The 144179-nt window shown below is 39.2% G+C and overlaps 8 protein-coding genes across 15 annotated transcripts in view; 5 read left to right on the top strand and 3 right to left on the bottom strand.

Annotated features, from left to right (window-relative positions):
• cpeb4b (cytoplasmic polyadenylation element binding protein 4b) overlaps positions 1-1804 on the bottom strand; it is a 35444-nt gene extending 33640 nt beyond the window's left edge. The window contains exons 1-2 of one of the 2 annotated variants that reach the window (XM_028595063.1): positions 1423-1804; positions 1-614 (exon numbers count right to left, since the gene is read on the bottom strand). The exon at positions 1-614 is cut by the window's left edge and continues 624 nt beyond it. In XM_028595063.1, the coding sequence (XP_028450864.1) occupies positions 1-567 (567 nt within the window). In that variant the 5' untranslated portion in view covers positions 568-614; positions 1423-1804. Of the gene's footprint in view, positions 615-1163; positions 1242-1422 lie in introns of those variants that run through there. The other variant, XM_028595064.1, reaches the window with a different exon arrangement.
• A 49212-nt stretch (positions 1805-51016) lies between these two features.
• adad2 (adenosine deaminase domain containing 2) lies at positions 51017-66636 on the top strand. 3 transcript variants are annotated; one of them, XM_028596506.1, is made up of 11 exons: positions 51017-51334; positions 52746-52911; positions 54412-54496; positions 55135-55258; positions 56465-56593; positions 57209-57359; positions 57625-57795; positions 57873-58087; positions 58715-58949; positions 66013-66145; positions 66326-66636. In XM_028596506.1, exons 2-11 carry the CDS (start codon positions 52760-52762, stop codon positions 66434-66436), a joined length of 1506 nt encoding a protein of 501 aa, XP_028452307.1. In that variant the 5' UTR covers positions 51017-51334; positions 52746-52759; the 3' UTR covers positions 66437-66636. The 3 variants fall into 3 exon arrangements, with proteins under 3 accessions (XP_028452307.1, XP_028452306.1, XP_028452305.1); XM_028596505.1 differs by having other exon boundaries at positions 51018-51334; positions 54391-54496; positions 57212-57359; XM_028596504.1 differs by having other exon boundaries at positions 51019-51334; positions 54391-54496.
• A 19590-nt stretch (positions 66637-86226) lies between these two features.
• Positions 86227-97753, bottom strand: fhl1b (four and a half LIM domains 1b). The gene is made up of 6 exons (XM_028595198.1): positions 97650-97753; positions 89863-90042; positions 89575-89749; positions 88866-89035; positions 88560-88746; positions 86227-87077 (listed from the first exon to the last, which is right to left on the bottom strand). Exons 2-6 carry the CDS (start codon positions 90016-90018, stop codon positions 86926-86928), a joined length of 840 nt encoding a protein of 279 aa, XP_028450999.1. The 5' UTR covers positions 90019-90042; positions 97650-97753; the 3' UTR covers positions 86227-86925.
• A 2942-nt stretch (positions 97754-100695) lies between these two features.
• Positions 100696-110599, bottom strand: LOC114567120 (sodium/hydrogen exchanger 6). The gene is made up of 16 exons (XM_028596045.1): positions 110175-110599; positions 109177-109376; positions 108825-108902; positions 108031-108107; positions 107765-107877; positions 107450-107555; positions 106100-106241; positions 105632-105737; positions 105005-105093; positions 104500-104613; positions 104027-104138; positions 103111-103264; positions 102993-103023; positions 102759-102847; positions 102442-102547; positions 100696-101185 (listed from the first exon to the last, which is right to left on the bottom strand). Exons 1-16 carry the CDS (start codon positions 110449-110451, stop codon positions 100880-100882), a joined length of 2100 nt encoding a protein of 699 aa, XP_028451846.1. The 5' UTR covers positions 110452-110599; the 3' UTR covers positions 100696-100879.
• Positions 110600-111851: 1252 nt separating this feature from the next.
• On the top strand, positions 111852-116921 carry LOC114566987 (uncharacterized). Of its 3 annotated transcripts, XM_028595864.1 has the most exons (7): positions 111852-111924; positions 112007-112058; positions 112477-112570; positions 112720-113052; positions 113146-113326; positions 113798-113925; positions 114014-116921. In XM_028595864.1, the coding sequence occupies exon 7, from the start codon at positions 115828-115830 to the stop codon at positions 116749-116751; it is 924 nt and encodes a 307-aa protein (XP_028451665.1). In that variant the 5' UTR covers positions 111852-111924; positions 112007-112058; positions 112477-112570; positions 112720-113052; positions 113146-113326; positions 113798-113925; positions 114014-115827; the 3' UTR covers positions 116752-116921. The 3 variants fall into 3 exon arrangements, with proteins under 3 accessions (XP_028451665.1, XP_028451664.1, XP_028451663.1); XM_028595863.1 differs by having other exon boundaries at positions 112477-113052; XM_028595862.1 differs by lacking the exons at positions 111852-111924; positions 112007-112058 and having other exon boundaries at positions 112342-112570.
• Positions 116922-117910: 989 nt separating this feature from the next.
• LOC114566231 (cytokine receptor common subunit gamma-like) lies at positions 117911-122272 on the top strand. Its single transcript, XM_028594555.1, has 7 exons — positions 117911-117930; positions 118545-118630; positions 119176-119266; positions 120564-120736; positions 120983-121146; positions 121514-121696; positions 122054-122272. The coding sequence occupies exons 1-7, from the start codon at positions 117911-117913 to the stop codon at positions 122270-122272; spliced, it is 936 nt and encodes a 311-aa protein (XP_028450356.1).
• Positions 122273-128624: 6352 nt separating this feature from the next.
• On the top strand, positions 128625-135258 carry LOC114566334 (cytokine receptor common subunit gamma-like). Of its 2 annotated transcripts, none has more exons than XM_028594673.1 (8): positions 128625-128727; positions 129381-129448; positions 130199-130371; positions 130658-130791; positions 130884-131049; positions 132064-132169; positions 132551-132611; positions 132806-135258. In XM_028594673.1, exons 1-8 carry the CDS (start codon positions 128704-128706, stop codon positions 133022-133024), a joined length of 951 nt encoding a protein of 316 aa, XP_028450474.1. In that variant the 5' UTR covers positions 128625-128703; the 3' UTR covers positions 133025-135258. The 2 variants fall into 2 exon arrangements, with proteins under 2 accessions (XP_028450474.1, XP_028450473.1); XM_028594672.1 differs by having other exon boundaries at positions 129381-129471.
• An 84-nt stretch (positions 135259-135342) lies between these two features.
• On the top strand, positions 135343-143748 carry snx12 (sorting nexin 12). 2 transcript variants are annotated; one of them, XM_028594675.1, is made up of 6 exons: positions 135347-135744; positions 138294-138389; positions 139655-139779; positions 140137-140227; positions 140723-140733; positions 142366-143748. In XM_028594675.1, exons 1-5 carry the CDS (start codon positions 135580-135582, stop codon positions 140726-140728), a joined length of 483 nt encoding a protein of 160 aa, XP_028450476.1. In that variant the 5' UTR covers positions 135347-135579; the 3' UTR covers positions 140729-140733; positions 142366-143748. The 2 variants fall into 2 exon arrangements, with proteins under 2 accessions (XP_028450475.1, XP_028450476.1); XM_028594674.1 differs by lacking the exons at positions 140723-140733; positions 142366-143748 and having other exon boundaries at positions 135343-135744; positions 140137-140239.
• Positions 143749-144179: the final 431 nt, after the last annotated feature.

Below are 144179 nucleotides of genomic sequence, written 5' to 3'. Positions count from 1 at the left end.
TGGCGGAATGGCAGCTGACCAGTTGTTGAAGCCAGTAAGCGATGACGAGGTTGTACTGGATTGGACCTGGCCAGTTCCCCCAAGACCAGACGTCTCCTGGTAATCAAAGCCTGTCAAGACAGGAGACTCAAGACGTAACTGCTTCTCTTTTCCGTTACTTCCTTCAGACGTGCCGTTGTCTGTCTTGGCTTCATCTGACCGGACTTTTTCCAGTTCTGAAATGATCCCACCACCATTCCCACTCTCCTGGTGACTCCCAGGGGACAACTGCTGCTGCTTTTCTTGCGTTTCTTGCATTTCCTGTTGCTGCTGTGCTTTGGGCTTCTCTGGCCCCCCCAGGATTTCGTCTTGCACACTGTTGTGGGTGGCAGAGGCAGGGAAGAGCCAGGGAGAGCCTCCCGTGGTGCCATTCCCTGCGGCTGTGGTGCTGTTTATGAAAGCGGCAGGGCTCTGCGACACATTTTGGTGGTGGTGTGGGGGCTGCAGATGCGGGTGGATTCGGACCGGGAATGCAGACTTGTTGCCAGTGTTGTTTTGAACTAGGACTCCAAACCCGTAATCCCCCATTTGTTTTCTGCCCCCACACACAAATGCTATCCCGTGATCGTTTGGTCCTATTGAGAGAAGAGCACACAGGATGGCATGCACTGAGTTAGCAGTCAGCCCCTCTCATTCCACTATAGATCAAGAGATTTAGAAACAACTAGGTGATGGCCATAGACATTTTCTAGTGACATAAAAGATCTTTCTTTCCGTTGGGTCTGTTTTACACCCTCAGAGGACTCCTAGACATATGATAATCACACAAGACTGTCATGAATGAGCTCATTCTTTTACAGAACAATCTACCCTTATTACTCTGAGCAGTTGAACAAACCAACCAGTTAACATTACATCTTTAGCTAATTATAACCCCGTGACGTTGCCAGCTTGTAGCTAAGTCTTCAGCTGAGCTGCTGGCAGCCACCAATATAGCTTGAAACAGTGCCGTGTCGAGCCGACACAATCTCCATTTGGAGACGTTTTCCTAACACAAACCAGCTGACAGACAATACATTACCCGCAGTATAACATTAAAGAGATGCCCACTCTACAAAATATCAATGAATTTTGAGAATATTAACAATAAACCGTCTTAACGTTCTGAGGAAAAAACACTCGACCTTGTTTGACAGCTGTCAGGAGTCTGTGGAGTCCAACCTCAAAATGTATCAGATACAAGTCATACAATGAATAGTGTCGGACATTATTGCTCGTTATTACATTGTTACACGTCAAGTAACCGTCGACAGTGAAGCGGTTTATATAAACTGATTAGACATTTCCATCCGTTGCTAACGTTAGCTATCTAGCTATCAACCGTTAGCATAAATGCTAGCTAGCTGGACAGCCTGAATACAGGCGAATAAAATGTCTTTTCACCTTCTGATCCCCACCTTCGACCTCGGCGATGTCTTTGTCGAGATCCTTTCCACGGTATGAAAGCAAGGTGTCCTTGAAAAGAGGAGTGCGTCAGACAAAGCTTTTACAGAGGCGATTTGAGAGCTGGCTACAGTGCAGTTGGTCAGCTTTTTTCTCCCTTCGCCTGACGTGTCCTGCCTGCTCAATGATAATGGTAATCAAAGAGCTTTGTTAACGTGGCAATGAGTGAAATATATCCGGCCGCTGTTCTTTCACAAGCCTTATTCGATCGGTTTCATTGTTCGTTTGATTTTCAGTATATTTTCTCGCTAAATGTCTTTCCTACAGAGCCAGCCGATTCCTGTGTGCTTCTTCGAGCTGCCCCTCTATCCTGAAACCGACCGTGGCCGAATGACAGCGAGAGATCAGCCGAGACACACTTCCGCTTGTAGCACCACCCTTTCCACCGTGACCACGCCCTCCGAGGGCCACACCTCGGTATGTGATTGGCCGGAACACCGGCAGCCTCGCCTAATTTCTACAACATTTCAAGGCCATGCACCAATAATACATCCATGCCCTCCTTAAGTACTGCCCACTGGAAAAAAAGGAATAAAAAATCCTCCCAGCACGGTCCTGTCCTTTCACGATGCAGCCGGTATCAGGTCGTGAGAAAACTGAGATACCCCCCTCGAAAGGATGGCAATGCCTCCGAAAAAGAGCATCTTTGGCCCAAGCATTTTGATCTCATGCTCCATTGTAAATACTGAGATTAAGAGGAATCTGTGGTATCATTGCAGGAGCTGTTTTTGTTATCCATCTTTCTAGGGTAACCCAATTTAGATTTATACATATATAAATTCCATATCCCATAAATTCTACTTTTATGATGTTCAGCTTGTGTGGACACTGTCACATAGTTTTTAATTTAATTTTTATATATGATACATTTACATTTTTTTGTATATCTTCAGGCTGCTATTTGTGTTAGCTTGAGTATATTTTTAATTGTTCTTTCATGTTTTATGTAAAGCACTTTGAATTGCCTTGTTGCTGAAATGTGCTATATAAATAATGCTGCCCTGCCTTGCCTTGCCCTGCTATAAAGACTGGAAGCAGGGGGAAACAGCTAGCCTAGCTCCATCCAAAGGTAGTGGTTTCATGGGGAGTTGTTTGCTGGACTATTTCTTGGCTGACGTCCTGGAGTCTTCTCATCATTGTGAGGTTGGCAAGCATCTATAATAAGATATAATGTGATATAGAGCCAGGCTAGCTGTTTCCCCGTGCTTCTAGTTTCCATGCTAAGCTAAGCTAACTCCCTGCAGGCTGTAGCTTCATATTTAACAGATTGATAGTGGTACTGATCATCCCATCTAACTCTTACCAAGAAAGCAACAAAACATATTCCCCAAAAAGTCGTACTGTTCCTTTAAATAATCTACCCCTGAAGGGCCTCCCCTTGTATTTAAAAACTATACACATTGCATCCATTCCCTGCACGCATGCACAGTATTATATCTGATATTATAGTTTTAATCTTAATCTCTTCCAGTTTCAGTACATTATACACACTATGTTCAGCTGTGGCCCACTACCCATGTGCATGTGTCTGCTTCTCTCTACACCGCCAGATGTCTGACCATCCAACCCTTTTTCCCTCATCACCCGCCCACGCCATTTCCCATTTCTCTTTATCTGCCTCTCTGTCCTCCTCTGTGTCCTTCTCTCCTGTACGGTCATTATCACCTTGAGGTCATCAAACAGCTTTGACTCTGTCAGTCTTGCCGACCCTCAACTGGCAGTATTACATGCAGCCGCAAATGGCTATCTAATAAATCTGTCACTTCAAGTCCAGCTGGGAGAGAGTGATAAATTAGGGAATCCGAAGTGTTCTGCATTATTATGTGTGTACAGAAAGGATGAGCAGGCAATGGGAGGTCGGTAATGGCAGGTATTGGCAGGGTTAGGAAGTGACCGGCTTAAAGTAATCCGATTAAAAAATGATTACAGATGTCTGATAGTAATACTATTCACATTTAGCTTGCAAACCAGTGCGAGCTGTGCAAACGCCCTCACATGCAACAGACTGGAGGCCTCAAATGTGAATTTGAGTCATATATTTTGACAGTTATAAGTTGATAAACATTTTTAAATGCAAGCTCTTCACATACCTAAAAGAGAAGACAAATGTCAAACTTTCCATATTTTTACTCTTCCCCGAGACCATCCCCTTAACCAAAGCAGAAATGATTGAATTTAGAGTGAAACATATTTCGTCCTCTCTCAAATAATATAATTAGTCTTTTGATTGTCTAATAACAATGATAAAATAATGCAGCATCTATCTTCCAAAATAGATAATTTTCCCTGCATGGCTTTTTTAATCAATGTAATAGGTCGAACACTACATGTGCAGTACAGTACATGTGCGGTCTAGCCAACACTGCATTTCCATTTCTATTATATATTGTTATTTCTATCTGTGACCTCCATTTCCTTTCTTAATTTTGTGGTCAAGTGAAATCTTAATCATGTGCTAGAGGACGAGAATCAGCAGGAGAAAGGCGTAATGTTTGATAGTCTTAAGTGTTCCAGCTTTACAGTATCTCTTGCAAAGTAGGGCAGAGTATCATTCTCACAGTGGGGTGGATGTTTAGCCAGAGTGCTCGGTACAGTTAAAGGGTTTCTAAGACAGAATAACCAGTCTTACAGGCCCCACTTTGGAGACAACACCCTCTGCATATTCTTTCACTTTCTCTGCCTGTCTTTCACTCTCTGTCACACATTGTGATCAAATTCCCCATAAACAAAGCATAATTGTGAAAATATTTATGGAATCTATATGTCTGTTACTCTGTTCAAAGCTACTGAGATGTGTTATTTGTCTACTGAATGAAATAGCTATTAGCCAGTTTTTTCTGGCAATGGTTCTGTATGTTCCAAGACTGGATAGGTGCTATGAATAAAACATTGAATCCATTAAAAAATTAATCGCCTTTTACCTTGGGCATAATTATGGTGCAATTCCTCCCAGAGTGCGTGTGTGTGTGTGTGTGTGTGTGTGTGTGTGTGTGTGTGTGTGTGTGTGTGTGTTTGTGAGCATGAGTGTTCATTTGTATGTGTGCACAGAGGTGCCAGAGTGCAAATGTGCACATGCTAATCATTTCACAACTCCAATGTTGATGATTTATATTGTAACATTTAAATTTGTGAAACTATTTCCTGCTACTCTGATGGTAGAGAAAATCCTGCAGCCCTTTCACTTTGGCTTGGGAAACCTGCTTACTTGCTTGGACAAACTCAAAAAATGCATTGTGATCTAAAAGCATGGCTGTTTTCCAAGTTGACATTTGGGAAATACAAGGTTTTGACCTGTCAGCAATTGTATTTGTGTAAATTATGCAGATGTTTGATAGATAGACGGTTTCGAACGATGTAACAAAGCCCCATGGTGTGCTGTTGTAGGGTGTGTTTGTGTCCTATGAAATATTCAGGGAGTGTACATGTTGCTAACAAAACGGTGTGGACGTGCTCCTGGGTGGCTCTGGGACACAACAAGGACCTCTGGGTACAGGTTGGAGTGGGGGGGGGTGAATTAGATAATGTAAAAAGCAAATACGAGAGAGGTGGGTAGAAGGATAAAAGAGCGGTGGCAAATAAGGATCAGGGATGGATGCAGAAATAAATATACAGTACATGAGTGTAAAGGCTCCTATCTGAAAGGTCTCCAATAAAACTTACTAAAAAAACACTAAACCATTTGATGACCTAGTTTCAAATGTCTCTAACAAGGATTTTAGTTCCATTGACTTCATTTTGAACACTATTATTTATAATCTTCACACAAAGAAAACTTTATAGATGTGGCAGAGCCTCAGTCAGTTTTCCCATAATGTACCATATATATATATATATATTTGAAATATAAATAAAAAGCATCACTGCCCTTTTTCTTTATTATAGAGCAACTCCTCTCCTCAGTGTTTTTTTTCTTTTTCTTTTTTCTGACAGCCTGAGACCTTTCACATCCTTCATCCGTCCGGTGTATTTTGCCCTGTTGTGTTCTCCCTGGGGACTCTATACTAATTAAGCCAAGAGGTCTCTGCCGAAGAGGCCAGGACGACTGTTTGAAAAGATGTGTGTATGTGTGTGTGTGTGTGTGTGTGTGTGTGTGTGTGTGTGTGTGTGTGTGTGTGTGTGTGTGTGTGTGTGTGTGTGTGTGTGTGTGTGTGTGTGTGTGTGTGTGTGTGTGTGTGTGTCGCAAAGGCCAGGCTGAATTCATGACTCTGCTGCGTACAGAAGGGATAATAAATTACAACGGAGCAGCAGATGGGGGTCTGTAATGTGAGTGTCAGTGTGTGTGTGTGTGTGTGTGTGTGTGTGTGTTTGTTTTCGGGCACACTATATTGAGCAAATATGTAGTTAAGTGAGTTAACACATGTTTCAAAATTCAACATCTTGCACTGGAAAATCTGCAGTTTGACTCATTTTTCAGTCGTCTGATCATTGTGTGACTTCCCATATTGCTGTAATGAAGGAAAATATTACAGGTAAATAAAGAAATCTGTAATACAAAAGAAAATGTGCTTAACAATTTACAAAAAAAAAAAAAAAAAAAAGAAAAAATCTTTTTTCGAGAGGCACCAACTTCAGGGAGTAAATTGGCAGAATTACCATGATTAGCTGGCATAGAAAAATAATACTCGTGGTAGTCGCAATAATGAGATGTGAACTGCGCACATTAATGTTTCCAAAAGAACTCCAAAGAACTGGGACTAAACGTCAAACCAAAATGTTATTGATCCATCCATCTGGGGAAATCGATGTACATAAAAAAAGTTAAATTGTGTTTGTCTATCACTACGCCTCTGTATCTTGAGTGATTCTTTTTCTTATATGTGGCAGTCTGCAATGTATGAATTTGTTGTTGCCATGGCAATGTCAAATTTGGGCTACTTGTTCATTCATTCACTGTTGGTGACACGATTCTGCTTATTTTCATCTATTTGCATCTTTATTTTTCTTACGGATCAACATAAGAAAAACATTTGGAAACAAGTATCAATCTGTCAAAGGGTTGTGTGTGTGTGTGTGTGTGTGTGTGTGTGTGTGTGTGTGTGTGTGCGTACGTGCGTGCGTGCGTGCGTGTGTGTATAATTAAAGAATGTGCACAGATGTGTGTGAAATCAATTGAGGAACTGTGCCCCTAAAGCGGTGGTGGTTTCATTTACCTTCTGGGCACTTCTCCATGGCTGATGAGTCTGGCTGGGTGACAGGCTGAAAGCAGCCAGGACAGCAGACGCTGGACGGATGTGGTGGCCAGCTTCAAGTAAGAATCCACCATTACTATTATCTTCAACTGGGTTTTTGTAGTCATATGATGTTCAAGTCACAGATCAAGTCAAGTCTCAATGAGTCATTTTCTCAGGATTTTTGTCATTCTAATATCATCCAGAATATGATAATGTGTGTAATCATATTGCCTCAATGTGCCTAATCCAGTTCAGTTTCAGTTAGTGATTTTCTTTGTTTCCCAGAATGAGTTTTAGCCATCTCCTGGCATGGCTCTAATAATAATAATAATAATAATAATTTATACTTTATTGTTAGACAGGCCTGAAATACACCCACATGCTCAGTACCTAGCCTATGCATGCACAAATGGCGAGATGTCAGAGTCAGGGGGCTGCAGCTGTCCAGGCACCCCGAGCAGTTGGGGGTTTGATGCCTTGCTCAAGAGCACCTTGGCAGTGCCCAGTAGGTAAACTGGCACCTCTCCAGCTGCTTATCATCAGCATGTTAGGATTGTCATTGTGAGCATGTCAGCATGCTGACGTTATCATGGATTGGTGGTGACGTGTAATTCCATATAAATGGAAATTAAACCTAAATTAGATTTTTTATTTATTTTTTATTTTTTAAGTGTTACATAATGGTATCATTTCACAGATAAGTATGTAGCACATTTTTAATTGGCTAACTCTAATCTATTAGTTTGATTTTATTTCAGTCTAACTGCCAGTGGTGGTTGCTTTGCAGACATTTTGCCAAAAAAACAGTTTTGTTTCACCAAGCAGGAGAAATTTCCCAACTCTCTGACTGGAAAAAATGTCTAGAGAGCTGACATTCCCACTCAGCTGCTAGCTAACTTGTTTGTCATATCAATGATTGCAGCTACTTCTCTCACTCAAACCACAGCATGTCTTGTATGGATGTTGGTGGACACATTTGTATCTCTGTTATGAGTTCTGTCCTTCAGCTATGAGCAGCTATACCAACACCTAAGGTTTGCCACCAACGAAATTAAATTTCCATTTAATCCCCTGGAAAGTGTTGTTGACCAACAAAATAGGATCCAAAAGTCTGTTTGATGTTTGTTGCTAGTTGTACACCGATTTGGGCTGTGCCTCTTGTAAGGTCTGTCTGGGTGGGGTTCATTGTGTGTGTTTGTCTTTCTCTTGTTTTCTCTCTCCTGTGTGTCTGTACACACACACACACACACACACACACACACACACGTGCAGTGCTGACAGAGGCTAAAAGAAAGAGCAATGGACAGAGGAATGCTGAGTCAAGCAGACCTGAGCCACCCCCTACCCCAATAAAGGTACAGAACATGTGGCCTCATTAATAATGAAAGTCCTCCTTAAAGCCCTGAAAGTCAGTGATATATGTATGTGTGTGTGTGTGTGTGTGTGTGTGTGTGTGTGTGGTTATTAAGACATCAGGCTAGTCTGTGTGTGTCTGTGATCGGGAGGGGGACACAAAAAAAAATGGTTATGGTATGGCTTATGGGATTTCCAGATCACTTTAACTGCAAGGTGGAGCTCCAAGTGTCTCTTATCAGTCGACACAGCTGTACCAGGATACTGTGATGTACTATGATATGTGTCTCAGCCAGCAGATGTAGTGAAAGCCAGTTGGAATGATGTGCAAACTGTGACTACCAGCCGGAGGTTTCCAGACATGACTACACGTTTCTCCCTCCAGCAATTCTGTAATCCCCCAAATCTCAGTTCCTTCGACTGTGAAGTGAGAATTAAGGAATTTTTAGTCCTAAAGGCTGAACCCTGATACCTCATGCATGCCAAGTGTAACCATTTCACTTTGCATTGCTTTGATCTATCAAAGTCATCACTTAGGACATTAATTGGATATGTTTTTTGGGCATCAAGGTTCTGTGCTGCTTCTGAGTTTATTTAGCATTGCATGATTAATGTAAACATAATCTTATTGTAATATTCTCTGCACTTTATTTTGTCCATACATAATTCCAAAGAATACAAATAATATGTAAATTCAAATCTTGACATTCTTTAGCGATTGAGCCAGCTGATGTCAACATTTTTTGTTTTGCAGATAATAAAAGCCTTAATGCTGATGGTCTTTCTATTGGTATTGTGGTGAAAAGACTTGACATTTTTGGTATTCTGGTAGTTTAGAAACTTTAGAAAATTTTGGCATGCAATAACAACTCGGTACCTTATGTTTTTTCTTCTTTTTAAAAGATCTTCTCATCTAACTCTCCGCAAAAAAAGTGCATTTCCCAATATGTTAAACTATTGCTTTAAGACACCTCACACCACAACAAAATATTTTTTTACAATGTATTAATAAGCATTTTTGAAAAATGTTTGATTGATTTCACCTTATCGTCCTTGGATGAGAATTTTACATGCTTAACATTTTGTTTTTACTACTACTTTTATTTTGGGTTGCCTACAGTAGTTGTTCAATAAAGCAAACTGCCCTCTTGCCTTCTGTGGCATAAGGAAATCCTTGAGTACATATATCAAGATTTCCATGCATTTATACAATGCATTATCTATAAAATCAATGCTTAAATTTCACAAATGCATATTGTGGTTAACACAAGCCTTCTGAGAAACATTAATATGATGGGTTTTATTAGGTTCACTTGGCATGGTCTTCTATATTAGGAATCAGTGGGAGTTAGGAGCCTTGGAAAGAGTAAGTGATTCTTCCCTGCCATAGATTTATGTTCTAAGAGCCAGATTGTTCTATTTCAATTACTCTTCCAGATGTTTCTATCCTCACTGTGGCTCTGCCAGCCGAAAGCTAACCGAGGTTAACTCTGTTAGTCATAATGTATTGAAGCCTTGCTCTCTTTTACCTCAACTTTCTCTCAAACTTGGTTTGGAAAATCAAACTGTTTAAACCATAATTTAATCATTGATATACAGTATTATTTTAGCCTGAGCCTGCACCAAAAGGGATGTACTTGCTCATGCTTTGCTGGTTGCTGCATGTAAGGGCCAAGTTACATAACATGATACGCTCCATGATTTCTTAATTTGAAATCAAACTGCTGATCTTAGACAATATCTCAAGACTTTCAAACAGATCTGGAATAAGGACACAGGGAAGGTCACAGGAGTTTACAGGATTCCATTAATCCTATTGGATGTCTGGGCGGGTGATGATGGCTGTACGAGCTGTGTTGGCATTATTATCAAGCATAAAGACTTTATGACCTTTCCAGTGAGCGACAGTGCGAGAAGGGGCACTTTAGTGAAGAGATTGATTCCCCCACACACCCCAAACCCTCAGGGCCCCCTAGGATCTGTTGTGTGTTTATTGACCTCCGTTTGCAGAGTTCACATTCTGGCCCATTGGTAGTTAGAGCCATTGATTGGAGTATAACACATAGATGATCAATCTGTTAAAATTGCACTGGCTAGGAGCTCAGCCAGTCACCAGCCTCTGGGGTCACGCAAGGCACACAACGTGACTGATTTTGGAACCTGGGTCATGTACGCTCTGCATGCATGCAAACAAAAAAGCATTTTGTGTGCATTCATGCATATCTGTTCATGATACATTTATCGTAGCATGTGCACTGTGTAAACATACATTAATCATGAACATGCCATATAAACTCTCAACACACACACACAATGTCATGGCACCCACCAATCAATAGCTCACAAAATCCATAACAAACTGTTTAGCATATTTGATCATCTGCAATGCTGCCCTCAGAACAACCTTTTAAAGCAGATAAATGGATGTCACAGTATTCCTTCTTCTCTTTCACTATTTTAATTTTTAGTTATCCTAGTGGCATGGCTCTGGGGATGGCAATGTCTGTCTGTCTGTCTGCATTAGGGCCACTGTATCTCCACATTATTTGTATTGTGATTCAGGTTTTTAATTATAATGAATTGTAATTGTATAGTTGTATTGGATGAATGTGCTGGTATGTATATGTTGATGTGTGCTTGTAGATTTGTCTGTATAACTGTTAGTGTGATAGAGACTATGTAATGGTGTCACATGTAAATTAATGTTTTTAGTGTCTGGGGATTGTTCTGTGTGTGCAGGGGCTGCAGAAAGAAATTAGCTAATAGCTTAATCTGGCATAAATCATGTCCTCTCATTTGTTTATTGTGTATGGTTCTTGTTTAATAAATCTAATAATATTTTGTATATTTGTCTAATAATAACAACAGGAATAATTGTAATAACTTCGGTGATTCTCTGACTTTACATAGAGCGCCAACAAAAGTAATGACATTCCCACGGCCTCAGCTGTACTTTGTATTTAGTGCTAATTAGCTAATGTTAGCATGCTAACACGCTAATGTTTGGCTCTGTAGCTTTGTAGATTTATAGTTTGCAGAGGTGAGTTAATGCCTAAATTATGAGTATATGAAGGGAGGGTCTAATAGTTGCATTTGGGTATTTATTTAGCTACTGCTTTTATATAGCACTACCAACGGGGTTTACACAGAAGATACATACAATGCTACATTATATGCAAACATAAATAAGCCTAACATACTATGTCTTAATGTAGTTATACATTCAATAATGAGTGGTTAGTCCTCTGTAATGAGGCTTACACAATGACATGCTAACATTTTGATCTTTTTCTTTGTATCATTGTCTGTGCTGGCTACTATAACCCAGTCTCTCTGTCTCTCTTCCTCTTAGCCAGGAGTAGTGGACAGATGGTAGGATCAAACCCCATCAAACATTTACAACCTCACAGACACAAGCATCATTGCACTCACTCCCTGACATCAGAGAGGTCCACCCATACCACCCCCACATGTACCCCCACATGTACCCACACACACACATGCACGCACGCACACACACACACACACACACGTTCCCCAGCAGCAAGCGTGGACTATTTTCAAATTAAGAGTTTGATGGAGCTTTGGCAAAAGTCTGATAGATGATGATGGTGCAGTAGCTCTTCCTCTCACTGACCAACTACATTTTTCAGCAAAATGGATCCTATATGCTCTGCTATACTTCAGCTTAAAGGTGTGTTGCTGTTATATTGTTGACATTTTGGTCAAGGACTTTCATCAGGACATACTGAATCCATCAGACTTGTTTTACTGCAGCCTTGAGTCCCCAGGGTCCTGTATCTCAAACAAAAGGAGGACGATAGATAGAGAGGAAGGGAGGACAAGGATGATGAGTCAAGGGAGAGAGAGAGAGAGAGAAAGAGAGTAAGACGAGGAGGAGGAGGAGGATGACAGTGTTGAGGAGGATGGTAAGAGAGAAACAGATGATTAGCAGGCGGGGGAGAAAGAGGAGGAGTGGTGGAGGTGGAGGAGGAGGCACAGGAACTAAAATGGATAGCTACATTGCTGTCATGCTATGTCCTTCAGGCTTTCACTGAAACAACAAGCACCCACTGAATGATGACGATAAGATCCAGCCAACTCTTCACATAGAAAACTCAATCCGACATGACTTGCAGAACCATGGATGTATGTATAAGTCCAGCATCATAAACATAATTTCCTAAATGTGGAGATTTACATTGATGTAAAACACTCCCTCTGCATTCTTGCATGGAGATAAATAGATACAAAAGTAAAAAAAAAAAAAAGAAATCTTAATAATGACAGTCTCTTTCTGTCCCAACAACCCCACAGAGATTTGGTTGCCAAGTCTACCATGGCCACCTTGATGACAGAGCAGTAGTCAGCTTGTCTTCACTTCTATTCATCTGAATCATTCCAGCTGCTTTTCTCATGAATTATTATTTTGATTATGACGCTTTGGGGATCATTACAGGCTTGCACAGTGACGTCACTGGTTTTAATTAGAAGATTACACTGTATGTTAAGTATATTGTACCTATTGTGACAGCGAGTCCAATTCCTCACTCTCAGTTTGGCTTGATCTACCCAGGAGCTTTTAATAATCTGGTAAGCAATGACTACAGGGTCGAAGAGAGCTCTCCAAATTTCTGTAAAATACTGGTCTAACCATGCACCCAGTATAGCACTGGAAGGTGCAGTGAATTGGCATAGTGGCCATTCTTAAAATTGCAGGTCACTTTTGCTATACACATCCATCACAAAAGAGAAAGCTTCAGATCGCAAAAGGCAAAGTTTGCGACTGACTGGTGAACATAGTGGAGCATTAAAGGTGCAGTAGGTAAGACTTATAAAACTAACTTTCCGTCATATTTGCTGAAACTGACCCTATGTTCGAGTAGAACTACATGAAGCAGGTAATTCAAAAACAATCCGGCTCCTCTGGCACCACCTACAGCCTGTAGTGCGATTTGCAAAAATCCACCGCTCCCTGTTCAGATGCACCAATGAGGGCCGGGGGGGTGGGGTGTCTAACTGCGTGTAAATCACCGCTTATGCACACACATTCATTCTCTCTTGTGGGAGGAGGGGCTTAGGAGACCATTTTGGGCTTCAGCGGAAAGGGGGGAGGGACTGAGAAGTTGTCGATGTTCAAATTTTTTGGCTAAGTCCTGGATCTTCACAATCCTACCTACAGCACCTTAAAGCAGCAAAAGAGACAGAAGATATTGCCTTCATACGTTGGTGGGGCTAAAAGAAGACGTTCAGAACATCTGGCAGCAAACAAATACTTGCTATGTAAAGATATAGTGGAGTTATGGCATCCTGCAGAGAATGAAGTCACAGTCCCTCTGTGTGTGTTGTAATCCGAGACTCTCTGTTCTTTGTTTTGATAGCCAGTCCGGCTCTGCGTGCATGTTAGTGAATGTGGCTGTGAAAAAAACGTAGGTCGTTTACATATTTTTTTTAACCTTTATTTAAAGGTCCAATATGTAATATTTGTACTGTAATAAATCCAAAAATGACACCAATGCCTCATCAGATATTAAGGAAACATGTTAAACTGAAATACTATCTTTTCTGACAACAATGCTAATTTCAGTATTTTTTCTTTTTGAAATTTACATTCCGTGACGGAATTTATGTTTATGTTTTGATCTGTGTGTTGTTATCAACGGCCCAGTTTGACAGGCAGGCCGGGTTACAGATATACCTGTAAAAACGTAAACCCAGCGCGCTACAGCTGTAACGTTAGTACAGCCATGAAAGCAGCAAACAAACGAACAGGATCAACGGAGATAGATTCTACATGACATAAAAAAAATGAAAACAGCATGTTTCTAATAGTTGCGTGACCAGAGACGAATAACCCCTGGTAAATATTGGAGATGTATTTGAAAGATGGAGACAGCTTAGAGCCCAAAAGGACGCAGAGTTGGCTTATTTTCTCCTGAACCGGTAAGCATTAGCTCCACGCTAATTTATCACAGCTACTAGGGACGGGCATTTTTTGTCATTTCAACATTTGTGTACTCACATTGAATTATATAGCTAGAGTACCCGAGTTGGTTACCGCAAAAAACAATTGAGACATAGCCAGTAAAGTGATCCCGACTGGTACTGGCTAACGCCGCCATGCTAACCCTGCTAACTGTTAACGTTACCGGGAGGACCAGGCAAGCAGCCCATGGCTGTTTACAATGTGTAGTTCAGCGGCTGGAGCCGACAACGGTGAGTTATTTTAAGCCACGAGAGGGAGGCTGTAAATCGGAAAGAGGAGACTATGAGTTTGCAGTGTGTTTAGCGATTGTTGCCGTAATTCTAAGCCAATGAAGTGTGTTCCGTCGGCAAGGTAGTGGTATTTTTAGCGTTTCGTATTGTAATTCTAAGCCGAGGAAGTGTGCCTGACTGGCGTGTGGAGAGGACAGTGAGGTTGTTGTGTTTTTAGCGGTTCATACTGTAATTTTAAGCCGAAAAAGTGTGTCTGTTAGTTGGTTACAGAGCTCCACGTGAGCACGGGCTTTTATGACTGTCAATATAGCCAGCATCTAACGTTAGCTACTCGGCTGTGCTGTGGAATAATGTCTGGCTATGTGAGAAAAGCGTCCAGCTACATTGTTGTGAATGCTGCGGTCTCAGCCTGGCAACCCCCGTGAACTTCGAGTCTGGGCAGGAGGGGGCGGGGGAGACGACTCTCCAGTATTTTGAATTGGTAGTGCAGTAACTATTTTAACCGCTAGCTGCCAGTATTACACACAATATTACATATTGCACCTTTAACCAGGAAAAAAACTAATTGAGATTAAAAATTTAATTTTCAAGAGTGGGGAATGGTCTGTGAGAATGCAATCCTAGCGCAACGATGAATTGTGTCACATACACTCTTTATTATTACAGTTTGCACCATTAGTTCTAATATAAATGTAAAAGTCATCAAGAGCTGTACATTATTTCTATGTCTGACTTTCTATTTCTGACGGACACACCATCTTGGCTTAAAATTATGGCAACAGCTGCTAAAAGCACCACTGTGTGGCCGCTGAACAGGCCACACGTTGTAAACCATGGCCCGCTTGCCTGGTCCTCCGGTAACATTAGCAGTTATGGCGTGACCAGTCGGGATCACTTCACTGGCTGTGTCTCAATTGGTTTGCAAGTAACTAACTTGAGTAATGTTACTTCATAAAATTCAATGTGAGTACACAAATGTTGAAATGACTGAAAATGCCCATCCCTAGTAGCCATGATAAATTAGCCTAAAGCTAATGCTTACCTGTTCACTAGGAAATTAACCAACTTGGCATCCTTTTGGGCTCTAAGCTGTCTCCATCTTTCATTACATCTCCCATATTTATCCAGGGTTTGTTACGTCTCTGGTCATGCAACTGTTAGAAACGTGCCAAGGTTTTTTAGGTTGGGTACAATCTATCTCCATTGATTCTATTGTTTGTTTGCTGCATCCATGGCTGTACTACAGCTGTAGCAACTCTGGCAACTCTGGCAACTCAGCCCGGCTGTCAGAATGGCCAGTTGATAACAATACACAGGCCAAAACACAAACAGACATTCCGTCACAGAACGGAAATTTCAAAGGAGAAAATACTGGCTTAAGCATTGGTGTCAGAAAACATAGTATTTCAGCTTAGCGTGTTACCTTAATATCTGATGACAGGGTGTGATCATTTTTGGATTTAATACAGTAAATATATTACATATTGCAGCTTTAATAGAAAATTGATTGCCTTGGTGTTTTCAAAAGTTTACTATTAATGTAAAAAAACAGTGGTACAGGCTGGCTGCTGCATGATTAACAACCAAAACAGAGATACAAAAAATGATGATGTATGAGTTTGAAGAGATTTAATAGAGCACAGTGAAACAGTCATGGCATGTACAGTACATACCCAAGTCATGCATGAACTACAAAGAAAATGTTTGCCTGCTCACACATGAATGGATTCACTCCCACACTCACTGACGCACAGACACCTTCGCTGTCCATGCTTCCTATTGTCACACCTTGGTCTATAATCGTGCCATTTTTTCAGACAAGTAATTCCCAATAATGACACTGGGCATGCAGGTCACCAGAACAACGCAGGTGCAGAGGTCACGGTTACACAGTACCTTTGCCTTTATGCCAGTCAGTGCGTCTGCTGTTTGCAAAACAAAGAAGGTTCTAGTGTCCTCTGACCTGATTAGACACACTGTGCATTTAAAGTCCATCTTTCTTTTGAGGTGTGTTAGAGATATAGGCCAAACACTATTTCTCTCTGTCTTTCTCTTAAACACACACACACACACACACACACACACACACACACACACACACACACACACACACACACACACACACACACCTCGGCATTAAGAAACTTAAACCTAGAGCCAGTGATGAGTCTGAATGCTCTCCCAGTGTTGACAGTGCTTGACTTATTCTGCAGTGTGCCTGCAGTCATTGAGATGCATAGCAATGTCTAAATAGAGTTCTGCCAAGTTGTAGGCAGTCATTTAACCACCACACACACACACACACACACACATGAATGCAGACGCAGAATGCACAGGGAGGGCGAGACACAGACACAAGGATTGTGTGAAAGTCAATTCACTTGAACCTTTTTTTTCTAAGGTGTAAATTCAAAAAATAGAATGTGTTTGCGTTGATATTTTTCAAGAGGAAATCAATTAATTGTACAGTGTTAGCATGGATGCTGCAGGGGTGGTGTATTGTACCTACTCACTACCAACACTGGTAGAAAAGCTAAGCTAGTAGCACTGTGAGGTTGTAGGCCTACTTAGGAGCAGTAGTGCTTTGAGCTAAATGCTTATGTCAGAATGCTTAAAATTAATAATTAATAAAAAAAGTGTCTCACACTATGTATCCATATGCATTTCTCTATTTATTCTGACAGAGAGACAGAGAAATGCATATGGAGCCAGAGTGTGCGACACACATTTCTTACTTTTAAGTCTACTTCCAGTGATCAGCACCTCACAACAGCCCTTGGTGTCCATTACTTTTCTATATTATATGTCTGAATACTAATATGTTGGTGTTTAGCAAGGTATAATGTTCACCATGTTAACCATCTTAGTCTAGCATGTTAGCATGCTAATATTTGCTAATTAGCACTAAACAAACACAGTGCAGCCGTGGCTGATGGGAATTTGTTTTGTAATAATTTGCTTTTAAACCAAAATAGGCTATTAATTTAATTGAAACTTTGATGTTATTATAGTGCTGTATGTACATTTAGGGAATCACCAAAGTTATTACAGTTCTAAATGCACACTTCCTGCATTACTGCATTACTTCAAATACTAAGTTACTCCTCTAGTAAACTAGTATTCACATAAAATAAAATAATAAAACATTTAGACCATTCAGCAAAGCACTCTGGGTAACATTCAACACACAAATTGGTTGCTATGGACTCGTCACTAGGCTTCCTCCACTTCGCCGTTTAAACAAAGTGGAATAAACGTAAGTCCAAATCTACACAAAACCCGCAATCAATTAGTAAGATTATATAAAATGTGTCATTTAGGAAACCTTTATTGCAACCTTGGCACGGTAAGCTGTCCAGACTAGCAACAGTCATTTTCGTTTTTTTATGTCCTGCTGCTCGCATCGTCAGCCAGGAAATATTTTTTTTACTAAAGCAGTATATGAAATCAGATGTATTACCTACCATTATTTAGTTGTTTTGTGTTATTTAGCTAAGATATTTATAAAATATCTGGTCATGCCAGACGTAATTAAATTTTTAAACAATGCAATTACCCGTTTCAGCCACCAGGGGGGCAGCTCCCCGTGCCCCACAGCCAAATCATGGGTCAGACCTAATGAGAGCTACATGGAAAAATATGCACCAAACAAGCCACTTTGAAATTTTGCTGTTTCTATGAATACAAAAGTTGGGTAACCCCCCCCCCCGGGACTAAAAAATGTTGGATGACCCTCCCCTCAACAAAGAATATAAAGACATGACCCTCCCCTATTTTCCTCCGGTGGTCCATTCCATAAATACCAAACGGTCCCTTAAGAATGCCAAAGTCATCCTTTGGAGCAAAAAATACAATCAAACATTACCTGTTGGATGGTGTTTGTTTCTCCTGCCACCTCTCTCTACCACAGTAAATAAATACATATTAGCACTATAAAGCAATATGCTGAACAGTTTTCCTCTGCTGCTCTTTTGAAAAGATGAATGCCGCTGCTCCTGCAAGGAGAGGATCACTCAACGTTCCTGGTTGATGTGAGTTTTATCAATGTGAGTCTGGCATCCAGGTTGATGTTGCATGTTCTTTTGCTCCCCTTTTTAGCTCAAAATGGTACCAAACTAACCCTTACTTTAGTAGTCACACTGTTGGTGTGGCTCTAGGGATGGCAATGTCCGACGGTTCATCAGTTGGTCCACCGCTTTGGTCCAGACTCAAATGTCTCAACAATTATTAGATGCATTACGATGAAATTTGGTACAGACATGCATGCTGATGTTCATATTTACCTCAAAGCTGCTAGCATGACTCTAAGTCTTATTTTATTGTGACTCTAATAGATGTTTTACATGCCAGTCTGGAAAGTGAAAGTAATTACAGTCATTGAGTTATTAGGAAATTACACCCGTATGGCCATACAGATTAATACCATCATAAAAAGTATCAGTCATCTATTTATTTATTTTTTCATTATTAATATCCATGCCCTGTAATAACCAGATACACGGTTAGCTAATTAATTTGTTCTCACACCTCAGATGTTGCTGTTAAAGCTGCTGTTAAACTCAGTGAACTTTCCGTGAAACATCACCAAAGTGTGGACTCAAACACATATTTAGCTTTAAAGCTTGGTGCATTCCAAACCAAAAGCACAAAGCAACACCCTGATCTATAATCTGTAAAAAGTGTTTAGTGGAACAAAGGTCATAAGGCAGCAGTTTATCTGCATGCATGTTTGGGGGGAAGGTTTGGAACGATGAAGGGATGACCATATAGTCTTTCCTCTAGCATCATCCTTAGGACACACCACTACTTGTCAGTATGTTGTTTGTTTAATCCTAATATTTAGCCCACATATCATAGAGTGTAATGGTCATTGCAGCTTTTAGCAGGGCCCGACATTCACAGCTATATTTTAAGCTATTATATGGATTCAAGGCATTTAGGACTGTGGTTTAAAATGACAATGCTTTCTAAAAAGGGGCCATTTGTGTCTTTTGGAAAAATTGAGATGTGGATATCAGGTGGCTTTTTGTGGTTGTTATTTGAATATAAAGACAATATTTTCTTTCTAACTGTTGAGTTTTGCCTGCAATAAAAGACAGCATTTACTGTCAAGTGCCATGCACTCAACGCCTGAGAAAGATCAACTGCCGTTGCATAAGTGTGAATGAATTGGCGTTTTTTTCTTATTGTGTCCATTATTATTCATTCAGTTAATATTCCTCTCTGCCTGCAACCCTCACATCAGAGTAGATGTCTAACTCTCTTTTTCTTTTTTTAAAGAAAAATAATAATCACCTGATCCTGCTGTTATAATTGGGGTCAAGGAGAACCCATCATTTATAAAGAAATATCCCCCTTCTCATCCCTTTCTCTGCCTCTCCCTCTCCATTTTATCATCTTCTGAGGAGAAGGTGTCATGGCACCCGGAGAAAACTGTGACCTTGCTGTTCCACTCCAATTCATATCCATTTGTGTGTGTGTGTGTGTGTGTGTGTGTGTGTGTGTGTGTGGTCATCTAAAAAGGTCTCATAGGATGTTTCTGTCCCACATAGGCACCTGATATAAATGTCTCAAAAGCCCCTAATAACTAGACCACAGAGTCCACACACACACACACACACACACACACACACACACACACACACACACACACACACACACACACACACACACACACACACACACACACACACACACACACACACACACACACACACACACACACACACACACACAGGAAGGCAGAAACAAAGGGAGGAAAAGAACAGTATCAATGAGAGAACTGCACTGTCAGTATACATCCAGCCTCAATTTCTAGGAAGCTCTTCAGTAATCCCATAGTGAAAGGGAAACTGCATTGTCACTCCTAACAGGGATGCCATTTTGTTATACAGGCAGTGCAGCACTAGAGTATCAGGACTGTTACATAGGGTTCAAGTTTGTGTCTCAGCCTGTCTATCCCCCTCTCTCATTCTTAATTCCACTAAATTTCACTCAGACAATTTGACACATGAATTTACAGATTTCTTGCAGTGCAGCAGTGTACATGTACTGTTCCATACCAGATATCTTTGACTCAAACATGCTTTTTTTCTGTCACACCCGCTCTTATCTTTCCCTCACTCTCTCTTTTTCTCAGAATTTTATCTTTTTTTTGGGGTTACCGATACCTTCGATTGCCATGGGTAGCAAAAATGGGATGATGAGATTACCATGACAACATGAGGGAGTGACATGGGGGTTATTTCTGAGGTTGCGCAGTCCGTGTAGAAGAACTCGATGCCACTGATGAATCATCAAGAGAAGCAGGACCAGTATGTGTGACACCTCCTGCTTATCCAGTATGCATTTATGCATGTAAACTGTATGCTGTTTAAACTGTAGGAGTTTAGCTCTATTTATCAGAGTTGTTTTAATGTAAATCATCCAAGAATGGTTGTTGAGTATTCATGGTCTTTTTCTGTCGCCCTTATTCACATTGATAGTCAGTGTTGGGGAGTAACGGAATACATGTAACAGCGTTACGTATTCAGAATACAAATTATGAGTAACTGTATTCCGTTACAGTTACAATTTAAATAGTTGATATTTAGAATACAGTTACATTGTTAAAATCAATGGATTACATGACGATACTTCTGTTTCACGAGTTTATTCACTCTGAATAAATTAAGGCAACTTAATGCATTTTCCAGAAGCCCAATATGAAATAGAAAAAATAGCTATATGCATGATCAGTCACAATGGAGTCGGAACCGGCACGACAGGGCCAGGGCAGCAATAAGTTTCTATCTTGGAAATTCAAACAGCATTTCACATCAAAGAACGAACGGGGAGAATGAAATACAGCTAACTGTGCCGTGCAGCCTCTGCTTGCCAGCAACCAGCTTTCTTTCAGCGTCCAAATTACTCCACCTCCAACCTGAAGAAGCATCTTAAAGTAAGTTATTTTTTTAATTAGCCAAGGGTAGTCGTCTGCTGTAGTTTTACTGGTCACCTTGCTATTTTAACGCTGACGTGCGACTTTATATTCTCCTAGGTGCTGATGTACCAGCTCCAGAGCCGTTTAAAGACTATAGCCCCGTTTGACATGCTAACTAACGTTAGCTAAAATTAGCTTGTGGTAGCTTAGACCGCGGTTAGATTTTTGTAGTATGGAGTTTGGGACTACCAATACAATAATCTATCTGCTTGTTCAGGTACACATTCAGCTGGTTGGAATAAAAAGAACACACCAGTATAGGCCTGTTTAGTAAGCTGGATGTGATGGTCGCATTCCTACACTTATAAAACGCCATTCAATGTGGAAGTAATCTTGAAGTAATCCAAGTATTCAGAATACGTTACTCAGATGGAGTAACGTAACGGAATACGTTACAAATTACATTTGTGGGCATGTATTCTGTATTCTGTAACGAAATACGTTTTGAAAGTATCCATCCCAACACTGTTGATAGTGACACACCATCACAATCAGTGGGGTTGAATGCTTTGCTCAATGGCACCTTGTCAGCAGTTGTCAAGGGAGGGTAGATCACTACTCATTCAGTTTCCTGCAACCGCTTTTTCAGGAGAGGTAGACTGAATTTCCCTCTTTAACCTTTACAATCGCAGACTTGTTTTACACACTTTCCTCATTTTTGCAACCCCATACCCGACTTGTTTTCTTTAACCTTTCTTCCTCTTCCTGTTGTTTTCTCCACCTCCTGCTGTCTCAGACTGTCCCATTTTGCTTTTGTATTCCTCCTCCTGTTCATCACCACCATTATTCCAGCCCTTCGCCTTTCTGACTACCGTGGTGGTCTTGCACCTCCACTTTCGCACCCACAGCCTCGCCATAGCAACAGAAGTGACTGCGTGACAGCCTGCATATCAAGGAAGGGAAAAGAGAAAGATGGAGGAGAGGAGTTGCAGAAACATTCATTTGCTTGAAAAAAGATTGTGAGGGGAAACGCCAAGCTTTTGCTATCCGAAAAGATAAGTAGGTCAGTCCTAATCTGGGGTTGAGTTTAGCGTATAAATAAATAAATAATGAAGTCAGCTTCACAGTAAAAACACCAACTAGGTGGAAAACCCTCTAAATATGAAAACCCTCTGTTCTGCATTATGACATACAGTATACACATGGTTACATGGTTCACTATCACTGTAAAGCATCATACTGATGGATGGAAATGTAGTGATAGAGGCAGATGTAGCCTGCGAGAGAGAGAGAGAGAGAGAGAGAGAGAGAGAGAGAGAGAAAAAGCCTGGACTTGATGGCACTGTTGGAGATATGAGGTGCATTAGACAGATGGGACATGTGATAGGTCACATCTGGTGAGGAGAGGAGAGGAGAGGAGAGGAGAGGAGAGGAGAGGAGAGGAGAGGAGAGGAGAGGAGATTTTTAGGAATATTTCTGTACTTTTCAGTGGGGAAACTATATATAACAATTAAATAATACATTCAAATCAAATATTTGTTTATTTTAAAAGAGTAGTAGAAAAAATTTACTTTTCAAGAGTGAGAACAGATCTGAAGTCAGGCTTTGTCTAATTTTTTTTAAATAGACCTACCAACACCTGTAAAGCTGAATTATCAACACAATGCACGTGCTTCCCATATATAAACAGAAAGGAAAAAAAAAACTTTAATTCTGAAAGTTAGTTACATCTCACTCGCAGGCAGAAAGTACATAAATTTGAAATATTCCTTTAAATGAAATGATAATATACAATCTTCTACTACACTACCAGGCCTTAGAGAAGAGCATGGTGCAATTTTTACTCACTCTCTGCCCTTAAGCAGTGCACATCTCTGCATGGTGCTAACAATGTCTTCTGCTCTTGAGTCTGTCAGTTTCTACTCAAAAACCTTCTTATTTATCTTGTTTTGACAGCCCAACCAACACTTAGGGTTTCACAGACTCCACAATAGGGGTGCAAGATATATCGACTCAATATCGTTATCGCAATATCACGTTGCGCAATGTTATATCGAAAGTGTCGCAATAAGTCTGCAATATTTTGTTTATTTTGAGGAGCGCTGCATCCCGTCCGTTGGCTGTGTGGCTTAGTTGAGTTTGATTTAAAGCCCGCTTGAAACGCTGTAATGATCATGTTTCATTGGCCAGTTACCGTGCCACTTGCACATGTAAGTACACGTCAGCACACGGGTCCACTATGTGACAAACCCCATAGCGTACCACATGTGTGCATATTTCAACAGAGTGACAGTGTAAGTGAAGAAATTGATAGAGACAACAAAACGGAACGAATCAGAAAAGCGAAAGAAAAGTTGTCTCCTGTTCTCTTTATTTATTTATTTTATATACTGTACAACCAGTAAAACATGTCCTGCATGGCACTGACGTAGCAGGCTGACTGCAGGGCATAGCATGGCACGGAGCAGGACCACGGCGATAGCTGCAACCATGATTTATGTGCCACCCTAATCCAAGGAAAACTGCTGGGCGAAAAAACATAAGGACTCCGGGGAATAATCTCCCCAGAGCTAAATTAGTAACAAGCATTTCTGGGACATGAAACAGATGGAAAGAAAGAGGAGAGAGGAGCTCAGTGTGTCAAAAGAAGTCCCACGGCAGTCTAAAACTATAACAGCATAATTAAGAGCAGATGCAAGGCAAACCTAAGCCAGTTCTATAAGGGTTGGTAGATGATTCTGATGACTATGAAGAGAAGCAGAGAAGAGAAGGGGTGCCGTGTCTGAAGCTATACACCCTCCCCCGCCGGTCTAGGTGAACGCTGCAACTCCTCACTCCCTAACTATAAGCTTTATCAAAGAGGAGAGTTTTAAGTTTACTCTTAAATGTGGTGACGGTGTCTGCCTCCCAAACCCAGACTGGGAGCTGGTTCCACAGGAGAGGAGCCTGGTAGCTGACACACATCTTGTTCTAAGGAACAACACCTGTACTTATGCCGCGTTCTATTTACCTCGGAAGCCGGACCTGGGATTGACGTCAAACACTATTTAAAAGTCGTATTTTCATTGTTTTCATTAGCTCTAGCCCGGTTAGCTATTGTTAGCAACCAGTTGATAACAACGCATTACGCCGTTTTTTTGTGCATGCAAACAGCGTAACAACATGTCCACAGATAGAAGTTGGACATGCCTGTGTGAACGACTGATTTAGTGAGACACAAATGAGATAGAAGTGCTTATAACTTTATGTTACTGCAACTTTCAAAACTGTTGATACAGGGGGCAGCAATGTTGGATTTTGATCTCGGGCTACTGCGAGGTTGTACGAGTTCTGAGCTCGTAAATACGAGGTCAGGGGGCGTGTTTCCGACTTTGACCGAGGTAAATAGAACGCGGCATTAACCCTGTGCTGATAGCTGGGACCCCGCTGTGCTGGCTGACACACTTCTTTGTCACCATCAGCCTGCACTGATTGGATCTATTTTTTTTTTTTGCCCTAATAGGGTATTATAAAGCCACCTTTCATTTCCCCTTTGAGCTGAAAAGGGACAAACAGAACAAAGACTCCAGTGGACACGGCCAACACCTTCCCTGCTGGCATTAGGCTTTAGTTTACTAATCTCACAATCTCATTTTATCAACCCCTATTCACACCAGCACTGAAACCTTAGGGGACTTATAGTTCACCATGTATGTGTAGGTAATGTAACTGAGAATAAAGGTTGTTTCCTGGAACACTTGGGGGACTCTGCTGCACTTGCATCATGAAATAACCCTGCTAGTCTTCATAACCTCACTATGTTTGTGCAACGAGGAAGTGCTTATTTTTAACTTCCTGTCTACACTGAAAGTGAGAACGGGTTGCGTTGTGTACATTGACATCTGCAATAAATGGTCACATTGTGGCTACATTTGAGCAAATATCTGACTCGTTTTAAAATAGAATGTACAGCAAGAAGCCTGAGCTGAAAGAAAACAAGAGACGTTCTTCTACAGCATTCAATCAGACTAGTTACTGTTATAATGGTGACCTGGCACAATGTGTTTTGTTTGTGTTTTATAATATGTTTATAACAATAGCAGCTACTGCAACACATAGTAAGCTAGTTGTAAGCAAGGTAATGCCATAATTCATCTTTTTTTTTTTTTTTTTTATCGGAGATCTGTGAAGTCATATAACCTCCTAAAAAATGTGGACGTCTGTTCCCAACGTTGAGAAATATATAATAATAGGTTAATAAGGATAATAGTTTAAACTGCAAGTTTTTCCTTACTTTTCCTTGTATTTATTATAACCAGTTATAGTAACTGGAAGTTAAGAGACAAAACAGGGACTTTTTTTTTTTTTTTTTTTTTTTAAACAAATTTTTAAATTACACACAGTCTGGATGGATGTTTTTCTTACCTCTCTTTAATTAAAAGACTTGTGGCTCTATTTTATAAAACCAATTAGAAAGTGTGGACTGGTTTTGGTTGCCCAGTTCGATGTACTATATAAATGCACCAGATCACAGAGTGGGCTGGCTGTAATGGGTGATCTGATTTCCCAGGACAATGGGTGACCTCACCGTGTGATTGAACACCAACACTGGTATCTCAAGTTACCGTCGTCGTAGCAACAAATGCTAATGCTGCATGCCCTGATCTGTGTTGATGATGACAGTCTGGTTTGGACAGTTAATCCCGTCCTATCAGCGGAATCTTCCTTTTTTTGCTTTCCATTAACCCTCCCAACCACTTATCTTCCTCTCTGTATCTAATTCTTATCCTCTATCACTGCTTCTTTCTGCCACTCTCTATTGTGAACGAGTAAGGACTCCTCAGTAATACTGTAGCGGACAAAGCACAGTCCCTACACTATCTCAGGAAGGACACAACCTACACAAACTGTTGCTGATCAACTTCCTCCAGTGCATACCCGGAAGCATAATCACATGCTGTAGTACGGTATGGTAAGCAGGCTGCAACAAGGATGACCAGAAAGCATCACAGCAAGTTATCACAGTGGTGTCAGACACATGATATAATCACACACACTGTAATCAAAACAATTTCAAGCATCCAGCCTTGATATTTCAAGTGATATAAGGCTGTTGATAATTATTTTAAGGTCTTCTTCTAACCAGTCTTTTTTTAGTAGTTATGTCCCTTCCCTTTATTTATTTTTTGGACACAGTGGATGTATCTTGAACCCTTCACACCTCTTTATATGTCTCAGAAGCAAATTGCCCTTCTACCCGTGTCTCTGTCAATCTCTCTGTCCTGTTCCTCTTTGCTCTCGTCTGACTACAACTGCAATGACCAGAGAGAAGAGGGGGAGGGACAAATGGCTGCAGAGAGATGAGAGAGGTGGGCAGACAGTCAGAGGCCAAGAGGGACAGAGAAGAAGAGGAGGAGGCAAGTGAAAGGGGAGGAGGGAAGATCATAGGTGTCTCAATAGGATGCTGCTGTGAAAACATCTCTGAGTCCCGGTATACAATCTATGGGAGGAGCTGAGAGAGGGACAGAACGATTGTCGATAAATTGAATAACACAGCCATTAGTCTAGGTTTTTTTACTGTATTGTTTTTTTCAACAAATGTTGCTAACCAATTACACGTTGCTGAGTAACATATATTGGCAATCGTATGTATGTTTATACTTACATTTGTATGGTATTACTTCTTAAACATGTATTCATTTATTTTTGTGTCACAAAGCACAACAAGGTGTAAACACAAGACTGGTACATTATTACTATTTGTGTTGATCTAGTGAACTTCCAGCATTCACACATCCAGCAGACACCGAGCAGCGTGTGTGTGTGTGTGTGTGTGTGTGTGTGTGTGTGTGTGTGTGCCTTTGTTGTTTCCCTCAGCTGCTCTGTGGTGTCCTAATGGGGCAGGAATAACAACAGGAGATCATAAACAGCAGCTGTGCCCGGTCAGACCACACAGTGGAGTCTACCAGCAAGCTGTTCTTATGAAAACCACTCTAAGGTGACAGAGTGCAGCAGGGAAAGAAGCTACAGGAGTGTGTTTTATACATGCATCCATAAGGGTGGCAATGTCTGTTTGTCGGTTGGTGGATCGGTCCAGACTGAAATATCTCTTCAAACACTGACTGGATTGTTATGAAACTTGGTTTTGATATCCATGATGACCAGATGATGAATCCCAATCATTTTGGTGATCCCCAGTCTTTTTCCTGTTCCACCACCAGCAAGTCAGATAAACTTTACTTGTGTAAAAATGTATCATGATGGTTTCTTTCTTGTGACATCTTCAAAGTGAATGTTTAGGCTATTCCTTCAGTTTTTCAGTAGGACTTTTGGGGCTCTGTTATTGTCACAAATGACTCAGTCCTTGACTATGCAACAAGAATTGCAAAGTTAATTACAGTGACTCCACGCAGAGGCTCAGGTTTCGAGGCTCCCTTAGCCCTTGGGCCCCTGAGCCTGGTAGGCCCGTTCGGTAATCCACCCATGTGTTTTCTTAATTGTTTCCTAATCTGCCTTTAAAACTGGCACATTTCTTTGCACAGCCCATGGGAGGAATCAGAAGAGATAATAAAAACTAGCCTCATCACCCTGCTGGTACTTGCAATAAATGAGCTGGCACAGGCAGCAAAGATGTGTTCAGTATTTGTTTTGTTTAATTGTTAAGCATATTTTAATAATTCTGTCTGGAAACGACAGTACAGTATCTAGTGGGTATTACTAAACCATGCAATGTCATCGATGATGTGGACCCCCAAAAATTTGAAGCTTACACACATTTGGAGATGCAACTGCAATTACATTGTCGGAGACAAAAGCTCTCTTGAATCTCTCTTGAATTGTGTCCGATGTTCTTTTTCATAATGGATGGATATAGTGTAGTGTGAAATTAAATTGTGTATAAAAAATAAAACAAACATTCTGTGGGTCCACAAAATCCATCTCCATTCATTGTCTAGGGAGCAGCTTCAGACTTTATACTTGATGACATCACAAAATTGAGACTTACTTCTCTGGTTTTTGACCTTTAGAGAGAGAGAAAGAGAGAGAGAGAGAGAGAGAGAGAGAGAGAGAGAGAGAGAGAGAGAGAGAGAGAGAGAGAGAGAGAGAGAAGCTAAATCAAATATCAAAAATAAATCAAATATCAACTGAACTTCCCTAGACCATGTAAATAATATACTAGAATTCTTAATTTAGGTGGTGTGCCTCTTTAAGGTTGTTTATATTTGGGCAAACTAACTTGGTTATGATTCAGGAAAGATCATGATAAATATGACTACTTAATATAAAATAAAATAAAATAACTTATTGATTAAGGCTGGGTAACAATCAGGGTATTGGTAAAAAGAAACCAATGTTGTCTGTGTGCAGAAAACAGGACAAACAGCGGTCTCCAGTGTTCACGGTTTTTTTGACCCGTCTGAAACAACTAATGCTTTCATTTTTGTTGGGAGGACAGTCTTCTTTGAAGATGCAGCTACACTTTCATTGTCGTAAACAATGACACAAAGTCTCTCTTGAAGCTAATATTGTTGTGCCCAATGCTAATTATTGTTCCATGTCTGTCAGATTGGGCCACTTTTGATATTATGTAGTCTGATGCAAGCATAAAGTCAACCAAGGTTTTTACTAGAGTCGATGGGTTGTGTCTTTTTATTCAAATCATTATTATGACATGTATTTTTCATCAAGAACATCCCCATGAAGTTTAATTTCAGATAAAGTGACACTTCACACTCAATCCTTCCTGTCAGGCAAACAGCAAAGAGACCAGTCACACAACCAAGACACACTGAAGCACACTTCCAGTACTGTTCCTATCAGCACAATCACACACTGACACACACACACACACACACACACACACACACACACACACACAGTGAAAGGATTGTTGTGTGAAGCCAGTTCAGGCCTCAAGCAGCAGCACATGGTGAGCCCATGTGACCGACCCTCTCTCTCTCTCTCTCTCTATCTCTCTCTCTATCTCTCTCTCTCTCTCTCTGGGACACATCTGCAGCGCTACAGTACAGGCTTGAGGAAACAGAACATCTGATACACGCATAAACTGTGCTGTACACGTAACACACATACAGTACTGTAAAAATGCATTGTGGCTCACAAATACACAGAAAAACACATCACTCTGATTTAACTTTGACCTGCATTGTGCACACACATCTACTCTTTGTTAGCTAGAGATTCATGTGACACTGATCGTATGATTAATTTTCACTTCACTGAAGCTCTCAAGTCAAAGTCGACTAAAACACAGCAATGACAGCAGATAAAAAGTACAGCATTGTCTTGGAAACAAGCCAAATGACCATCTGCAAACACTATTTGACAAGCTAACTATTGTCCTCCTAAACAAGCCAAACGTCATAACGTTTTATCTTCACTCTACCAGCTAGGTGCGATGATGAATTTCACAGCCATGTTGAAAACAAAGGGACAGAGGCATGGCAGCATATGGCAAAAATATATTCCAAATAATGAACATTTCACTTAAACAAGACTTAAATGCTAATCATTAGGGAACATACAGTTACACAGTTATCTCCTCCAGCGCGCTTTGGAGGAGGGTCTGGCAAAGCAATTGTAGCATTGTGAAACGCTGCTATATTTAGTCATGACAACTAATTTGTGAAATAAGGTATAATTAAGAAGAATGGTGGATAAGTGAGGTGTATTGATTTGACTAGACATGACTAAATGTTACAAATAAAAAGGAACAAAAAGTCCCAGTTTATTTTTTACCTTAAAGAAATGTTGGACATAAAATATCTGCGGTTTCTTAGACCCAATAAGATCTTCTGTATCAGTTATGTTTATGAATAACTTTTTTGTAATGTTTTTTTAAGTTTCTGATCCTTTCTGATGTTCTTCCAATTCAGCCCATTCTGTATCTGCATTATCTATAGTAAGCCGAAGTCACAGCTGGCCGGCCTGTTTCAGTAGCTTCTGTCACTCTGTAAAGTGCAATCTCTCAGCATTTCTTTCATCTGCCTTCCCTGTGATTTTCTTACCATTTTGTAAGACAAACTGGCATCCACTAAAGCACTCGCTATTAGCAATTGAAACCTTTCATTATTTTAATAAGGTTCAGACGACAGGTCCCATGAAAATGTGTACTTGGGTACTTTTGTTACAATACTGTATATAATCTGTAGTTGACTGTAGTATCAGTATTTTGCTGCTTCACACACAACTGTTGGCTGTTGGTGAACATATCAAAAACATTAATATATACCTGCTATACCTCATCATTTTATGTTGCCAGCTCTTTCCACAATGCGCACTGGGTAATCTAATGAACAATGAATTCCTTCTGGTTTGAAGCTGAGTTTAAAAGTTAGGAAAAATAGGTCATACGTACCTCACACCTGCACAAAGCTTCCACTAAATATTTTGTCAGTTGTATTGAAACCAAATGTAAATGAATGACAAAGGCCTTATGTCTGGAGGCAGAAGACAGTTAGTCTATAGGATCACACTGACCACAGGGTGTAGATGCAGGATTGTGTGTGTGTTTGTGTGTCAGTGTGGTAGTGTGGATGACACGGCCCTTATGAGGATCCTCTGAGCACTTAAAGAGAATGTGAAGAATGAAAGGAAGGAATCACTGCTTATCTCAGGACCTCAGGGTCTCCTCGTTCCCTTACCCTTTTCTCCCTCTGCTCCTCTGCTCCTTCCTCTCTCCAACTTCTCCCATTACATGTTATTGTGTGTTTAGATGAGTAAAAGGAAATCTAGGGGTTGTCCTTGAAACAACTGTATAGTGCAGGATGAGCAAGTAAAGGCTGACATGTGCTCTGTTTGGATAATGCAATTTGCTGCATATATACACTACTGGTCAAAAGTTTTAGAACAGCCCAATTATTCCAGGTTTTTATTGAAATTCATGCAGTTCAATGTCTTATTGTACTCTGAAATGAAAGAATAGAACAAATGAACAATTTAAGTTAAAAAAGAAATCATGGAATCAATTTATAAACCAAAATGTATTCTACATTTTTGACTCATCAAAGTAGCCCTCTTTGGCAGATATAACAGCTGAACACACTCGTGGCATTTTTTCTACAATGGAAATCAAATATTCTTCAGAAAGTTCTTCCCAACTCTGCTGCAGAAGTTCCCATAAATGTGTGGCACTTGTAGGTTGCTTTGCTTTCACTTTTCTGTCCAGGTCATCCCAAACCAGCTCAATGGGGTTTAAGTCTGGTGACTGTGCTGGCCACTCCATGTTTTTAAGCTTACCATGTTGTTCTTTTTTCCTAAGGTAGTTCTGGCATAGCTTGGACTTATGTTTTGGGTCATTATCTTGCTGTAGCATGAACCCCTGACCAACTAGGCGCATACCAGAGGGTACTGCATGGCGCTGCAAAATGCTGTGGTAACTGTTTTGGTTCAGGGTGCCTTTCACTCTGTACAAATCACCGACCCTGGATCCAGCAAAACAGCCCCAGACGATCACGCTTCCTCCTCCATGTTTGACAGTTGATGTCACACACTGAGGAACCATCCTTTCGCCTACTCAACGGCGTACAAAAATCCTGCGTGATGAACCGAAGATTTCAAATTTTCAGTAGTCCATTGATGAGGTTTCTTGGCCCAGGCAAGCCTCTTTTTCTTATTCTGACGTCTTAGCAATGGCTTTCTTGCTGCAACTCGACCTATCAAACCTGCAGCTCCAAGTCTTCTCTTTACAGTTGAAACTGAGACTTGCTTATTACGACCACTATTAAGCTGTGCTTGAAGCTGTTGTCCTGTGAGCCGCCTATCACGCAAGCTGTTGACTCTCAGAAACTTGTCTTCTGATTCTGTTGTGGCTTTGGGTCTGCCAGACCTCTTCCTGTCAGAGTTTCCCCAGTTTCTAAATGCCTTTTGATGGTGAAGAATAATGTACTCACTGACAACTTGACTTTCTTCGCAATTTCTCTGTAGGAAAGACCAACATTCTTAAGTATTATGATGGTCTGTCTCTCTTCCATTGTTAATTGCCTTTTTCCTGCCATTTTTATAGCAACACCCTACTTTCTGCAGTACAATACTGTTCAAATAATGCTCACAAGGGTATGGTACCACAGTGTGCAACAATACTTTTATACAACAGAGGGGGTTGTAAGTAATCCAGACAAGTTGGAACACCTGTGGGAATTGGTAGCACCAACTTTCAAAGCTTGATCAACCTCCATTGCTGCAGAACAGCTTTATGTTGTTAACCCATTTCTTGTTCCCTGAAAAAGGCCTTTTTGTAAAATACTGAAATGTACATTATTTTTCAGTTTTGGGTAACCTTACTATTTTTTAACCTCAGGCAGTTCACCACTTACCTTTGTAACACTTTCAAGCTATTATAAGCTAATAAGTCATTGGACTTGAACTGCTAAAGTTTTAACCCTTGTGTTGACAAAACGAGGGTTAATACAGCACTTTAGTGCTTGTTTGTACAGCGTTTTGGTCATCTTGAACTGTTTTTAAATGTGCTTTAGAAATAAACTTTACTTACTTACTTTAAAAGAAACAGGGTTTAGAGAGCAATTCTGAACAAAGTAAACAGAAGTACATAATCCTTGTTTTGACAACACAAGGGTTTTAGTAAAAATAATTGGGGTGTTCTAAAACGTTTGACCAGTAGTGTATGTGGATTAGCAGTTTAGCAGAAGGGAGAGGGTGTAGGAAGGGAGAAGTGCTAGAAGGAAGGAGAGGAGACTAAATAAAAGACGACAAAATGGCAGGATAGAAGAGGTGATGTAAGGGAACTACAGCTCTAGCCATGTGTCATGGCCAGCGAGACTTAATTGATTGAGACAGCTAACTTCCAGTAATTCAGCTGATGAAGCTTTTCACTCTCAGGACTGCTGGCTGGACACAAATAAACTCACTAGCATGGCAGCAGAGGAGTGGAGATGAAGATAGAGGAGCAAAGAGAGGGGGATGCACTGTGTTTTGTTAACATGTCGACCCACAATCAACCCCTCCTACACAAATACACACGCCACCAAAATCACGACAACTGAGTGGACACAAATTGCTGATAGTGCTGTTCCCATTCCAGGGTTGGTGAAGACACATGCATGGCTGGCTGGAGCTGTGAAGATAATGTGGCATGCTAGGCCATAGACAGTACTACTGGTGGTGCAGAGGAATGTTGTCTGACCCGGTTTGTACTACAACATTTTAAGACTAGCCACAGCCTGAGCTCTTCCAACCTGATTCAAATGATCAAATCTAGTACACTAGATTAGATAAAACTGTCAGTGCAAATACAGCCTAAAATCAACTCAAATCAGTTCAGTCCAACACAGCCGCAACCCGACCAAATTCAAGCATCAACAACAGTGTGCAGGCAGATTATAGTGCAGTGCTTTCTATTGAAGGCAGCCGTGCACTTCTCACCCCTCCCCTCAAGGCTCTCCCAATCCCTGCCTCATTCTCAGCCACGCTGCCGCATGTGCATGTGTGCCATAAATAGCATCAGAGAGGCTGCAGAGGGAGATCTGCAGATGAAGAGACGCACAGTCCTAAGATTACACCTGCTACTGCAGTCTCCCATGCAGCCACAATCTGCTCTGATGTTCTGGATTATGCTGTGGGAAAAAGGGTGTAGAAAAGGAGGGTAGTGGAGAGGACAAAATACAATTAGAAATTCTCCATCATATCTGGGACTGGCTTTCTATTGAGGTTTCCCAAGCTTCTCAGTAGATATTACACCGATATTTCATCATTGCACACCACAGTAGATTAGATTTCTGTCCTTAAATCCCTTTTCATACTTGAGCATGAAATGTCTCTGGTATTAGTTGGAAAGCAATAAGCTGCCTCCGTGTGAAAGCCACATTGGACAGATTTATGAAACAAAGTAAAAGAGGTAGAGGAGAAAGTGTGATACACGGTTGGGAGGAAGATGTGTCTGCTTTAACCTTGTTGTTCTTGCGCTCATGATGTAGGTCTGTTTAGGAGTGAGTTAGTGAGCAAACATACATTCAGCCTTAAGCCAGGGGCTCTTTGTTTTAGCCATGCAGGTTGTCTTATATTAATGTAAAAAAAGAAATACAAAAATCTATAGAATCAAATGTCTTGTTGCAGAACCAATTGCCCTACGGGGACAAATAAAAGTCTAAACTAAAAAACAAAAAAATATGACATGTGAACAGGGGAATTAATATGAATGAAATGATGTTTAGCAGGTATAATGTTTACCAAGTTCAACTTCCCCTTCCTAAGTCATTAGGATTCATTTAAACCATGAATGCCTGCACAAAATTACATTGCAATACATCAAATAGTTACATCCAATAGTTGTCAATATATTTCTGGCACTAAAATACTTTCAAAAGGGCCATTTGTCTGTTCAAAGTCTTCATAACTTTCTGTTCATTCAACAGTAATATTCCTACCTACTGATCTGTTTTTCTCTCAACAGTGATGCAACAACTGGGAAAGAAAAATGCTGCAGTCACAAAGACACCAAACTCAATAGTTGTTGATGCTTTACTGTGTGTCATAGACTGAACAAGCTTTGCTGTAACATGGTACTTTTTCACATGTATTTTACGTAAATGATGTGTAATAAGGTGAAGAATTATACAGTAGTATATATTACCAGTAACATTACTTGAATCTATGTTGCAGCTGTCCAGGTGAACAGTGACATGACTTTCAAACGTATTTGTCCCCATCCAGAATTAGTCTAGGTCATACAATTGTAACATTATCACCGTAAATAAGTATATGTTTATATCTCTAAATTATCAGCCATAAATAAAAAAAATTTTACTAAACATATCTCCTCCATTGAGACTTTTTTACTCACAGCCTTCAGAGATTTTTAATGTAGTAAAATGGTGTGACAGTGTAACAGTAATAATAGGTTGAAAGTCAAAGCATTTATAGAGTTGACACAATAAGCGATTGGATTCAATACCCATGACGTCATTCTAGATTAAAATGTGTTATTATTTAATATGATAAGTATAAAAACAACTGAAAAAGACGTCTTGATATCAAGTAATGAAACACTGAAAGAGACCACCACAAGGCCATTGTGTCAGAGTAATTACAATGAAGAATAGCTCAATTAAATTGTGGGCGAAAATGAGTAGTTTGAAATTAGAGTGGAAGATAAGTTTTCTTCCACAAGTATTGGCTTTATTAATAAAAAGTTCAGGATGTGCACTCTAGAAGTTCTATTTATAATGTATTTAATGTGTATGTAATGTTTAAATTTGTTTATGTGATGCAATACTGAGATCTTTAATAATTTATTGGGGGAATGTTTTTATTCTTCTTACCTACTACTTACTTTAACTTTGGAGTAACTGGAAATATAAATGACATTGGAGGATACGAAGGCAGAGGTTAGTGAATCACCACTTTTAAAATAACTCGGACAAATAGTACATCAGACATTTAAAGTGACAGATGTGGAAAGGGGAACAGTCTATAAAACCATAACAGCAAAGGTCCATCAAGAAAGAAACAGTTACCAGTGCAGCTGAATGCCTGAGTTATTAAAGGTCCAATATGTAATATATTTACCGTAATAAATCCAAAAATGACCCCAATGCATCATCAGATATTAAGGAAACATGCTAAGTTGAAATACTATCTTTTCTGACAACAATGCTAATGGCAGTATTTTTTCCTTTTGAAATTTCCGTCCCGTGACGGAATTCCTTTTGTTGTTTTGCCCTGTGTGTTGTTATCAACTGCCTAGTTTGCCAGCCAGGCCGGGTTGCCAGATATAACGTTACCTGCAAAAACGTAAACGCAGCGCGCTACAGCTGTAACGTCATGAAAGCCACAAACAAATAAACAAGATCAACGGAGAACCGACCTAAAAAACACTGTTTCTAACATTTGCGTGACCAGAGAAGTAACAAACCCCGGGTAAATATTGGAAATATACTGGTCCTGGCTAACATCGCCATGCTAACCATGCTAATGTTACTGGAGGACTAGGTAAGTTTGCCACGGCTGTTTACAACGTGTAGCGTGTTCAGCGGCCGTAGCCGACAACAGTGAGTTGTTTTAAGTCAAGAGAGGGGGGCTGTAAATCGGGAAGAGAGGACCGTGAGTTTGCAGTGTGTTTAGCGATTGTTGCCTTAATTCTAAGCCAATAAAGTGTCTTCAGTCGGGTGGAGAGGACGGCAAGGTAGTGTTATTCTTAGTGGTAGAGCCCTGCCCGGGCCAAAAACTCCAGCCCTAACCCGGCCCTGGCCCGTGGTGTTCAAGCCCTACCCGACCCTACCCCTGCAATTTTTTCAGCCTGAACCCGGCTCGACCCTAGACCAACATCAATCACTTTTAAGTTCTCTCTGACGCGCGCGCTTTTTGATGCGCTCTCTCGCTCTGACGCGCGCTCTCTGACGCGCGCTGTCTCTGCTACACACGCAAACATACACACACGTCACACGCTACTAAGATGGGCACAATGAGGAGAGAAGCTAAAATAAGCCAGAGTCCGACCCGAGCCCGATCTCTAAAAAAGAAAAAACTCCCAAGCCCGGCCCAAATGGGCTTAGCGAGGTTGTGGTGTTTTTAGCGGTTCCTCCCGTAATTCTAAGCAGAAAAAGTGTGTCTCCGCGTGAGCACATGCTTCTATGACTGTCAATATAGCCAGCATCTAACGTTAGCTACTCCGTTGTGCTGTGAAGTAATGTCTGGCTATGTGAGACAAGCGTCTAGCAACATTGTTGTGAATGCTGCAGTCTCAGCCTGGCAACCTCCGTGAACTTCAAAGTCTGGGGAGGAGGGGGCGGGGGAGACGACTCACTCCAGTATTTCGAATTTGTACTGCAGTAACTATTTTAAACACTAGCTGTCAGTATTACATATTGCACCTTTAACTCACAATCACAACAAAATACTGCCTACTGAACTAAATAAAAACAGCATTTATTGGCAGTAGCAGCATTTGGAAACTGCTTATATCCAAATATCTAAAGGCAGAGCACAAATATACATACCCTGAGGTACAGTGTACAAGGTGATCCCCTGAGCTAGAAAAAAATAGCTATATGGTTTGAAAAGGTATTTCAATCTTTTTCCAAATTAACAACATTTGGAGAACACCAATGCATTCAACCCACAATGTTTGCTGCGACAAGATGGGGAGCTGTGGCAATATGGCAGCCATCTCATGAGAGTCATTAGCTCCAGTGATTGCTCTGCATGGGTGTAGAGGGAATATGAGGCCCTATTACATGAGAAATAGATACTATTATCATGCAAACACCGTTTCCTCACAATATTTGCATATTCAAAGTGTCCCACGTGCACACTATTGATGATCTTCCAGTTCACTGCTGTATAAGAAAGGCAATGCAGAGACTGTATCACCTCAGACACCTGAGGAAATTCCAGGTATCCCCTCAAATACTGAGCAATTTTTACTCCTGCATCATTGAGAGCGTCCTGATAGGATAGACAGGGAACATCACTGCCTGGTACGGAAACAGCACCGAAAAGGACTGTAAGGCCCTGCAGAGGCTAAACATACCATACCTGCTGCCCTACCCTGCCTAAAAGATATTTACACCAGGGACTGCAAGACAAAGTCTAGGAGAACCATTGAAGATCCGAACCAGCTGGGTAAAAGCCTTTTCTCTCTTTTGAGGTCGGGTAGAAGTTACCGGATACACCAGGCCAGCACTGGAAATTCAAAACTTTATTCTGTACTAGGATTTTATCATAGTTTGTTACTTATGTTTGAGTTGATTTCACCTTGTTGTACAAACATTTTTAGCTTTTAAATTGGGCCGAAGGCAATGACAAGCCAGATAATTATTCAAACTCTAGACCGGTGAATACACTCAAAGGACGGACTTCACATTGGCTTTGACATGTTGTATTGCAGTAGAAATTGATTTTTTGTGATAAGTAGGCTTCACATACTAGCAACATGTCAGACAGAAGCTATGGGACAGTAGAGGGAGACACATAAGTGGGCACAGTGGGATTTTATCAGACGCTCCAAGGCAGGGAATGAAGGAAAGAGGGATCCCGACACTCAAGGAGGCAAAAAGAAAACAATGAGGCAGGAAGGCAGGCAACATATTGGTCTCCACTCATTACATCGTCACCATGATCACCCAATCTGGGACTAGTTGGCATGAATACAGCCTGATCCCACCCTGAATGTGTGTGTGTGTGTGTGTGGGCTAAATGATTTTTTCTTAGCAAAACCAGGCCATGGCCTATCTCCTTTGGGAACATAGGCAGAGCTTAGGTCTGGATTTATATTAAACCAAGGATTACACTAATATAAGGGTTGGGCAGTGGCGTGCACATTTGTGTCCATACAGTTCTTCCGTATCTGTGTATGTGGCCATGAGTCTGCCATACACATGGATGACTGCTCATATGTGCATTTGTCCATGATGGTGCAGGCGTAAAGCAGAACTGTGCCTCTGCTTGCTCATGGACTGGGCTATGTCCAGCCATGCTTATGTATGTGTGTGTCAGGGCATCATGCTGTTGCAGAGGGAGGCTGCCATTTGTTTGCCCTTGGCCCGCAGAGGACAATCAGCTGCCAAGGACCGGCTCAGCGGAGAGGTGGAAAGAGTCATGGAGGAGCGGACTGAAACAATAAGAAGGATGAGGGGACATTTATTTTATTTATCTGTGTGGCACACGCACGCACGCACGCACGCACACACACACACACACACACACACTGGTACAGACCTTGATCACTTATTCATTCAGACCTGAGGAGAGAGCTGGGAGGATCAGGTTGCCTAATGACTAATATACACACACCCACATACACACAAACACACCCACACACACAGGCAGTGAATCCCACGGGCCAGGGCTCGCCAACTCAATTGAATTACTGTTATCGTACACCCAGGACTAAGACTGGGACCCTGTCTGCCAACCACACCCTCTGTTTGCCCTGCACTGGAGGACACACACACACACACACACACACACACACACACACACACACACACACACACACACACACAATCAGAAACTAGCACTATATCCACTCCACACACTCACACAGGCTGCATCCACATTACTACTGCAATGACCCACCACAGGCATGGTCCCATTATAGCCATCATTATTTGGTCAGTATTGATTACTGCTCTGGCTGTGGCTCTCAGTTTTAGGCGTGCACGCATACAAGCATGCGTGCGTGTGTGCGCACGCACACACACACACACACACACACACACACACACAGTACACATGAATAGATATGCAGGTGTATATATTCACATGCATACTACAAAAAGACAAATATACACACTGTACATACAGGCACATATAGTACAAGTTACACACACGTTCCCAAGATTTTAGATCTCAGTGTATTGATTTCTACTGGGAATGGAAATCACTCCTCTACACTGTTCTAGTGGCTTTTTGCTGTCTGTTCTTTTTGTCTTCATTCTGACGCATGTTTCATTGTTCAAATGAATGATGAATGATGAAGATCACTGAGAAAATATGCAAAACAAAGGCCCCACTTAATAGAAACAGAGCAAAACTCCAGTGAATGGGGAATTAAAGCACAGCCAGAGAGGCTGCATTTGAAATACTGTGGGTTTGGTGTTCCATAGAAATGCTGATATCGCGACTTTTAATTTATTTATTTATTCACAAAATCAACAATTGGTATATATAAAAACAAGAGAAAAAAAATACAAGAAACAAACTAATACAATAAAGGCCCATAAAACAAGAAGCCCCAGATCATTTATGACTACATGACTGATCCCTCTTGAGTTTAAAATGATCCCAGTCAGGACACACACAATACGATTCACATAAATATACAAGACAAAACATCAGAAATTTTGATAAAAAAAAATATGCATCCAATTCAGAAAGTCTGATGAAAAAACAATACTCAGTGGCTAACTATGTGTCACACTTGTAAAAAAGCAGAAGAACAAATAAAGATAAGGATTATCTTGATAAGGAGATAAGGGAATCTACCCGTGTATTTACCGTGGAATTGTGGAATGTCCATAATTTCCATATATCTCGCTGCCAAAGACAACAGAGCCTGGCCATGGACCAAGTGTGCCATGTAAATGAAGGCTGGTGGCCTGCTTACTGTGGTGTGTTATGGAGGCAGCAAAGAGAGAAAAGAGGAAGAGAGACAGAAGGATGAGAGACAGAAAGAAGGGAGAAAGAGGGAAAGAGAAAAATGGGGATAGAGAAAGAGAGAGAAAGACAGAGGGTAAGAAGAGAAAGAGGGAGAGATTCAGAAGGCTGATGTTGCTGCCATGGTAACCAGCGTCACCTTGGAGAGGAACAGAAAAGGACCGCTCAGGGGAAAGACCCAGTGTGCACGTGCGCTCACACACAGACAGACACACACACACACACACACACACACACACACACACACACACACACACACACACACAAAAACTCATCAAACAATCACACATTCACATATTCATTTATGTTTAACCAACACAGCCCTATTTTTGGATATGAAATCTTGGTTGAATGTAAGGATTTTTGCTGGGTTTCATCTACAGTAGGTTCAGTGCAGTCCAAGTGATGCCCCGCTCACCATTGATGTTTAATTTATATGTCTGAGCCAGGGCAATGTCTTATAGATGCCCCTGCATCCATGTCTCGCTTCCACCGACCACTCCTTTGTGCACTATAGAAATTCAGAAAGCCCTTTATCAACCAGCTTCTGTTTCATACGAATCATATCTACATTCAAATTTGCACTACTTTACTCAGCTCATATTTTGAAGACACAAAATCTGCTTGAGTTTGACTATAGACCTTGGTGCAGTGCTTGCCCTTGAAAAGCCTCTATATGTGTACTGTATGCCATACTGTACAAATTCCTAGCCATCTGAATATGCATACTGCATATCCCCTGCTGTGGCTATGAGGAGGAGTTCCCATCCCCCACATTTCACCCAGAGTGTAATGTAAGTCTGTTCTGCATATGTGTGAAAGATTCCCCCCATTCTGTAATGTTATCTTCCATTCTATTAATTTTACGGGCATATAATTAGATGTTTGATTAGCTGTGCCTTCTATTTACTAAGTCTCATATTTCTCTCTTTCCCTTCTGACCGAAATGTCTTTGTTTGAGACAAAGATCAGTCTCAGTGATGAGAAAATCTCTTTACTCAATGTTATACAGAGTGCTATCCTGTCATACTGTATATATGTACTGTGAAAGAATCTGTGAAAAACAAAGGCATCTATGCTCAACATCTCGGGCTGCAACTAATGATTATTTTCATTATCAATTACAGTTAGTTATTAGTTATACAATTATTTGTTTTAGATAATAGTGAAACATGCCCATTACAATTTCCCAGAGCCCAAGTTGATTTCTTCAAATTGCTTGTTTTGTCTAACCAATGGTCTAAAATCCCAAAATATTAAATTGGCAATAATACAAACAGAGATGAACAGCAAATATTCACATTTGAGAAGCTGGAACCAGTGAATATTCAGATTGTTTTGGGGGATAAATTACTTAAATTATTTATTTTCTCTCAGTCAACTAATCGATGAATTCAACTTATCATTGCAGCACTAAATCTATCATTATCAAAATTTGTTCTGGTTTTGGAGTTTTGTGAGGGCCATCCACCTTGACTACAGTCAACATCATAAATGTACATTCAAGCTCGTATGTTGGAGTGGTTTCAAAGCACCAAATTCATTGCTGATGCCATTTAGCTATTTATAGCACAGCATGTGCCAGAGAAATGTTCAAAACAGATGCAATGGGTGTAACAAGGACATATAGCAAGTAGGGAAGGTGAAGACAGTGATGCTTTAGGACAGGCCTGAAATATTAAACTGTTATATGGCCTTAAAGATATGAGGAGACGGGACTTGATGGGATAAACACAAAACAAGACTAAAGCCCTTTTTCGCACGGGATTAGTATCAACTGGTGACCTCTAGTCATTTGTAATAATTACGGAGCTTGTCTTAATCCCGTGCAAATCGTCATGTCTGTGATTTGGCGGGGTCGCGTATCATTTTTTCAAGGTTTTTGTTTCCTGTGCGCCTTTTTATCCCTCTCGCGAAGATGGATATGGGATCACGGGGACTGTGGTCCCCAGATGATACTACTCCTGTGCGAATAGTGCTTAAGAGTCTACTGCTACCTGCTTTGTAAAGCTGTACTAAAAGCTAATAACAATGACAATAATAACATGCTGATGTTTAACAGCTATAATGTTTAATTTTACCATGTTAGTTTAGCTTGTTATCATGACAGTTTGCACTAAACATAAAGTACACCTGAGGCTGATGAGAATGTCATTAGTTATGAAGATATTTGGTCAGAAACCAAAGTATTGGACAAATTTAAATTTTAACACAATGATAGTGCTACTGAAAAGTCCAGGGATCACCAAAATAACAATTCATCCTATATGTCTCGGCCAAATTTCATGGCAATCCTCGTTGAGGTAAAACCGCAAATGACAACCTCACGAAAGTAAAATTCAGGGGATCTCCAAAGTCATTAGGATTACAATATTTCCTGACAATCCATCGCATACTGTAGTAGCTGTTGTAATATTTCAATCTGGACCAAAAATTGTGGACTGACCAACAGACCAGCATTACCGTCCCTAGAGCCATGCTGCTAGAGTGGCTAAAAACTGCGAGCACACAGGCCCACATCCAAAACATACATTTCAAAATTGTCAGCAAATTTTAATTTCAGCAGCCTGCCATGTTGACTTTTATTTATCTGGCTTTGTGCACTGTAAGTAGACATTAAACAGCAAGAATAAGCTTGGACTGGCAGCAGGAAATATAGGTGATTAACCAGGTATCCATTGTCTTGTCCAGGCCTCACATTATTTGTTGTTTCTTAGAGAGTGTAAACAGATCACCTTTTGTACATTTCCTTAACTGGGTTTGAGATGGCAACAGAGTGAGCTGTTTTTTTTGTTTGTTTTTTAATCTATCAGGCCAAGAGTACATATGGTTTCATAAGTGGGAGTCACTTCACACTTTAATTTGATTCCTGGATTCCTGGCAGTGCCTCTGGTCAGTAATGTGTTGGTCCTACCTACACAGACGCATCTATCATCTTAAATGTGATAATACAAGGTCAGCATCAGTTGACCACATGCTTTGTGGAAAGTATTGTGATCCTGTGATAGGTGTCTACACACTTACCTGCTGCAATATTGATTACATTAAGGCATTTAAAGGCACATATACAGAGTCTAACAGCAATGGTCATCATTTCTGTTGTATGTAAACCTCATAACTCCACTTTTCCATGTGTTTACTTTAGCTGAACGAGAATACGGCTGTCTAAGGGTTGAGAAAATTTTTATTTCTTATCTATGAAGCCCTTTCAAAACCTTGTTTTTAATGCAAAAAATTTTTCATATATACTACAGAAAAATACATTTGGAGATAAGAGGTTTCATCCGGCAGTGATTACATGTAAAATGATACAACTATGACTTGCAGCCGGATGTTCTGCTAATGCACAGATTATATAGTTTACTGCACAGGCTACTGCATATCCCGTATCAATTCTTAGTCTCTCACTTCTGTGTTGTAACTACAGTTTAAAGCAAAGTTACACTTCGGAAACATGGACTATACACTTCAAATGAAGGTTTGAATGAGTCTTTGATTGCAACATGGTATGGCCTATCAAATATGTGCATGTGGCATATTCTCCACCTTTGTCTTATTCTATAAGGCATAATTTCTGTAACATTCTCTGCAAACATGTTATTTTATGGCTGTCACCTTTCATCTCTGCTTTGTTTGCAGAATGTCTTTGCAATTTGCAAAGACTGTGAAGTGGCTTATGAATGGGTGAGATGCTCTAGAGGAGTTGGAGGAGAAGGGTGACAAGGATGGGAAAAGAAGAGAAAGGTGTGTTCGAGAGGAAAGGATAGGAGGATGGAAAAGTAAAAAAATGAGGGGAAGGCAGAGGGAGGTCAACAGAAGGAGAGGCAGATGCTCGTGCCGCGGATGCCTGTGCACGAATAATTATCCTGATGAGATTCACCGAGAGCGGCACGAAATGCCGAGGAAAAGGAGGCAGGATTTGGGGAATACCTCACGACACAGAAAAAGAAAGAGACAAAGGATGATTAAACATAATTAAAAATAAACATATTGTAGTATATGTAGTATACAGGATGTGGGATAGGCACCTACTGCATCTCCTTCTTCTGTCTCGTGTTGTCTCCCTCCTCGTCATACATGGCGTGAGAAAGTGGAGCCTCCCTCTCATCTTTTAAAGATGCATGAAGCAGCAGCTACAGAGAGTCGGGGAGACTTCATACTGTAGGAGATAAAGAAGCACTGAGCAGCATCCAATGACTATAACACACACACACACACACACACACACACACACACACACACACACACACACCTCCTTATAAACTCTCAACCCTTCAGTTTCTGTCTGCTAAGAGAGAAAGAATCAGTGGAAGGACAACGAAAATAAGTGCATAATCAATTTTTGCTGTCTCCCTCCTCCCTGATTAGATTAAGAGAGGCCAGCCCAGAATGTGTCAGTGGTTGCTTTCTGCTTCTAGTGTAGCTGATATTATGAGCATTGTGTGCATCCTAATATCAGCAGCCACCTGCTTTTTGAGGATTCTGCCCGGCAGATTTGGACGGACAAAAACAGATTCAACACCAGTCTCTTTCTTTATGCACTGGTGAAAGAGCTTGATCTGTGTCGCACTACAATCCACTGCTTTCCCTGAGATTATAAGACAACACAGATGTTGTGTCGAGAGTGCACATGACCACCTGTCTAGTTCTTCTCAACACAAACAGACAGACAGTCACAAAGCACTTCCATACGTCACTCTGAAATTCACACACAATCACACTCAATCCTTTCATGTGATAGGCCTGTATCACACGTTGCCATCTTATGTACACTTGTCTGTTGAAATGTCAGGGGTACAGCTTTGCTTTAGGCTACTGATAACCTATCATATCTAACATGATTTTAATCTTTTTACCCAAAGATGGAGCAGCTATACAAGTGTGGAGCAAATTAAAACACCACTGCTAAGAGATGTCTGAGGAACACAAACCTTACTCACCTTTCAGCCTTTACAAACATTTGCCATTTAGTGAAGCGTGATAATGCAATTTGGAATGAGGGTTTGAAATTATGAAAAAATAATATAATATTGTTGACAATGGACAGATTCATAGGAATGTATTTCAACATTTTAAGTGTCTACAGGCATGCTAGCAGCTCTGTGAGGCTGTACTCAGGCATAGCATTGCTTTGAGCAAAATGCTAATGTCAGCATGCTAACATCCTCACCTTGACAAAGCTAACATGCTGATGTTTGGAAACTATCATCATCTTAGTTTAGCCTGTTAGCACGCTGGCATTTGCTGATTAGCACTAAACCTAAAAGTACAGCTGAGAGCTGATGGGAATGTCCTTGGTTTTTCAGGTCATAAACCAAAATATTGGACACATTTTGATTTGATGATGGTGCTACGTGAAAAGTTGAGGGATCGCTTAGGTTTTTACTATTCATCCTGAGGGGGACTCCATGAAGTCACCAGGATACATCTGGGAACCATGAATGTCTGTACAAAATGTTGCAATTATCCACCTAGTAGATGTTGAGCTATTTCAGATACATTTCCAATATACTTTTTTAGAAATATGATTATGCATTTCTTTCTTTTTTTCTTTTATAAATTCCTTGAGTGGATGTTAGGTTGCATGGTTTTTCTGAGGCTGACATGCATTCTGAAGATCGTTGAACTGAAAATTGTGGCAAAATTCTATGCATCTGAAAATAGTTTCCTACGGTCACTTCTTATCATTATCTATGTATATCCTTTAAATGTGTGAAATATACCATTGATTGTATTGGTGTGGATCAGCCATAGTGTTGCCTCATGTTGTCCTCTAATATCTGCTAAAAGTGCAATGTCCTATTTTTTTTCTTTCCTAAATAATACCTGGTATAGTGTTTGATTTGTAATATTAGCCAGTAAGGCTAAATCCCAAACCCTTATTCTCTCTGTTCCCTCTTTTCTGCCTGATGCTACTGATTTGTAGGTCATGTGTGAGTATTAGAAATAAACTGAGAGAGGGAGTGAGCGAATGACTTTTACCCTCTAGTGGTGAGCCTGGGGAAAGGCCTGTCAAATGCATTTAGTGAAAATAATATGAATAGCCAATTATCCCTGTTCAGTTGTGCATGGAGGCAGTGACCCAGTTGGAAATCTGGAGTTTTAGATTTCCGAATTTCATATTTTATTCACCAGCGAGTCTGATACAGTTAGGTGAGAATGTGAGGCTTATGCTGTACAAGTATGTCAAAGTTTTCTTTTTTTGGAGTGCACAATCACCCAGTCTGATGTCACTCTTCGACCCTGTAACTCCCAGCGGAGCAGACTGAGTCAGATGCAGCCGCTCATGTTGCATTACAGAGATGTTAGTGAGGTAGAAATATTAACTTTCTATCAAAAGCAACACATTGAAGATCATTAAAAGGCTTTTTAACATGCTTTTTAAATGTTCACCACCCATGATATTCAGTTATTCATGACCTGTCTGTTGAGTTACTTGTGCCATGAATGATTAAACATATTTTTGGAATAAATAATCCTGCGTACTGTCTCTCATACTGCTGGTATATTTACGGTATTACAAATTCAGTATTAATATTTCAAGTTCCATACACATACATGATACTTGGTAAACAATCATCATGTAGGTTAAAAAAGTATATTGGTGACTCACCTTGAGAAAACACACACATTACCATCCAGGTATTTATGTAAAGTTGGCATATTGTCTTCTAAAGAAAAATCCATAAAATATCAAACAATAAATAAAAATAAAATAATGTCAAATATGACAATACTCACTGCCCAAAAGTCAAAGAATAAAGGCTAGATAGGTGCAGAGGACCAATATTCATAATTGAATAAATGCAGATATTGTTACCATACATGAAATAAACCCACACTGTCCAAAATTGAGGACAAATAATTTTCAGTTATTTACTTGGTACACATATAATGCTCAACGTATAGCCTAGTTGCAAACAATATATACAAATGCTGCTAAAGTTGCTAAATTAACATAGTATTCACACACACACACACACACACACACACACACACACACACACACACACACAATATGAAACATACTGCAGCAGCAGCTACACATTGTGGACACCAGTGGGAAAGCCATTGTTAAGCGGAGAGGGAAAATCGAGTTGGTAAAAATTCAAGTTTTCATTTCCAGTGCTAATTAGCATAATTTAATACATCACAGTGTTATCCCTGTCAGACAAGCATCAATAACAATACTCATCAACTGGGCCTGGTGGTGTTTTTTCACACATAGACACATACACATGCAAGCACACAAACACAATTACACTTTCACACACACAAAGACATATGTTTACAAAAATTGTCAACAGGCTCAACATTTCACAGTTCTGCCTGCCCATATTCCAACACAAAAGCTGTGACAATGTATTTGGAAAAACACTGTCCCTGAGCAGAAAAAAAATAATATTGAAATCATGCTCTACGGTGTTATCACGGTTTCATTTGTTTTTCACAAAAAAAAATAAACAGGGGAATCTCTCAGCCATGGGTGAGTGTGTGGGTGTGAAAGCAAAGAAGAAAGAAAGATATAGGGAGAGAAAGGGGAATAGAAAGAGACAAAGAGAGGAGAGTCAAGGAGGGAATAGGTGGTATTTAAAATGAAGATGACACATGGGATAGTTTTCCATTGCGTCTTATCAGGCTCTCTTGAGATGGGAGTGACTTAACATTTCAGAGTCTCATGTGAAACACAGAAACACTGTGACATATGCGCACACACACACACACACACACACACACACACACACACACACACACACACACACACACACACACACACACACACACACACACATACAAATACACTCATAAGAAAGCCTCATTTGGTTCAGGAGAGAATGACATGAAGGCTTTTTTTCTTGAGGTGAAAGGAATGGAAAGAGTTCAGTTTTGAGTTGCACAATGATCAGGGGAACATTTCTCTACTGCAAATGACTCCACACACTTAGTAAAGGCAGCTTAGTAAAGTGTGTGTGTGTGTGTGTGTGTGTGTGAGGGATTTACTGCAAACTCATTTCATTTTGGGAGCTTTTCAGCACATGTTTTTTAGTGTTCATATTGGTATGAATGAGTGTGTATGTGTGTGCAGCGTTACGGATTTAAAATTCATAGAAATCGCCAAACCATTCTGTAGTGCTATTTGCTTATTTACTGCATCTATACATAAAACATGACTAACCCACTCTTTCATTTCCTCCCATTTCCCACATTCAATCTAAATTCCACCGAAATGGTAACATCCACACGGATCTCACAGTGTAGAGACTGTAACTATGATATTTACTCAACTAGCCTGTAACCTACATTAGAGGACATCACCCTGGTCATTTCAGATGTTATCATGTGTATTTATAGTTGACTAGTGCTCGTTGAAAATGTGCCTGTTTGGAACAGGCCGATTGCTTGGCCTATGGTATTGCTGCTTGTAGAATTCTTCAAAACCAAATTGTACCCCCAAATTACTTAAAGAAGGACCCCAAACCACTTAATATGCAACGCCACTGTATAGCCCCCTACTGACATACAGTGTAGGCTACTTCTACATCAGAGGAAGACATTGTACCACCATATTTAACTGACAGAGAATGTTGCAGATTCAGAATTTAATCACAAAATATCACAATGACAATGTGGAGTACCTAATCAGACAGATGCCTCATGGACTCACCTGCTACCCACCCGGCCCGTTATGAGAGCTAATCAGCACATATCTGCGTTAATCAACCAGCAGAACCGGACTGTGTGCGTGTGCGTGCGTACAGAGAGAGAGAGAGAGAGAGAGAGAGAGAGAGAGAGAGAGAGAGAGAGAGAGAGAGAGAGAAAGATATAACATTTTAGCGTCGTCTTTTTCGTCAACGATAATGACAGCGGTGTTGTATCGTCTCGTATTATCGTTAACGAATTTAACACTTGTTGTTTGACGTATGAAGCATGAAAGTATGGATTTGATTTGCGGGGGTATTTTGGCGACTGTAATGTTATTAGTGCTATAAGTTAGCAGTAGACTTAATTACCAGACCCAGGGTGAGTCAGATGAAAACTACTTTCCGGTCGTTTCGCATTGCACAGCGCTGTGGAGAGAGCTCCGAGATTAGGTTATGTTCTGCTTCTGTTTAGAAGTGTTGAATTTACAGCTCACAGCGACTTAATACAATATAATGTCTGGCTTTTCTTTGATATTTAGTGTTGGCAAATGGCTTTTTATTGAGTTTCCTCTTAGCGAAAGAATAGACACGGAAAAGCCAGCGTTACGTAGCGCCTTTATTTTCCAACCTTATTCAACATAGCAGTTGAGATGTTCCTGTGAGCTATCTGCTCGTGCTCCAGGAACGTGAAGAAAAGATTGCTTGGTATATCCAGCAATCATGTTACGTTAGAAGCTGCAGAGCCGGAGAGCGTGTCAACAGTCTGATGCCTGCTGCTTTGCACCAGCAGCTTTTATTGTTCAGCCGTTTAGTTTTATTTTTAATATCCAATATCTAATGCTGTCCAAATTGCTTCAAAATCCAATCCCCAAGTTCATTGGGTATCCAGGAAACCAAGTGTAAAGTAGATTGGGTGAACAGTTCATATTTCAAAGACAGACAGACAGACATGCACACAGACAGACACACACAGAGAGACACACACACGTCCCTTTTTTATTAGATAGAGGCCTCAATTGCATCCAAGTATTTTTTTAATTGTATTTGCCCATCCACTAATTGACCACCAATTACAACTATCATGTATGTGGAACATTAAAGTGAAACCATTAAAATAGTTACCGGTATGTAAAATAGTTGCACAGCGCTTAAACAGCATTATGCACAACACGTTTCTCTGTTTGGTAGGCTATAGACATTTTACATTAACAAATGAAAAAAAACTAGCCAGGACTGTCAAAACAGCAGGAAAGATAATAGGCCACCAACAAAAGTAATTGGAGGACCTTTACAGTACAGCTGTATATAGAATGCTTTGACCATCATCTGTGACACTAAATACCCTCTGCATACTGAGTTTAACTTGCTCCCCTCAGGGTGACGCTGGCATGCTGAGTAATGGCAGTGAAAGGCCCCGTCACATCAGGCCCTGTCACGGCTGGTCACGGCCCTGTGTGACAGTATTTTATATATCATATTATATTATATTGGCTGAAATACTTACTAAAACTTAATTAAAGAACATAAAACAACATAAAACATAGATTTTCCTGCATCAACAAAATCCCTAAAGTCAGTCCTGTCATGTCATGGTTAGTCCTGTCACATCACGGTCAGTCCTGTCACACATCACATTATGATATAAAAATTGACTATTTAAGAAATTATTCATGAATTAATCTCTTTAAATGTGTACATGAAGGCGGGGGTATATATCCACTATTGTATATTTGTAAAAATCTGGGATGTAAAGGAAGATTTCAATCGTATGAGTAGCCAGCGGTTATTCTGTGCTTACCATCCACTAAAATTAACCACAAAGTCACATATTTCTTATATGAGTTACAAAACCATGTCAGATACAATCAGGGACATGTGATCAATAAGAAAATGCTATTTGTATCAAAGAAAGTCATTAGGAAACCTTTCTAACATTTAGAAATTTGTCTGTGACAGGGCCGGACATTTAAGGGGTGAAAAATGTCTTTTATTCAGGCATAAAAACATGCTGAGATGGCACGATATGTGTTTCTCATGGCTTTCCTTCCTTCATATGGCTTAATGTTCAGATTTAAAAAAAAAAAAAAATCTTTTTCCTTCAACGATTTTTAGAAGTGGAAATGTAGCTACCTTTCTGGTAGAATGTCCCTGGGGTTGAACTAGTGCATGACAAGGGTTCAAAATATTGTCAAAAGTTGTTGTTAGAGTAAAAATGGAAATATTAGGCTGCAAGTGTCTTTATATAATCTAATAAACACGCATTAAAATAATTGCAGCACCACAACATGAGTCAAAACATTTCGATTTCCTCCTTCACTTGCCTCCAAGGTTGCCAGGTTCACCAACACGGATCCACGGCTCTGGATCCAGACAGGTGGACACAATCGCGACTTCGTCGTCACTGTCAGTTTTGAAGAACGCCTAAAGACCTAGCTAAGGTAAACTTTGAGTTATTTGTGGCCACAGTTTATTTGAAAGTTAAAAGCGTTTCACTTCGTGCAAACTCGACATTAAATGTGTCTTTTTCTTGGACTGAAAACGTTGTCCGTTGAATCAGAAGAAACAATTTAACGTTACCTAGTTAGCTAAAACATGTAACGTTAACGTAGCTAAACGTTAGCAAACATTCTTTCTAAGGTTTGAGTAACGATGAAATAAATTAGTTGATTAGTAGCTAGAGATTTGTCTTAGAACGGTGCAACTGTTCATAACTGCCGTTAATAAAGCATTTAAGGTGGCTAACGGTAGCTTCGTCGGTAGCTAACGGGGTGTCGCTTCACCCATTATAGCACCCTCACTAGTTAGCTATCTAGCTAGCTGCTGTAACGTCACATTGATTAACCTAAATACAGTAACTTAATAATACTGGGTAAGTAATATCCTCATCAGTTGGTCGAACGTCAGTAATGGGAGAAAAGCACTGAGAAAAATAATGTTGTGCCCATCAAAGTTCAATTAGCCCAAGGAGGTGACATCTTTAAAAAAAATATATGTTTTGTCTTATCTGTCCAAAACTAATACAATAAAATAGACAATTTATGAATGATTTAAAAAAAACAGACAAAAGCAAAACATCGTCATGATTGAGAAGCTGGACCCAGAAAATGATTGGATGGTAGAAAAAAAGATTTAATATGAATCTAACTAGCTAGCTAGCTATTTATCTTCTATCAATGTCGATTGGCTAAATGGTTTAATCATAAGTCAAATCTGTCTTTCCGTTTGTAAATAGCCTATATAACCAAACTTGGTTTTGCACGTCTATTTGAGCTATTATGCTAGTGTTATTGAATACAGGGTTGGCTACAAATTAGTTTTATGGTCACATATTTCATTATCGCCATATGAAATAGCATTACACTTTTGGTTAACACTGGGAAAAATAACTGTGAAATAACATCTCATGAATCTGAGAAAATGCCTCCACGTTTATAAATATAATATACATAATATAAATACAAATATACATAGTAAAGCTTGTATCACCCAGTTTATAAGGCTTCATGTATAAAGTCAGTTTGTCCAACAAGGACCAACAATATTTGCCTACAGTGTAATTTAGAGATTTCTAAAGAAGTATTTCTTTTAAGTTACTTGTTTTTCCTGCTGCATAATGAAAATGAATATGCAATTTATGTCTGTAAACAAGGTTAGGCATATATATGATTTTTTTTCTATTCTAGTGATTGTGATATCCTCACCAATAACATTGCATTATGAGAAGTTGAAGGCCACATGAAATAGAACTAGCAAGCAAGTTTAGGAGTGGCTCTGCTAACAAAAATAGGAAATCCTGTTAACAGTTTAAAGCTGCAACCATCACACTGACTTAAAATTATTTTTCTACAGGTTGCTTGAAAAGCATGGCAGATCAGGACGCATTTAAATACAGTCCAAGAAGAGGTGCTGCTAGTTTGCATTCTCTGCCAGACTTAGACCCAAGTTTGCACCATCACTGTCCTCAAGTCCAGCCGACCGATGATGTGCCCGTTTATAGCGATGCTACTGGGCTGAGGTAATGAAAAAGGTGGCAGTGTTGTGTTGTGGTTAGAGTAACACTAGAGAAGGCACACCTTATTTATATAGCACATTTCATACCCAGGGGAAAATACTGTGTGTTTTATATGGAGAGTAAGAAGAAAAATAAGAGAGAGAACAAGGATAGAGGAGGAGGAGGAGGAGGAGGAGGAGGAAGAAGAGGAGGAAGAGAGAAAAAAAGATATAGCCTACTGATAATGATGAGGAATATAATACTTAGAGTATTAATTGTTATTGTAATAATGATAATATTCATTCACAACAACCATACAGGAACACTCATATATTGGTTAGTCAATTCAAAGGATGTATTGCACATTACTGGAAGGCAACAGAAAGGGGGGGAAAAAAAAAAAAAAAAGGTTTAGGGACATTTTAAAAGAAATTAGAGACTGAACACATCTGAGGTCCTTTAGGAAGATTACTTCAGCATCTAGGGTCATCAAAACTAAAGGCAGGTACTCAGGACTTTGAGTTGACTCTCGGTACAGCAAGAACCAGATGACCTGAGATGTCTGACTGGATACTTGCTATTAAGCAGGTCTAACATCTGTGATTTGGTTGAGCAAGCCACTACTAGAACAATCAGCTTATTGCTAAATCTACATTTGTCTGGATAAGAGATTTTTTTTTTAGGGTAGCCGGTATCCTCCTGGTCTCATTATGGGCAGAAATTGTTGAGAGCATGGTGACCTATTAACCCTGTTTTAAAACATGACAAATGCACTGTCACTGTGTTTACTCTTGCATTGGGCCTGACTTAATTGTTTCTCTGTTTCACTTTAGGATTTGTTTTGTTTTGGGGTGCACTCTATAGCTCTGTAACTGTTTATTTTTCAACCGCGATTTGGCTTTTATTTTGTTGTGGCTGCTTGTTACTGAGGTTTCAGATCGAGCAGGTGAGGACCCTGCTGGCTAGTGTGTCCTGTCCAAATTAAGCACACACACTGTCAGTTACCGAAGCTCATTAATGGGAGTACCCATAGTTACAGACAGTAAACGGCAGACAACCCACTGGCTCATTTCATTGTGAAACACATGTCATGTAGTTGGTTTGAATCTGCTCTGAACCTTTGTTGCCTTAGTCGTCCTCTTTTTCCTTTTTATTTTATTTTCTATCAACTATAAAATTGGCAACCAAAACTCTACTTTGACTTAAAGATCAAAATATCCCCCAAAATCTTAGATAAGGTTTCAGCTGAATACCTGAAGTGTAAATGAAGCAGTGTGATCTAATTTGAGATTCCACAGGCTATTTCTTGGATTCCCTACTTAAACATGCAGGTAGAGAAAATGGCAGCGGTGAGCCATGTATGCTTTACTCTTGAATCTCACCCTCCTCCTAATGCAGACAATATGTGTGCAAATGTTCATTTACATTCATCCATACATTTTGATGGATTAGCTGCTCAATTTACAATGTTAAATACTTTCACTGTTTATATTATGATCTTAGGAAAGATCTACCTGCTTCCAGATACCATGACCGAGGTGACGAACCCACAACTGAGAGGGCTTCTATCCAAAAACTTGATTCAGGCAACATCCTATTGGGAGACGAGGTACAGTAAATAAATGGAAAGAGGTAATGTCAGGTATTCCCACTACTTAGTTGCTGTTGCATAGAAAAGGCCATGTATTAAATGTTTTGGGTTATTGTTCAGGCTTACATCTAGTTTATTTGATCCCAAAAGAAGAGATGCTATCAGCATGTGATGCACACTGCCTCCAGTAGCTCATTTCCTGGGGGCGAAACATTATATGCAACCTTAGATACAATTTTCTGCTTTCATGATCGTGTCCTTCTCAGACAACCTGAAATGATGTGGGAATAAATGACTGTGTTAAGTCTTAATGAAAATCTGACATCAAAGTGAAATCTAAACATCTGTGATAGTTCTCAGCAGATGACTTGACTGGCAAGTAAAGCAGTGCTTCATACCACTATCCAGCTAACTGTAGGGGTTCAAAACCATCTGCAGCCACTTTGTCACTTACGCTGTGAACAACAGGAATACATTCTCAATGTTAATCTAACATTTTACATGGTCCTTGTCTCATCAACAGTATGTTTACATGTGCGGATTGTCTTGACAATTACATGCTTTCCTAAATGAACACTAAAGAAGTAGGTTCAAGGTTGATGAGAGGAGAAAACTACAGTTCATATTTTTTACCAGAATTATTTTGTTTTTCTCAGGATGAAAACTCAGATGATGACCCGGCCGCCCTCTCTATCGGTGGTATGTCGCCTGCTGGAAGCATACTCTCGGATGAAGAGCTTCTCCTGGACCAGATCGAGGACTTCGACAAACCAGACGAAGGTACAGTAGTGTTTGGGACACTGTGTGATGTCGGCATTCAATATCTAATTCTAGTCTGGCTTCCTGTTGCAGCTTGCATCCAAGTTCTTGTCTCTGGTGCTACAGAAGATCTGCTCCCTCCTCAAAGCCACAGTCAAACCCTAAACTCGGGCTCGTCCTGTCCTCTGGACTATTGGCTTTCCAGTCACTCCGAGGACCCAGTGGTCACTTATTTTTGTTTAGGCTCTTCTCTGTCCTTGTCATACAGTAGTGGAATAAACTGCCGACTGAAGTCAGGACAGCAGAGGCATTATATATCTTCCAACACAGAATGAAAACCATAATTTAAGACCTCATGCTAGCACTTACTGGTCTTATTGTAAGACGCTTCATAAGACTAAAGTGTTTTCGAAACGAGTGTTACAGACACACAGACCATTTTTTTTGATTGGCTTTAGGAGAACACTGCAAGGTAAAGGTTGTCAGGCTTCACCTGATGAAGAAGTTGTGATTGAATAGTCGTGATTGAAATAAAAAGCCCTCTGGAAATTCTAGAATATCAATCTGGGAGATAACACTAGCTGAAAATCTGTCTCTGTAGCTAGATAGAAAATACAATAAGTTGAAAAAGGCGGCAAAGCATCAGATGGACAGTGGTAATGTCAGAAAATGACAAAATGGTCAAAAATATTTTTGTTTTGTGGTCACATGGAGCTCAATTGTCCAGGTCCCTTTTCTCTTAATCTACATAGAAGCCAAAATGCTTCCATACTCTAGCTTTTAAGATAGGGGTTGCCGGTCAAATTGTATCCATCTGCGGTTGCTCGCTGCGCCATACTAACTAAAACTCAAGAAGTAGCCTAGCGTGGAACGTACAGCCCAATTTAGAAAAATTGTTACAGGCGATCATAATGTTGAGAATTGGGTTTTAAATTTCCGATTATTGACTTTTCTGCATCAAGACATCTACAGAATCGCGATGCATCTAAGAATCGATGCACCCCAAAATGTACCAATACAAAGCAACAGCCTATATTACATCAGTTTTTTATCTGTGCTGCATTACTGAGAGCAAAAGTATATATTATAAAAATAAAAGGCGAGCACTACGTCTTATCACTTGTATCTTAAATGGGTTTTCAGAACAGCACTAACATGGTGAAGTCCAAAATACATTCTATCCCTGATTACATAAATGTCTTGGTTTTATTTATATCTTTCTTCTAGTTTGGAGAACTGACTGGCACAAGAATCATATGGCAGCAATTAGTAGTGAGAAGTTTGACAGCCTCCTGAAGATGTGTCCTGATTTCCATGGCTGTAAGAGCCACATGGCAGCATTTGTCTTAATAAGAGGTAAGCACCTTTAGTCATGTCAGTGAAACAGTTTTGATATGTATGCTGTTACAGACAAAAAAAATGCAGTTTAATGTCAGTTGGACTTTAAAAGGAAGACATTGTTAATTTACAGTATTGTAAATGATAGTTGAAGACATGTCTGTTCGTGTTCCTATACTTACAGTATGTTGCTTTATGCTCAGAATAGTAACATAATTCACTACATGTATCATGCTTGCCCGTGCCAACCATGATTTTGACATTTTGATGCTGAAGAGCTGTTATTTCTTTCTTTTCTTAATTCAAGTCAATGTCAAGTGCATTTTGATTTTATAGCAGAACAACAGAAGTTATCTAATGCCACTTTTCATAAAGAGCATGTCTAAACCATACTCTTTATTCAATGTCTGATTGGTTATTGGTCATTTATTTTCAGTCGCAAGTTAAGGGTTGAGTGGAGACTGATGAGGATGGTTTATAAAAGGCATTTCACTCTTGCTAGCTTCTCTTATATTATATCAAGGCTTTTGAAATATATTGTTAAACATGTCTTCACTTCTTCACCTCATAGTTAAATGCCCTTCACACACAGCATTCTCCATGTCAAAGAAAAATAGTAAAATGTTCCTACAGAAGTGCTGGATACAGCTAATCGTCCATGTGAGCATTACAAGGTGGTGGCATTGGGAGCTGGCCGTTCAAGCTGCAGCAAGTGGCTTTGCTACGATGGGACAATGGTCCATGATTGCCACGCCATCATCATCGCCAGACGGGCTCTCCTGAGGTACAAAACTGCTTATATGACTTCCAACAAGGTCCCTAATTTAAACAATCCTACTTTTAAATACTAATACACTGTATACACATTACCTTTACCTCATTACTGTAACATTCAGAAATAAGTCATGACATGCCTTTTCCTGTCTTGTTGGAGCAGGCAGCCTGGATCAGCACGCTCACTGTCTCGAACCATAAATGGTGTTTCTGGTGAATTGAAAGTGCCGATGTGGCTCAAAGTAAGAATTGTATGTTTTTTGGCTTGTATTCAGGTTTCTGTACAAACAGCTTCTGCTGTTCTTTGATGCTGATCCAAAGGCCAAGGAGAACTGTATTTTCGAGAGTAGTGCAGACAGCCCCCAGCTTCAGCTTAAACCCAAGACCAGTCTGCATCTCTACACCAATCAGTGTCCTGAAGGAGCAGCTAAGAACTTCTGCTTCAAGTACTTTTATTCCCTTCTTTTTGCTTTATTGAAAGCGGTATCTAAATGAGTAAAATACAACATTCTGTCCTGTTTAGGGGCCCTGCAAATGATATTTGGACTGATATGAAGCTGCAGTGTCATGCCAAGGGCCTGCTGGTCCCTGTAGCCTACCTTGACCCGAGTCTCTGGGGTGCCAAAGTCTGCTGCATATCTGGTAGTGACAAGTTGTGCCGCTGGACTGTCACTGGGGTGCAGGGTGCATTACTGAGCCACTTCATCCAGCCACTCTACATCACCAGCATGGTGCTAGGTGAAGGGCCTTAATGCAATTATTCAATATTTTAGGAAATTATACTAGAGTTATATGAGAAGATTGTCTCTCATATCTGTATGCTAAATGTGATTTACAGCATCGGCTGTTTTTTTTGCCAGCTTTCCTTCCTGTTTTAGGAAGCAGCGACTGTATTGCGTCTTGCCTGTAAAACCGTGTCTGTGTTCTTCATATTTATGTAGAATTATAGTTTGCTCTTATGTAAAATATGCGGCTCTGGTAGATGTTTGCGATTGGTCATGCTGTGCAAACACTGCCTCTTTTTATGTGAACGTGCACGTCTCTAGATTGTAAAAACCTGGGTTGATTGAACTAGTGACACAGGTTATGCGGGACCGCAGTTAGTGAAGCTGGGTAACTGAAATAAATCCAGGGCATGTTGATCCTGCTTCGTATTATAGGCCCTGGTGGTATAATTTCCAATGCATATGGTCATCAAGAGTAAATGAGATGTTTTTGTTATATGATGTACTAGCTGAAATGGGAATAGTCACTTATAAGGATTCTTTTTTAAATGTAATGTTACATGAATCACTTCTTTTTACCTGTGTTTTTGTAAATTCCTAAAAGATTAGAGCAAATACTGAGATTGTTGTATTTATTTAGGGAGCCAGAAGCTCTCAAATGTGGAAGTGTCTGATAACACCAACATGCGACTGGGTGATGGATGGGAGGACTTTCTGCCGCCATCCTACAAAAAACACAACATCATATTTCTCTGTGGCGACTACGTGGGGCCCGTTGGGGCCTCCCCGCAGCATGCCGATCTCAGCATCAACTGGTGCCTTGGAGACAAGGATATTGAAGTTCTGGACAGTAGCAAGGGCATCATCATTGATAGGTAAGATGCAGATGCATGTACACATGTATATTCTCTTTTTGAAAACTGCATGATGCTTTTGAATTGAATGAAATGTCACTAATTTTAAGAAGTGAAGATAACTTTAACTTGTCCCTGCATCAGAAATATGGGACCAGTATGATGTCCTGCACTCCTGTTGCAGAGTCTTGACCTGACTAAAAGCTTAGCTCATACACTCCTGCAGCCATTTCCAGGAATAGAGTAGAACAGCTTGCAGTGCCTGATGTACTGTGCTTGTTTGACTGTGTCACTGAAGCTTGGGGCTCCTGCCATCTCTTGGTTTTGGGGCTGCAGACAACTGCTGATGTCCAGTAGCTAGAGTGTGACACAGACGTGGCTCTCACTGCTGTGTTTTCTTTGAGCAGAGATTACAGCCAAAAATAGATTTGAGATCCTGCTTGGGGCTCACAGTGTTGCTGCGTCTTTCAGCTTTTAGTCTTCGGCGAAACCGTGGTTAACAGTGTCAGGTTGAGCTCTGCAGGACGTTTCAAACAATAAACTAGAATACAAATAGAAAATATTCAAATGTAAGTTCAAGATTACATGACAAAGTGTGCAGGGGGAGTTGAAAAGGAATTGTAACGATGGCAAGAACTACTACTAAAAACGGACATCACGGATTGATTTTACTTCACCGTACTTAAGTGAAAGTAGGTCAAGTTGTAAAACCTATGTATATCTAATCGTTTCTATGTTAACTCTTGGCCCATAGTAGTAGAAAAAAATATTTATTTAAAGAGATATGAGCTTCCCCGGCCCCGACAACGATATCATCGTCCATCACGATGTTTTACTGTAAACATCGTCAACTGCCAATTTAGGGAACATCGCCCAACCCTATTATAGTGTGAAAACAAAAGGAGATGCTGCTTCCGTCGTATGAGACTTAGTGACATAAAAGTAGCATACCAATTATTCCCAGCTTCTTTTAGCTATGATTTTCATCACTGAAGCAATTCTAAATCCTAAAAGCCTTGGCATGCACCTATAACCTTTGAATTATACATAGAAGATTCCATTATACGTAGAATGTATTAGTTATAATAAAAACAAAGGAAGTTTTGAGTAGGATGAGGAATATGATGGGCTGCAAACATTGTAGTGCTCTTGGAGCAGACCTTAAAATGATATACGTCACCCTGCACAGCCATCTGCAGTGTTGTAGTCAAGACCACCAAAACCGAGACCAAGTCATCACCAAGACCAGAGTGTATTCAAGACCGAGACAATACCCAGACTTTGAGGGTTAAGACCAACTCAGGACCAAGACAAGACCAGTGTGCATCCCACACTGCATGACACGATAAAATGTGGAAAATGCTAACTATAGGAACTCCTCAAATTGATCTGAAAAATTGGCAGATTGACAACGTTAGCTAGCTAGCTTCATTAGCGTCACTTACACTTAGCTTACCTTTCTTTATGCTTCCTTTCTAAGAGCCGCTGAAAACTTGAGTTGGACCCAGCTGTCTCAGTCAGCATTACATTGCAGAATTTACACACTACTGTGTTTTCTTGTAGATGTCGTTTTGCAAATACACTCCTTACGGTTTAGGTTAGGGGTGGGAGGAAAAAATCGATACAGCATAGTATTGCAATATTTTCCGTGGCAATACTGTATCGATACACAGACGACCAAGTATTGATCTTTTATTATATATGTGTTGGTCAGTTTGTCTGCTTGGCAATCCCCATTTTGCAGCAATAAAAGTGAAGTGAGATGAACAAACGGAGAAATTTATCTTTTTAGATAAAACAGATGTTGACAAAGTTTCCTTTTGGGGACATCATTTGAAATTGGGAAAAAAAGGTAATACATTACAATATATTGCAATATCTTTAAAATCACAATAATATTGTATCATGACATAAGTATCGTGATGATATCGTATCGTGAGGCCTCTGGTGATTCCCACCCCTAGTTTAGGTATCCAAATTTTATTACCGACGATTTGGCTGACATCTCCCAGACAGCCAGAGCATCTTCTCCTGTCTCCCACATTCACTGTTTAGGGGGCGGGGAGAGGGGGTTAAAAGTTATTAGTTGCATTTGAAGCAGGAAGGTTTACATCCAATCACTGTAATGATGTTAAAACATCAGACAATGCACAGTCAATTTAGTGTTATCCCTGCAGTAGTGTCTTGACCAGTCTTGAAATAAAATCCCAAGTCCTCCTTTATCCAAGGCCGAGACAAGACAAGACAAAAAATGCGGTCGATTCCAAGACCTTCAAAAAGTGGTCTCGAGACTAAGACCAATCTCGAGTACTGCAACACTGGCCGTCTGCAAATGTCAGCTTCTATTAACACTCTCATACTTTTGCTGTAACAGTGCAGAAGAATTGTCTTGACAAACACTTTTTAATGTTCAGCACAGCAAAGCCCCTGAAGCAGAGACTGCATCCTCCAAAATAGTGTTGGTGGTGCAAACATTGTTAAGACACACATTTTATATTGACAGTTTTTGTCCCCCTGCTAATTAACTGGCTAGCTTGTTTATGACTCATTGGTGAGGGAGTGTGTGTGTGTGTGTGTGTGTGTGTTACACACTACAAAACAAGTCTACGTCTTCAGGAGACAAGAGGGCTTGATTTGCTTGTAGCACAGATAACCACAACAGCTTTTTGGATGTATTCGTATAATATATGGTAGCTGGCAACAATATACCCTCAAATCATGTCTGTATCTTAAGTAAGACTGATGTACATTGAACAACATGGAATCTAAATAATGCAGGATTCAAGGCTTTGTACATATTTGTTATAAAGGTTGGATAATAATGCAGTATATACAGTCATGGCCAAAAGTGTTGGCACCTCTGAAATCTTTCCAAGAAAATCAAGTAAACTCACCTGGGGCAAGTAACGTGTGGGCAATATAAAAATCACACTTGAAAGCAGATAATAAGGAGAGAAGTTGACTTAGTCTGTGCATTGTGTGTCTGTGTGTACCACACTATGCATGGACAACAGAAAGAGGAGAAGAGAACTGTCGGAGGACTTGAGAACCAAAATTGTGGAAAAATATCAACAATCTCAAGGTTACAAGTCCATCTCCAGAGATCTAGATGTTCCTTTGTCCACAGTGCACAGCATTATCAAGAAGTTTGCAACCCATGGCTAGGGATGTTAACCGATGACCGTTTGACCGGTGGTTGACCGTTTCAACGTTAACCGGTCAAGTTAGTCGGTTAAAAAAAAAAAAGTGATCTCTAAATTAGGCAATTATAGATATTGGAATAAACGCTACTACAGTTAGCCATCTCATTCCAATATTTCTTTTTCTGTCAAGTGAAATAATCCCTCACACAAAAATTTTTATAAGGCATAAAAAAAAAAAAAATAGTTTGTTGTCTGTTGAGGTCATGGGTCGATAGGGAATTTATTTTTATTTTTTTTTTTTTTTTTCCCAGTGGCAGCAAGGGATAAGTAGGATTTTTTTTTTGCCTTTACAGTAGCGATGGATACTCAATATTTTCATAACATACTCTACCTGTTAATACATGTACAGTAGTCGCTTAATAAATTGAAAACATGTAATTCACGTGCATATTAAGTAGCCACGTGTATTTGTTTTGGTCTTATAATACAGCCACAGGTTTACCGCTCCAGCGGAGAGGATGGTTCGTTTAGACAGCAGCTACATTTACAAGAGTTTGTCAAAAAATCAAGATTCGTTGCAAACTAAGAAACAGACTACAAACTGACATCTTTCATTTTAGCTTGTTTGTAAAGTCGCTATTTGCAGAGTAGAGCTTTGTTTGCACCGTGCGGTGAACAAGAGTGGACAGCGCATGAAGAGCAGACTGAAATATCGGTTTCTACATGTTTAAATTTGCATGTAGAACAGGTAGGTGGGTATTGATAAATATTGACTCTTTAATCATGGAGGGTTTATTGTAGGCTTCTTACAGTTAACGAGTTAGTTCATCTGCGCCAGCGGAAGTAAATAATGTATAAGCTGTAGCTATCGTTTCCAGCCAGTTACATGTGCTGCGTGAAGTAACGCAGACACCGTGTGTGTGTGTGTGTGTGTGTGTGTGTGTGTGTGTGTGTGTGTGTGTGTGTGTGTGTGTGTGTGTGTGTGTGTGTGTGTGTGTGTGTGTGTGTGTGTGTGTGTGTGTGTGTGTGTGTGTGTGTGTGTGTGTGTGGCTGTTCCATAATGCAACGCTTGTATCCAAATGAATTGTGTTGTGAAGTTGTCATTAGCTTCACTGCTATACGCCACCTCCAATGAGCCCCAGGGACTTGCTGTAACGTTAGAGCAGGGGTGGCAAACCTGTGGCTCTTGAGCCACATGCGGCTCTTTGCCTGCTCCTTTGAGGCTCTTACTGTGTGGCTGGGGGCTGTGTTATTTGCTAGATTTTTTTTTTTACTTTTTGAGAAGAAAAAAAAAGCATTTGAATGATGCATTTGCCAATTATTTTAAAATAAAAAATAATGCAGCAGAGTTTTTTTCTTATGGACAGATTCTGCAACCTGAGGAAAAAAAGCGGCCACAGATCACCTTCCTCATTAACCCTTTTACTGCTGATTGTTTGAAAGCCCATCTAGTGACAAACGAGTGAAAGAGTGGCCACAACAGAGTACAACCAGACCTAAAAAGGATTGTGGATAACAAATAACAAAGACTGTCAGGTTTCCCACTGAGTCAATCTAAGTAAGAAAAAAAAAACTATGAAAACTGCTATGTATTAGGACTTTCATTAGATCTGGAAGTCACTGTTGCTGTTGTAATATGGACGTGCATGTGTTGTGTGGCTTTTTGCTATGGTGCATGTTTTTTTGTGGCTCTTTATTCTGAACTGGTTGGCCACCCCTGCGTTAGAGCACTCTTAAGGGTGTTTACCTTTCATTTGATCGGGTTTGCTTGCTACGTTGCCATCCTCTTGAACGACATTAAACACAACATATAGTTCATGAGTGGTTACATCTGCCCTGTTTAACGTGTTGAAGCTCCCCGGCGGCGCAGTAGCGCTGTAGCTGGCCGCTGTGGCCGGTGAGGGCTGGTTGAAGGCGCCGTCCTCACGCTGCTGCTGCCGTAAAACTGGACACGGCAAAGTTAAGTGCCGCTGCGGCGACATCGGGTCCTCTTCCAGCAGTGCTGGAGGAAAACGGGCATCTTGCATCGCAAGAGTGCTGTACAAAAATGTAACTATAGTTTGCCTTAAAGTTTTTATGTGTATTTATTTAATTAGTATCATTTCTTCCCGAAGCTCATAAAATAAATTTGGGTCGCACATTAATTGACAGGGTCGGTCGGAAACCGGAACCAAACAATTAATTTTGTTAGGCCTAATCGCCTGTTTTACGCATTCTGAAGGTGCCTGTTTTATCCATTGGTTGTATCCTGTTGCAGTCTATTAGGCAATATTCCGCATAAGATGGGCTTATATTTGGAAACACATTACATCTGTTTTTCAGTGGTAACAGATAAGGTGATGATGATCATCATCTTTATTATTGTTAGCACTACACTCAAACTAAAGCGGTGTCTCTTCGGAGCTGTCATTTTCTCAAATGAGCCGCGGAAATGTTTCTAATGAGCTTCTAACGCTAGACAAACGACTTTATTTTAAACGCGATCACCTAGCTTGTACCCAAACTATTTTGAAACTAAGGAGCCATTTGTCCTCCGATTACATACAAGCTCCTCTGCGCCGCATTTGCAGGACTTGTTTCGCGCTGTAGGGGATTTAAAAAACGTAACGTGAGTGGAAGGGCGGTGCCGTGTGTGTGTGTGTGTGTGTGTGTGTGTGTGTGTGTGTGTGTGTGTGTGTGTGTGTGTGTGTGTGTGTGTGTGTGTGTGTGTGTGTGTGTGTGTGTGTGTGTGTGTGTGTGTGTGTGTGTGTGTGTGTGTGATGCGACAGAGTTGAGAAATTGCAGGCGCGGCTCGAAATGGCTGTTTTTTCAAATAGCGTAGCATATTTTAAACTAAACAGTTAACCGGTTTCAACCGGTAGATGAGGCTCGGTGACCGGTCAAGAACATTTTTTGTTTTCGCCATCCCTACCCGTGGCACTGTATCTAAAATCCCTGGACGTGGACAGAAGAAAAGAATTGATGAAAGGTTGCAATGCAGGATAGTCCGGATGGTGGATAAGCAGCCCCAAACAAGTTTCAAAGAAATTCAAGCTGTCCTGCAGGCTCAGAGTGCATCAGTGTCAGCACGAACTATCTGTCGACATTTGAAGGAAATGAAACGCTATGGCAGGAGACCCAGGAGGACCCCACTGCTGACACAGAGACATAAAAAAGCAAGACTACAGTTTGCCATAATCTACTTGAGTAAGCCAAAATCCTTCTTGGAAAACGTCTTGTGGACAGATGAGACCAAGATAGAGCTTTTTGGTGAAGCATATCATTCTACTGTTTACCGAAAACGGAATGAGGCCTACAAAGAAAAGAACACCGTACCTACAGTCAAATATGGTGGAGGGTCAAAGATGTTTTGGGGTTGTTTTGCTGCCTCTGGCACTGGGTGCCTTGACTGTGTGCAAGGCATCATGAAATCTGAGGATTACCAAAGGATTTTGGGTCGCAATGTAGGGCCCAGTGTCAAAAAGCTGGGTTTGCGTCCGAGATTGTGGGTCTTCCAGCAGGACAATGACCCCAAACATACTTCAAAAAGCACACAGAAATGGATGGCAACATAGCGCTGGAGAGTTCTGAAGTGGCCAGCAATGAGTCCAGATCTAAATCCCATTGAACACCTTTGGAGAGATCTTAAAATTGCTGTTGGGAAAAGGCGCCCTTCCAATATGAGAGACCTGGAGCAGTTTGCAAAAGAAGAGTGGTCCAAAATTCCGGGTGAGCGGTGTAAGAAGCTCATTGATGGTTGTAGGAAGCGATTGATTTCAGTTATTTTTTCCAAAGGGTGTGCAACCAAATATTAAGTTAAGGGTGCCAATAATTTTGTCCAGCACATTTTTGGAGTTTTGTGTGCAATTATGTCCAATTTGCTTTTGGCCATGAATGTAAAACACATGTATAGTGAAGCATTTATTGGAATATTAGTTATGGTGTACTTTCTTATTTCCCAGCTCTCCATCTGTGAGCGGGCCTGGATTCTCCAGCAGACTTTGCAAAAGAGCCCTCTACATTTATTTCCTCAGAGTTGCACAGCTGGGTGGTCATAGCTATCTGCTGGATCTTCCCACCTACCACAGCATCAAGGTGCGTGTCAGCTATACGTGATTACATGAATGCTCAGCGCTCAATCAGAGAACTGCGGTACTGTAAACCTATCAAGTCTGGTTATGGTGGTTGTGAGTTAATTGAGTGTTTTGTAACGTTCCTTCATTGTAGTTTTTAGACCGCTTGGATGCATGATGTTGTAAATGGTTTGTTTTGTAGGTGGAAGCCACCGTGTACCAGACAGTCAAAGATCTGGTCAAGCAACAGTTTCTGAGCAACCATGCAGGTCCCTGGAATTCAAAAAAGCTGGTGGACTGCTTTAGCACTTAAATGTGCTCCCACTCACTATCAGGCCATGTAGAAGTTTAAGTTCCTCTTGAGATTTTATTTACTGTTGTTTACTGTGCACTTCATAACAGTGATTCTACTTTATATCTAGTTTTATGTATAATTGTATTTGATAATTTTTTGTTTGCAGTTTGTGTAGGTGTTTGAGAAAAATAAACGAGATGCTACTGTTATGCACCACAGTAATGTAGTCTGTTTGAATGAGTTGTGGGTGGAAAACCATGGCTTATAGGCTAACATTTGTTCTCCCTGTCAAGTAGAATTGAGCTACATAATCACCCATTATTGCATTTGTAGCCAACATGTTGTACTGATTAACAACAAATAATTTTGTGTTGATGTACCAACCAAAAAATGTAACCAGACACTGGTATGGAGAGAGGGTGTTATGAACAGGTAATTTATTTTTTTACAACTTAGTGTTTTGTGTCGCTCACTGTCATGATTTTAAACTGGGATCTTACTCCTATTTATTCTGATTGTATCCACAGCAGGTCCAGTATGATTTCAAATCAACAGCTGAAGCAAAGATATGGTTCAAAAATTCAACTTCTCTAATATCCTCTCCAGTTTTTATTGCCCTAATGACCCCTATTCCGGTACACAACATTTTGTAGCAATATTATGTATAAGTATGGTTTTACGTATTTTGCTTTTCTAAAATAATTTCCTGACAGTTGTACATGAGACAGACTATCTGTCAAAAAAAAATTACATTCCTTTGCCTCCCTCTATTGCTCCTAATGGCATTTGCCAGTTTCCCCTGCGCTCAAACAAAAACAACCAATCAGAGTCAAGGAGTCTAACTCGGTGTCAATGACTGCTCGTGAAATCCAATCAAACCGTCAAATTAGGCAGCACAGATAAGAATCAAGATTATTTTACTACATTGCCTGTCTTGTGTCAGATGTTTTCAGTAACCTATTTTAGCACACTGTTTGGCGAGGAAGGTTTGTGACCCGGCTGCCATGTTGAAAACAGTTGAGCATAAACCAAGCACCGACCAATCGGCCAGAGCAGGCTTTATTATTTTACAGCCAAAAAGTACCCTAAAATAGGTTTTCTGTAAACTCTTGATTTAGATTTGATCAGCGCTGCCTAGTTTGATGTTTTGATCAGAGTTCACAAGCAGTCACTGACACTGCATTAGTGACTCCTCAGCTCTGATTGGTTGTTATGCCATTGGAGCACCAGGAGGAGGCAGAGGAACACGTTTTTTTATATATATACACAGGTTATCTGTCTCATGAAGTACTGTAAGTATATAGTGACAGTTTGAGCAAATATGGCAGAAAGTTGTTTTTTTTTTAAATAACCAACCGTACCTTAATATACTTAATATTAGTTACTCTGGAACTTGTGCAATCCACAAACTATTACTTTAACACCTCTGCAAATCTATAAATAAAAATGTAAAGGTTTTGTGAAACTTGACATTACTAGTAACTGTTGCCAGCCTTTTGGTTTACATTACATGTGCAGATGTTAAGGTGATAACTGTAATCAATATAAAAACACCAGCTAAATGTATGGGACATTCATGCAGCATGGATTTCAGTTAGGTCTCTATGATGCTACCGATCAACTCCAATTAATGCCAGTGGTTAATTAAAAACATATTGACTATTTTAGACCATCATGTTTATCACAAGAAAGGTGTCATAATTTAAAAGAAAAAGATAGTGGTCACATTCGAGGATGGTGTAGTAATCCTCTCAGGAAGTGATTAAGGAACACTTGTTCTTCTGGCACAAATAGTCAAGAGGTGAAGAAGGAACACAGGGAGACTTGTATCATGTTAAATTTGTATTATTTCCTCAAACTGTGGTGCCATGATTCGTTGTCACCATGGCTCCACTCAGCAGTTGCTTGGCAACCAACTCCTCCTTGGAACTGATGCAACTACTCATGTCTTCATAATTACAGGGTCTTTTACAATATTTAGCAAACAAAGAAAAAAACAATAGAATTGCAGGATACAATTGGCTAATGAAGCTGGAAAACAATTGAATTCATATCTCTGTGGCTTAAATTGAAGTACAATACATGTTAAGGCTGCTGTTCTGTTTCAGTTTTCAAGATGATTTTAGGATTTGCGTGTGTCTGTATGCAAATGCTTGTATTATCTTTGATCCTGCTGGCCAAGCAAGTGATTCCTCCAGCCAGGTGTCGGGTCCATCCCTCTCTGGGACCGCAGAGCTCCTGCACCGGAGGGGCTTCTCTGAGCACGAGGGAGAGCCAGGGAATTCACAAAAAGGCCTGCAAGATAATTAAACCTTCGTGACAAATTTAGAGGTGTGAAGAACAGACATTTTTCACATTTGGTTTGAGAATATATGCCTGGGAGTTTAGGATTAAACTTAAATTACCACCAGCTATCAGATGGTGAAGAAAACCTTTAAGAAATAATGATGTCCTTTTAGGCCCAATTACAAAGGCTTTCATGTAATTATTTAATGTCAGTGCAGTCTCTCATTGATGTATGCAGAGACCTTTACTGCGATTCTGGTAGCTGAGGGACTGGGATGTCTGACTAAATCTGTGATCATCATTTCATTAAGGACTATAATTTAAGCAAAAGCCTTGGCTTCTCAAATTAGTTTTTATTTTTGTATGCAATTTTGATCACGGTCACTATCATTGGCTTTTAGGTTTGCTAAAGTAACAGCAGTGTTAAAAGACAGATTATTAATTTAGTAAGGATGTATGATGCTTTGGAATGATTATGCTTTTCCTCACCCAGGTTTGGTCTCTTGCAGGATGAGTCTCTCTGGCTGGAGTCGGAGGAAGCTGATGTGCTGTCTGTGGAGCTGGACTTGACTGAGCAGACCGATGGTACTGGTTCTCTTGGAGGATTTGATTTGGGTTTAGCCGTGACTCCAACTGATGCCGAGTTGCTCCACTCTGGATGACAACACCAAACACAGGTATCAGAAATAAAGCCAAGAGTTGCCTTTTGATTGTAATTGATTAACCTAAAATAAAGTGAAATTCTGCCTTCACAAACACGGTGACCATACAATACATCTTCAAGTTACCAAAAAAGTAGTCTATATTGAAGACGTTTCATTTCCGGGATTGTTCAGGTGCTGCCGGAAATTCCGCCGGATGTCCCTAAGTTTTGGCCGGATGTTCGTTACCTTCCGCTTTCTTTGTGTTGGCATTCTAAACTCCGGTCGATTTATGGATTGTGGTTAACTGATCCTCAGATCTCTGCAGGGTTAATCCAGACAGCTAGCTAGACTATCTGTCCTATCTTAGTTTTCTGTTGCACGACTAAAACAACTTTTGAACGTATGTTCCTGCCAGAGGCTATTTTGCAGAGGCACCGTCATTGAGTCCGACGCTTACTGCCGTCCATCACGATTGTGATTGTTTTTAAAAATAAAAAAGCCAATAAACCAGAGCACGTTTTTGTCCCATCCCAGAATGTTGTGTGGACTAGCCAGAACAGGTCTCAAAATGCGAGACTACCAAAAAAGTAACTTCAGATATGTAGTCACATCATACTATGTGTGGCTGTCGTACCAGAATACTCTTCAAGTCGAAAACGTCCAATGCAGAGGTGAATCCTCCACTGCTTCCTGACATTTTCCTTCATCAGACAGTGGAAGAGGAAAATGAAAAGTCCTGTAATATAAACAAAAGTGAGATAAGGTCACAAGCTTTAAAATGCAAAATTGGATTTTGATTGGTGGCTCTACTGTCCTTATGCACTTGAGCAAGGCATTTCTGTCCCAGAAGTAGAAAGTGGAGGACTTTTGTTCCGTCACTCACAGATAAAAAGAAGAAACCAATATAACAAAGTCCAGCTGAGGTAAAGGGAGTTGTGAAATAGTTGCATCATTCAGCCTCTGTTTAATTTTCTTTCTTTTTATCTTTGAGTTTTGTTGGTTTCTTTTGAACTGTGAACAGGAAGTGGGATGTTGCGTAAAACTGCATGTATGGTTGGCAAACCGTTACTCAAAAATCTATTTACCGCTATATCACTCATAAGCCCCTTTCACACATGCACTGTAACCCTGAAATTATCTAGACATTATCCAGATGAGCTGTATGTGAGAATGCAAATATGTGAATTAGTTGAACCTGACAACAGTGAGTGCGAGAAGGAAACACACATCCGAGAGCCAACAGAAAATGTCTCAACTGGAGAAACCATGAGATTCTGGAATTTCTGACGGTAAGGGCCGGCGCCGAAATCATCACTTAAATTTAACCAACGGCAAGAGACTTGGTTGTTTTATGACCAAATTACAAACCGGCTGCGTGACCATGGTGTTATCTGAGCCAGGTCCTGCCTCCTGCATGCTCTACCCAGGCGCCACCCCTCGCCTAAACCAAAGGGAGTATTTCCAGTAAGCACATTCCCACTATCCTTATGTATTTAGATATATTATCCAGCATGACCTTCAGTAATTATTTCTGTGCAAAAAAGAAATTACCTTGCAGGGTGTTGAGTCCAGAGAACAGGTACAGCAGAACTATTCTGGCTGGTCCCCAGGTAAAGAAGCCAACAGTCCATGTTAGTCCTAGTAACAAGGTGAGACTGACCACTCCCTTCAGGTCATACATCAGTCCACTGCGGGTCCCAGCCGGGCTGTTGACTCGCATGTGGCGAATCTGGATCAGAACCACTACAAAAACCTAAAAATGAGACAAAAAAGGCTTGGAATAGTTAAATTACAAGGAAACAATTATGGAGTTAAAGATAAGACCTTCCGTAGAAAGGTAATTATGAGAATATTGTGATATATTAACCAGTAAAATGTGGACATAGGCCAGTGTTTTAGTGGTCTGAACGTTAATGAAATGTTTAAATGATTTACCGCTATGTTGAAGAGAAAGACTAGCACGGCATAGGCAACCACAGACAGGTAAAATGTCACTTCGTCCTGGAGCCAACAGCTATGGGAACAAGGATCAAGATTTAAATAAAATGTCAGACTCACTGCTGATTGAAACCACTGTGTTTCAAATATGCCCTAAGACATGGAAAATTAATATATGATAAAGCCACAACTCACAAGTTGTCGGAGTTGTCCAATGGCACTAAGCTATGCTGAACATCTGTGTAGAGGTGACTGCCGTAGGCCTCTCTGTTCACAATGAGCACCAGGATGCAGATCACCAGAGGAATCCCTGGAAGGACAGTTTTTGAAATACTTTTATAGCAAAAACATGAATGATGACAGGGTTATAATATCTTGCTGGACACATTGAGATGAGGCTTTTGAAAAACAGTCAACAGCATTGTTTTGGGACACTGTTTTGGCCTGCACCTAATTGAAAGTCAGCCAGTCGAACACACAACTCACCCCATCCCAGAGCACAGAACTTGAGGATATAAGAGGGTACGTAGACGTTGAAGACTTTGACGAGAGCAAAGTACATATTAACAGCCTCTAATCCCATCCAGGTGAATGACGCCAGGAGGAAGTAGTGGAGCGTGGCTGCTACAGCCACGCAGATGCCGTATAGACCCCAGGAGGACAGCCAGGAGTTGACCAGAAACACCAGGTTCAAACCTAGAAGCGCCATGGAGAGGTTGATGAGGATCTTAGACGGGTAGTCTCGACGAAGCTTTCTGAGACGGAGATAAAAAACATGGGGGAGGAAAACAAAAGGTAAGACACAGAGAGACCCGATGGTCAAATGTATCTGCATTAGTGTTGACATGGCCTTTAAGACCTAAACACTGTCAGTGTATGACAAGTGGAACACATTTATAAAAATAACAACTCAGTGGTTGGAGTCTCACTCGAAAGCTGTGTAAGTGAGAACAGTGATTCCCAAGAACACCGATGAGACTCCACAACCAACATATGTGATAATGGTCAGGATCTGCTCATCAGCTGGGTCCAACGGAGTCCTGGAGACATCCTATACACAAACACACACACAACACAGATTTGTAAGCAATGTCCCACATATATCTCTTACAGACACAGATTGTACAGTAATAACAGTAACTGCCCCTGTCTATACTGCCAAATACAAACCAGCATGAAGACCATTCAAATTGCTAGCTTACTCTAGTGTGTGTAAATAATTTTCAAAATTTAAATAAGTTTAAATTTCAGTAACAACATGAGTTATCACTGTCACTGATATTTTTTGCAGTTTTTGAGTATTATCAATGCAAATTCGTTCAAATTATAGATAACACAACCTTTTTTATTAGCTATACCATATTTGATCATTTTAAAGCAATATGTACTGTGTCTTTGCTGTCTGTAAAAACACTAGAGAACCGGAAGCATATCCCACAATGACAAATAATGAATTTAGGTCAAACTTGGCTTAGCAGTAGTTTAGTTTCATAAATTATGCTTTGAGTGCCCTCTGCTGGTAAGAACTAATTTAAATCACTCATCCTTGCCTAGAACTACTGCTATTAATACCGTTACTGCCACTTCCTCTACTATCAAGTATAAACATGAAACAATAAACATGCTGCAGTCCCTCTGAGGGCCAAAGTGCGCTTTCCAGGAAACGGTACTACAAAAATAATACAATGCATACCAGAAGAACTCCGAAGTGTGTGAGATGATCACACAGGCACGTTGTGTAGTCAGAGCTGCTGTTGTATTTTCTGCATCCATAATCATCCCAGCCTCCGTTTCCATCTAGGCAATGACACAGACATTTAGTATCACACAGTTAATCCAGCAAGTAGTAGTGATTGTCAAAATCAGGACCTACTGTTTTTATTGAAGTTCCAGTAAACACACTGCACGTCCTTGTGAAGCTTTAACAGAGATGGAAATGAAATGCTTTTGTTAATCAAACTCATTCATTCATTATATTAGCAGCAGTGTAAGCAGCGGGAACTCTGTAACAGGTGTATGTCGCTCAGCTGCATATTTTTAAAGGACAGTTAATCCTACTGTGTTGGGTATAAGATGGTGGAGCGTGACTTTGACATCTTCATCAAGGTCTTTGATTGGAGAGCTTGCATTGGTTACACTGGCTGACACCACGAAGGTGTTGAGGGCCATCCCCTTTTGGCTGCTCTGAAAATGATAACACAATGCGTGTGCAAGTTTTCTTTTCTAAGCTAAACACCACCCAGTATAATTAAAACACGGATGTTTCAAATAAATATTCTGATAGAACTGCATGTTTTCCTGTTTCTTTTAAGAGAAAGAATTCATAAAGGTTGTACCTTGAAGAGCATTGGGATTCCGTAAAACAGAAACTTAACCCTTGCCGGCCTCTGGTTGGAGCTGTTCTGTGGGAATTTGTCCTGCAGGGCTGACGGCAGGGCGATGAAAGCCACTGTGCTGTTGAAGGGATACTTGTTGATGAAAATCTACAACATAAAGAGACATTTCTTAATTCTCTTTTAAGTTCAGACTCAGCCTGCTTACATTAATTGTAACAGTCACAGTGATTGGGGACATTAGTTGGTTGTCCCTTTACTAACCTCAGGCTTTGTGCCTGCGCGGTCCGATGACACTCCGAAAGTCAAACTGCTAAACTGTCCGGGAACTACATCCACCACAGAGATGGCAATGGCAGGAGCAACCAGGGTGGACGAGCCCTCGTAGCACACCATCATGTCTCCGACTGCCTCCGTGATATTTAGGATACTGGCGAGGAAGACAGAGGAAGGTGAACGGACGTCAAACAGAAAAGTTAAGGAGATTCCTTCAGTTTTCCATCCTTACGTGTTAGTGAAAGGCAGCAGGTTGCTGTCAGATTCCAATATGTCAGAGATGATGTTGATTAGAGCTTGGCCCATGTTTGGTGTGACCCTACTGAGGCTGACGATGTCTCCTAGCTTTTTAAGGACTGTGACCAGCTCCTGGTAGCTGAGTGTGGAGTGGTTTCTCAGTAAACTCTCAATCATCTCCACCACGTCCAGTGCATTCTCTGAAGATAAATGTACATAATGTACATGTAATATGATAGATGTAATACATATGGCTGGTTTTTCTACAGCTCCATAATAGAATAAGTCCTGACCTGTTAACTGATTTGTTTTTATGAGTATTTAAATGTGCAGGAACAGGAAACAACCGGGCAACATCATAACATCCCTTTCCTGGCTTTGCATACGTACATCTGTTTTTTTGGCATTTTAAATATGGCATTATGGGTTCTTTGGATATTTAGCATTGCATTTTAAACTATAAATTTGAAATTCAATGAAACTGTTTATAAGTCAACAACTACAACATAAGACAGACCAATGAATTGAAAAGTGTGTAACAGACCAGCAGTGACTTCGACATGATCCAGATCAGGGATGGTTTCCACCACCAGATGACAGTCTTCCAGGTCTGGATCCAACCAGTGGGTACTGAGGCAGAGTTTACTGTCAGACGGGGGGTGGGGGGGCGTGAGAGGACAGAGGAAGAGGGCTTTAAAACGCAAGTTTTGCTAAATGTTATATTCCTCATTGTGTATTTATTTTACAAGCTATATATCTTTTATTCTTGACTACCTTTCATACAGTACGAAAGGGTAGTGCTGCCACGGCAGAAAAAGAAAAATGTATCAGTATCACGTTATTACGTGGAAAGTTTATGGTAATAACAAGATGTTTTTCACGTTACATGATATTTTCACCTTTTTAACAATATATTTTCACGTTATTAAAAACATACAAACTTATCAAGTTATAACAAGAAAATGTTCTCATTACAATATACTATTTATCACGTTATAACATGAAACTTTTCACGTTATGTGATAATTTATCTTGTTAGAACATGAAACTCCCGTTTAAATGAAGACACGGTGTGCAGACAAATTAATTTGGAAATATTGCTCACATACACAATTTGATTAAGTTCTACTTCATGCTTGGGCTGAGACATGGCAAAATTCTGCTGCTAAAAAGGACGGTGGATGATATTGTGAAAAGTATGCATACACTAAGAAGGATTTTGAAATGGATGGGGTTATACAGAAGAAAGAATGAGCCTCAGCCCGTTTATGAAGTAGAACATTAAATCGTTTTTATGAGCCATAATTTGCAATGTCTTGCAGTGTCTTCATTCAAACAGGAGTTTCATGTTCTAACAAGATAAATTATCACGTTAATCGTGAATAGTATCACGTTATTAACAATAAATGATCACATAACAATAAATGATCACGTTATAACGTAATAAATAGTAAATTGTAATAAGAACATTTTCTTGTTATAACTTTATACGTTTGTATGTTGTAATAATGTGAAATTATCTCGTTAAAACGTGAAAATATCTTGTTATAACACAAAAAACATTTCCGGTAATAACGTGATACTGATACGTTTTACTTTTTCTGCCATGGCAGCACTACCCTTTCCCTGTAATAAAGACAGAACTTAGACAGCTGGGAGCTGTTGATCCTGGGAATCACCCATCTATTAACTCCAGTCATTAGTGACACCCACCTCCTGATTAATGATTTTACAGAACAGCCTCCAACAGCTCATGAGCAGCCATCAATAAATATTGTCACACACAGTCAACACACAGAAACAGTCCTGAACACAGTGACACAGCCAAAGAAAAATATATAGCAACGGATGTAATCAATACCGAATTAGGCCTGCATTTATTCATGTGTTAAATTCATGTTGACAGAGTCAACCAGCTAAATACATGTACTCTTTTCTCTGCCTGACTGCATGATGGATTGTCTGCAGGTCATGGGTTCAGTGATAAGTGACAACAGCAAAAACAAGACACAATCGACATACAGATGGTGGCATAATATAGAGCTTGAAAAAAAAGTACATACCTGGCTTTCAGCTCAAAACATCAAAAATGTCACGTTACCAGCATATTTAATGTGTATTTTTTTAATTTCGTTCTTGAAAACGTTTTGTCAAAATATCAGTGATAAAATCATTGGAGCCTCGTGTATGCTCACCCTTTCATACAATAATACAGTATAAAACTAAAAAGAAAATTAATTTATGATGGTACCGAATAGAGAAAGAAGCAAAACTCTTACATTTGAGGAGTAATGTTTTGAAAAGAGAAATTACTTGCCAAAGACTTCCTAGTCATGTATATTACTAGTAATGGCTATGACTCAAAAGTGAATGAACGAAATGTCAGAGTGCTCACCAGTGTCGGGTGGCGTAGCGGAGAGGGTTTTTTGGGCATGGCCGAATTGCATTTTTTCCTCCTAAAGTATCGGGCCACTTAAACAGACCTTTCCTCGTCTGGTGAGTTTCTGTGTTGCACTGTAATATCACTGAAAGAGAGAGAAGGACAACCTGATTTGTTAAAAAAGAGTTTATCTACTCTTCTTTTTTTTTTTTCTTTCATATAAATTACTATCAGTTGTAAGTAGAGCTAGGCAACATATTGATATTATATCTATCGTGATATGTGACTAGATATCATCTTAGATTTTGAATATCGTAATGTGGCATAAGTGTTGTCTTTTCCTGGTTTTAAAGGCTGCATTACAGTAAAGTTATGTCATTTTCTGAACTTACCAGACTGTTGTAACTGTTCTATTATTTGCCTTTACCCACTTAGTCATTATATCCACATTACTGATGATTATTTATCAAAAATTTCATTGTGTAAATATTTTGTGAAAGCACCAATAGTCAACACAACAATATCGTTGCGGTATCAAGATATTTGGTCAAAAATATTGTGACATTTGATTTTCTCCATATCGCCCAGCCCTATTTGTAAGTAATATTTATTCTGTTTTTAAATTTAATACTATGTAATCTTTTACTGAACCTGAACCTTACTCACATATGCGGCTTATCTGTATTTCCTTGGTTGCTATGGAGATTGAGCCGCTGTTATAGGGCGTCTGCAGTAGGTAACGTATCTGCTCTGCCATTTCCTGTGAGTCTGACAGCGACTTCATGACCTGCACCTGGAAAATACAGCTCTCTCTGAAGACAGTAAAAAAAATGTATTATGTGTTGCAAAAAGCTCCTTATAAATTAATCTTCATATTAATTTTCAGTGAGTAAAGCTTTACAAAATGGATACACTTGATGTATGAATTACTGTCTTATTGTGCTTCACCTACTTCATGTATTTGTTTTCCTTCTGTTTAATTTGTTCGTAATCTAAGTGAAATAGCTTAGAGCTACATGATCCATACCTTGAAACTCTGAGCACGAACACCTGAAAAATAATTGACACAGCTTTATAACTGGAGGGAAATAGTATATAAATTCAAGACAAAACATACAGGGTTAAATTAATTTCAGAATAGCCTGAGTACTACCAAATGTAAAATAAAGAAGCATTGAATTATTGCAGGTTTTAATGGAAATGTTTTTCTACCTTTACCTAGAATGAACGTATATGATTCTGCAGCAAAAACTGAATAGCTTTGTCATGAAAATGGTGAATGTTAAAAGAATAGTTTGACATTTGGGAAATGCGCTTATTTGTTTTCTTGCAGACAATTGGATAAGAAGATTCCACTCATGTCTGTACATTTAACTGAAGGTGAGAAGCTTAGCTTAGCATAAAGACTAGAAGTAGGGGGAAACGGCTAGCCTGTTCACTCAAAAGTTTAAAGTTTGCCTACCAGCAGCGTTTTACAGTGTTAAGAGTCTCAAAATCATGCTAAAGTTGTGAAAAAATGACATATATTCAAACATGAGATTTTTTTTGTTTACTTACTTTGTCAGATGTAAATGGGTTTGACTGCAGGTTACGGTAATGTCTGGAAGTGAGATCAGTCACTAAATTAAAATTGTCTACTTGAAATCATCCTGATATTTCTGGAAATAGATGGTGAGTTAATGGTGTGGCAGGTACATCACATACTGTACCTTTGAGCTCTAGGGAGCAGCTGGATGTCCAGCACCATCATCATTTCATCGGGTAGACTGGAGTTGAGCTGTGGAGAATCAGAAGCCACGTTTAAGAAAGATAATGGTCTTAATTGTTGCTTGTTATATATCTGTGTTGCATTCCTAAAACTAAAAGAGCTATGCGATTGTGTCAAACATACCCAGGTGGAAAGAATCTGTCCTGGGTCACAGTCTCCTGTTATAGTAACATTCACCTTCACCTCAAAATACAGCTCTGCGGAGGAGATCCAGATAACATACAATTAGACATCCAGTTGGTTATAGTTCAAATAAAAGCCTCTAATAATCCACACAAAACTGTGATGGAGACCATTTCTGTGACTATAAATGATCAGACTGACCAGAAACTTTTGCAGGGGTTGTTGTGAATTTGGTGGCAGGGGCCGCACTGGTAGAGGCACTAGTGGGAGTAATGGATGTTGTGGTTTTAAATGTGGTAGTTGTGACTGGAGAGGGATCCGGCACCAAATCAGGACTGATGGTGACCATGGAGAAACTTTCTAGAAACAGGAAAGATCATTGTGAAACAGAATTAGTTTTTCTGCAAACACATAACCCATGGTGAGAACTACTTCCTACCAACAGGTGTGATGTGTATGCTGGCCGCATCAGCCAGCACGTGTAGCTGACCACTGGGGTCAGTGTATGCGTCCTTAAGGTCCTTGTACATCTCAATTTGCACAGCTGCCACATCCAAGCTAGGGATAACATTGACATGAGCCAGGGCATCAAACCTACAGGGGAGACATACAGTTTTTTTTACTGTCCTCTGCTGCAGTGGTTTATGTGTATTCTGGCTTGTGACCCCTTAAAATTAAGCAAAGTGTATTTGTTAAGGTTGAAATTCTGCATTTGCTGTCATTTCCTACTTGATAGTTACATATCTTTCTGTGATCAGCCCTTTTCTTCTTTAGTTTACTCTGCCTTACTGTACAATAATTGTATGTGATTTGTTTACAGAGTTCAGATCCGAAGAGTTATGGGAATATAAATGTCATGGAATTCAAAGTCTTAAGCTTTGTTAATGTATATAAACTCCAAAAAACTAAATTTGTATGCTTATACATTTGCATGTAGATGTATTGTATAACAAAAGGAATATCGTTGTAGCTATTACTTAAACCGGGATCCTGTAGAAGATCATGTTATTGCCCAGCCACTATAAGATTATATAATATTTAGAAAACCAAAATCATTAAGTGAAACCTGAACAATGTTACCTGTTATAATGGGGAGACCACCGCACCTGAAAAATAAAAGACACATATTTTAAAGTTACTCTAAAAATATATTTAAGTTACAGAGATTACTATTGTAGATCATCCCTATGATGGTAAAACTTTAGAAACTAAGTGATATTGAATTGTTGAGGCTACTACCAATATCAATGTTTTAATCAAATCTGTTACATTATATTGGCCAGTATTGGTGGACAAACTAATGTATGTCTACCAGAGAGCACAGACTATTTCTTTCCTGCAATTTCTTGTTACGTATTGGCCAACGTGTACGCCACTCCAGCTATATAAGAAATGTCTCTGTCAGGCTCTAATGTGCTTACCAGCCTGTCTTCATGTGATGTTTTTACAAGTCTGTCTTCTTTACTGGATCTGTGTACGAGATCAGAGAAACTGAGTATACATATGTTCCATTGGTTCAGCCTCTCCGTCATATACTATAAAGTTAGGTTTAATTGATGTGACACAACGTCAGTGTTGTAAACTCCAATCTTCTCATACCTGGTTACTTCAAACACAGACACTCTGTGTAAATAGATGCTGCTCGGCAGAACCTTTCTGAGCTGCAGGAACAACAAACAGCAGAGAGCAGTTGTAACCACTGATATTTACTGCTATAACAATAACAATCAATGCAATCCTACCAAACGGCACTGTGATTTGTACAGATACAGCAGCACCGTTACAGTCACACTAACCTAACAGTGAGAGTACACAGCTTCAGTATTCAAATTCTACATTTTCAGGTAGTTATTTTTTTTCTTTTACCCAGTTATGTGCGATATCTCTGGCCGTGTAGAGCTCGGTGTTGTTCCCATCGGCACGGAAGATGGCAAGCATCATTCTCACTTCATAAATGGACCATTCTGCCAATCAGCCAAAGAGATTATGAAACACCATTAAATACATGCAAATGGAAGTAAAGAAAAAGTCATTAGACAGAAACAATTGAAACATATGCCAATAAAATGACAGTACAATATTTAAATACAGTTAAGTATTATTTTCTACAGTAAATCTTTAACCAGTTTATTTGTTTTATTCTAAATGTTTTCTCTATCATTATCATGAACATAATGGATAATGTGGTATACAAGATAGGAACACAGAGCCAAACTTAGTGTGACAAACCAAAACTGGGGCTCAGTTGGAAAAGCAGAACTCGAGGGTGATGTTGATTCTGAAACAATTATGCTGCAGAACCTCTTCCTTCTTTCATCGATAGTATCAACTGCAGACTTATGTAAATTTTTGTGAAGGGCATTTCCTAATACGAAGCTCTGTATTCAAATGTGCCAGATATGTTTTATGTAAAGTAATTTGATTCTTAAATTTTTTCATTTATTTCTTACCTTCACTTAATGTACTGTATGTGACTGACTATAATATTAATCTCTTGCAGAACTTTATTAATACAACATAAAAAAGAGAGAATTATATTTTTATGATTTTGTTAGAGTAAGTTAATTAATATTGACATTTTTCGAACTCTGGTGGCAATGTTTACCCTGTGTTGCATTACCATTAGTTTTAAGGTGAAAATTACAGTAGGTTGCTTTACAGAGAGAAAATTATGTATGGCAGCTGTATGATTAATGCTGTTGATCTTAATGTTATTGATCACCGAATGGCATCTATATTTACTTAACTGACAGTCGGTCAATATTTAATCTTGGGGGCTGAGCACACCGTAAACCAAAGGCAGCGACTACCACTTAGGTTGGAAAAAGCTGTAAAACACTTGATGAAACTGAACTGGCCATTTACTGCATCAAAGGGAATCACTGACTGGTGTATAAACACTGTGGGAGGCAGCCAAGGGAGAACATATTTAACTTGTTGCAACTTGCAGGCGCTGAGGTAAATGTAGGGTTAGTAGAATTTTAAAACCAGGTGTTTTACTTAAGTAGAAATAATCAGAGAAAACATATTCCAGTTAATGTAAAGGATGTTTTCCACCGGCTCACCACACTTAAGGTTGGAATCGGGTAGCGGAGCACAGATCTGAGTGTCCCAGTTGTTTCTCTCCCACTTCACCAGGTCCCCCTCTGTACATTTCAGTGATGTCACTTCCTGTTTGCTGCGTTCTCGCCCCCATAGCCGAAACAGAGATAATTTGACCACCGGATTGGGAAATGGAATAATCTCAATATCCCCGTTGACCAGGCGGTGTGTGGCACCCAGAGTAAGCGTTCCATTGGGGGCCAGTTTGCAGCACGAGGATGAAATTGAAGGAGTTTTATCTACATGGTGAGCAAGGAGAGAAGAAAACAGGGTAGTATGGCACAAACTACAAATAACACAGTACAGGTAGGGTCAAATACACAGTAAACATTTTTACAGTTTGAACATGAAACAAAAAAATATTTTTGTCAGTTGCCTCAGAGCCAAAAGAGCACAATGTACAACTCTCCAGTCATCATTTATAAGTGACTACCACTAAAATGGATAGCAGTTTGACACTGAAAATGGTCACAAATGGTTAATGTGTCCCTAACCTTTGCTAAACTGTGGATCTAGCCTGCATTTAGTAGGGTTGCATCATGGATCCAATACACCAGATTGCTATCTGTCCCAATACTAAACTTATTAAGCAGATTTAGACATGACGTGACCTGTTTCAACATTAAAAATACGTCTTTCTTTCTCAATGTCATAAATGTACCAGGATGCTGCTTTTTTTTTTATTCCCACTAAGGCTATGCAAGTTTCCTCAAATCAAGACCCTATATAAATACTAACCTGGTATGATTAGGATATAAATCTAATGTTTAAAACTAAATCTAAACGTTTAAAACAAATATGGTAACAGAGCATCACTAAAATACAAATTGCAAATTGCAAATAATCTAATAAAAACAGGGCATACAATGTTAAAACAAACAAATTGTGTGTGGACTTGCAGCTGTTTTTTTTTTATTATTCATTTTAACAGCACCTTGTAACTTGCACCTTGTGTGTATATATATATATATATATATATATATATATATACCTACTTTGCCCTCCAGAGTTGTATTGTAACCCAGTTGCCTATTACTCAACCCACCTGCCTGGATGTCCACCAGGTTGCCATCGAGGTATAGGGACGGTCTGTTGTTAGTATGTGTCCAGGTCAGGCACAGCGAGTACCACTGTGACTGGTGAAGGGTGATCTTAGGCGAAGTCCACTCCGTTCCAAACAGCCAGACCACTAAATGATCCCACTTTCCCCCTAAACCCAGCTCTGTATACTGAGCTTCAGGATGACTGTACATGAAGGCAGTCCATGGTGAGGAGGCCTGGAACTAGATATGGTTGATAAAATAATATACATGATTCATAAAGTCTTTAACTGTGCATTCCCCCTAAATGTGCCCTTGAAAGTTATAGCTGTGCAATTTAGACTTTGGAGTTACTTATGCAGTTTGTCATCAATACCTTGAACTTGATGTTGAAGCAGACTGTGAGCTCCTGCAGGGCGGGGATGGAGACCTGAGGCTTTAGTGTCCAGTGGCCGCACCCCAGGGTGAAGTCAGCCACCTCTCCCCATAGACTGAGCTGAGGGACTGACAGAAAAGAACAATAAAAATCATTAACATATAGCACATAGAGTAGATCTGTAGAGCAGTTGTTGAGAGAGAAAGTAAGCTCTAAATAGTGTTTTATCTCTGAAGCTGCCATTTGTTTACCGGTATCTCTACCTCAACTGTCGGCTGCTGGGGTTACATTGTGGGTAACGTAGGCGCCAGGTTAGACATATTACTGTTTATGTACACAGCTGACTTGATTGGCTGGAAAACCCTGCAGCTCAAAGTCAGTAATGTCAGTATGTTAGAAAACCTCAATCTTTACAACTGTAATTAAAATAGTGCTGCAACTAACATGTTAATAAATAATTAACACGTTTGGTTACTTTTATGATTAATTACTTATTTAGCTTAAAAGATATCAGAAAATAGTGAAAAATGCACAGCATAATTTTGCAGAGCCCAGTCACATCTTCCAATTGTTTGTTTTTGTCTGATCATATAAACTGTATATACACTATAAAGATGTTATGCAATGATCATACAGAAAAACTAGAAACAATATATGTTTGACATTTGCTTGAACGTCTATTTGCTTTAAGCTTTTGACCTTTCATCTTAGAGAGACCATATACTGTATTTAAGTACGTAGTCATGTAGTGTTTAACTGCTGTGTACGGTTTGCTTTAGATATTCCTGACTTATTTGCAATCAACACAGTGACTTTCTCACAAAACTGTGGGTTCGGCCATGCAGGTTGTAATCTAAACGATAACAAGCACTTAGTTTAGAATGAGAAACGGGCTTCTCTCTCTGAAAACGAGTACTTTTTTCAATTGTCTTGTGGTTGTCTTATATTATTCTTGTATAACCATAACTATGAATTTTTACGAAAATTATTGTGATCCCCTTTTTTAAGCATTACATTACATATATTTAGGTGACTCTTTTTTTCAAAGTGATTTTAAGTGCATTAACCATGTGGGTACAACCACAAAAATTCAAAATTCAAATATACTGAATTACTGCAAGTGCTACATTTAGAGACAATACGAGATAACATTTTTATATATATATATATATATATATATATATATATATATATATATATATATTATGGACTAAGGTGAAGTAATTCTATCAAACTATCAAACCATATCCATTCAATACATTCTCCCACCTCGCTCCATAGTGGTAGGGCTGCTCAGCAGAGACACAGTGATGAACACATTCAGGAATTTTTGATGCAAAATCATCACAAATCTGAAAAAACAGAGTTTATTTACTTTTCGGTATTTTTCAGTTAGAACTTTTGTGCATTAACTGATTAAAGCAAGTTCTCCTATAAATATTGTGTCAAAAAAAAAAAAACTGTAGGTACCTTGTACCACAATATTCTCAATAATTAATTGTGTATTTGTTTAAAATGAGGATATAAACATTTGCTAATGCTGGCTTTAAAGTGCAAGTGCCAACTTTTATTAAAACACTGTTCAAGCCCTTGTGAAAATCGAAGAAGTACTTACCTGCAGGGAGATCTCTAAAGGTAGAAATCCTGGTCCACTCTTTCAATAGCAGCGATACTTGCCTTCAAATTACAAAACAAAAAGCTCTGACACGGAGCTTGAGATGAACTATAAACCTGTCTCTGCAAACAAGGATGGTATGACTGAGTGTGGAACGGAGACCAGTGTATTCTTGCTGTGATTGGGCCGCTTGTGTAAATATGTGTGTGTGGAGATCAGAGAGAGAGAGAGAATGGGTATGTACATGTTGAATATCATCTTACCAGTCCGACATTACAATTTATAAAAAGGTAATTGACTCCCACAATGACATAATTAGTTTTGACAAATATGCACTGCTTCCTCTAAACACTCATGCAAAGCTTAATTACTCTAGAAAGCTGACATAAGAACAGTATAGGGATCTTTAGAAGGTGGTACCTGTCTATACGTTTCTGTGTGTATCAAGTTCCCATTTTCACGAGGGACAGCTTCATATGAAAGGTCTTTATATATACAGTCGTGCTCATAAGTTTATCAACCCATGCTAAAGTTGACTAAAAAGAGGAATAAAAAATCATCTTTTTAATGCCTTTAATTTAAAAAATTAGGAAAAATCCGACCTTTAAGGAGACCAATTATGTGAATGAATAATGTATCGTAAATAAATAAATGTTCTTCCTTCAAATACAGGGGGCATAAGTATACAAACCCCTATGTTAAATTCCCATAGAGGCAGGCAGATTTTTATTTTTAAAGGCCAGTTACTTCATGGATCAAGGATAGATATATAGGTCCCTTCAATATTTCTACCTTTATCTACATGTTACGTGTTAATACTGGCAAATAATGTGCAAAATGTTTTGCAGTTTGCTGTTTGTCAGCACGGACCCTTAAAATCAATGTTTAATCAAATGAAACAAATGTAATGTTCAGTTTTTCAAGGTTTATTTCATTTTAGCAACACATCAAGGCATACAGTTTGCATATATTCAATTTCATATTTAAATTTCCTCTTTCCTTGAAGGGAAATTGGTTAAGAAAAGTGCATATAAGTTTACTTACTCAAAACATACAATAAGCATAACAACCCCTTGGACATGAGCAATTACAAATATAGATATTTCGATTTAAAAACACTTTTGTCATAGGAAAATATTACCTTTCAAAAATAGAAAAAAACAAGTAGACATTAAGGCAATTAATATAAGCAGTCATTCTGTGCTAAAATATGATAAAAATACAATTGAAACGACTTTAAAAAGCACATGGTACCCTCTAGCTTTATGCTAACACGTTAGCATACATTGTGTTGAATGTCAGAGTTGACTCTCACAGCCATCAGCTCATGAGAAAATCTGTGTTGGGTAGAAAAAATGTGCCCTTTTCAAAATAAAAATGTTCATAGGACCTGAAGATTCATGTCATTAGATCTACTTTTGGTATTTTAGCAATGTAATGTATTCATCTGCTGCTCATTTATTTTAGCTGTAGTTGGCTGATTGTGTTTTTATATTTGATGCAGTCTTGTATAAAGTACTTGAAAGCAATACTTGAGTAAAAGGACAAGTATCTTACCAGAAAAGGACTTTGGTAGAAGTTAAAGTCTCTTTTTAGAATATTACTTGAGTAAAAGTCTTAAAGTATCTGATATTTATTGTACTTAAGTATCAAAAGTAATTTTCTGATAATAAATATATACGTATTAGAAGTAAAAGTTTAAAAAAACTTTGATTATGAACTTTATGGCCAAAGGCGTGTAACGTTATCTTCATCACCACTGTCGTCGGGGTGGTCATCATCTGTTACCTGGCGACAAACAGGCATTAGGTCACTAACTGGAATGGAGCGTGCATTATCTTGGCAATTTAGGATACCGATTTTATTTTGTAGTAACGAGTAACTAAGATGCTTAGGGGAAATGTAGTGGAGTAAAAGTAAACCTTTTATGTAGGAAATGTAGTGGGGTAAAAGTTAAAGTTTCCGGAAACATAAATAACGAAGTAAAGTACAGATACGTGAAAATTCTACTTAAGTACAGTAGTGAAGTATTTGTACTTTGTTACATTACAACACTGATTTTATGTGATACAAGCCTCCTACAGGAAACCAGACTTGCATACTATTTATCTTTCGAGGACTTGTAGGACACAGCTAGTCACTACCATCACTCAGCACAGTGTATGTTTTTGTGTTAGCATGCAGCATCGGAGCAAATGATCAACAGTGGACACAAATGACATTTTGGTCCCAATGTTTCTATCACTTCATGGGTAATCTCCCAAAAACTCACACTTAGTAGTTAATAGAATATTGAAATGGGGACTCTAACCCTTCATGTAAAAATAAAGAAACAAAAAGACAATACGACTATAAACCACTGTTGACCCAATGACCAGGCTCTTCATCACTACTTGTTGCCACAGTCGGCGCAGAGGATGTCTTTCCCCTTGGCTACGAAGCGCTTGTTGGACAGACTGAGGGAGCATCTCTTACAGTTGAAGCAGTATTCATGCCAGGAGCTGCCCTCATAGTTCACCACATTCACTCCTTTACCAAAACCTGAGAGGAAAGGAGAGGAGAGGAGAGGACAGTTAGAATTTATTCCAACCTCTGACATTTATTTTATCCTATATTAACATTTGAGGGCTGGGTCCTTGCATTCAGGTGTACCTTCCCTTTTATATACATTTCCATCATTGATTTTGCCTTATTTGTAAAGTCAGGAGATATAATGTGACCAAGTTTTTGCATCAGTTACTGGTAAATATCTTGTTTTTGTTAGCAGCCTAAATACTGTATGTGTTGGTCACAAAGTAAATGGAAGGTTATGGATATATTTGCCATTAACCTGGTACAATATTTGCCACTTGCACTTGTAAATATAAACTGAGGTGTTGTTGAAGTTAACCCGGTTCATAGTACAGCTTCTTGTCCCAGATTACTACTTAGTAAATCAATCAATTTTATTTGCCAGATAAAATTGCACTTGCCACTTTAACATGTGATATCATCAAAGATCTCTGGGAATAGTAGTCTCAAACTCTTGATGGGCTACAACTTAAAAACAGTGCACAGATAAATTCTTGAAGACTAGGGTTGAGTATCGTTTGGGTTTTTTCTGATACCGGTGATAAGCGGTGCCGGTGCCTGAACCAAAATATATATATAATATATTTATATATATATAAAAAGGAGCACAAAACAACAGTTGGCGACATTAAAAGAGAGGCTTGTTTGTGCTAAGGCCATATGGTATAAATTAAATGATTGATTAATAATGTAATAACAATAACTTATAACAATGACTTATTTCACCAGTAAATTGCTGGTAAACAACAAAAACAAGCACCAGATGGGAAAAGGGTATTTTACAATAACTTAAAATGCACCACAAGGCTGGCGAGTATCAAGTGAACGCACCGTCTGTGTGTTGTTTTTACGACAACGGCAGCTGTGGACTGTTACGTCCCGGTGTTGGAATCCTCTTCAGGGAAATACAGTCACACTTTACACTTAACGTAAGCTGTCAGCATTTTAACCATTGTGTTTAACCCAGCTACTAGCTAACGGTAACTTAGCGTCCTGTGCAGCAATGCTGAAAAAAAATTAAAGAGTCAGGCACCGAAATTTCCGTTCTTATTCGGCCTCGTTAATATTTTTTTTTTTACCTCAACCTCACACCAGATAAAGACTTGCGTACCCCCTGTGATCTTTGCCGCCCCCTTAAGGGGTGCCCGGACCCCAGGTTGGGAACCACTGCCCTACTGGCACTGCGTTTCGGTACCCAACCCTATTGAAGACAGTCTTTGCCCGAAAGCTTGCCTCAGTAAATGGAGACTGAACATATTGCAGTGCGAGGATGCTTTTATTTTACTATTTCTGGATTAGTAAATGACTAGCATCAAATATTTTTTAATACAATGTTAAAAAGAAAAATGCCGATGATTGTGTGCATATTTTCAAGCCACTGTATCTATCCCTGTCACTGCTTTTCATCTGTATTTTATGTTAACATTATCTTCAGTTGAAAGTGAAAGCAACCTGTGATGGGGTTTTGGCAGCCGCTGCATTTCTTTGCCACGGAGCTCTTGTAGCAGTCGACACAGAAGACCTGGTCCTGGTGGTTGGTGAAACTTGACCCTGCTAGAGGTTTTGAGCACGAGCTGCACACAAAGCAGTGGCTGTGCCACGGCTGGTCCTGGTAGTTCAATCCTCCAGAGGTTATAGCCTGAAGACATATAGACCAGAAGAGCTAAATGTATGGATAGTGAATATTGTTGCTGTTGTTGATCCTGTTGCTTTTAGGCAGAATGATGGAGGTATCGTTTCCTGTTTGAAAAGAATTACCTTTTTGCAGCAGACGCAGTGTTTGGCGAACTTCTTGTCATAGCAGGGGCTACAGTAAACGTCACTTCCTTTGGAGAGGAAACTCAGCGATCCTATTGTTCGTTTACAGTTAAAACAGGTAAAACATTCATCGTGCCAGGAGTTCCCTTTGTACTCCACACTCTCTGTACCTGTAAAAGATCAGAGAAGAGTAGATGCTACTGCAGAGAAACCGATAGTGAGGAAGTACAATCAGCAGTCTGTCAATGCAGTTAAATCTCAGTAGGATAATGTAAATCAGTACAGGATTATTAAATATTGCACAGCAAAAATCCTTTTCTTTACTAATGGGCCAATGTTCTAAAACTCCTCCAACACAGTGCTTTTCTGCTAACTGTACAAACTAGGGCTGCTGCCTCTTAGTCGATTAGTCGACTAATCGGTCGTTTTGGTCAACTTAGATTTCTTTAGTCAATTAGTCATGTTTTATGCTTTTTTCATGCTGAACGACTTATTTCCAAGAAACATATGAGCACATCTCTGGTAAACACAAGAATTAAAGTGGTGCTTTTGCATGACTCTTTGCGGAGAAACTCAGATTTACAGATCTGTCGATTAAATCAACTAATCGATTAGTCGATACAATTGAATGAGTGTTAGTCGACTAAGAATTTCTTCAATCGAGCACAGCCCTAGTACAAACTCAGGGTTTGCAGGTCATCAGTCTTACCAGCCAGTATTGCTTTATAGCAGCCATGGCAGCGTGGAGCATCCTCTCTGGAGCAGCACTTCCCACACATGATGCGGTCATCCTTGGTGCTGAAGGGCTCCTTAGCCAGAGGCTTGTAACACTTCACACAACGGAAACACTCCTCATGCCAGTAGCGGCCCTTATGGCTGAGCTCCTGATGGAGGAAGTACGTTTTAATGAGAGGTACAGTATGTGGATGGACAAACTGGACACTGGACAGACCTGGTAAGAAATGCACGCATAAAACTCCAAACTGACAATGCACACCTTTGATTCGACAGGGATGGGTCGATGGCACTCGGCGCAGGAATTGGCGCAGAACTTGGTGTGGCAGCGGACGCACACCGGCCTGCCTTCGTTGCGGACGAACCTCTTCCCCGCAAGATCCTCCCGACAATAGAAACAGTGCGAGCTCTCTGCCATCGTCACTCCAAGAGAGACTCACAACTAGGACAAATACACCAAGAAGAAAAGGAAAGGAAAAATCCTGCTCATCATAAAGTCATGTAGAAATCAAGTTAAAATGATGCCGATTTAATGGTGGCAACTCGCAATTATTTTCAGATTTGTTTAGTCTATAAAATGTCAAAAAATGCTCTCTAAAATTTCCGCAAGGTTTCATTTTTAAGAAGCTTGTTTTGCCCAACCAAATTCAAAAGTTTTCGCATCTTGATCACAACCAAGTATTTCATTATTAAAGAATGCTACTCAAAATCACCACATAGAGGCGCTGTTGATCCACTTAGTCTGGCTGAAGAGAAAGAACAAGGTGTCAAATTAAACTAACCCTTTTGATATTTGCTGCTGAATTTTGCTGATGAAATGCCTTTCATACTCCACTCTGACACAAGTGGCATTGAAATATTTGTTTTGTGTAAAAGCAGAGCAACCAGGTGTACATACCGGTGTTTCTGTGTGTCCAGCTGTGTGGTTGCATATGTGCATAGCATTCACATTAGAGTGTTTATGTACTCTGTGTGTGATATGTTCCTCCTTACTGATGCATCTTATCTCTACCTGATAAAACTAAAACCTCATACAATTGATAACTTTGTGAATGAAGCTCGATGGCTGATTTGAGAGGCACACAAAATGACAAAAAGTACAAATTTGAATCCTGTAATCTGATAATGTAAAAGAAAAACTTATTTAATGTTTTCAGGTTCTGGTATTTTACATACACCTACATGTCAAAGTCATTATTTTGCTCACTGTGCTGTAAGTTGACTTGTTTAAAGGGTGATAGTTTGTCTGCATAATTACCATTACCATTACCATTACCATTATTTTCAATACTACGGAAATTTTGCTTACAGTATATGACTTCTCTACCCAGTAAGATTTTGAACCAAGCAAAGGGTCTGCATTCTTCTCATTGCTGTCCACCTTCAAGTTAAATTAAGTTAAAAAACTGGATTTTGCCTGATTATCCAATTTGTCTCTTAAGCATCCTTATGTAACATCCTAGTCCAAACTATAATAGTCCAAAATATCCCTTTCCCTAAAATGCAACACTCTTAAACTTCCTAAACATAGAATCCAAAATCACCATGTTGATCACCAAATGAGCTGAGATTACAGGGTTGGGATTTCAGCTGGTCAAAAATACAGGATATGATGGCAAAATGATGGCTTCACAACGCACAGTAAGTAAGGGATGGCTAAAGTCTGTTCATTCAGTTATTTCTCACATCAAGTTCATGCTGGCTGACCATGAGGAATTCTTCTAAACTGCTGCTGCGTGTGTGTATGGCTGCACAGTGAACACATGAAGGAATGCCTCCCTAGGAAACCAACAAAACCACAAACTATAGCGTTCACCTCCTGGTTGGAGCGGCTTGTCAGCACAGATTCAAGTTCTGGTTTTGGCACAGGAACGGTGTTACCACGAGTTTAGGCTGCATTCACAAACACTCAAATCCTTCCTTTGCTTGTGACTTTCTGAGCAAAATTACCAATTCCTTTTTTTATAGGCGAGGGCCGGCATATACTGGTTTGTTAATGGTAATACCCATTCTGATGCTTTTGGAAGGGAAACCCAACAAGTAGCAATTATGGTGAAAGGTGGATAGAGGCAGTAGATCCTGTACCATGATCTTTATATCAAGGACTTTGTACTACAAGTTGTTCTAGTTTTAAAATCCCACCACTAGACTTTTTAGTTTTAAACTAGAAATCATTATGTAAAGGTTTTTAGGCTGTGGAAGGATGGTAGGCCACTGAAATTAGAGTCATGACCTTCATATTTGTCCCAGTAGTCTTGCCTTTTTTTGGACTCCTAACAGCTTTTTAACAACATGCTGTCTGTCGTGCCGATATTCAAAACAAGACCAAGCCAGTCCATGCTGTGCAGCTGTACTTGGGCATGTCGTGCTTTCAGCTAAATGCTAACATCTGCATGATAACATGCTCACAAAGGACAATGCTAACATGCTGGTACTAGTAGGAATAACAACATTAACAATGTTCACCATCTAGTATGTTAGCATGCTAACATTTGCTGTTAGAAAACTAATGAAATCCATCAGCTGAAGGTAATGAATGTCATTAGTTTTGCAGTTATCAGTCAAATCACAATCTGAGACAGTGAACAAACCACAAATGAGGATCCATAAATGTCTTTTTAATTAAACCCTTTAAAGGGTAAATAAACTATTAATGGGGGAGATAAATTCATACCAGTAGATGATAGCACAACTTACAGTTAATGAAAGATACCTTAGACTTAAGATATTTTGTTTCCAAGGCTGCTGTTTGACAGAGATATGTGGCTGAGGTTAAAGGTGCTACTGTTCATAAAGTTGATTAAATAACTTCTTTTGTGGTTTTGTCTCCTCAACAGACAATAAAGCTACAAACTGACACTGACATCATGTGGCGTGGACATACATCTTCCTTTCAGTGACCTGCTAGTTCATAACTTAATAGAAAAACCAGCAGCCGGTTTATTTGTTGACTGGGTGAGGCTACTCATCCATCTCCAGTGGAGGACAGCAGGTCCGGCCATCCAAAGGCCAGGTCTGGTATTTACCTGTTAGCTTCTATTTCACTTCCTGACTCTTCCTAAACTAATAAGAATTAATATGTCATTTTATGTTCCTCACTTTTCTTGGTCCTCCTCAAAACTGGACTGGCAAACTTGGTAGAGATACTGTGCATGTAGTCCACAGCTACATGAAGTACTGTGTAGCTTTAAGGCTGTAGAGCAGGCAATAATAATGTCTGGCTACCACCATCGTGAAAATGTTATCTGATGGGAGGCAAACAATGGCTGACAGGAAGCGAGCCAGTATCCACACAGGTGTGGGGGAAAATAAATCAGGTTTCACTGACGTCAGACGGCTCCGAGGACAGTGTTTCTACATGCCTTTACTTTGTTTCCCTGCAATAAATATTCTCGCTGTGTCATGGCACGGCAGCATATACATCATTTTCTTGTATCCAAGCTGCCAATACAAAACCATCTGTTTGTTTGCCATGGAAACAGTTAAATGTGAAATAAAGAGTTGGAAGCCGGCGCTGCAGCCAAGGACAACTCTGTGTGTGTATTAATCACATGGGGACTTGCCTCCCATTTGGGGACAAAACCCTGGGTCCCACAGGGTAAACCATTACATTATCGAGTGAATACTTGGTTTTTGGTTCACGTTGAGGGTCGAGGTAAGGCATGTAGTGGTTATGGTTAAAGGATAAGACTGGTGTTATTCTATATTTTTCTTTCTGTCAACAAATCAACTCAAACAGAAGTAAAATGTGCATTGCTGGAGACTAGTCACATATAAATCCATTACACTGTATGTGGGATTGACTTAAAATAAACTACAGTGTTTGTGTTTATGTGCATAGTCATGCAGTCTGCAGCCACTTGATTTATCTATCATTTTTGCTCTTTCTGTCCTTTCCCACCAGCCACCTGACTGTAACAATTAGAGCTGTGGTTAAAACGCAAGAGGTGACATCATGCCATGTGGATGAGAGGAAAATCATGCACATGGGGAATGTGTGTGTGAGAGAGAGAGAGAGAGAGAGAGAGAGAGAGAACAAACTAAAACTAATGGTGTGTATTATGTTGGAGTGTCTGCTTGTACCCACCGTGTGTGTGTGTGTGTGTGTGTGTGTGTGTGTGTGTGTGTGTGTGTGTGTGTTGGCATGAGCTTATCGCTGAAGAATGTAGCGGAAAACTGAGAAACAGGAAGTGTAGTTGGCACAATCCAAATACATACACACACACTCACCCATACATGGCCATTACCCATGTTCACATTATCTCATTAATGTCTAAAAGATTGATGTACAATAAGTCTGAATATATGTTCAATTTCAGTGTGATCTGCAGGTGTGACCTCTACTTAATGCAGACTTGGGTCTTTGGAAACTTTCTGACTCTTTAATCATTGACTTGGTGTGGCAGCCAGTAGAACATGTCTATTAATGGGACTTCCTGGTGGTTTAAAAAAAGATCAGGGTTGTAACTGTGAATGTACAAAATATTCACCTAAAATGCATCTTCATCCTGAGCTGCAATCCAAATCTGAGCTCTTTTAATGCTTAAAAATGTCTCTTTAACTTGTCCTCTCTTCATCTACATTTCCTCCTATAGTATTTGTAATGTAGATTTTAAATTAGGAATAAATAAGCTGTAGGCTATTGGTTCTTACTTCACTTCACACAAGTGTAAAACTCAGTGATCATCATTAACATCCTGTGCATGCATATTATTACCTTGTAAAGCAGACACAGAACAACATTAACGTTTGTTTCTGGCCACTTGATTTTTATTCAATGTACTTTTAGCTCTGCGTTGGTCTCCACCAACTCCTGAGGGAAATATGTCACTGGAGAGAGCGATGACAGAGCCAAACGGTAAAGTTTGCAACTCTAAACCCAAAATGATCAGCTGAAAGACACTAAAAAGATCTAAGGCAGGCGTGTCAACTCAACTTCACTAAGGGCCACACTAGAAAATGAGAATCACATCAAATGCCAGACGTAGAGTTTATTGCTTTTATGTCATGGGAAAAGTCAAATATCTTTGACTGTATTATTGCATGTCTCATATAGTCTTCTCACTTACAGTTTGGTCGACAAAAATGTCAGAGAAAATGCCAAAAACGTTTGGAAAAAGCATAGAAAAAAAAAAGTGACAAAAGGTAGGTGGGCAAAAATGTATTGTGAACATGAATGTATATAGGGGCTGGATCAGCATATTAGCAAGGGGCCGGATTTGGCCCGCGGGCCTTGAGTTTGACACGTGTGATCTAAGGGAACTGTACAGGGAAGTAATTATTATCTGTCATTTGATCCATTATTTATGTAAAAATTATTGATTAGAGCAGCTTTAAAGATCACTGTAATCATGGCCCAAGTGCAGCAACATTGAGCACCACCCGATTCCAGTCATACCATCTCAAAAATAAATATACAATATCAGTGTTTGAAACGGAACAGCGAGTTCAGCTAAACATTTGCACTCCACATCAGCCTACAAAGTAAGATAATTGTTTTCTTTGGCTCTGGTGAGGCACATTCCAGACAGTGGAATAAAGCCCAACAAAATACAACAAATCGTAGTCGCGTAGAACAAGGTCGAAGAAACGCAACATGTCCCACTACAACAGGAGATACGTGATGGTTTTACCAGAAGCTGCTGGTTAGCTGTACTTTAACCTGCCTCGCTTTGTCTGTTCTGTTTTTTTCTCTTTTCATCCGAGTTACACACTACTTCTGTTCTCTCCTCTCAGTTCTTGATTTAGTAACTGAGATGTCTTTCAGAACAGATCAGCTGTGTGTGTGTGTGTGCGTGTGCGTGCACGCTCCCCATATTGGCACCTCAACAGTCCTGTTGTAACACTACTGAAGGTCCGATGCTAATGGTAACATTTAATGTTAAAATTATCTAATGGGACATTTGAGCCTTCAGTGCTGTCTTGAGGGCATGTTTGCATCCAAAATCTCCCTTCATAAATCTCCAACCAACAAAATCCTTGCAAATCTCAGTTTCTAACCATTCTCCCAGATTCTGATCTAAATGTCAGTGACCACACCAAACTGTTACTTGAATGCCAAACATGACTATTTCTGTATACAAATTATATATATTTCCTTCAGGGAACATTAGATCATTTACCATCAATTTAACTGTTAACCAACAAGGCTGAATGAGCTCACAAATGGCTGCCAAATTAAAGGAAAAACCAACATACTCTAGTGTCTTAGTAAGATGTTGGGCCACCACGAGTCTCCAGAATAACTTCTATATTCCTGATTTTGCAAGTCTCTTTAACTCTACTGAAGCGATGAAACACTATTTTTACAAAATATATTTGCTCATTTGGTGTTTTGACTATGGTGTTGGGGAGTAAGTCTAACATGGTGCTCCAAAAACGGACAACTCAGGGTGGCAACAGGACTCCATGAAGTCACTGCTGCCAGCCAAGAAATGGTTCCCCCATATAAAACCTCAACTTGCCGTTTTTTAGACTTTGGTTTTGTATAGATTTAACAAATGAGATATAACGTGTTAATAGGTGATCTTAAGAGGTGCTATTAAGTGGATTTTTTTTGTTGCCTTTAGACATACCCAGGCTAGCTGTTTCCTCCTTCCAATCTTTATGCTAAGATAAGATAACAAACTTATTCTTTAAATCTAAACATATCTGTAAAATTTCGCCCTCATGTTGTCAAAGCACCAAAACTGCAGAACTCCATTAATACTCTACTAAAAATATGGAGTTTACCATTGGGGATCGATGAAAAGAAAAACGTAGCGTCTGACTCACATTTACATTCTATCCTTTTAAAATCACAACATGCAAAACACAACAGGGAGTTACCATGCCATGAAGTCGGACAAACTGCATTAAGTTTTACTAGCCAGTGATGTATTTTATAGGACTGGGCAATTTCTTTAACATGCAGGCATTTGGCTGCTGTGTGTGTGTGTGTGTGTGTGTGTGTGTGTGTGTGTGTGTGTGTGTGTGTGTGTGTGTGTGTGTGTGGCAGCAAAAGGTCAGTCACACTTATGTGTCTTGGTTTACTTACTGTCTGTGTTTGTGTGTTTGTGCATGCTGTGTTTTTTGTAATACTGCCAGTACTTCCATATGACTGTTAAAATCAGCCTACATTTAGTAGCCTATGTCCATATTCTACTCCCGTTGTAACATCTGTGACAGGATGTTTCCTTCTGTAATCTTACTGGAAAAAGTCTCCTTCCCCTTTCAGTCTTGTTTTTTTTGTTTTGTTTTTTTGTCGGTTACTTAACAGAAAAATTACCTTTTTTAAATCAATTTATGAATACAGGATGCAGTCACAGAATCTACCATTTGTGTGTGTGTGTGTGTGTGTGTGTGTGTGTGTATCCTGAATTTACTTCACAACTGCTTATAATACCCGTAGAGCCAACACTGAAGCCATATGCATCACTTACATGGATATAAACACACAGGACAATGAAAATAGTTTGTTTGAAAAGTACAGGAATTTTAATTGACCTCTGTGATGCTTTTTTTTTTTAGCTTCAGCGGTTCCATCACTAAGTGAAAAAAGAAGACTTCCTAACTGGAAACAGATTTCAGGAGCAGCCCAGGCTTCCACAAGTCAGCATGTAACTTTAGCTCTCACACACACACACACACACACACACACACACACACACACACACACACACACACACACACACACACACACACACACACACACACACACACACACACACACACTCTTACGGAGACAGACAGACAGACAGCCAACGCCCCAGACAGACTTGTAAGTGAAATGTATGAACTCATAAAATGTGAGAGGAAGGGAGTTACATGCTACTGTACAATTGTTAGTGGGACATACTGTAAAGGTGATCGGCCATTAAAATCGATAACTTTACAATAATCACATATTAACTGGACTAATACAAGATAAAAGTGTCTTATAACTGCATGCTCAAGTGCAAACTACAAAACAGCCCTGCAGTAACTGATTTCTCTAAAAACAAGTTTCAGAACAAGGACGTTTGGTTAGACCGTGTCGAGTAAATAAACAGCGGTGCTCAGCCAGCTTACCGGGTTCACGGTGATGACTGCGGTGTGGATGAGCGGTGCTCTCTCAACTGCGTGGAAGCAGCGGAACTCCGCTTAACGAGACCCTCACACGTTTTAAGTACTGCCGGCTGCGTCAAGCTAGACACAAACAACAGAGTTCTGTTGATGTTTTACTTTCAAAATAAAAGAGTAACTGCGACGTTCGAAAAGAAGCGGAGTGAGTTTACCTTCAAAATAAAAGTAAATGTGACGTTTACGCACCAGTTTAAAAAAAAAAGTGTTTGTAGGCCTACCAATGACTGTAAATATTAATTAAAATACAGTCTATGGTGTGTACGCGCTAAAAGACAGCAGCCTCGTTTTACTAGCCAATTTGTATTAATGCGAGTTACCAGCACATGTTTAATAGTTCTTGCCAGCATAATTTGAGGTAAAGTAAGCATGCAGAAATGGAGCATGAACATTCATCTTTGACTTTGACCTTGGAAATGGTACAAAAAACAACTCAATGTCCACTTACTAACTTTTTATGCAGCTTTCAATTGCATCTCAGTCTTCATCACAGGATGGGGTTTGCTCAATTGTCATTAGGGCTCTTCAGATTGTACTTGAGTATCAATATGAAAAGTAAGTAATTTTTAAGAATTAATGATTGAAGAAATGGAAAATTAAATAAAAACAGATTCATTAAGCAGCCTAAGTATATAGAACAATACAGGTTACACTGCATAATTTAAAAGTGCAAACATGTAATTTTCAAGAATTGTTTTTATTTTTTCTTCAGTACATTTGCAAGATGTCTGAGACACTGTTAATAACTTCAGGAAGACACAGGGAACAATCTATTAAATCTTTGATTTCCTTCTCAACTTGAGTTCACATTTGAAAAACATTCACATATAGACCTATTACAGGTGTACCGCTCACAAATACAACTGTCATGTCAGTGTTCTACAAACAGTAGAAACTTAAACATGTTCCGATATTTTGTTTTAGGTGCGGTAGCTGAAAATCAAAGGGTACCTTAGTGAAAGAAACCAATGTAAATTCACCCGTCCATAATTCTGGATGATTATGCACAAACTCAAAATTCACATTAAGAATTAGGCTTGAAGATCAACAAGACAACTCGTGCAGTTTGACACAGTTAAAACAAACTGAAAAATTTGAAAATGCGATTTTTACCAGCAATTAATTTCTACCTCGATCATAAAAATCACCCAGCAGAAAACAGAACAAACAAGGGTTAACTAAGGAGTTGCTGCGGTGCAAAATATCTCTCACTGACGTGGGAACAGAACATAGAACGAGCTTGGTTGACAAACAAAAAGCAAAAAGGACTAACAGTGCGTCAGTAAAAGTCGGCGAAAGCCTCCTGTCGTTTGACCTTATTGGCAAATAAAAAGCCGAAAAAAAAAGTTGCCAGATTCTTAAAGCTTGAAAATGCCACATTTACCTTTTGATAAAGTATACATTTTCCAAAAACAATTATGTCCAATAAAACATTAGTGGTACGCATTTGTCATTATTAAAAGTACAATGTTTTAGTTTGCACTCTTTTGTGTTCTCCACCATAGACAGGCAGTCATTTAATGGCCTAATTATACTGGGAATACAATATTCAACATTAGTCAAAGGGCTCAGTGTCACATAAAAAGCAAGAAAGATAATCTTACTGAACAATAGCCAATCAAAATATGTACAAATCTATATTAATTAATTTCTGAATAGGCACTTTAAGTCAAAACAGTTCAGCCAGCCCTCAGTCATCTTTGATGATACAACATCCCAAAGACATGGCAGTTAGTTTTTTTTTTTTTTTTTTTTTTTTAGCAAAAAGATTACACCAGATGACAACAGAAAACTCGGAAACAGACTTTAGCCCTAATAACCACATCAGTAGATTTCATTCTGACATCAGCCACACACACTTGTAACATACTCACACAGGGAAGCTCTAGTTTCCAAGTATAAAGTAGAATGATCTGCTACAGAACAGGAACAAGATATTTTAACATGCACACATGGTCAAGAACAAACTTTCCGAACGAATATCCACCACCCTCGTGACCCACATACCGTACAATGTACCTTAAGAGTGGTAGTGTTTTGTTAGGAGGAAGGTGCATAACATGCCCCCTTCCCCACCGAGCAGCCCTATTTTTGTACACGGCAAGATAATCATTGTCACCCCACAAAACAATAAATAAATAAATAAATCAAGCAAAACAAATCATTCATGTATAAATAATAATTTACGGTTAAATAAATAAATAAATGACTAAGTGAAAAGACTGATCCGGAAAGAGAAGAGGCAGGCAGTGCAAAAATGTAAGATAGCAGAGATGCTAACTGTTGTGAAAGCAGTTTTGAGGTTTTTGGCCGAACAGTATCTACTTACAATCCTGTTGAAAAAACATTTGTTTCTTTTAAAATTCAAAACTCTTAATACTGCTTCCATCACAGATGTCAATGCCCTTGTCTAGTTGCTCCCACATTGGAGACACTCACAATCCCCAATTACTCATTTAACCATCTCCATCAATTAACTTTGAGAGGGAGGCAAACACTTATCAGTCTGTGGATAGAGAAGTAAGATTAGCAATGTTGCTGTAGTGTAAATGCTCTTTAACGTGACTAAATATTAACACGTGGCAGCAGAGCAACGTTTTAGAGTGCCTGTGAACTGCCCTAAACGATACTGTGGGTCATTTACAAATACTTGAAGGAAGCTAGACAAATACTTGTCATCATGAGCAACTTCAGCACAGAGATAAGGAGAAACTGCGAATTAAACGTTTAGGGATCGCCCCATAAGGCCCGAGGGAGTTGGGGCTTTAATAGAGCATAGATAACAGCCCTGGCGTATCACCACAGTAAAACAAACTTAGGAGCAAATATTACAGACCCATTCTTTTAGCTTCCCCAAATGGTGGCTAAATGTGGCGAGGTGCACTTGATTTGCAGTACCTTACCTCACATGTAGTGCATTGACATTCGAGATTACAGTAATCCACCTAAATAGTTAAATCAAGCGCGCCTCAAGTTTGTCACAAAGCTGAGGCTATTTTTAAAAACATGGTAGATAGGTGGTCCCACCGACATGGTGACTTTTATGTGAAGCGGTTTGTTTTTCAATCAAAAATCCAAACAAATCAACTATCAGATGCTATTTTCTTGAGAAACCAAATTAGATGATTTGTGATTTTTTTTTTAAAACAACAAACTTCATCCAGACAGTGTAAGCATTCCTACAGTCTGTGCCTGCGAGGTTCCGAGCGTGGCGGGGAGGGTGGCGGGGGCAGGGTGACAGTGGTCGGGGGCTCCACTGGGTCATCCAGGACCAGGCGGGTGCCCCTGATCGCCACTTCATGTTCCGCCAAGGCGAGCTCATGATCCAGACCTTCATCAGACGGGCCGCCCCCGGTGGTGGAGGAGCGGTTGACGGTGTGGGATCCGGATGCGTCCGTGCTGATGGTGACGTCGGCGAACATGGAGCTCACGCTGGCATCGTTCAGGATGAAGTCGGAGTCATCGTCGTGGAGCCGGCCTTCGTTCTGGTGAGCAGAAAGGGGAAATAGGGGAGAGAAAAAGAAAAGCAAGGGGATGAAGAGATGAAGATGAATACAGTCACAGGCCAAGGAGAGAAGAAGTGCTTCTTTAAATTAAAGCAAAATCCTAATGGAAATAGAAGTTGCCCCACTACCGAATTTCAACACACTCGTTTATGACCTGCTAAGATTCCTAATTAGGTTTATTGAAATACATGGACTAACACTATTAAGTGAGATCATTTTTTTTTTCCTTTATTTTAGGGTGACAGTGGATAGGCAGGAAAGGTGGGAGAGAGATGGGGGATGACACGCAGCAAAGGGCTGCAGGTCGGATTCAAACCCGGATCGCTGCAAAGGACTCAGCCTACATGGGGCGCACGCTCTTACTGGGTGAGCTAGAGGTCGCCCCATTAAGTGAGTTTTTAAAGTTCATTCTTGTTCATCTTAAATGCGATAAAACAGTTGGTAAAGTAACACAAAAATATCAAACTCACAAATTACACTATTACGGGGTTTCTGCAGGTTTCACTAAGTCAAATGAAAGACTTTTTAAGATCTTTTGAAGACTACTGAATGAACTTGCAACTACCCTAAATTCAGTTTTTTCAAGCCAAGTATTGCTAAACTTGCACCTCCCCATAGCTAAAGAATGAAATCGGTTTTAGGTCTGTGGTACAATCCGAAAGAGACTTGTGCCAATTATATGAATACTGATTTGCTGCAATATAAGTTGCATGTTGGAGGTCTTAATATAGCGAATTATGTTTGGACTAGCGAAATAAACAACTACAGCACCACAGAATCAAAAGGGAGGGAGCATTTCAATGAGCATTACAGGTAGCGTTGCATGGACGTAGGGAAATTGAGACCCGTTTAAAATTATTTCAGACCTCAAACATAATACTTCGGCAAATTTAGACTTTATAAGGCTTAAAATTTAGATTTTGAAAGTTTAGACTTTTTAAGACCCCGCGGAAACCCTGTATTATATCTGTAAATATCCATGTATTTCAGATAGTCAAGAAGTTACTGATAGGGTGCCCGGATAGCTCAGTTGGTAGAGTGGGCGCATACACAGAGGTTTACTCCTCGACGCAGCGGGCCTGGGTTCAACTTCAGCCTGCGGCCCTTTGCTGCATGTCATTCCCCCCTCTCTCTCCCCTTTCATGTCTTCAGCTGTCCTGTCAAATAAAGGCCTAAAATAATTGTGTCTTTAAAAAATGCTTATTTTACTGTATTACATTATGCTGTGTCCAAACCTCATAGGCCTGTGGGCTGGTGAGGCATCGTGCCAGCGGCCCACAACAAGTAGGCAGAGTAGCAGTCAGAGGAGGGCCGCTGTGGGTCAGGAGGGGCTTCAGGTAGCTAGAGAACAAGCTTTTGTCAAGGGTTATTAACAGTTTTTACAACACTTTCAATTAAACAACTAAATTGGTCAACAATCTATCTATTGGTGCCTCATCTTTAAATATCTTATCTGTTTGGAAAGAGCACCATCTGGTGACCAAAGCTGAATCTTGCACCCGCACTTCTTAAGACAGGATCCTAAATATGTGATTCATGGCTCAAAGGATACTTGTGATCAAAGTTATACCAGATCTTGAAGGGCCAGGCGCTCTCATGTTTGGTGTTCCTCCGCTGTGACCCATCCAACATTGTTGAACTCTGTTAAGCAGGACATTTTTAATAAGTTACTGTTTCACCTCTTAAACATTTTTACTTTTACTTAGGGATAGCAACTTGACAATGGAACCAACAAACTAATACAATTTTTAAAAACAAGAGATGTAAATCTGTGCTAATTACTTACGGAGTTGTCTTGATTAGCATCCACACCCACCCTGAAAGAGAAAAGATTGCAGCGGTGACCTTTGATAGAGGGGATGAAACAGAGAGACAAATGCATACGAACAGATGCACAGCCTTACGGTATGCTCATGAAGGTCAGCATGGGCGTGGTCCCCCCTCCACAGACCCAGACAGTGAAGAAGACTATTAGGAGGGTGGTTGAAAACATCATCCGACGGGCGTAAGTCGCTGTGTCTCGGATAGAAAGAGCAAAGGTCATCGCCCCACGCAGACCTGGAGACAAACAAGACAGCATTAGAGTGAGAAACTCTGTGCGTGTGTGTTTTCACTTATTATTAACTCAAGAAAAGACCTGGAGACTAACAAGACAGCATGAGAGTGAGAAACTGTGTGTGTGTGTGTGTGTTTTCACTTATTATTAACTTAACTTATCAACATTTGGTGGTAAGCACATCCTGCACAGCATGCTGATGTTAGGGGATTTCTATTAGTCAGTTTCAACAGTAAACGTCAGCTGACGTAGGGGCTGTTATTCATAACAATACTGTATCTAAGTAGGAGTGATGTCGGTCTAGAAAGAGACCGTCTTCACACACCATTATCTACACTAATGTTTTTTTTTTAACTACAGGCTTGAATCTGCTCCGTTCCACAGACTTTATTTTAATGGACCCAGGTCCCAGCTGAGAAGTAGTTTAGTAATTTTGGTCCAAGTCTGAGAAACTTAAAAGTACTCTTTAGCGAGCCCGAGAGTTGACAAATGAAACTTTGGTTACACTTTACTTGAAGGTATCTACATAAGAGTGACATGACACTGTCATGAACATGTCATAAACATTATAAACAAGTCATAAACGTTTATGACATAACGCTTCTTTTAGTAAGTGTCATTCGGTTTTTGTCATGACAAGTTCTGGTTAGGGTTAGAGTTCATGTGTCACGACAGTGTTATGTGTTCATGACACTGTCATGTCACTCTTATGTAGATACCTTCAAGTAAAGCGTTACCGAAACTTTACAGTCTCTGCTCTGTACCTGCAAACATCATGACATGCTGAAAGTTGTATCCAATCTTGTTCTTGCGGCCCAGGTTGAGCAGGAAGGACAAAGGGTAGATGTTTGCAGCCCTGCCCAGAAACACCGCCACCTACACAACGCAAGAAGGTCAAGGACACAACACGCTGCAAAGTAGTAGAGCACTGGCAAGCTGAGATGGAAAATAATCGTGGGTAGATGAATGGTTTGGAAAGGATAGGTTATCGTTGACTAATCAGTCTTTTAAATGTTGCTGTTATTCTTGGGCTCCCTGAAGCATTGAAATATCATTTAAAATACATATACTGTAGGAATACACTGTATTATTATCAGCATAGCAGTTGCTATCCATAATTGATGCAGACTGGTCCTACCTCAGGGAGCCAAAAAGTGGTTATGTGCAACCATAGTCATCACCAGATAGCCAATCACGCCTGGAGCATCCAGAAAGCATTGATCAGAGTAAAGGATACAAAGGCCCCGACGATGAACATAGGGTTGAAGACGTGTGACTGGAAGGAGAAGAGAGTCAGACCCATGTAGGAGAAGATGAAGTTCTCTGCCAGGAAGTTCAGCAGCTCAAACAACTGACGGGGAAGAGACAAACAAATATATATTTTAAATTATGTAAACAAACTGCACAAAAACTGAAACAGAAATGTCCACATTGCATTCACGTCACTTTGGATGCAAAGTATCATGGGTAACTGTCTTGTAAACATTGCATGCATTCACTTTAGTCTTCAAATAACTGGGGATTAGTGCCAAAGAATTACACGTATTGTCAAAGTTACACGTTGAGTTACTACTTTACATTGGTAATTTGGATATTTAAAACTTCAAAAATGTTCTCGTACCATAAAATTCATCTCAATGATAGGACTAACAAACCAAGAAGGAACCAGAATTCAGGTAAGACATACTGTTTATCTAAATAAAGTGAGTAAAAGGGATCAAAGATTTGTGATTGCACATCACCTGTTTGGTCCTGTCCTGAGAGTCAGGGGAGAGATTGTTGAAGGTGTAGTGAGCCTGAGTGATCCCACAGAACAGCACCGCCACTACGCCTGAATAAAAACATACACAGGTCTCACTTCAGTATCATCTAAAACACACTGAACTATCACAAGTTTCTTAATGGGATAAAAACTAAACTATAAATGTGAAAAAAAATGGACTGTTTTATGAACAGGTTAACAAAACCTATTTCCTTGGCTAACATCGTGGTGTAAAAGACTAAAACACCTATTAAATGTATCCCTAACACTGTGATAAACCAACATCAACACTGTCTAGTGACATCATGTAGCTTGAGGGTGTGTTCCAGTAGGTTTGATGATTTCATTTGCCATGGTTGTGTAAATCATGTATCCTTCCTTACCATACTAATTACTGTCATTGTTCTTAAGTAAGATAGTTGGAACTTCCTAAGAACACAACCTAAAATAACTAAAATATTTTGGGTGCTTGATGAAAAGTCACTATAAATATTTGTTTATGTAGGGAGAAACTATAATTATTTATATTATTTTGCCAAAAGCCTAACACCTAGTCAAAATGAGATGCCAAAATTGACTGTTCAAAACTGCATGTGTGCAGGTGTACCTGTGAACCCGCAGGCCTCAGCCAATAGGAAGGTGCTCCAAGACATAAGGAAGAAGAGAGCCGTCTCTAGCAAGGGGAAGTCCCTCAGCTTAGTGAACTTGGTCACGTGACGAAAACTGAAAGTCAAGGAGCAAAACAAGAGGTGGCACATCCACAGTTGACCTGCAGTGTAAAAAAATTAAACGAGGTAAGAAAGACATCGCTGTGAACTGTACAAGTAAGTAAGCACTGTTCTATCAAATTGTGCAAGGACACAATTCAGGCTACTGCTATTGGTACAGCCACAACAGCTTTTCGGGTTATTAATCAAATAAGACTTGAAGCTGCCCATATAATAATTAAACAGCAGCAACTTAGAGTAAAGTAGAGTTAGAAGGCAACTGTTTTAAACCCTGTAGTGTTATTCTGTTGCTGCTTATGCATACCGGTGTATATAAAGTTCATTATGAATAACAGATGAAAGGATATTAGAGCGGTCATGACTCCAGTGGCCACCCCAAGAGCAAAGGATCCACTAAAGACGCCCAGGAAGATGCCGAAGGATTTCAACATGGCCATAGCCTCAAAGCTGTGGCTGTTGTCTCCTGCAGGCTGGTACGCCGCAATGGAACTGAAGGGCAAACAGAGTGCATGCAAATAAAACCATTTACATGGAAAAAAAAGAAATAGACACTTTCTAAGAATCCAGAAAATAACCAGGAACTGGTCAATTGTTAATCGCATGCTAAACAAACAGATATTTTCAAGATGAAGTCGGGCATCAGATCAAACCTGCAGCAACCCAAATCCAATAATGCCTGGTATATCACCAGCCTGGTGGTGTTTGTATGAATTTAGAGGATTTTGGTTACCCCTTAAAAAAGGGAAGACTTCACACATGGACTTGGAGTTGGGTTATACAGTCATAAAAAAGTGAGGAAGTTAGGGTCTTGCATGCTCAATTCTAGTTGGATCTTTGATCTCTCAACACCATTTGGTTGATATCCAATGGGAATATTAATAAGTACAGAAACAGCCAATTCAGGTGCTACCCCTTTATGAGGAGTAGTGCCCAAATGACCTCAAAACCAACAGCACTAATATTCAGCAGTAATACACCCTTTACACACCAAATGAACAAAACTTTAACAAAAAAGTAGTATTTTCTGGTCATTTGCAGAAAACTGATGCAAGGAATGGACATGAAAGGGTAGCAGGGGAGGGCAGTGATCATCCTAAAGGGTGGTGGTTCAAGGCTACATTCTAAGTAAAATATCTGCATAACATCGACTAAGTTAAGATGATCAGGTTCTAACGCTAGAACTCTGTCAGCACAACCACGCAAGCAAACCGCACAACCACGCAAACAAACCGCCCGCCCACCCACCGGGGAGTCCATGTCTGGTTTTCTACCAGCCATTCCTCCCCCCCCTCTGCCCAGACTGGGCCATCGTCTCCTGGGGAGCGCACAGCTCCAGCCCCCTGCCCACCCTGCTTCTCCAAGCGGAGGAGAACACTGCATACGTACGTACAGGTAGGCGATGAATGACACGGATGGGTGAAGGAAGGCAAGCAGTGAAATGACAGGGATTGATGTTAGTATGATTAGTGTCATTCGTGTGCAATGTACACACAAAAAGCTGAATTTGCCGCAATTAGCCTCATTACAGTGCAGGTCATTAACACAAAACAAAAAATTGAAGGATTGGTCCACATTTTTTCAAATCTGTCTTAAAGCAATACTTACATGCTAATGCCAATTTATTTCTCCTGTCCATACTGGCCATAAAACTATTCCTTGTGTGTGTGTGTGTGTGTGTGTAATTAATTAATGCTTACGAAGAAAGGATGATGGCCACAGCATCATTGAGGACACTCTCCCCAAAGAGTAAAGCATACAGGTCCACATCTACTTTTAGCTCATTGAAGATAGCCAGCACCGTCACTGAGACACAGAGGAGAAAATAAAACACTGAAGAGTTTAAGACACACTAAGACTCTACAGCAGGAAAGAAGCTCACAAAGGCCTCAAACAGAAAGACTATCCAACAAAAGGAACGATAAGGTGTCACACTGCTTCCAAAAATGTACATACTTAGTACAGTCTGAGAAAATAATACATGGGTGCTAAAAAGATAATATGGCACTACCTACCTGGGTCTGTTGCTGAAATGATGGCCCCAAATAAGAGGCAGTCAGTAAAGAAAAAATCTCCCCCAAGCTGGCCCACAACTTTCATGAAGGACACAAAGCCATACATAATCAGCCTAGGAGCAAAGAAAGATGTGTACAAGTCATAAAAGACACTGGCAACACTTGCCCATTCAACAAACTGATCAAGTGAAACTAGAAGAAATCTTCAATCTGTTACTCTATTTGAGTCTAAATGTATACATCACAGAGAAAAACAAATGACTTACCCAATAACAAAGCAGGAGATAACTGTTCCCATGAAAGCATAGGCCAAGATGGAGCCGATGTTTCTGAAGAAATGTCTCTGAGACAGACATGGAGACAGATTCATTAAAACAGAGACTGTCTAGTACTAGTAGTTAGGCTGGGGCAATATAAACAAATATCACAATAATCTTAAAATATGTCAACATGTTTGCAGATTTCACTTGAAAAAATCCACGTAAAATACTAGAGCCCGATACCATTTTTTGCTTCCCGATATCGATTCCGATACCTGAACTTGCGTATTGGCCGATACCGAGTAGTACCGATCCGATACCAGTGTGTCATGTATTTTATTATGTTTTAACAACTGTATACTACTATCCCTGTATGGATGTGATATTATTTCTATCTTTGTTGTCTGTCTGGCTCAGGTTAAACTTTGTAAAACATGAACAAACACAAACAATGAATGCCACAGAACTTTCTTTTATTCTCCAGTTTGACAGTCCGTTATAACGGAAAAAGAACATAAACTACTTTAACGTAGATTTTCTTTAGGGCTTTATTACGTGGTATCGGATCGGTGCATAAACTCCACTACTTCCCGATACCGATACCAGCGTTTTAGGCAGTATCGGACCAGCTCAATAAAATACTTAAACGTTGATTGCATTGTTCTGCATCGCAATATATTGTAGAGAATAACATATTAATATATATTGATACCTAATATGGCCGTTTTTTTTTATATCTCATTTGTGACAAATCTGAATCATTAATTTACATGCATCATGAGTAATTTTAACACTCTTACCCTTTTCAGGCTGTAACCGGCGTGGAAGATGATGGGAGGCAGCAAAATGTTAAAAAACACTTCTGGGTCAAAGGTCACCTGAAGACAGTGGTAAGTTATAAGAGGTTATAAACCTATTTTCAATTGGTGTCTGTTTGTGTATGCAAACTAACAAATTAACATAGTTTACCAACATGATTCCATTTTTATAGACAGAGATTATGTTAGATATGTCATTGTTTGCTGAGGTTATTTATCACACTATAAGACATATTTCTCTGCCATTTGGCACCTGCCAGCTGGTAATTTCATATGGAAGCAGCACACCAAAGACAACCACTCCACTCAATCATCCATCTGTTTATCCCCTTGCCTTTCTCAGCATCTCATCGTCCTGCACTTGAAGACCTTTGCCTCGGCTGACTTCCCCCTTCAGAGTGTACTCGTAGAATCGCCCACTAACGTTGACCAGCAGAGTAGCGGGACTGGCGTTGACAGCACAGCTGAGGATCACGTCACTCATGTTCTGGGGCACATGTATGCCGAACCGCAGGATCACACCCACCAACAGGCCTTCAGGGTGGAGGAGAGGAGAGAGGGAGTGAAGGCAAAGCAGTTAGCCATGGATCTGTATTAAACAATAATAGTAATAATATCCTATATTGATATACAGTAGTACTTTTCAAAAACAACTGCTTCACAGACATAAAATCAAAAAATCAGTCTGAAAAAAGTTTTAAAGGTTGACTTATTTCTTATTCGGCAAAAAAAGGTGAGGTTCTATTTAAAAAAAAAACGGATTTTAATTATTTGGGGGTGCTAAATACTTTAATTAGTATTATAAAATAAACAATTATGACTAGGCCAAGGTAATTATTCTGAAAGGGATGGGCTTTAGAAATGAGGATTTATTCAACCTATTCATCAAAGCTGCTTCTCACTGCATAGTGAAAATGACTTATGGTGGTGTAGGCATAGATTGAAAACACTATGGGTGCAGGTGTAGGATTAGTTAAAGGGGATGATAAGTAGCTTTAATTCTAGCTACTTTAATGTCTTATATTTTACAACAATTTTAGCTGTTACTAATTTGTTAATTTGACAGCTGATTGACGACGAACTCGCAAAAAAAAGACCACAAAATGACAATTCCACAATCACAATGCAGTTAATATGGAGAGTTACGTTAACGTTAATACTGGATACATATTTTCTATGCATTCCTTCAACACCTGCGTATACTAATATATCATATATCACAGGAAGCCTCCACCGTGTAGCTTGAAAGCTGAAAATAAGCTGTCAACTTAGCTTATCATAGCCAGCTAGCATTAACGCTAAGATGATTGACATCAACATTAGCAGTCTTACCATAGATCATGGCTAGTCCAGTTTCGTGCAGGAACCTAAATCGCCTGTGTTTGAACAGCCATATAGTTAAAATGGTGAGTGTTAAAAGCATTATGAATATGAGTAGATTGGCACTGTCCTGTCGGTGGCTTTCCTCAGCCAGCCTCTCAGTTGAGACGTTGTCCATCGCACTGCTCTCGCCTTGGCTCCCGACGAGCAAGAATGTCAACAGAAAAGGCAACAACAGGAGCGCTTTCGACGGTTTAACACCAAGAAAGCGTCTCGGTGTAAACCCCATTGTGAATTTCTGTGAAACGGTTAACGTTACATTTGTCGTTGAATTAGTATCGGGTTTTGATGGGAAACTACTGCTTGGACGAGATATCGGCCAAATGACCACTTCTTCCGCAGCCGTTACCAAAACACTGGAACTTCCGGTTCTTCAAAATAAAGGTCGGTCTCTAACTAGTGGTAGTCACAAGCAGCGACCTTGAAGGTCGAGGTTTGTTGTCATCATCACAAAGTTACATTGCGCAATGAAATGCACTAAAAGGAACAACATAAATGAATTAACAAACAATACAACAAATACGATCTAAACAGAATCCAAATAGGTATAATAAAATAGAATAAAAAACTGAAGTAGCCTATGATAATAACAATTAAAGGTCCCATGGTATGAAAATTTCACTTTATGAGATTTTTTAACAATAACATGTGTTCCCCCAGCCTGCCCATGGCCCCCCAGTGGCTAGAAATGGTGATAGGTGTAAACCGAGCCCTGGGTATCCTGCTCTGCCTTTGAGAAAATGAAAGCTCACAGATGGGCCGATCTGGAATCTTCTCCTTATGAGGTCATAAGGAGCAAGGTTACCTCCCCTTTCTCTGCTTGGCTCGCCCAGAGAATTTGGCCCGCCCATGAGAGAGAGACATCGTGGCTTTCAAACGAGCAAAGTGGCAGTTGGTCAAGGCCAAACCCCCACCCTCCACCTTGAATGTATAATAATGTATAATATAAGGTGGTTGTAATGTATGTAATATGTCTATTTCATTCATAAAATAACTTTATAATGCACAATGTGGTTGTACGTCAGTAGCTGACATCAAATTACGTCCAGCTTCCATTAAGCGTCCGTGTTTGTGTTGGCCTACTATTCGTATTGTACTCTTTTCCCTTGTCCTCCTGTACCTGTGTAAAGCGTCCTTGGGTTTCATGAAATACACACAGGCACTCCTTTACTCAAACATAGCTAATCATATTCACAACAGCACCCAACAAGAGTTGCAAAGCTGCTTATTAGTAAATATAGTATATAGCCTTCTTGTGTCTAATTTTAAAGGTCCCATGACATGGTGCTCTTTGGTGCCTTTATATAGAAATAGTGGTCCCCTATACTGTATCTGAAGTCTCTTTTTCTCTTTCTTTAAATTGTTTTCTTGATTGTCTTGAATATAAATATAAATATATTGCATTTACTTCACATTATCAAGTATCTGCAGTTACAGTTAACACAACTGGCAAATAAGTCAATGGGCCCACAATCAGAGGACACATTTGAGGACCAGTGATTCCTTTGCTTTCAGTGTATATGAAAAAGAAAAACAAACAAGTGATTTGAGTATCTACGACTTGTGTGATGTGATGGATGTAAGATGATCTCTGAGAATAAAATTAGATTTTTGAGTTTATTTTCTAAATTAGCCTACAGGTTTTGTACAGGGATACTCTTTGATGGTGTTATATTTTGGTGTTCATTCATTGGGTGTTGAGGTACGTGATTCAACTAGCCAACTGGTGTTGATTCATAACAATGATTCATAACCTATGTTCATAACGCACATTGACGTTACAGCTTTGTTGCTGCCGCGCCGAACAGCCTTCACTTGGACTTCGTTGTGAGGCAGGTAACGTAACATGTGCCATTTTATTTCTCAAACTATAACGTTAGGTCAGTCTGTAAAGGACTCTCTTGTAAATGTACTTTCTTTATATACCGCATTTCTTTAGTTTTAACTTGTCAGTGTAACACATTAGTATATTTTTTGCTAGGAAAAACTTGCTAGCTAACTTATAGCTAGCTGAAAAAAAACTACCAAAATGTAAAAAAAGAAAGTGACATGCCGTAACAAAAGCACGTCAATCAACTCTACATGTCTGGCCCTTGGTGGGATTCTCTTTTTCCAGTGTGGCCCTTTGTGAAAATGAGTTTGACACCCCGGGCTTAGATCATTAAAATAGGGCCCTTAATGTTAATAGCCTGAAATTCATATTTGTAGAAGAGGCAAGAATGCTATTACATTCAAAACATTTGCTTTTTTTCAGGAGAGCTGTAAGTAAAGCAACAAAGGAGTTTCATGCCTTTGGGATTGTGTCGCTCTTCCCATTTTTGAAAGACCCATACTCAAAAAAGGGATATGTGAGTTTGCATTGTAGCCATACTGTAAACTAATGTTGGCAGTTCCATTTTGGTTTGTTGATCTTTTGTGTATACAGCATATATACACTACATCCATCACAAACTTGTTATTGTCTGCCTTCCAACCAGAAATACTCTTTTATCTTCAGGAACATTTCTATGACATGCAGAGCAACAAAGGCTTTCTTGAGTGGCGTATAAAAACTGTGCAGCGTCAATCCAAAAGCTCATCTGCATCCCGTAACAGAGTGGAGCTGAAAGGAGGTCCCACATCGTCAAGAACATCTGGATCCATAGATGACCAGCAAACAGGAGATGAATGTATGGAGGCCATGTCTCTTCTTCACCACATCACTGACCGTGACTTTGTCTTCCAGAAGATGAAAGGAACATTCCATTATCGGCAAAAGATGCTCCATGACCCACAGCAATCGGCAGACATACTTCAAATGCTTCCTCGTTTCTTGGACACTAAGGGACTGGTAAGTAACTAGTGTGAATTTGAAAAAACGTGTATGTAATCTACTTGCTTTACTTTAAGTTATTTAAATGAAGGTCTTTCTATTTTTTATCAGATTTTGCAAGACTTCTTGATGATGTTTGGAGCAGAGACTGCTTCCAGGTTCCTGGAAAAATGGAACACCAGTTTTAAAGACAAAGTCATTCAAGAGGCCAGGACCCTCAGAGAGACGTCTCTCCTGAAAAAACAGCTGAAATCTGCCCTGAATGAAGAATCTGACACTGCTGATGAGCCAGGTACTGGCAGTCATACTGTCAAAAAATCTCAACTGCTTACAAAAAAAAGAGCATTACTAATATAAAGACCTTCTTTCTTTCTCTTAATACATTTGAATAACACGTTAACATTACTTTTGACTACAAAAGGGAAAACTAAATTTGATTTCAGCTGGACATACAGTTGGACAATCCTGTCTGACAGTGTCACCTACATCTGGTAGGCTGTGTCATGTTGTTGCAGCTCTTCATTGAAGCTCTGTGATAGTTTGACTCTGAAATATTCAAACATAAGACTCAATTTAATAGCTGCACTATTCTTTTAAGTGGAAATATTCACCAAAACCAGCACAAGTTTGTGTTGATTGGCCTACTCTGAGCAGTGATGTTTAAGAGGTTAAATGAATAGCAGAAGATGGGTAACCTTGACCTCCATGAGGTAGAAGTGTGAATAAATGCATTCTTGATTAAATTGTGTTACCCTGTCTGCAGAGTGGGACAGCAACATGGCATCTCTTCTTGTATTGCTCCATCTGCTAACTCCTCAACCAGCTGGAAGGAAGCGGCCCAAAAAGATCAGTGTTGGAGAGGCAACTGATCATTTGGTTAAATTTCACAAGGTTTGTCAAAACAATAGAATTCAATTTCAAATTGTGTCTATTTTTTAAACTAATGGCTTATGTGAAGGTGTTTTCCTTTGTGTTTCAGTCTTGCCACAGCCTTGAAGAACATCTCATGACGATCGAAGGAAACCCCCAGCCGTATCTGCTGGCCACGGGGACTTCAAAAGCACAGGTTTTCACCTTCTACATAGTCTTGGATAGAAAGCTTCTTCCATGTCAGTCTTCTACATCTCTGGGCGCATTTGATGAGCTGTTCAAGTCCCATTTTGTTTTCAGTGTGCGATATGATGATGCTCTGTCGAGCTTGTACAGATTCCTGCAGACTACTCTGTACAATATCGATATAGGGACAACAGAAGAAACTCCAAGAGTCAAAGAGTTAAGAGCAAAGTTGTTAAACAAGCACTAATTTGCTAAAGCAGCAAACATGTTCAGATGTATCCTTTGTGCGTCATCCTTTGATACAGTTTTACTTCGGTTCAGGCATCTCAAACTAATTCATGCAATGTATTCTGGGAAAAATTGGAGACTAAAATGTGGTCAAATAGGATGTTGCTTGCAATTTTCAAGTTATTCTGGATTTAGAATATTAATTAAGATACATGATCCTACTGACAACACATGTGTACCTCATGAAACCCCTTCCAACTATGACACTCAAATGCACAATCATTCTCAGTGCTTAAATGATGAAACACCCTCTACTTCATCACAATGCCAAAATGTTGAAGCAGGCCCTTCACTGTCAACTCACAGCAAAGATATGTGTGCCTCCATCATAGCCAAACTTTTGGGAAGCGGTGTACCCAATACTGTAATTCTTTCTACAATTGAAAATTTACAGGAATTTGTGGAAGATTTGCAGTCTAATATTCAGGACCAAGTATTGAACTTACTTCCAGGTTACAATCCCTCCAGATCAGCCGTAGAAGAGCTTTTTAAAAGTATGGACAACCCTTTTAGCCAGTTGAATACAGATAGCAAATGGAAGAAGTATTTCAGGGAAAAATGGGATATTGTACAGCCAGTTGAACAGCGCCTAAGAGTAAGGTATGATACCAGACAAAATAGCAAAACTGGAACCTATGAGCAAGTTCCAATCAATGACAAGTTCATATATATTCCCACACTGAAATCACTCCAGTTCATTTTCAAGAAGTAAAGTATTTGTGAGATGATGCAAACATGTACTCAGTGTGATAAATATGAGGACTTCTGTGATGGAAGCTACTTCAAAAGTCATCCTTTGTTTTCGAGTAGTAAGTTTGCCCTTCAAATCCAACTGTACTATGACGACTTTGAGTGTGCAAATCCACTAGGTTCAAAAAAAGGTATACATAAAGTTGGCTGCTTTTACTTTATCCTTAGAAATCTTGAATTCTGCCTTAATGAACATTCATCTTGTGTCATTGTTTCATGCACAAGATGCTAAGAAATACGGAATTGATGAAATATTAGAGACTACTGGGGTTGCAGTACCATTTGCTGATGTTTCTATATGTGGCACTCTTGCACAAATTACTGGTGATAACTTGGGTATGCATACCATTCTTGGGTTCTTGGAGTCATTTACTGCAAATTATTTCTGTAGATTTTGCTTAATTGATAAATCTTCAGCTCAGTCAATTTTCCCAGAAGATGACCCAAGTTTGACTTTAAGATCACCAGTTCTGAATGATCAGCATTATATGAGTTTGGTAGATGATCCGACATTAACTTCTTCATTTGGCATCAAGAGAAAGAGCATACTTAATACATTGAAATATTTCAATATTGCAGAAAATTATGCAGTTGACATAATGCATGATATTTTGGAAGGGGTTGGTCAATATGAGGTGATGTTGCTATTTTTTTTATTTGACTGAACATTTCATCTCTAAAGAAAGCTTGTTAAATAGGATGTATGCCTTTAACTATGGCTATCTGGAAAAGAAAAACAAGCCTACGAATATTAACCTTGACTGTGCAGGACATGGAATAGGGTTAAATGCATCACAAACACTGTGTTTGATCACAAACATACCTTTGATATTTGGTGACCTGGTACCAGAGGATGATTTGCACTGGCACTTGTTGCTGTTGTTGCTGAACATTATAAACATTGTGTTCTCATACTCAATCACTGAAGGAATGACTGTGTACTTAAAGCACCTGATTATTGAACATCACAAACTCTTCAAAGAACTGTATCCATCAAAGAACTTGTTACCAAAACATCATTTCATGGTCCACTATCCAAGGTGCATTCGAAAAATTGGACCACTCATTCATATCTGGACTATGAAACTGGAAGCCAAACACAAATTTTTCAAAGATTGTGTGAAGAACTTTAAGAATTTGACAGTGTCACTTGCAAAGAAACACCAATTTGCAGTAGCTTATCATTGGGAATGCTTAACTTCAAAAGCGGTTGAATCTGGTCCAGTCAAACTGTGTTTACTTGAGACACTAGAATATGCAGAAGATATATCTGCATATCTGCACATTGATACACAAGCCACTGTCAACCTCACAAACTGGGTAAATTGTGGAGTTGAATATCGTGTTGGCCTCTTTGTTTGCACAAGCACTGATGAAAACATGCCAGTGTTCAGTAAATTAACCTCTATCATTTTGCACAATGGGAAAGTTGTTTTTGTTTTGGTTGAACATGAAACTTGTTTCCATGACCATTTCCATTCTTTCCAAATAAGTGAAAGCATCCCTAGGAAGGTTTTGGTTCTAGAAAGGGATAGACTAAAGCATTTCAAATCGTTTGATGCCCAAATGTCCTATGGGTGTGATTCACATTTTTATGTTGTTTTAGAAAGTTGTATTGTTTAAGTGAATGTTTGCTGAAACATTTTTTCACACTGTGAGTAAAGAAAGCACTTCTATTCAAAATATAACTTGTTACACAAGTAAGTATCCATGTAGCATGGACTGTTAAACACTGTATGGATTTGTCAATACAAATAAATATTTGTAGTAATAATGGTATATTGCCCAAATGTGCTATGGGTGTGATTCACATTGTATGTTGTTATAGAAAGTTGTATTGTTGAAGTGAATGTTTGCTGAAAAAAAATGTTCATGCTGTGAGTAAATAAAGCACTTCTATTCAAAATATAACTTGTTACACAAGTAAGTATCCAAGCATGGATTGTTAAACACTGTATGGATTTGTCAATACAAATAAATATTTGTAGTAATAATGGTGTATTGTATTTTTGTTAAATGTAGTCTTTTTCACCTAAAATCTTTTTATTTTATATCAACTCTATAAGTGTTAAATAAAACATACTTTGTAAGTGTTGATTGTTAACACTATGAAGGAGTTAACATTAAAATTGACTCAAGGTTAGAGTTCTATTTTACTCTACATGGGATTAGTGTTGAACTACCACAATAGTTCAGTTTTAACTCCTGAAAAGGGTTAAAGGATCAACTCCTACAAAATAGTTACTTTAACTCTGCCCTAGAGTTTATTTGATGGTCACACATGTACACTCAAATTGAGTTGATTTGAACTCCCAGAGAGTTTATTCCAAAGGCTAAAATTTGCTGTGTACACAAATATTTGAATATTGGGCTACTGCTCCTCTAATACCTGCTCACCCACTCCCGTCATTGTATTGACATTTAAGTTGATTTCTGTCTTAGTCTTACTTATAATTTGGATGCAGCTGTGATGGTCTTGACTATGAAGTTTATGCACAATCATACAAGCCATGATTTTTAATTACTTTTAATGTAATATCAATTGTTGTATATAGTTTCAGACTCAGGTGTTTTGGTTTGTCTAAAAGTATTATTCTAGAATGTATTTCTGAACAATTTTTAGTATCTTATTTTACTATATCATTTTACCACAACTGATGAAGACACAGAGATAAGCAAAAATGCAGTAATTTCCACACGTACGCACACAAAAAAAAACTGTCCGATTCGCTGGAAATGAGCTGAGCTGAATGACGTCTGAGACACAGATCAGTATCATGACATGACTCTGTCACGAACAAAGTATGTTTAAGCCCTTAATTTCTCCTCTTCTGCAGAATGCTTAACTGAAATACTGTCAATGTAGCCATGCTTACTTAAATTTAAAACGTTTGTGCACATTTTGATTTCATTTGATTAAGTCATAAACAACATACACATGACACGCTTGTCCAAATATTCAAAAAAGAAAAGCAAAGCCAAAGTTAATCAAAAAATCAAACCTTACAGGTAACACCTAAAAAGCATGATGTTTATTTGGCTTTTTCTCTACTTTCTTTTGTTAAAAAGTTAGGATGGTTAATGGCTTACTGTGAAGTGATTTAAAAAATCAAGTTTTCAGCACCAATTACGAGCCCTGCAGAGCCCGGAGAGTACACATCCGATGGACATACTCTGTCTTGCTGCATCAAGAACAGGGTTATAAGGGGTATGTTTAGATAACATGTTAGATAAAATAAACAGATGTGAGTAGGCAAAGTAAAAGTCAGAGTCCATTTGAGGGGCTCCAACACTACACATAAAGTCATTGAACCCACTCAGCCACCAATCACAGCGCAACACACAGAACATCCTCTTCAAAAAATCACCTGCTCAGATATCACAATGTAGAAGTAGATTAGTGTTGATGCTGAGAGCATCCTGTTTCTGTGTGCCACGATGCTGAAGAGACTGCTAATGCTTCTCTGTCTGACAGGACATGTGTTTGCCAGAGAAACCCCCGGTAAGAACATTTAAAATGTACATTTTGAATTATAGGTAAATTGTGTTCTCTGTCGTAGAGTTATAGTGTCTTTACCAAGGTTACTCTAACTGAAAGATGTTATAAGTAACTGTTTTTAGCCTATTTGGATGTGTCTGACCAATGAGTTATTACATTTGCTGAAAGGCTTTTGGTCTAATCATATTGTTGTTTTACATTTTACTATTTTGATGTGAAGCTGCTTTTGTTCATTCATTTTGTATCTATACTATTAGTTAATCCATATTAAACAAAAATTTTCACTATGTATGAGTGATTTTCACTTTATTTTTGATCACTTTTCTAAAAAACAAAATCAAGATTAGAAACAGCACAACTGCCTTCACATGTGATTAGGCCATAATATTGTAAATAATTATTCACTTGTGTGTGTGTGTGTGTGTGTGTGGTCTGCCATTAGTCTATTACCATTATCTATTAGCGTAGGTCTATATATGTGTAACCCTGTTTTTTGCTTGGTTCATGAAACTATTCTGCTAGTGTCAACCCTCTTGTGTCTCTGACAGATGTGGACTGTTTGGTGGTGCATCTGAAATACGTTCACTGTTCTTGGAATAAGCAGGGGACTCCAGAGGTCAATTACACCTTTTACGGCTGGTTTGTAATCATTAATGACAGTGACCCTGACAAACTCAAACACATTTTGTAATATCATCTGAAGGTTTAAATTCCCTAAAGGCCTTAAAGAGGGTTTAAACTACAATGAGCGCCCCTGCCCTGTGCGTGAGTACTGCCATGTCTGCCAGTCTGACAGCGAGAGCTCTGACTGCTCAACCTGCTCTGTCACCACCGACCAACACATAATGGATTTTAAAACATATGGTATCGAAAAAAGCATCGTTAGGAACCGGCATCAAAACTGAGGTATCGAAATTTGCACCGGATCGAAAGATTTTGAACGATGCCCAGCCCTACTTCCATCTCACAGTTTTAGTCTCATCTGAGGAAGAGAAGCAGCTTTCTGTTTAGGAGGCATCTCAATCAGGGTTGGGTCTCCTAAAACTTCCAAATTGTCTTAAACTGACACATCTCCTGCATGACTGCAGGGATAAGATAATTGATCAAGACATGCCTTGAAATGTTATTAGGCCATAATATTGTAAATAATTATTCACTTGTGTTATCAAATTAAATTAAAAGTAAAGCCATACTTCTTTGATTATGCACATTTTGCGTAGATTCCCTTGTCGTCATTGTGCTGCCATTTCCTCATTTTGTGTGTGTGTGTGTGTGTGTGTGTGTGTGCGCGTGCGTGTGTGTGGCCTGCCATTAGTCTATTACCATTATCTATTAGCGTAGGTCTATATATGTGTAACCATGTTTTTTGGTTAATTTTTTTCATGAAACTATTCTGCTGGTGTCAACCCTCTTGTGTCTCTGACAGATGTGGACTGTTTGGTGGTGCATCTGAAATATGTTCACTGTTCTTGGAATAAGCAGGGGACTCCAGAGGTCAATTACACCTTCTACGGCTGGTTCGTAATCATTAGTGACAGTGACCCTGACAAACTCAAACACATTTTGTAATATCATCTGAATGTATCAAACTGTGAAGAGTAAAATATTGGACTTCCATGAAAGAGACATTTTTAATCACATCACTTTTTTTTAAAGAATGAGCATGAGGTACACCTAACCTTGTCTCTTATTGGCTATCCATGCTCATAGCATAGTGATTAATCATATAGAAGCTGAGAGACCTCACTGTAAGTAGGAGTAACAGGCTTGATTTGTTTCTTATTCTTTAACACTGAGTACTTTTTTAGTTGGCTCTTCAGAGCATTAACTCTTGTGTAACAGGGCCTAGTATCTGAATGTAGCAAATTACAAAGAAAGACACCACCACCATCCTTTGCTTTGTAAGTGGAATGTCTAAATAGTTATTTCTTTACAGGTTCCACGGTGCCAACGTCAGTGAGTGCCCCTCCTATCTGTCAGAGAACAACATAAACACTGGATGTAACCAGCCCTATGGCTCACTACTTAATAGGTTCAACGACTTTTACACCAGACTGGTACATGAAAACCAGATTTCCGAGGTGAAGACACATGAGCTTAAAGAAAAAGGTATGCTTATTTACTGGGATTCAACATAACATTGGGAGGAATTTCCAAATAGTAAACCAATTAATGAAGGAGAATATTTTCTTTATGATTTTTTGATAACTACTGGTGCAGCGCAACTGTAACTTAAATGTAACAGGAAAAAAAATTCTAAGGTTGAAAATGAAAATATATTGTCTTAGTATGTCCTTATTACATTGTTATCACATCGTAAATTTTGTATCACTAAATGGTCTGTGTCGTCTCCAGTCAAGTTTAATCCACCAACCAACCTGACTGTCCGTTATGGATCTGACTCTAACCTGTGGCTCAACTGGACCCAGATTCGTTCTAATTGTGTGGAAAGTGAAGTTCGCTACAGGAACACCTGTGTTGCTTGTTATTTGTTACATTTCCCTTTTGCAGTCCAGAATGTTGTTGTTACACCATAATAAAAAGACTCAACATCTAAAATGTGAAGTTGCACCACAGCTTTATGTAAATTGCTCTATTTAAGTAAATAATACAGCCATACAAATGCAACATGATCATCTTAAGATAAACTGACTTTCACATCACATAAATTATAAACAGGTAAGTAAGTGGTCTTGAAGAGGATTCTTTTTTTTTCTGTCTCAGTCTAGACTGTCTCTTATTTGTTCTCAGTCTTGATTTTGACTTGAACCTACAGCCCTGACACCAGTTTCATGAATACGGGAACTGGGCGGTAAGCAGTTTGGAGGAACAATAAATCTCTTTTTCAGTCTTTGTTGACTTATGCACCCATCTCCTTTCTCACCTCTATCTTACTGTCCACAGTCCTCTCGAGTCAGTATTGGGAAGCAGGATTACTGCCTCAACTTGCCCTCCCGCAGTTCCCTGTATGAGCTGCAGGTGCGGAGCAGAATGGCGTACACCTTTGGACTTTCCAAATTCTGGAGTGACTGGACTGAGCCTGTGGTCTGGGGATCCAACAACAGCACGGTGAAAATTACCAAATGTCTGCTATCAAAAAGACCTAGAACTCACAATAGCTCGTACTGAAAGAATGAACCAATCAGTGACTTCTACTGCCAACCAACTGAAACGACAACATTACCAAACCAATCTCAGGCACAGAACCAGTATGTGGTATTTCCAGAACACTGAGCCGATGTGCCACATGACTTATTTCCTATAGTCTTCAAAAACGTGCATATTCTGATAAATATAAATATTTCTGATAAATGTGCAACAAATTTTGATGATTTTCAACATGTGGAATTGACATTTTCAGGCCAGAAATGTACCATCATGTGAGGTGACAGCCAAACAAGTCATACATGTTGTTCTTTTTTAAAGGATTGGTTTAAATTCCCTAAAGGCCTGAAAGAGGGTTTAAACTACAATGAGCGCCCCTGCCCTGTGCGTGAGTACTGCCATGTCCGCCAGTCTGACAGCGAGAGCTCTGACTGCTCAACCTGCTCTGTCACCACCGACCAAACCGACTGCTCCGTCTTCATCCCTGTGAACGAATCGGACCTGTCTACTCCCTGCTCCTCTTCCATCTCACAGTTTTAGTCTCATCTGAGGAAGAGAAGCAGGCATCTCAATCAGGGTTGGGTCTCCTAAAACTTCCAAATTGTCTTAAACTGACACATCTCCTGCATGACTGCAGGGAACAGAAAATGGATCAAGATATGTTTGGTTTCCCCCATGAGAAGAAACCAGATATTTGTTCAAGGCACTTAAAAAAATTGATTCAATTAAAGCTATTAATGTTACGGAATATCAACAAACTAATGCAGCAGTTACAGGTAAAAAAACTGATTATATTAACATATTTTACCACAAATAATAAATGAAATTTATATCACTTGTCATTAATGGCATGTATTTACTGGTACAGATAGGCCTAGCCTAGAAATCTAGACGCACACTAAATGTAATTTGCAGCCAGACCAACATCTTGATGTGGGTCTGGTTTGTCAGGCTAAGATTTATTTATTTATTTATTAGTTTATTTGACAGGGACAGTGTACATTAATTAACATTGCTGCAAATGCACCAGAATTAGCCAAAAGGCTATTTTTCATCCGTTATCCCTGGACAGATCTTAAAATTGTCTACCTAAAAAAAAACAATAAGAAGAAGATTACAGTGAACAATACAAATATAAAAGAGCAGTAAAACAGATTTAAATATTCAAATCCTGTTGATGAATACAGTGTACAGAATAAGTTTGCTGTAAGACAGACATTAGGTTAAAAAAGAAAAATATATATACACACATACATACACACATCCGTACATATATATATATACATATACATACATACACACACATACACACATACCCATACTCATACATACAGTATATAAAAACATATTAAACTACACATTGACACAAGTGAGACACAAGTGGCAGCACGGTTGGATTGAGGGAAGATAATACATATTCTTATTAATGCTGACATGTCTGATGTGTTATGAACCAGTTTTTTAGATGTTTTTTGAAGAGAGTGTAAGTGGTGAGTTCTCTGATGTTCTGAGGGACAGAGTTCCACTCCTGTGCTGCTGTGACTGAAAAGGCACTCTGACTAAATGCACTTTTCCGCAGAGGAACAACACAGTCTCCTCGGCCGACCCTCGTGTTACTCTCTGTGTGGTGTTCCTGATATTTACAAACTGACTGAGTGGAGGAGATGACAGGCCATGGATGATTTTGTATAACAGACAGAGGTTTGAATACTTGATGACATTTTCCCAACTTAAAAGCTTATGCTTTTGTAAAATAGCACAATGGTGATATCTTGAAGTTTTTTATCCAGAATTTTTATTGTCTGTTTGTAAAGTGACTCTAAAGGTTTTAGTGTTGTTTTATTTGCCTGTGACCAGGTTGTAAGACAGTAAGTAATGTGAGACAGAACCATACTGTGCATGAACATTTTAGCTGCGGAAGTGACAAGTGTGATCTTATGAACCGGAAATTTGCGATATTAAATTTGACTCGATTGCAGACCTTTTTATCTGTGATTTAAAAGTTAGTTTTGAGTCTATTAAGATGCCTAGGTATTTGAATTCTGACACAACTTGGATTTTTTCCCCTGTCACATAAATATCTGCCTGATTATTTGCAATGTTTGATTTAGAAAAGTACATTGAAACTGTTTTATTTACATTAAGTTTTAAGCAGGATTGAGTTAGCCATTCAGAGACATGTGCCATAGTCTGTGTAAGTTTTTCAGCAACTTGTTTTGAGTTTTTACCATGGGTATAGATGACTGTATCGTCTGCATACATCTGAATATAGGCGTCTGAACAAACTGAAGGAAGGTCATTTATATACAGTGAAAATAGAAGAGGCCCCAAAATAGAACCTTGAGGTACCCCTGTGGACATGGCGAGGGGGCGGTGAGTGGTAATCACTGACCCTGACTGACTGTGAGCGATTCGATAGATATGATTCTATCCATTTTATTGCATCTGAGGAGAAGTTAAATTTGCTTAGTTTGGTTAATAATATTTGATGATTTACAGTGTCAAAGGCTTTTTTTAGATCAAGAAACACAGCTCCAACCACGCCACCTTTATCCAATAAATGTTTGATATTTTCTATGAAAAAACAATTAGCAGTTTCCGTGGAGTGTTGAGTTCTGAAACCAAATTGCATTGAATGAAGGGAAAATGTAGTGATATTCAAGTGTGTGATTATTTGTTGGGAAATTAGTTTCTCTGCAACTTTTGACACTGTAGGTGTAATGCTGATTGGTCTGTAATTGTCCACTGACAATGGATCTCTGAAGATAGGCCTATATATTCATTACATTTACTGTACCAGAGTTTTCTCTTTCTCTATCAGTGGTCCGTACATTGCACTATATTAAGAGAAAAAAAAATTGAAATTACCCTCACATATCTGAAAAAGGGCATGTCAAACATCCTCTAATCCCTGATTTAAGAATGACTATAAGATAAACCTTTCTTGATCCCCAGAGGGGAAATACAGTTTGTTATAGTAGCAGAAAGACAGCAATAGTACAGATAAATAGAGAAAGTAAAAGAATAAATATTAAGAGGTATATAAAAAACTAAAGTAAGAGTTTTATATACAATTTAATAACGGTCAGCACCTATCAGTTATTCCTCAAACATAAAGTGTATTATTAAGAGAGACATGCATTTTTTTTCTGTGTTTTATAACATTTGTATGTGTTGTTTTAAAATTGTATGAAATTGATCAAATCTAATATCCCAATATTTTGGGCAAAATACATTGTTGGTGATGTCACAATATTCAACTATTTGTATTTAATGTGAAGTACTGACAAAAAACACAATGCATAAAGGCAAAGAAGATAGATAGATAGATAGATAGATAGATAGATAGATAGATAGATTTTTATTGATCCCAAAAATGGGAAATACAGTATGGTATAGAAAAGACCTTTACGACAGCAGTCGTGGTAAAAACACTATCACTTTTGTCCAAAGTGGCCGCTAGAATCAACACAAACTGAAAGTTACATATAGCCACTTTAAGCATTTCTCATTCACACTTTTGTTTAAAGGGACACCTTTTTTACTACATTTTTTTTTTACATGTGCTGTTTTTCACACGTGTCTGATTATTAACATGCTTCCACAATTGATCATTCAGGTAGTCATTCGTATATGAAAAAGAAAACAAATCTTTTGGCCTGAAATTGTAAACTGTAAAATTGTAAAGTGATTTGACAACTACAACTTACTTATTTGTGATGTGATGGATGTAAGATGATCTCTGAGAATAATAGAAAAAAAAAACAGTAGCTTTGTTTTTGAACAACTGCCAACTCCTACACAAATATTTGAATATTGGTCTACTGCTCCTCTAATACCTGCTCACCCACATGGTCATTGTATTGACATTTAACTTGATTTCTGGTCTTAGTCTTACTTATAATTTGGATGCAGCTGTGATGGTCTTGAGTCTTGACTATGAAGATTATGCACCATCATACAAGCCATGATTTTTTAATTGCTTTTAATGTAATATCAATTGTTGTATATAGTTTCAGACTCAGGTGTTTTGGTTTGTCTAAAAGTATTATTCTAGAATGTATTTCTGAATAATTTTTAGTATCTTATTTTACTATATCATTTTACCACAACTGATGAAGACACAGAGATAAGCAAAAATGCCTTTGCATTTTCAACATATAAAAGAAAAGAAAAAAGATCACAAAAAAACCACAGTAATTTCTACACGTACGCACACAAAAAACTGTCTGATTTGCTGGAAATGAGCTGAGCTGAATGACGTCTGAGTCACAGATCAAATGGCATGTTAAAAGTTGGTCACAGATGTTGGGATGAGTGCTTGTTCTTGATGAAATAAAATGAAAATTAAATCAGTTCAGTAATAACTTATTTGGTAGGTAACACTGGTAGTTGGCAAAAAATAACTGACACATTTGTGTTCTGGTACATATAAACAAAATTTCACAATGCAGTTATGATTTTATCTAACATTTTAGTGTATTTTGCCATTGCACAGAACGGACTAAGATCACAATTTTATGTTGATTTTGATAAGCTTACAAGTTGTAAGCATGTCTACTAGTGCTGTAGTACTTCCGACTCAAGACGTGTTTCTATTTGTCCCGGACTTGTCTTGGACTAGGCCGTTGGACTCGCAAATATTCTAGTTGGTCTCAACCGAGTCCAGCACTATATGCTTGTTTTTTCTAAAGTAACTTCCTCCCTCAAAAAAAAACCATTGATGAAGTGCGCTTGATCAGAAAACAGGTATTGGTTTAATTCAAAATCCATCTACAACAAGCATTGACATTGGTCGCCTGGTCTATGCCTTGCTGCGTCGTATAGCCTATCTCAATCATCAGGCATCAGTCATTTTAGTTTTAGCCACAGACACAATGTCAGCAAACACTTTGTACTATGGATTTTTCAAGACAAGTAATAAGTTCAAAATCAATTTTTAGGAACACCTGTGTTGCTTGTTATTTGTTACATTTCCCTTTTGCAGTCCAGAATGTTGTTGTTACACCATAATAAAAAGACTCAACATCTAAAATGTGAAGTTGCACCACAGCTTTATGTAAATTGCTCTATTTAAGTAAATAATACAGCCATACAAATGCAACATGATCATCTTAAGATAAACTGTCTTTCACATCACATAAATTATAAACAGGTAAGTAAGTGGTCTTGAAGAGGATTCTTTTTTTTTCTGTCTCAGTCTAGACTGTCTCTTATTTGGACTCAGTCTTGATTTTGACTTGAACCTACAGCCCTGACACCAGTTTCATGAATAGTACACCTAATACGGCCCAAATATACCAATTAGTAAGTTAGGTTAGTTAAATCAACAAAACAGGAGTCTGCCTACACAGTTACACACATTTTGAAAAGATTAGTTATAATAATAATACAGCTTACTAAAAGAATAGGTAGTCATTATGTCTTTAATTATTCAATAAAGAAGATTTGACGATTTGTCTGGGTGCTGTTGTAACCACTTCAGATGTAAGTATACCTTCTTAATCTTTATTTCAGAAACAGTTTCCTCTGACAGGAAACAGAAAACCCACAATACTCAACTTTGGAACAGCATGCATAGAAAGTCACACATATCTGATATCACATGAACCTGTCATGAACAAAGTATGTTTAAGCCCTTAATTTCTCCTCTTCTGCAGACATGCTTCACTGAAATACTGTCAATGTAGCCAATCTTACTTAAATTAAAAACTGTTGTGCACATTTTGATTTCATTTGATTAAGTCATAAACAACATACACATGACACGCTTGTCCAAATATTCAAAAAAGAAAACCAAAGCCAAAGTTAATCAAAAAATCAAGCCTGACAGGTAACACCTAAAAAGCATAATGTTTATTTGGCTTTTTCTCTTCTCTTCTTCTTTCTTTTGTTAAAAAGTTAGGATGGTTAATGACTTACTGTGAAATAGACTTTTTTAAGAGTGTTCTTTTTTGCAAGTCCTTTTTGACAACTGATATAAACCTCAAAACTCATAAAAAGTGTTGAAACAAAATATTCTGACTTTGTTATGCAACATTAAATACTGTTCAAGCTAAGATTGCAAAACAGAAATGTGTCCAATATATAGTTGTTTATTATAGGCCTACACTTCTTTGCCATAGTTTAAAATGATTAGTTCCTGTAGCTCTAGAGCTTTCAGAGTTAACGTTGGTTTAATACCAGTGATTGCTGCCCTACGTCCATGCCATCATACTGTATTCAATACACTAGCCCAGGTTTTGAGAGATCCATCTCTAAGATTTATTTCTTCACCTCAGTATCTCTCCACCTGCTCCTCTTCCACCTCCACTGTTCCTGTCTCAGCAGGTTTCTGCAAAGAAAGCATCTGGATATCCAAAACCTTTACAATTTTTCTTTTCTATAACCTTTGTAGCAAACTGTGTTTGCATTTTGACAGCAAAATGTGTTTGCATTTTGACAGCAAAGGATTTGATTTTCAAAAACACGATGAGCTTTAAGTTGTTTGTGAGGTAAACAAAAATGTAAATGCCAGGGCTCTGCTGTTCACTTACTTCAGCAGTAGACCAAATGTACATGGCTGTTGCAGCAATGCATAAAGGTGCCCACTTAGTTCCCTAGGCCTACTAAACTAAGCACCATTTTTGGAAGTTAAAAACAGGTTATACAACTGTGGAAAAGACTGTTATAGGTTTTGATGACCAAATAAATGTAGTGTGTGGTTTCACTTATATTTAATTTAAGAAATGTTTTACAAATTGTCTGTGTGTGTTATTTCACATTACAGCCATACGGAAGAAGGCCTAACTGTATGTAGAGAGTTTCCTCTGACAGGAAACACAACCCACGACAGTCAGATTAGAAGCAACCAGAAGCGACACATCGATACTGAATTTTGTAGAAGTAGATTTGCGTCGATGCTGAGAGCATCCTGTTTCTGTGTGCCACGATGCTGAAGAGACTGCTAATGCTTCTCTGTCTGACAGGACATGTGTTTGCCAAAGAAACCCCCGGTAAGAACATTTAAAATGTACATCTTGAATTATAGGTAAATTGTGTTCTCTGTCGTAGAGTTATAGTGTCTTTACCAAGGTTACTCTGTAACCGAAAGATGTTATAAATAACTGTTTTTAGCCTATTTGGATGTGTCTGACCAATGAGTTATTGAATTTGCTGAAAGGCTTTTGGTCTAATCATATTGTTGTTTTACATTTGACTATTTTGATGTGAAGCTGCTTTTGTTCATTCATTTTGTATCTATACTATTAGTTAATCCATATTAAACAAAAATGTTCACTATGTATGAGTGATTTTCACTGTATTTTTGATCACTTTTCCAAAAATAAAATCAAGATTAGAAACAGCACAACTGTCTTGACATGTGATTAGGCCATAATATTGTAAATAATTATTCACTTGTGTTAACAAATTAAATTTAAAGTAAAGCCATAGCCTACTTCCTTGATTATGCACATTTTGCGTAGATTCCCTTGTCGTCATTGTTCTGCCATTTCCTCATTGTGTGTGTGTGTGTGTGTGTGTGTGTGTGTGTGTGTGTGTGTGTGTGTGTGGCCTGCTATTAGTATATTACCATTATCTATTAGTGTAGATCTATATATGGTTCATTTTTTTCATGAAACTATTCTGCCTCTTGTGTCTCTGACAGATGTGGACTGTTTGGTGGTGCATCTGGAATATGTTTACTGTTCTTGGAATAAGCAGGGGACTCCAGAGGTCAATTACACCTTCTACGGCTGGTTCGTAATCATTAGTGACAGTGACCCTGACAAATTCAAACACATTTTGTAATATCATCTGAATCAATCAAACTGTGAAGAGTAAAATATTGGACTTCCATGAAAGATAAAAGGAAAAGTATTTATTCAAAATAGGTGTTTGCGTGTGATTTGAACATCTGATGTTATACAACTTTATCTGGGGTGCAATCACTTTCCATACACAACCATGGTCTGCAATTGTCAGTGTGAAACTAAATTCTCTGATATAGTCTACCTCGCCTGCTCCAGCTTAGTTGTTTTTGTTTGTTTCCTATAATTTTATTCCTATTTATAGCCTATATTATAAATATATTAGATTTACTGTATGTCATTCATCATGTTAACTGCTACTGTAAACATTAAAGATTTCACACAAATAAAATTTTAATTATTAGAAATTTTTAATCGCGTCACTTTTTTTTAAAGAATGAGCATGAGGTACACCTCACCTTGTCTCTGATTGGCTATCCATGCTCATAGCATAGTGATTAATCATATAGAAGCTGAGAGACCTCACTGTAAGTAGGAGTAACAGGCTTGATTTGTTTCTTATTCTTTAACACTGAGTACTTTTTTAGTTGGCTCTTCAGAGCATTAACTCTTGTGTAACAGGCCCTAGTATCTGAATGTAGCAAATTACAAAGAAAGACACCACCACCATCCTTTGCTTTGTAAGTGGAATGTCTAAATAGTTATTTCTTTACAGGTTCCACGGTGCCAACGTCAGTGAGTGCCCCTCCTATCTGTCAGAGAACAACATAAACACTGGATGTAACCAGCCCTATGGCTCACTACTTAATAGGTTCAACAACTTTTACACCAGACTGGTACATGAAAACCAGATTTCCGAGGTGAAGACACATGAGCTTAAAGAAAAAGGTATGCTTATTTACTGGGATTCAACATAACATTGGGAGGAATTTCCAAATAGTAAACCAATTAATGAAGGAGAATTTTCTTTATGATTTTATATACCTACTGGTGCAGCGCAACTGTAACTTAAATGTATAACCTTTTTCCAGGAAAGGAACAACAATGCTAGTATTTTGGAACAGGAAAACAAATTCTACGGCTGAAAATGAAAATATATTGTCTTAGTATGTCCTTATTACATTGTCATCACATTGTATATTTTGTATCACTAAATGGTCTGTGTCGTCTCCAGTCAAGTTTAATCCACCAACCAGCCTGACTGTCCGTTATGGATCTGACTCTAACCTGTGGCTCAACTGGACCCAGATTCGTTCTAATTGTGTGGAAAGTGAAGTTCGCTACAGGATCAACAACGGGAACTGGGCGGTAAGCAGTTTGGAGGAACAATAAATCTCTTTTTCAGTCTTTGTTGACTTATGCACCCATCTCCTTTCTCACCTCTATCTTACTGTCCACAGTCCTCTCGAGTCAGTATTGGGAAGCAGGATTACTGCCTCAACTTGCCCTCCCGCAGTTCCCTGTATGAGCTGCAGGTGCGGAGCAGAATGGGGTACGCCTGTGGACTTTCCAAATTCTGGAGTGACTGGACTGAGCCTGTGGTCTGGGGATCCAACAACAGCACGGGTAAAATTACCAAATGTCTGCTATCAAAAAGACCTAGAACTCACAATAGCTCGTACTGAAAGAATGAACCAATAAGTGACTTCTACTGCCAACCAACTGAAACGACAACATTACCAAACCAGTCTCAGGCACAGAACCAGTATGTGGTATTTCCAGAACACTGACCCGATGTGCCTCATGACTTATTTCCTATAGTCTTCAAAAACGTGCATATTCTGATAAATACAAATATTTCTGATAAATGTGCAACATATTTTGATGATTTTCAACATGTGGAATTGACATTTTGAGGTACATATGTAGGTACGCGTAGACATGGACCCTACGCCGTACCCTAAAGGCCAATTAATGCTTCTGCGTTAAATCGATGCCATGGCTACGTACTGTATGTAGGTACGTGGAGATACCCTACGCCGGACACTATACGCTGTAGCCTGATACGCACCTCTCAAGAAATTTAACTACACGTTACACATCGCACATCGCTTGGCCATGGCTTGGTAGCGTTGCATTTCCCGGTTCTCCTTTAAACAACATGCAATCAAGGAGAGGGCTAACTTTTACTGCTACAGCTTTCCCACCGCGGTCAGAAAACACAGGGGAGATGCTTTGTTTCTCTCACATCTAGAGTCGGTAATCGCTCCGAAGCTAATCACCATCACTCTCTCACTTGCTCTACCAAACATTTCCCACACACACACTTGCCTGCCCTGCTATTCTCTTAAAGAGATTGATGCACACACCAAAGCACAAGTATAAACTTTAGGCAACTTATGTAGGCTACAACAAAAGCTCTACGTGGAGCCTCTGCAGAAGCATAAATCAGGCATAAGTACCAGTAAGTCTGTAATAGGCCAATACCGGACGATACTGTAATATCAGCTAATCAATATATCTGTCTAACTCTAATAAGGTGGTTTTAACTATCTGCACCTGCTGCCCTGCATGTGCACAATACAGTAAAGGTACAAGATAATGAAATAATTACAATCCACATCTCTCTCCTCCTCACAGACCCTAATAAAATGAACAGTTCAATGTCTGTGTGGACCCCAGTGCTGTCTGTGGTGGGTGCTCTTATCCTCATCATACTGGTCATGATGTTGCTGCACAATGAAAGGTGGGTCATAACGTCATGTATAAATGATGGTATATGGGTATGGTATAGCCACAGATTTCCTCAGTTTATTTTTTATTTCTACATTTACTTAAATTGTTTTCATTGTTTGCATTATGCCGTAAAAATGATAATTGTTTAAAGCAGCAGTAAGTGATGATGGAACTAAAATTCACATTTGGTAATACACTGTCAATCATTTGACATGCAAGAGGCAATATTTCTGTATTCGTGGAATAGTATCTTTTTACCACAGTCCAAAAAAGTAGAATATCCCTAACCTCACTCAACAACAGAGCTAAAGAGCTACAGGGAACAAAGGTAATGCAGATGAGCTGTTGTTGACATGATCATCTGAGAGAAATGTGCCTGTCTCCCCTACAGAATCAGAATCATCTTAATCCCTGTGGTTCCCAAGCCATCCCCAAACCTTCAAAACATCGAGGTTAGTAGTATCCAGAGCTCTGTGCCCACCATCACACAAAAGATTTGTATTCAAATCTTATCTCTTTTTATTTGGCAGCTAATAAAACTATAGACCAAAACTACTGCAGTCATTGAAAGAAATGCACAGGCCAGAAATGTACCATCATGTGAGGTGACAGCCAAACAAGTCATACATGTTGTTCTTTTTTAAAGGATTGGTTTAAATTCCCTAAAGGCCTGAAAGAGGGTTTAAACTACAATGAGCGCCCCTGCCCTGTGCGTGAGTACTGCCATGTCCGCCAGTCTGACAGCGAGAGCTCTGACTGCTCAACCTGCTCTGTCACCACCGACCAAACCGACTGCTCCGTCTTCATCCCTGTGAACGAATCGGACCTGTCTACTCCCTGCTCCTCTTCCATCTCACAGTTTTAGTCTCATCTGAGGAAGAGAAGCAGGTTTCTGTTTAGGAGGCATCTCAATCAGGTTGAGTCTCTTAAAACTTCCAAATTGTCTTAAACTGACACATCTCCTGCATGACTGCAGGGATCAGAAAATGGATCAAGATATGTTTGGTTTCCCCTATGAGAAGAAACCAGATATTTGTTCAAGGCACTTAAAAACAATTGATTCAATTAAAGCTATTAATGTTACGGAATATCAACAACCTAATGCAGCAGTTACAGGTAAAAAAAAAAACCTGATTATATTACAATTTTACAACAAATGATAAATTCTGAACTACTTCATTTATATCACTTTTCATTAGTGGCATGTATTTACTAGCCTACAAATTAAGACGCACCGCCTGATTTAAGAATGACTATAAGATAAACCTTTATTGATCCCCAGAGGGGAAATTAGGTTGTTATAGTAGCAGAAATACAGCAATAGTACAGATAAATAGAGAAAGTAAAAGAATAAATATTAAGAGGTATATAAAAAACTAAACTAAAATAAGAGTCAATTTAATAACAATAAAAGTCTTAAAAAGGTCAGCACCTATCAGTTATTCCTCAAACATAAAGTGTATTTTTAAGAGAGACATGCATTTTTTTCTGTGTTTTATGACATTTGTATGTGTTATTTTAGAATTGTATGAAATTGATCAAATCTAATATCCCAATATCTTGGGCAAAATACATTATTGGTGATGTCACAATATTTGTTATATGACTATTTGTATTTAATGTGAAGTACTGACAAAAAACACAATGCATAAAGGCCAAGAAGATAGATAGTTAAATTCGTATTGATCCTAAAAATTGGATATTACAGTGTTACAGCAACAAAATATCAGACACACAGCACACATACAGAATATACATGAAATAACAGGATACAATATACATGAAATAATAGAATACAAGAACAAATATTTAAAATATGTACCAGTTGGGAATAAAAATGTACAACTACTTAAATAGTATTAATACAGATTTAAGTAACCCTATTGTGCAAGTTGCACTTAGTGCAGTATTATGATGTCTATGAGTCTTATCTAACACTCTGTGTGAAGTATTAAAAAGTTGTATTGCCTGTGGTAGGAATGATTTCTTATGGCGGTCCGTGCGACATCGAAGCTGTTGGAGCTTCTTAGAGAAGGTGCTCCCCTGTTGGCCCAGTGTGGTGTGGAGATGGTGGTCGGGGTTATCAATGATAGATAACAATTTGTTCAGTGACCTCCTCTTCACCACAGCTTCAAATGTGTCCTGTTTTGCAGCCAAAAAGGCAGCTTTCATTGTTCATTCACTCAGCTAGTCAAATTACCACATTCTAACCCTTTGTAACTCATGAACTCTCTTGGTTTAATTAATGGTTCAAAATCATCACTAACTAATGCTATATATGCAACCTTGGGAGTTGTCAAGTCTAAAAGTCTCTGAGCTCCTCCAACACTACAAAAAAAATCTGTTTTTAACAATTTAACGGCTGGAAGGATTAATGTAAAAACCCTTTCTTAATGACTTTACTAACATCATTAGGAAAGTTGAAAGATGTTTAAATAACATTTAGAATTGCGGACATGGTGAGTTATTAGAAAGTGAGAAACCATTGGCATCTATTAATGGATTATTATATTTATAACTGCAAATATTACCAAAGAGAAAGTATAAACAGGCAACCCAAAATGTACTCGTATTAAAGGCCTTCCAATTGATCTATAAAACATTAGTATATAACTCATTATGCCCAGTGATGAACTGGGATCAAAAAACAGCCCTGGCATTTGCAACACACCGGCCCTATTTTTGTCAATAACCTTTGTCCTAGGGTCCCTGTCTGATAGGATTTTTGCTTTTAGATGTTTTATTACAGAAAGTGACCCATGCCCAAAATAGTCATTCTGTCATTTTATTACTTATGGATGGAATTTTAGTAAAAAATAAAATGATTCCCTTTTTTTCTGGGGGACCCCAGACCCCTCTTGGAACAACTGTAGCAGGCAAATAGAATAGTTTTAACCTAGCCTCATATTTTCTGTATTATAGTCCCATAATTTTGAATGTAACCTATCTTAACTGAATGTACTTTTTCAATGTGGTTGGACGTTTCAGCAACCTAGGCCTACTTGTATTTTAGTGTTTGTGTTCAAAATCTATAGCCTATATCTGTATCTGGCATGACCTGTTTTTGATTAATAAATGTACATGTTTAAAGTTCTGTGACATTAATTGTACAACTGAAATGATTTATATTAGGGTAACCTAGTTCAATCTCCTCAGTCCAGTTATCTCACTGTCCATTAGAGGGAGTGCAGTGTCCCACACACAGTACGGAACTGAGTCAACGCATTTTTCAGATTCAAGAAAGGTAGGGCGCAGGGCGGCTGGCCCCCGCAAGAAGAGAGATATACAGTCAGCTACTTCCCTAGCTGAACCGATCAGCTATCGCAATCAATTGATGTCTTCAGATGAGATTTAAGATTTTACTGTGCATTTAGTTGGTTTGATTCGCCGTTGGTCGTCCAAAAATTACTACCCGAGAAAATGACAGACCCTGCGGTGGCCGACACTCGCCGGTTGAATTCCAAGCCCCAGGACCTGACGGATGCTTACGGCCCCCCAAGCAATTTTCTGGAGATAGACGTTTATGATCCACAAATCGTTGGAGTTGGACGGAACCGTTACACAAACTATGAAGTTCGCATGCGGGTAGGTGTTCGAATCACAAGCCAAAAACTGTTGCAGCGTTAGCTTTTATTTGCTAAGCTAACTGGTAATTACAGTGTTGTTGCTAGCCAGTTAGCATGTTTATTTTCGCTGTGCTGAAGTCAACACAGGAGCCACATTTTTGTCCAAGGATGGCGTAGGCATGAGGAAGGCTTGGCCCGCCCTACTCTCCCTCTGAATGGCTAGTACTCGTTGCCTGCTCTGGTTGGGTTGGTTAGGTTTAGGCAAGAGGAGTGGGATTGGTTATGCTTAGGGCAAGAATGTCAGGATAAGCCAATCAGAGGCAGAGTAGGGCGGGATATGCCTTCGCCTTCCTGGGGAAAAAATACTCGCATCCCCGTTGCTGTGACGTTTACGATAGGCGCCTTGAGTAGGTCAAGATGGCGCTCCAGTAAAAATCAGGACCGGGGATTGTCCATGTCAGAGGCCTATCGGAGGCTGCTTGCTTGATGTAGCTGGCATGTAGAAGTTTTGTGACATAACCCACGTCTTCCAGCATGAAAGCAGATTGATAATGTTAAGCCATGGCACTTAACGTTATAGTTAAATGCCTTTTAAACTAACTGCTTTGTAGCTAACTAGCGATAGTTAGCGTTAAATACATTGAAACAGAATGAAACATTACGACAGTGAAAGTCAGGGAGACCCAGCAGACATCGCGAAGCTAGCTAAATGCTACATGCACTTTAGTTACCAAGAAAGTAAAGACTAATTTAACATTGTCTGCCTGTCTAGCTAGATGTCTTACGCCATTTATGTTGTCTTGTCGACAACATAAATAGACATGACTACTGTTCTCCGGTAAGCTAATGAGAAGAGATAGCTGTTAATGTTACACCTTGACGTACAGAAAACGCTACTTAAAGGTCCCATATCATGCTCCTTTTAAGGTCATATTTGTGTTTTTAGTTTTTACTAGAACATGTTTACATGATTTAATGTTAATGCATATACCTGTATTCACCCTCTGTCTGAAACGGTTCGTTTTAGCTAACCGCACTGTAGCAGCACACTTTCAACCGATAGTGTAGTTGGGACATCACAAATATACTGAAAGTCCAAGGCTCGTTTAAAGACACCGTTTCTGAATACGGGCTTTGTGAATTTCTCTGAGGATTGAGCGTGTTGATACGTTCACAGCATTTATATACACGTCAACCTGCTTTATAATAAAAAATAATACAAGGAAATCATATTTTTACAAAATGCGACCTTTAATCTAGGAGGAATGCTGAAACTGTTGGTGGTTTTATGGACCGGGATGACATGCGTATCCTTATTAAACAATTGTTGTAAATAGTTGTAGTAAGATGAAGTAGTAAGTTAAACTTCCTACTCTAGTAGACAAAGGCAGTTGAGCTTGTAGGAATGAGTTTCAGAAAATCGCTTACTAAAGTTTAATGAAAACATTTTCAGGAAGCTGATGCTAACATTGCAATTGCATAATTGTAACTGAACAGGCTTGTCTTGACTACAACTCCTCATTTTGATGGCCTTCTCCAAGGAGAGTTTACCCATCATAATATAAACAAGTTACTGTTTTCACCACTTGAAGGGCTTTTTTAACACACCATTCATAGATTCATGCAGCAGGTGGGATAGTTTCTTGGATCAGAGGTGGGGTTAACTAGTTTAAAGTAATTTTTGTTAACTTGCATATCCAAATAGTGCGTTCTCACAATAACAGACAAACCTAAACAAACCAGATCAGTCTAGTTAAAAAGACGCCAACCTTCACTGGAAAGCATCCCACTCAGTGTCTACAGCAGTGAATCATGGGAAAGTCATGCAAAAGGATCACCTATTCTATAAAAACTGAAACATTGAGAGATACTGTGAATTCATTAATCACTTAGAGCAATTGGTGTCAGTTGCACACACAATCTGCCTTTTGAATCACAACTCAAACTTTTCAGCGTTCTGTGAACAGGTTTGCTTGGCAGGCATCTTTAATTGTATTTCAAATTAACACATGAAACAATAGGGTTGAAAATCACTTTTTATGCACAAACCATTCATTGAATTCCCCACTGAGTAGAAGTTTCCTCAAATGATTTCTGGCCAGATACAACTAGGTAAGTAATCCATAAGTGGATTGACAGAAAATTAATTTTGATAATTAATAACCATTTGCTGCTCCAATGTGAGGATTTGTGGACAACAAGCAATTTGAAGACGACGCATTGGGCTCTGGGAATTATTCATTATTCACATCCTGTAAACTAAAAGATTAATCATTTGCCCATAAAATAACCTGTAATGAAAATAAACATTACTTGCAGCAACAGATACAGCTGAAAAGGTTTACATAGAAAAAGAACCGCATTCAAACTAGCGTGTTAGTCTGTTGGTGAGATATCTGTTATTGTCACACCTTTGCTTAGGGCACATCCACAATGCCTCCAGCACTCAGTCATGATAGTTGTCAACTGTTCAGCAAGCCTTGTTCTCACTATCCAACAGCAACCATGTCCAAATGTTTGAATTTAGTATAAATCAAGAGCTGTTTTTTTTTCTTCTTCTCTGTGTAGACAAACCTTCCCATTTTCAAACTGAAGGATTCCTGTGTGAGAAGAAGATACAGTGACTTTGAGTGGTTAAAGAATGAGTTGGAAAGAGACAGTAAGGTGAGTGAGCAATGATGTTGTGTTTCAGGCTAAAGGCCGTTTTATGGTCCTGCGCAGGTTCCACGCAGAGCTTTTGCCGTAGCCTACGTAAGTGGCCTGATCTTTATACTTGTGCGCTGGTGTGTGTTGAGCCGGCGTGTGTGTGAGTGTGTGGTAGAGTGAGAGAGTGACGGCGATTAGCTCTGGAGCTAGGGGAGTCAGGGGAAACGGCGTAGGGTCCGGCGTAGACGCAGATGGGTCTGCGGGGGTACGCCGTTGATTCGATGCACAACCATAAAAAAGCCTTAATCATTGTAGCAGGTTGGCTGGTGCAAACTAGTACCTGGAATTACAGTGATGTGATAAGTGACAATGTTGTTGTTACAGGTAGAAAGATATAATCCCTTCATATATTAAAGTGAAAAGTAGGATTACACTGTAGGTTTTGTCTTCTGTGTTGATATAGTGAATGAAAAGCTTAAATATATTAATGTAAATGTGCGTAGTTTTGACTTTACAGCACAGCGAGTGTGCAATTTAAATAACGTAAGTTCATAAATGTGCATGCAGGCAAATGTACATGCATATAAAACTAGCGATCAACTGCATGAAAAAAAAACAAAATAAAACACACAACAGAACAAAATTAAACAAAGAAAACAATAAAATAGATAAGTAAAAAAATAACCCAACCCACGCTTCTACCCTAGACCTAGGGGACATGAGAAACCATTATAGTAAGGATTTCATTTTAATGATAGCTTGTTTCCAGTGTGATATGTTTTCTGTTTTTGTCTAGTGTTGGTTGGCCACCCAGTGTTCCATATTTGCAATGTCTATAAAGGCGAGGAGCTATTTCTGTATATTGACCGAATGTGGAGCTTTCCATCTGCACGTTATTAATCGTTTAGCAGCTGTCAGACCAGCTAACCACAGAGGTTCAGGTTAGAGCTATCATTAAGTAACAGGACATCTGGTGAGTAAGGAATTGTTATGGCCAATATGTTTGATAGTGTTTCTGAAACCCTCTTCTAGAACTCCCCAACCCTCGGACACTCGCACCCCATATGAAAAAAAGTACCCAATGAATTCTGATTGCATAATGTGCAGGTTGGCGATGGTAGTGCTTTCATTTTGTGCAGTATATGGGGAGTGACATACAGTATGTTCTGTGTATGAAATTAATATGAATGACCTCATGGTTGGGATTCCTGGAAGATACCGTAGTTGCAAGTTCTGCCAAATTGATATGTTACCTTTTCTGTTATTTGTGCTGACACCTTCAGATTGTAGTACCATCTCTGCCGGGCAAGGCCCTGAAGAGACAGTTGCCCTTCCGCGGAGATGAGGGCCTTTTTGAGGAGTCCTTCATTGAGGAGCGGCGATCGGGCCTCGAGCAGTTCATCAACAGGTCAGTCAGTTTAGCCCTAAATTAGTACTGTACTAGTAATACATACTTTGTGTGTTTAGATGTAGACAAAGCCAACCTATTTGTCACATAAACATGTGTTAATGTGGAATACACAAGTTTTGACTTATAATGGCTTGTTGATTGTGTTTACTGCAGGTTTTCTCATAAAAAAAAAAAATGTTTGGCCCAAACTGAATTTCACACATTCAGTGTGTGAGTCAGTCATTGCCAAAAATGTCTAGCCTGACACAAGGCTTAACCTAATCTATGTCTATGTGCGTCAACTAACTAATCCACAATTGCATCTCACCAGCCTCCATGAAAATCTTTTGTCCGTTTGTGCGTATGTTTCTGCAGAATTGCAGGTCATCCCTTGGCCCAGAACGAGCGCTGCCTTCACATGTTTCTGCAAGATGAAAGCATTGACCGTAACTACATTCCTGGAAAAGTACGACACTAGGGTTACTAAGGGAGGTGGGGGTTAAACTCTGGGGTGTAGATCGGACTGTCCCCTTCCCTCTCTTCCATCATGTCTTTTAATCTCTCTTCTGTCTATCTGCCTCTCCCTCTCTCTCTCTTTCTCTTTCTCTCTCTCTCTCTCTCTCTGCATATAGCATTGTGACTTTACAATGCTATACGCAGAGATTTTCACTTTATATTGGAGTTAGAATATGTTCTATTATACATCAGAATAATATATCATCTCCTGTGCATTTGTTTTATAAGTGTACAATCATATCGGAAGATTTAAGGAATGAACATTATGTTCGATACGTTCAGTCTTTCTTCGATGAGTGTCATATCATGATTGTAATATAATGTGAATAAAGTAAAACGTTATCTAAATATGGCACTAATGTGCAGCATAGGGATACATGCAGACTGTAAATGAGAGTTCTGATCCTGTTTTGTTCTCTTTGTTTTTTGTTGTTCTTTTTTTTAGGTATGAATGAAGTAAGTTTGCTTATTTGATCCTGTCTCTAAGAGCTTTCTGGAAGTTGAAGGTGGCTGCATGGGCACTGTAAAGACCAAAGGCAATAGTTCACAAATACTTAAGTAGAACAATGCTAATACTATATATATATATATATATATATATATATGCAATCTGTCGCTTTACCTTGTAAATGTACTACACATAGTCCCTGGTTGTCACACAATACAACCAGTTATTCCCCAAAGATGTTGGAGTGAAGTGAAAAACATTCTGCAAGCCAGTTTTGCATTACCCATTACCTAGCATGTAGAAAAACATAATGTAAAATGTAAGTTGCAGTAGAAAGTTTTTAATTGGTAAGGAGTGTACTAAAGTTAATCAGCTGTTTCTCCGAAACTGGCTTGCAGAAGTTGCTCAGGCCACCACGAGTTATGTGAACTATTGTTTTACTGCAATAAGTACTGTACCTCACCCATGACAAGAGCTCTTTTTTTTTTTTTTAAATCTCAAACTAATCCCGATACATTGCCATTATCAACTGCACTAATTATTGGCTGCATGGCAAACTTGCACGCTTTTTTCCCCGCAATAAACATGTGTCTCAGTGTTGCTGACAATTTTCTTTCTTCTTATTTCCCTATAATTCAGTTTTTTGAGACATTGATAAGTTTGTGTCTGGAAAAAACAAAGCAGTTTATTCTGCCAACATTTTTGTTCAAGTTGCACCTTTCTCTTGTACCAGCAATGTCTATAGTTTATTAGACACAGTTTATGTCTAATAACTAACTAACTAAATCAGTTGAATTGAATGTTCATACATATAACAGCAATAAAACAATATTATCTTCCACTGACTGCATGTTAGTCACATGGAAGCTCCTGAACCATATGAATACACCATGACATATCTTAAAAACACTGCCCTGCATGATGCTTATTGATGATGTCTGATGCACAGTAACCCATCAGCTCAGTTCTGACACCGTGTCATAAAAACACTGCATGCAGTCCTGTGTAATGTACCATGTTTAGCGTGTATTGGAGCTGCCATATTTTGTTTTACCTGCCGACTTGCCGAATTTGCTTTGAGTCAATAAAATTTCAGTCCAGAAAGTGTTGTCAATTTAAATACAATACATGTAATAGAAGCAAAGATCTGTTTAAAATGGTTTGAGTAATGACCTCTTGAGTTGGCTACATTTAAAATAGACACACCAACACAGAGCAGGAGTCAGCATGTCCAGTTTTATTCCAGAAATGAATGACACTTAGAAGATATGTACGGTATGTTTTAATGAGTGTACGATTAATTTTTCCATTATGGAAAACAAGAATATGCTTATTTAACATTACTTTAGAGACCACAGTGTTGCATCTCTGTTCAATGTATTTGACTGTATGTAGACTGTAATGCCCAAGCAACTGCCTTTAAAAAAAAAAAAAATGCATGACAGCAATACAAAGCAGCATTAGCAGTTAGTCGAAAAATATGAATATTGGGGCTGTTGTACAGTATGGAGACCCAGAATCCTTTCTCATGCTTTGACATATCAGCCAGAGATTTACAGCATTGACCAAATCCACTTAAAGCGTGAACATGTCTGTATGCTGTTTCTCATGTCTGTTTCTTTCTCTCTCTTATTGCAAAGATAATACAGACTGCTGCACCTGCCCCATGTACATTTATTTCGACATCACGTCATTATAAAGCTGGTGGAAATGTCAGAACTGATAAGTATCAACGGTGTAGGAAAAACACAATTGCTCCTGGACAAAACTAAGAGATCCAATGTATACATTGTTTGATGTTGTGTCTTTATTCAGTCATTCCACATACAGTGTGTACATTAATTTTGTTCAGTAATCCGTGAACATGAACATGTTTCAATATATCCTTTTGTCATAGCTAGATTTTTTTTTTACAAGGAATGTTATGTTTTCTAAATGTCTTTCAAATTGATTTGATCACATTTAAAATGAGGGTAATTTCCTGCTTTGATTAATGTCTTTTTTTTTGCTAGCGGAGATGTGATTTTGATGATAACCTCCCAAAGTCAAGCAACATGTAGCAACATGAAAAGACAGTGATATTTCATTCCAGACAATACACATTTACATTTCCCAATTTACATTTATGTTCTGAACATGCTCTTGGACAGTATTGTTTCATGATTATTTGTTTTAACTCTGCTGTCTTAGTTACATCATCATCACTTTGGCTGTGTGTTATCAAATCAGCTATCCGGAATGTTAAGTTAGGTAAATAACCACATCTAAGCACTGTGACAAGAGGTTCATTATATGAACAATATTTCATTGTTTAAAGGCGTAATCAGCATCTGGTTTATTGATCTGAAATAAGGCTAATTCTGCGCTTATTTTCAGCCGGTTTATTCTTTCTATCAATATTATTGTGAGGTATATTAATACATGTTATCATTGCCGTCCCACTATGGGTGACAAGGAACTTCCTTGTTAATTCTGTCCACCAATTAAATTTCCTGCTGCCTGCTGTTTCATGTCTACATGTGTCTTTTCAGTTTTAAAGAGAAGAAATAAAATCAGTACAACTCACCTTCCTTGTGATTAGTGCGTCACACTGAGAAGCAGTGAGGCGGATCAGAGAGAGTCATGGGAGCTGGATAAATAGCCGCAGTTGACCTAATTTAACATTGAAATGGAAAAACAACATGAAGAGGTTGAAAATGCTTGAGTATACATTTTTGGAGGAAGATTTTCTTTGCATAAATCTTACAACTTGTACAGAAAGATTTTACTACACTTTTTTTAAATTTGTGTTAGTTTTAATTAATTTGTTTTAATGTTCTTTAAACCCTGTCCTTGACTTAGAGCAAAACTACAAAGCCCTCTCCACAACAAGTAACAATACAATAATGTAACAGTATTCAATTTAAAAACAAAAACAAACAAAAAACATGTACTGTGTGGGCCAATGTATTTTAAACCATGTCTCAATGGAACTTGTGATGTGCTGCACCAAAGCTCACATTAATAAAACCATAATACAGTGACAGATCTGTTTTCCTCTGCATATGCATTCACCTTAATGAACAATAACACAACCGAAAGCAGTTTTTTTTAATGTAACTATTAAGAGCTGAAACGATTAATTGCCACCCATTTTGATAATTTACTATTCGTTGTATTTATTTCTTACTTTGGGCTTTTTAAATTTGAGGATTTGATTGACTATTTGTCATATATTATGGTAAACTTAACATCTTTGGGTTTGGATTGTTAGTCTTATGTTACAGATTTTATTTCCTTTTTTTTCTTCGTTTTTATTGTAAAGCACTTTGTAACTTTGTTTCAAAATGTGCTTATATAAATAAAGTCATTAATTTTAAGACGCCAGTTTTGGGTCTGGGGAATTATGAGTAATTTTCACTACCTCCTGGCATATTATAGACAAAACAATGTATTAATTAACTAAGAAAATAAC

The sequence above is a fragment of the Perca flavescens genome, chromosome 13 (assembly GCF_004354835.1).
Source record: "Perca flavescens isolate YP-PL-M2 chromosome 13, PFLA_1.0, whole genome shotgun sequence".
NCBI lineage: Eukaryota > Metazoa > Chordata > Actinopteri > Perciformes > Percidae > Perca > Perca flavescens.
This window is presented reverse-complemented; position numbering and strand designations above follow the sequence as displayed.

What these genes read in the sequence shown, in the direction of transcription:
- adad2 (XM_028596504.1), top strand. Translation starts at nt 52,760, where the DNA reads ATGGCAGATCAGGACGCATTTAAATACAGTCCAAGAAGAGGTGCTGCT. An exon ending in ACATCCTATTGGGAGACGAG is followed by an intron (nt 54,497 to 55,134) that starts GTACAGTAAATA and finishes TGTTTTTCTCAG; the next exon opens with GATGAAAACTCAGATGATGA. An exon ending in AGCATTTGTCTTAATAAGAG is followed by an intron (nt 56,594 to 57,208) that starts GTAAGCACCTTT and finishes ATGTTCCTACAG; the next exon opens with AAGTGCTGGATACAGCTAAT.
- fhl1b (XM_028595198.1), bottom strand. Translation starts at nt 90,018, where the DNA reads ATGGCAGAGAGCTCGCACTGTTTCTATTGTCGGGAGGATCTTGCGGGG. An exon ending in CCATCCCTGTCGAATCAAAG is followed by an intron (nt 89,750 to 89,862) that starts GTGTGCATTGTC and finishes TTCCTCCATCAG; the next exon opens with GAGCTCAGCCATAAGGGCCG. An exon ending in CTGCCAAAACCCCATCACAG is followed by an intron (nt 87,078 to 88,559) that starts GTTGCTTTCACT and finishes CTTTCCTCTCAG; the next exon opens with GTTTTGGTAAAGGAGTGAAT.
- LOC114567120 (XM_028596045.1), bottom strand. Translation starts at nt 110,451, where the DNA reads ATGGGGTTTACACCGAGACGCTTTCTTGGTGTTAAACCGTCGAAAGCG. An exon ending in TGGACTAGCCATGATCTATG is followed by an intron (nt 109,377 to 110,174) that starts GTAAGACTGCTA and finishes TCCACCCTGAAG; the next exon opens with GCCTGTTGGTGGGTGTGATC. An exon ending in ATGCTAATCAAGACAACTCC is followed by an intron (nt 102,848 to 102,992) that starts GTAAGTAATTAG and finishes CCTGCTTAACAG; the next exon opens with AGTTCAACAATGTTGGATGG.
- LOC114566987 (XM_028595862.1), top strand. Translation starts at nt 112,442, where the DNA reads ATGCTATTACATTCAAAACATTTGCTTTTTTTCAGGAGAGCTGTAAGT. An exon ending in CATACTCAAAAAAGGGATAT is followed by an intron (nt 112,571 to 112,719) that starts GTGAGTTTGCAT and finishes TTTTATCTTCAG; the next exon opens with GAACATTTCTATGACATGCA. An exon ending in TGACACTGCTGATGAGCCAG is followed by an intron (nt 113,327 to 113,797) that starts GTACTGGCAGTC and finishes CCCTGTCTGCAG; the next exon opens with AGTGGGACAGCAACATGGCA.
- LOC114566231 (XM_028594555.1), top strand. Translation starts at nt 117,911, where the DNA reads ATGACTCTGTCACGAACAAA. An exon ending in GTTTGCCAGAGAAACCCCCG is followed by an intron (nt 118,631 to 119,175) that starts GTAAGAACATTT and finishes TGTCTCTGACAG; the next exon opens with ATGTGGACTGTTTGGTGGTG. An exon ending in TCCCTTTTGCAGTCCAGAAT is followed by an intron (nt 121,147 to 121,513) that starts GTTGTTGTTACA and finishes CCTTTCTCACCT; the next exon opens with CTATCTTACTGTCCACAGTC.
- LOC114566334 (XM_028594672.1), top strand. Translation starts at nt 128,664, where the DNA reads ATGCTGAAGAGACTGCTAATGCTTCTCTGTCTGACAGGACATGTGTTT. An exon ending in AATTACACCTTCTACGGCTG is followed by an intron (nt 129,472 to 130,198) that starts GTTCGTAATCAT and finishes ATTTCTTTACAG; the next exon opens with GTTCCACGGTGCCAACGTCA. An exon ending in GGGATCCAACAACAGCACGG is followed by an intron (nt 131,050 to 132,063) that starts GTAAAATTACCA and finishes TCCTCCTCACAG; the next exon opens with ACCCTAATAAAATGAACAGT.
- snx12 (XM_028594674.1), top strand. Translation starts at nt 135,580, where the DNA reads ATGACAGACCCTGCGGTGGCCGACACTCGCCGGTTGAATTCCAAGCCC. An exon ending in ACTATGAAGTTCGCATGCGG is followed by an intron (nt 135,745 to 138,293) that starts GTAGGTGTTCGA and finishes TTCTCTGTGTAG; the next exon opens with ACAAACCTTCCCATTTTCAA. An exon ending in CTCGAGCAGTTCATCAACAG is followed by an intron (nt 139,780 to 140,136) that starts GTCAGTCAGTTT and finishes ATGTTTCTGCAG; the next exon opens with AATTGCAGGTCATCCCTTGG.